Genomic DNA, 107,404 nt, shown 5'->3' on the forward strand with positions numbered 1-107,404 from the left:
CTCACCTCTTATTCTTGTCAGTCAACAACCAGTTGCATATAGATGCTCCTCCCTGAGCTTGGTTCTGCTGGAGGTCTGTTCCTGCTTGCTCATAGGGGATCACCTGATCATTGGGATTGCCCCTCTGATATAAGAGAAGCTTTACTTGCAACAAAAAGCACCTTGAGATTACTTTAGTTGGTGATCTGGTGCTAAATCAATAAAACAGAATTAAACTGAAATCAGCTGAATTGATTACCCAGCATAATGAAAGTCAGACAGATTAATTTTATAGCATTAATTTTACACTTTTATATGACTGACATAATTTAGGTCCTGGCTATTTAAATATATTTCAGGGAGAAATATCTCATGTTCCTATTTTTGGGTCATGGAGGTGGAAATATTCCACTGCTGCAATGTATTTTCCCCACTAGATGGTGATATTGTACACCTGCTATTACGTTCCACTCATTCTTTTGTTTTCTATTGGATATCAGAAGTTGTGAATCAGTTCATTCTCAACTCCATACCAGCCACCTACAGTTAAAGCTATTTAAATTGCCATAGGTATTTGCATAATAAATGTCAAGGTTGTTCACCTTTCTGTTTGTGCTATCTTGTATTATCTTGTCTTTTTTTCCTGTGGAGGACTGTGGATGTGTCTGTCCTGTTATCTTGTGCATACCAGGAAGGAGCTGACCTTTCTGCTGAATGTCATGGTGGAGTCAATGGCTGCACCAGATTAGCAGGGAGGAAAAATGTGCTCTCTGATATACACTTTTAACAAGGTACCACACATACCCTGCTCATTTACAAGTCTGCCCGATATGTACTTATACTGTACGTCATGTCTACCTTGCAGTCTGCTCAGCTTGTCACCTGTTTCCCACTCTTTTTGCTGCTTTATATAGTTTAATCCCCTGTCTTCTTCTGTTCTGTTGCTTCAGGTCTCTTCAGCTGCCACACACCGACGACCTCCCACCTCATCTTCCACAACTCTTGAAACACATTACTGCCTGAAATGGGGCCAAAGCATCCTCCAGTCTCCAGTGTGTTCAGGAGTGTGCAGAGGCAAGTGTGTGTGTGTCAGGAGAGGCAGTTCTGTGTAAGTGGGTCACCTTACTGCCGCATCCAGCGCACAGCCACCCTGCCAGTATATGTCCCCACAATCACAAACACCCACATTTAACCCACTCTCCACACACCACATGCCCCCCCCCCCCTTTATCCTTTTTCTTCTTCATTTTATATCCTTATTTAAATTTATTCCTTAAAAATAAGGGAAATATAAAATTCACTCACTAAGTTCTTTTATGTGCCAGCCTTCACTTTCATTCTTGGTGGGAAGAAAAGCTCTCCTGCTTTTCTTTCATGCCTCATCTGTCCTGTACTTCTCATCTTTTCCTCACTCTTGACCTGCAGGAAGACTCCCACGGTGCTCTTTTGGCATGTTTGAATTTTTAAAGAACCTGTGAGGTCTAAGGAGTCAGGTATAAGCTTTCCTTTATCACTCAAACTCACACTTGCTGCATTTCTCTCTGTGTGTGTTTGTCTATATGACTTCCAGTCGTCTTGGCTGCTCGGTCATGCAATGTTTTACGTGTCTCTTATGTGACCTTTCAAATATTGTGTAACACTGGGAGCAGTGTGTTATAAAAAGGCAAAAGCACTCTGATCTTTAACTTGACACCTTCTCTATGGGGGAAAAGCAGGACACACAGGCATTACTTTGGAGACTGCTGAGTTGGGGAGCTCTGTTGCTTTCGTCCTCGTTTGATTTTTTTCTTTGCTTCAAGTAAGTCTTCTTTTTTCTTTGCTTTCAAAGCAGAGTGGAGGAATGCCCTCCCACATGGTTCAGAGAACATCTGTTAGTGAGAAATGAAGGCCTGAGAGAGAAAGAGAAGGAGGGGGAGGTGGTGCAAGGGGACTTACATTAATACAGAAGACGAAAGGAGGTGAAGAAAGAACAGCAGAGCATGCGGAGAGGTGGAAAGGGGAGGAGGGAGAGTGACAAGACCTCAGCTGGAGGAGACCACCCTTTCTGCAGATCAGCAGAGGTGAGACTATCCAGAGGTATCCGAGAGATAGTGACTTACAGGTGCACATGTTTCCGTGCACGTATGCATACAAACACACTCAGCATGGTAACAGAAACCTACATCAATAATGTAGCTGAGAGAAACAGGATGCAGTTTCTGCCTTACATAAGAGTTTACAGACGGCTGGCTCGCTCAGAACAGCCTCTTTCATTCTCTGCTTTGCCCTCAGGCTGGATGCACAGAAGATTTCTTGAGCTAATTAACCACCACATTTGCCTTCCAAACAACTTTAACAGATAACTATGCAGCAACAAAGGCATGAGAGTGGCACTAAAGCCATTTTTAACTTCAGTCTACTGACTTTAGGTGATTTGTTTTACTCTCTAGAGCAAAATTTTTCAGCAGTGCTTCTGTAGCTGCTAATTTGCTGGTTCCTACATTATTAAAGTATTGCAACAGGCTTGTTTCTAACAGGCATGACTAATGACCTGGGAAATGAACTTTTGTCTTTGCTGCTGCGCACATACTGATTATAGTCAAACCTGGCAGCACCTAAACACGTGGCGTGTTTAATCCAGGTCACAGAGGGTCACAGAGACATGATAGAGGTTCAGTAGGACTTGGTATATTAATGTTTGATGGGCTATATCCTGTGAGGTAAAGCAGAACAAGTCAAAATCTACTAGAGCATAGCATTTTCTAAGATGGCAAACATTATATCAGCTTTACACGAGTATGTTAGCAGCATACTGACTTCAGCTACTGTTAAACTTATTCCAACAACATTTTTAATACTTTTTAAGTAATGCGACACAAATAAGAAACTGTTGCTGTTGCTGTAACACACTCTTTAACCTATATTTGAAAAAGTTTTTTGTTTAGGGGTGGCTGTAGCTAAGGAGGTAGTCCAGGTTATCTTCTAATAGGAACTAAGCTCGATTCCTGGCTGCTCCAGTCTGCGTGCCGAAGTATCCTTGGGCAAGATACTGCTTTCATTGGAGTGTGAATATGTGTGAATGCTAGATAGAAAGCACTTCTATAGAAAAAAAGCGCTAGGACAAATGGGTGAATGAGACTTGCTGTATGAAGGCCTTTGAGTGCCCAAGTACAAGTGGACCTGTTAAGTAGGTCAGTTAATAAGCTGACTTATTGAGGAAGAACTCAACATATATACAAGCAGAGCAAACCATTATTAATGAGAAAGCGGAAAGCCACGGGGACAATAACTGAACACAGTTGCAAAGAAACTCCACCCCCACCCATGCTCTCACAGAACATGGTTCAGTCCACTCCGCCCTCACTCTCTTGTTTTATCAAACCAGGAAGTACAGGAGGAGCCAACAGGTAACTGAATTTATTAAGAAGAGTCTAAACCAGTTATGCAAACAATTATTTAGAACTTCACTAAACAAACCTAAAGTTTTTTGTAAATCCAGAGAGAGAAACAGAAATAAACCTAAGTGTAGTGCTGATGTGGGAGAGTATGAAGCCATAAATCTGTATGTTGGATTTATGAGGGGATGAAGATTAACAACCTGTTATTTCAGTCGTGGGGCTGTGAAAATCACCATCACAGGAGCATTTCTGGCAACTTCATCAGTTTTGTTCCTGTTCTGGTGTCAGCTTGGGAATTCCTGATATACCTGCTGTATGCTACCTGCTGTGCACCACACACAGAGTCAGCAAAATGTTGACAGCCTAGAGAGACTTCCCTCAAGAGCTGTCGGGCATCACGGCGGAGCAAAAAATGAGTAAATATTAAGCTAGCATTCATCAGGTGGACAAAAAAACAAACAAACACACAAACAAAAAAACATTTCAAATGAACATTAGTGCTGTTTTGCATCTTCTGGGTGCATAAATTGGCAACTGCTTGCTGATGCATTAGCTATAACAAGTTATTGAAGTGATAATTTGTCAATATTGTATTTGTCTTTCCCCAAGTGGAGCCAAAATAATCAGTTAATGCTGGGTTTACTGAACTGTTTTATAGATTAGTGAGAAAAAAGGGGGTAAGAAGAAAAAAATAAGTTAAAGGAAATGCGCATCAATCCAATAAAGTCTATTGTAAGGCAACACAGCAGGCAACGGTGATACTTGATTAGGTATTTAAAAAACTGCTTTCTTGTTCTCCTTTGTTATTTTCTTCTCCGGTGCCTTTTCTTCACCTTCTTGTTTTGTGTTGACTGCCTGTCTTTTATGCTGTAATCTCCCTCCACGGCTTCCTTTGTCTCGGTTATTTCTCTGTTATGCAGGCTTTGACTATCTGCAAACTGGCAAATTGTTAATGCGTGTGCATGCCTGTGTATAAATGATTGTTGTAGAGTTTAAGACGGCGTGCTTTCTGCCCACACCCATTTGAAAGTATGAACTTGTCAAATATGTCTCCATGAAACTGTTAATGTGGGCAGATACATGTGTGAATCACAGTTTTCATTTATAAAATTGTGTGTGTAGAAGCTCATCATGCTTGTGCTATCCTTTTTCTGCCACATTGCCATGGCGACAGTGCCCTCCCGGGGTAATGGGGGACGAGTGCGCCAGAGCTATTTATTCTTTCACCCTCCCTCTTTCCCTCTCTCCCTCCATCCATCTCCCTCTCTTTTCCTTCGTGTGTCTCTCTCTCTTTCTCCCTCACCACCTCTCTCACTCACTCCATCTCTGCCCTCTTCCTTCTGCAACCTCGCCGTCTTTCCCTTTCTCCTTCTCCCTCCTTCCTCTGCTCTTTCTTCCCCTCTCTGATTGGCTTAACGCTCTCCTCCTCAAAATGAGATGCTGCCTAATGAGACAGAGGGTGAGGAAGAGAGGGAGGGGGGACAAAGAGCAAGTGTCTTAAAAAAGGCAAGTAGGAATATGTGGGGGAGGCAATCTACGCAGACTTGTGTTGCATGTAAAGAGAGAACCAGATTTAACAAAACTCTGTGATGTCATTCTGGAGGGAAACGGCACGCTCTTGTTTATAATTAGACATCTCAGGAATGTGCGTATGTGCAGAATGTGTTGTATTCAGTCTTAGGATGTCAGTGGGGGTCATGACCTTTCTAATGGCTAAAATCCCTGAATAAGCACAATTTATACACTGATCAGCCACAACCATTAAAAGCACTGACAGGTGAAGTGAACAACATTGATTGTCTTGTTACGATGCAGTGTTCTACTCAGAGACCTTGCCCTCACCCCAAACCCAACCTCAGGAATGACTGAAGAACACAATAAAGAGCCCCTATGTTTTGATCCGACCGTCAAACCGGCCCAGATCCCGATCCAGATGAGCATCTTTGGGATGCACCAGAACAAGACCAACCAGCACCCAAAGTTGCTGCCAGGTGTCAGACATCACAGGAAAACTCCACATATTCTGATGAGCAGAGCTGCTTTTGCAGCACCATATTATAATTGATTTAGCAGTGTAGCTGATTGGTGAGTAGTTTATTTTATTTTATTTTTTCTTTTAAGGTGAACAAGAAAGATTTTACCAGTATTTTACTAGAAAATAACTGCAAAAAAATATGAATATGGAAATAAAGATAAATTTGGGTAACTAAATTCTACAGTAGCAACCAGAGCTGGGTGACTTAGTGTGGAAGCAAATGGTTAATTTGCATGCAACACACTATAAGCTTCTAAGCTCCTAAGCTTCCAACTTGCAAGTCTTAAGTTATGAACTAATAAGCTGCATAAAAACAGCTAACTGCTAATTAGTGGTAAGTAACTTATAAATACAGTGACAGAACTTCACATGTCAACCCCGAGCACAGATTTCTTGGACAGCCTGTTAGTACAATTAATTTGTCTTATAATTGCATTTGCCTTAAAGTGCTCCAAATGGTGCCAACACCCACACTTGAGAAGTCCATTTCAGTGACTTAGATTAGCTGAGGTGAAGTGTAGCAGACCTCCATTAACTGTAGCGGCCTATGTTTGCATCTACATCAAAGCAGACCTGCCACTAATAATATTTTACGTGCCAGGCTGCAAACTTATTTGTGCCGAAAGGCTGAACATGCAAGTCTGTGGGATCAGACCTGATTCAGGAGCCAGCCTCAAGTGGTCATACAAGGAACTGGAGTTTTTGGCACTTTTTCAGCATTGAAATAGCACCCTGGTTAGGGACCACGAGTTTACAAGATATCAAATGCCAGGAAAAGACCACAACCATCCATGTAGGTGGCACTCAGCCACAAAGCCAATTTGTTCCAAGTTTAAGTATAATATCTATCTAAACTTACAAAAAAGAGGTAATGTGATTTTCCTCAAATTACTGGGTTCTGGGGCTTTGATCAAAAGCAGACATGCATTTGTTGGGAACTATTGTCAGCTGTGGATTAATACGCATTTAGTTTCAAACTGAGTATTTTGGAGTAGCAGGGAAGTGCACTCAGGATAAACTGCAGAGCTCATGTATAACTACACGGCTCAGTGATGTAGCTTAATAGTTCTTTGGCAGAGAGGAAAAAATACTTGTTAATCGCAACAACTCGCTGTCAGAGTCCTGTCTTTTATTTATTTATTTTGGCAATTAGAGTAGGATAGTACCTGATGTGTCCTTAAGCGGTCAGGTGTCATGTCGCTTTTAATGTGGGCCTAACTACTCTCTCCTCCTGACACAAACTTGAGCATCTGACCAAGAAAGAGAAATGACATAGTGATGGAGGGAAGATTAGGGCGAGATGGAGGCAGTGGGAGGGAAAGGTAGAATGGAAGAAAGAGTAATAAGGACTGAGAGAGAGAGACAGCGAGGGGGGAGGGAAGGGCAGGAGAGATAAATGGCCGAGTAGACAGGAAGATGAGTGAAGCGAGAGAGCAACACTGTGTGACATACTGCAGACAGGAAGACTAACGGAGCGAGAGAGCGGATGGGTGAGAAAGGGAGGCGAGAGAGAGGGCGAGAGAGAGGAGGCATGTTAGTTGCATCCTCCTCCCTTTTTCCTCACCCGTTTCCCTCCCCCTGCCTGTAGCAGACCTTCTCTGGATGGTAACAAGCCACTCAGACAGCTGCAGCGCACAAACACACACACACAAACACACACACACACACAGCCAGATTTCCTGAGGATCATTTAAAGCTTCACTTCTCTACGTGTGTGTGCTCACGTGTGTCTGTTTGTGTGTGTGTGTGTGTGTGTGTGTGTGTGTGTGTGTGTGTGTGTGTGTGTGTGTGTCATTGTAGCAGCAGCAGTAAAAAAAAGGGAAAAAAACAGTCTCTACATATTTAAAGGAGGGAAAAAAGGGACCCACATCACATGGTTGTTATTCTCTCAAATCTGCCTCTCAGGTCACTTTGACAGTCCACTCTCTCTCTCTCTCTCGCCCTAGCTTACTCGCTTGCTCGCTCACACACACATTCGCACACACACTCTCTCCCGCTCTCTCTCTCTAGCACTCAGCCGCTCATTCCCTCCCTCTCTCTTTCTCTCTTACTCCCTCTCTCCTCCCACCTGAGCTGTAATTTGCAGGGCTGATGAGGGTGAGGGCAGAGCAGAGGCAGGAGCAGTATTCTCCTCACTCGATAACACGCACTCACTTACACACTTGGACACACACTCGCAGTGTGATTCACAGTGTACAGCTACAACTGAGAGAATCTGATCCTTTGTGTGTGTGTGTGTTTGTGTGTGCTCTTTTTTTAACCTTTTCTTCCCCTCTTTCTCTCTTTTCTCTTTTCCTCCCTCGCCGTCACTCACTCACTCCCTCCCTCCCTCACTCACTCACTCCCTCTTCTCTCTCTCTGCTCCCTGGCGGTGTGTATATGTGTGTGTATGTGTCTGTGTGTGTGAACCGTGGGGATAACAGACGCTCATGTGAGCAGCCTCAGTGGCGGCAGCAGTGACTGGTGAGAACGAGGAGAGAGAAGAGGAGAGGAAGAGAGCAGGGATAACAGAGCCACCACCACCATCATTCTGATCGGATTCACACCAGACATGTGAGAAGATGTCCGTGGGCGGCTGCGCGTGTCCCGGTAAGTAGCTGCCGTGGTGATGGTTGTCTTTAACGACAGCCCTGCCGCTGCTGCCTCTGCTGCTGTTGTCAGCTGCTGACTTTTTCTGGTTGTTGTTGTTGTTGTTGTATTTTGGTTGGTGAGTGCAGCGGCTGCTGTGGCGTGACCAACTAGGGCAGAGAGATGGGGAAAGAGGTGCCCCGAGGCCCTAGGGCTCTGTTTGCAAAGGCTCATGGGAGGTCACCCTCTGCGATGGCTGATGAAGTGCAAAGAAAATACTAGGATATATGCAGCAAACATGCATTCTTCTTATCATCTTACTCTTTTAGTTTCAAGATCAAATGCTGAAGATATTTGCTTGGGGCGCGCACATCTGTGCATGAAGTTGTTGCAGTGGCGCCACTAATGCAACTTCTTCCTCTTCCTCCACCAGTTGTTGTTCTTGTTGTTTCTGCTGTTGCTAATGATGCTGATGCTTTCTGACTAATGGCCCAGGTTAACAACAGAGTCCTTTATAAGTTACTCTCTCATCCAAAGTGGAAATCTGACAGCAGAGGTAGCGGAAAAGAAGAGAGGGGGGAAAAAAGGATCAAAGTGTGACATTTAAAGGGCAAAGATCAGTGGCATGAATCAAAGGCTTGCATGATTGATTTTGCTCCTCTTCTCACAGAAGAGTTACTAATGAATGCTTGATGTTTCGTAGCTCACACAGGAGTATGCTGTTTAGGATATGTGAAGAGGGAGATGAGGGGATGCTTCTCTTGCAGGTACAGAAGCAGTTTTTATCACTGATATCAAAGTGGGGAAAAAAGTGCCCTGCTACATCTGTGGGACGTGATTTTTTTAAAGATTCAAGTCTTGTTCTTTAACCAAAGCATGGATGTATAATAGCCTTGTTACGGAGCTTTTTACCTAGAAGTTCACAAAACAAGGTCAGCAAGTGCACAGTCGAGTGGGAGAAGGGCAGACGCTGATCTTACTCTAACACAATTACTTGCACCTCTCTCTGTTCGCTGCTGTTTTCTGTGACATCTGAGGCTTCTTCATTCATGTTAAATATCTGTCTTTGGGGTTGAAGAAGTGTCAGTCATATCGCCACAGTCGTAGCTTCATAGGCCGTTTTCATTTTGCGCCATGATAACAAAACAGCCCCGCAGTCCGACTGTTGTATGTCACCATTTTATTAAAATTGGTTGAAGTTGAGTATCGGCTACAGGGCTTCTGGGAACAGAGCCACGGAGAGCGACCTGGAGGGAGTAATATCCGTCATATTAGGCCACCATATTGAGAGGTGTGCGACTTCTGAGGAACTCCCTGCAGTCCCCAAACAGTTGTGTTTAGGTGTGGGACGCCTGACAGCAAACAGATAATTCTTCTGGTTTTATTGACTTTAATCAGGCAGAGGTGGAAAGAACAAGAGAAATAAAGGTCTAGAAATAAACCCTGCACTGCTCAGCCTCAGGCAATATATTATTAAGTGTTACAGCGATTTATGTAGCACTCCTGATAGGATGTGTAGGACATGAAATATAATCCTATAGCTGCGAATGTATTCATAATCATGATAGATGCTCTCAGAATCTGCTGCTGTATAATTCTCAGCAGCAGGAGAGGAGGAAGGAAGTGTGATAAAGTTGTGAGCTGCTGTGTGTATTTATGTGCGTGTGTGTGTAGGGTGCTGCATAACCCTGACGTGGCCTCCTCTCTTCTCCTGCCTACCAGGCCACAGCGGCCACAGTGGTCAACCCTCAAACAGCCGGGATGTGGATAAAGAAATTTAGCCAACCACTCATCGAGTATCATATTTCCCTGGTGCCAGTCTCGACTTTAGTCATTAGAGAGATGGAGCACTAACTGGTCCCATGTTTTGCGGTCTGGAAACTCTTTAGCATTGCAGATTATTTTAAAGGCGGAAAGTTTCGGAGAAGCAAACTGAGAGACAATGTCAGCTCGTCTTGGCTTGTACAGTTGCAGCTTGTAGACAGATGAATAGGAAGAGACACGACTGAGGATGACGGATCAGAAAGCTGGATAGTATAGAAACATGTTGGCAGACAGATTTGGTATCAGCAAGGGCAAACTCTCTAGACGCACCAGATAACAATTTGTCTGGAGCGCACAATGGTACAGGGAATATGGTGCATCAGAGTTTTCGCGTGTGTGTGTGTGTTCAATCATGTGTTTTCAATCTCTGCGCAGCGCTCCGTGTTACAAAGGCAAACGCTGCCACCTCAGCCGTTAAACAAGCCTGCACAGCAGAGGCGAGAGCATTTGTTTAGAACCGGGCCTTAGCTATCTTGTGGTCAGATTGCATACTTAATCAACGTGGTCATGGAAATTTCCAAAAAGATGTATGACTGCACTCTTCTGCGCTCCACTTTTGCTCTCATATTGTTCTCTCTGGTGTTCCCCTTTTTGCTGTTGGCTTTTTTCTGTTTTCTTTTGTATTCTCTTTTTCATTTTCTCCTCATTTTTCTTTTTTTTCCTCACTTAAAAAAATATTATTGACAAAGTAGCTTCTTGTCTGGTGACATCTTTCACTTTTCAGCTCCTGGCTTCATAGATGTCGACACATATTTAGCAAAAACCAAACTTTAAAAAGACAAGACAACTGTGCAATCTTACTTTCTCATGCACATCTGGTGACCTTAAAGAATACGTGCGATTAATACAGCTTCAGTCACTCACACAGATACACATGTATACACAACATGAGGTAACTGAAAACCAATGTAAACACTGCCTCCTAAAATGGAACAATCACTTCCATTCATTCAAGTCAACTTCAAATGAACCCAAAGCTTGACCCTAAAGTGACGCTAGTTAATTTACACGCTTAAGTTGCCAGCCTCTTTATATAATTAAAACACGATCAGAGACTCTGTGAAGGCTGACTAAATACAACAGCATGTAAAATGTGAAACTATATAATTTCTGCCTTTTGGTTGCTTTCGTCTTGTTCTCTGTTGTTTACATTCCTGAGCCGTGTTCAACGCACAAGGATCCTCCCCCTTCTTGTGTGGGCTCACAGTTTGTACGTGAGTGTGTGCGTGTGCGTCTGGATGCACACACACAGCATGTGTCCTGACATGTGGATGACATAAACAGTGGGCCAAAGTGTGTGAGGGAATAACTTTACTAAATGGTTATTGTGTTTTCTGCTTGGAGATCAATTAGATGACTTCATACTAGTTTACACTGACCTTACAATAAAATCCACACTACTCTGTGCCCCCCTCACCTCTGTGACATCTCCCCCCCATACCTCCCCTGTCTCCCCTCTCCCACACAGTTTCAGTCTGCACTGTGTATATACCTTCATCCTTCTTTCCCCTCTCACCCTCCCCTCAGTCCCTCTCTTTCTTTGACTCCTCTGATTGCTAGCGTATGTTGGCTGGCTGGCTGGCTAGAGTGGGGGAAGCGGTGGGGAGGAGTAAGGAGGGAGACGGGGAAAGGGAAAGAGAAGGAGAGAGAGCGACAGAGAGAGAGAGAGAGAGGGAGAGAGAGAGAGAGAGAGAGAAGGGGGAAGGGACTGTGCCCTCTCATGCAGAGAGTCACATGGTGTCCCTGATTGGAGGAAAATGAGTAAAGACTGCAGCTCTGGCTGAAATGGCAACAGACAAAAACGCACAAAGGCTGAGCTGTTTAAAAACGGGTTGCACAACAAGAGAGCCTGGAGAGGAGGAGGAGGGTGTGACAGAGGGGAAGAGAGAGGGAGTGAGCAGACACCGAGGAAAGATGTGGATTAAGGGAGGAAGAGGAGGAGGAGGAGGAAGCAGGAGAAAGGAGGGAGAAGAGGTGATGGGGGGGGGGGCAGAGTGCAGAAGAGCCAAGAAAAGAGAAGCAAGTAGGAGATGAACACTGTAGGAGAGGGAGGGAGATGGAGTGGGTGAGACAGAGTGAGAGAGAGAGAGAGAGAGATCAGACTGTGTTTCTATGTTTTCTGCAAGGCTGAGCGGTGACGTGATTGGCTGAGGGTGTGTGGGGTGGGGGGGCAGACCTGACTCTGAGATCAGAGACAGACAAAATGGCTCCCAGAGAACAGAGAACGCAGCATCAGGGCACTGTCATCTCCACTCACACAGCTGCCAGCTGACACCAGCCGCCGCCACACACACTCTCACGCACATCTGTCACACACACACTTAAATCTAAGCTACCTGCAAAATGCCAGGGAGAAAAGGGGGTGGCGGTGTTGAGGGGGGGAGTACAACAGTGAAGATGATGGATAATAATATAGATCATTAAGTTACTACAGCACATGCATGATTCTTTTGACACTTAAAGTAACACACTCATATAATATATTTCAATGCCAAACTGGCTCACGACTGAGCCTTTTCCTGATTTAATCCCTTCACCTCTTGGCCTGTTATAACATGTGACGCACTTGCCGCTGAACTTCCCAGGTTGCAGTGTGTCTGTGTTTGCCTGCCAAAAAGATCCTGAGTAGGGAATTCACCCAGTGAGTGACAAAAAAAACCTGTAGGGCAGCATGAAAACAAAGACACTGGCTCACCGTGGCCACGAGAGGGCGCTGCTATCAAAGGACAAGCTGCAGATTGTAGGTCAGTCCGAATTTTCCACAGTGATTTCTCCTGACTGTAAAGCAGATGAATGAGTGATGGATCTCTGCTGAGCAACAGCAGATCCATTTATATTCAGTGTCGCTTGTTTTGATTGTCGCACTTTTGTTTTCTCTCGCAAATGAGACGCATCAATAACAATTTCCCGTCTGACAGTTGAGCTGTAGGGTGCAAGAGATTCAGATCGTTTAAGTAAAAGCAGTCCAGTCCTTTCAAAGTAAAAGTCCTCACTAAAAAAATGTACTTATAGTATTTAAAAACTATTTATTTTTCCTAACAAAATATCAATAGTCCCTTTGTTAAGCTTCATTATTTTGGATGGGGGATGTTAACATTATCTATGATTTAATAGAGAGAGAAATTAATAATTTATTAATATTAATCCTATTATACATTTTTTTAATTAAATAATTTTCTGAATGGATAAAATAAGCTTACTCAAGCTTTGAGCTTTACAATATCTTTTTTATTATCTAAATCTGAACACAGAGGGAGAAAAATAAGACCCAGTTGGGACTTAAGCTCCACTGAAATTAGTTTTGTATTAGGGGAAATACACACGTACACACACACCCTCTTCTTGGGGTCTCCTGTGATTTAAATACATAAGTCAAAATTACTTATCTTTAGACAGTTATTTCTAACTTTTGATTCCAGTGGTTCTTCATGTAAAGAAAGATTACAAAAACACCCAACAAGATATAGTAAAGCTGTTTTGTGATTAAAATTCTAGAGTGAGGCTACCTGTGCACATCTTTGACCAGGTGATATAGAAGCAGAACCTGATGTTTGTATTATCTTGAACTGATGTTAAAAAAAAAAATCCTCCAAACATCAAACATATTCAGTGAGCAGCAGTTCTCTGGGCAAAAATGCCCTGATAAATATTAGGAGAATGGACAGAAGGGTTCAAGCTGATATGAATGCAACAGTAACTCAAATAGTCGCTTATTACAACCAAAGAATGCCAAAGAGTATCACTGAATGCACAACATGCCAAACTTTGAAGCAGGTGAGCTACAGCAGCAGAAAACCCCACCCGTTGCCATTCCTGTCAGATGAGAATAGGAAATCTGAGGCTTTGATTTGGACAAGTTGACCAAAATTGGACAATACAAGATTGGAAAAACATTGCCTCCATTTCTGCTGCAACAACAAACAACATGAAAGCATGGATCCACCCTGCCTTTTACCAACAATTCAGACTGCTGCTGGTGGTGTAATGTGTGGGACATATTTTCTTGGCACACTTTGTCCCCTTACTAGCAGCTGAGCATTGTTTAAATGCCACAGCCTACCATCTCCATCCCTTTATGACCACAGTCTACCCATCTTCTGATCGCTGCTCCCAGTAGGATATCATCCCATGTCACAAAGTCAAATCATCTTATAGTGGTTTCTTGATCATAACAATGAGTTCACTGTACTCTAATGTGCTCCACAGTCATAGAATCTAAATCCAACAGAGCACTTTTGGGATGTGGTGCAACAGGAGATTCACATTATGGACGTGCAGCAAATGTGTTATCATATCAATATGGACCAAAATCTCAGAGGAATGTTTCCAGCACCTTGTTGAATCCCAACAAACTGTCTGAGCAGTGTATATTGCACAAGATACACTTGTATCCCACTTAAGTACACTTAAGCAACGGCACACTATAACAGTGTGGCAAAAAAACTCTGACAGTAGACTGCTATTAATCTCACAGTATTGTCATATTGTCCAACTTTGCCTTTATGTAATAACTAAGTACAACTCTTGAGATTAGGAATCTCTTTTGTGAGCGTGTCCTGGGCCCAGATGGGATGCTGTTCAGTGGCAGAAGTAACTAGAGAAAACCCTCCCAGGCTGAGGGAGATCATTTGAACTCCACAAAGAAATCCTCTTGCTGTGAGCCACCATGCTGCTAATTAATGTGAATGCTACTTTCTTCTGTTGTACATTTCTCTGTTGAGATAAGACATTTTGCTTTAACCCTTAACCTTGAGTCCATTAAAATAACTACAGCTGAAGTTCTGCTGCAGTTAAGTGTCTGCAGCTCTTCTGGCTCACAGTCTCTTTGATCTAAAGCTGGCCACTGTTAGAGCTCATTCCTCCAGAAAGTGGCAGCTTGTCTTTTGGATCTTTTATCAGAGCTGAATCAGACAGAGAGATCTCTGTCCCCCCCCATCTGATCCAATAATGGAGTAAAGAGGCCTGAGCTGCCAAATGTATCAAATCTGGCAGGCAGACACCAGTGAAACGAGCCCCAGAGACATGTAGCTAGCTTCCGTGTGGACAGTGTGTGCCACTGATGTGTCTAAAGTACTTATTTAATATTGTGAAGTGGGAAAAGTCGAGAAACAGTAGGCATGCTTTTAGCTTTGGGAAAGAAATGCAGTGAATGCTATCTATGAAAAGAGGAGTGGTTCTGTTTTCATTCCTGTTTGGGGAAAAAACGGAAAAAACAGCACTTAACTGATGTCACTCATTCTCCAGTTGGAACTCATCTTTGAGCTGGGATCAGCTCGGTCAGGGCTTTTTCTGCAGTCAAACCACACAAAACTGTCCTGAGATCAGTGCTTAGGATTGTGCTGAAGGGAGGCTGGCGGGAATGGTTCTTATCAGAACTCTGGCAGATGCATGTGCAGTTGAGTTTCCTGTGGACTAGTAAGTGGAAGTGGCACATTGCACACATTTGCACATGTGCATGATAGCATGCACGCACACACATGCACATGCGAGGCAGACACACACACACAGACTGTAGGCATCCTCCTTCCCCCTCCTCGTGCCCCTGAGCCTGACAGTCTGGACATGGAAGATATCAGAGAGAGGGAGAGGCATGAAAACACAGACTCAGGCTCCTAGTTAGATCAGTGTGTAGCTGTGAAAGTGCATTTGTAGGTGACAAAATGGCGATGTCAGAACAGCTAGAGTCTGAAGGAGGTAAGTCTGTCTTGCTGACCTTTTCCTTTTTGCCTTTCTCACAGCTGACGAGGTAACAAAAACCTCTGAGGTCAAACAAAACGGTCGAAAAGAAGAATTTCTGATTTGTCTTTTATTTAAAAGCAAGAACTAGCACAGCATATCTATACCAAAATGCTGTACAAGTTCAGTCTCTTACTCTCTTTTTATTGACTTTAACAAAGGTCAATTTAAACAGGTTGCACTTGTGGGTTTAAAGTGTAGGCTTAGTGAAAACACCATGTGTGCCTGCTTTGAGCACTTATTATACATGGCTTTATGGCTTTAGGTGTGAATGTTTAACTGTAGGAAAATGAGGCAAGCTGACGAAGCGAGGGTTGGGCAGATCTGTGTGAGTGTACCCGTGTGCCTCACTGGTTGGGGTGCTGGTTAAAGATAAGGCTGTCCCTATGCCTGAGAGCAAAGGAGATGGTGTGTGTAAGCCCTTCAAGCCTTATCCTGACACACCTCCCACCCCCACCTCCTCTCCATCACCCCACCACGCACACACGCACTGGGGATTAACCCCGTCATGTACCATTTCAATGGGTGAGCTTGGGGAGACACACACACACAGGATTAACCCTTGTGTGTCCATTTCCATGGATGTTTCTTAGCCTCTCTCTCTGGTTGTGTCAGCAATGATTGCTCATGTTGCCATAGTGACAGGGGCCAGCCAATGTAAGATAGGCAAATCCACATAAGTCACCCACAACAGACACTCTTAGCTACAACAGACTACACCTCCCCCTGGTACTAGATACACAAAGATGCTGCCAAAGGACTGACAGCAGCCTCGTGAGCTGTGAAGAGCTCATGTCACAGGCTTACCATGGTCAAACCAATATACATAAAGTCAGCCCGGGCATCTTTGTTGCTGGTCGGGTGAGAGACAGGCCTTATAGAGGCTTATCCTCTCTACATGCCTGGCTCTGGGAGACAGTGCACTTCACCATACTCTGGATTTCATACATCAGAGTCTACAAAGAAGTTCATATTTGAGTTGCTGTCTTCGTTTTGGGCATATAAGAGCAGCAGATCCCGGCAGGATAGATGTCCAACAAACAGATCCATCACTTGAAAAACACATACAAGTATTTTAAATATATAAATGGAAAAAAGCATAAAAATAAAAATACAATAAAATGTATTACACCTAGATTCAGTGTATCAAAATGCCAGCATGAATTAAAAAATATAACATAGTAATAATAGTAAAAAATAATCTGGATGAAACTGTGAGAATAATGTTTAAAAAAATGTGCAAAAATTGCATCTTTACTTATATCTACTGCACACATTTAAATGACTTATAAGTAACTGAAAATTAGATTTTTGTATTAAAACTATCATGTATTTATATCCTGTGTACACTGAAATAATGAATCATGGAGCAACATGTATACGGGCACACAAACTGCATACCACTGCAAATACACCACAGTGCAAGTCCGGTTCAGGATAAAATATTACACCATCAGAGCAACAAATAGGATTTTAAATATCAGACAGGGGCAGCAAGTCATAACCTACTGAAAGAACTTGTTTAACTGATGCTTGAAGTTTAAATTGTTCTGCATACCAAAATGTGTAAAAATAAACTTAAAAAAAAAAAATCACATTTCTACTCATGTCCTCTTTGGTTTATATATTTCCAGTCATTTATATGTGTTATCTATAGTGCAGTTAAAAGGTGAAGATGAACGTAATAATAATAATGATGATGATGATGATGATGATGATGATGATAATAATAATAATAATAATAATAATAACAACGATGATGATAAATGTTATTATAATGTTGCAATAATGTAATATTACTGATCAGCACCAGTGTTTAGTCTCACAGCATCCTCTGTGAAGACCTGTTTACTGAGCAGCTCGCAACAGCGGCTTAATTTATGAATAAATCATTTATGAAACATTGTTTTCACTCCCAGTGTGCATGGGTGGTGTATTAATGAGAACCGTGTTCGTGCTGGTGGCTGTAACAACCTAAAGAGTGCAGCAGGAGGGGAAAGTTCTTTAGTGGGTGAAAGGAAACTACTTTACATCCTCGATATGGGATAATCTGTCTTTTCTGTCCTTTGGGGTTAGATGCTGTAGATCAAATAGTTTGCATGTTAGATATGACACTTGCATAAATATGGAAAAATTGCTGTTCTAATACTGCTTGTTCTTTTTATATCACAACTTTGGACATATGGGTGAGATCTCTGCTGGCTGTGATCTGAATATCTGATTATTATTTGAGGCGATTTAAGCAGATTTAGAAGCCTGTGGGATTCTCCTTTTGGCTTAGTGCTTTGTGTGTGTGCGTGGATCTGCGTGTGTGTGTGAGCGCAGACTCAGAGAGGAAAAGAGGGTAGAGATTCCTGATGTTAAGGGATTTACTCGTCCACCTTGGGCAGTTCAGCATACAAACTGAAAGGCAGAATTAATTGACAAACTTATTCTGCTGTCTTTAAGTGTAAATTTATAAGATCTTGGTGTACTTTTGACCAATGGGACTGCTCCACTGCAAATGTATGTGCATCACATTTGCATCCTGCTTGGGTCCAGGGTCTTGGTTGTCACTGCCTCAGCCCAAGCTGATTGCAGCAAGCCTATGTTCACTAATTAGGTAAACATGACAACCACTTTGCAGTCAGCATGATCTTTGTCTCCACGCTCATCTCCACTGAGTTGCATTAGGACAATTCTCATCTGTGTCAGTTACGAGGAAGGGATATGGGATGCAGGGAGGAGGAAGGGAAAAATGCTTACCAGACAACCTTTATGTGCAGTTGTGCATTAGTGGGGGGAGGAGGAGCAGAAGTGGGAGAGGGCGACTGGCGGTGCTGGGCAGAGGAGAGAGGAGCAAATGCATTGCAGAGGGAGAGGAGGAGGAGGGCCTACAGCTATTGTTCATGTCCTCCCGTGAACAAAGGGCTCATCGGGGTCCATATGTAAACCCACAGCAGGCTTCAGCCCACTGACAAGGCCTCATGCGGGACAAAACATAACCGACCGACTCCCGCAATTTAGGCCTTATTCCGTTTGGAGGAGATTTTTTTATTGATCCAATTCAAAGGGACGTATTGTGTGGGTACGTTGCGTCCAGCCAACCGCCGTCCAGCGGGCCTATCCGTTTTTACGCACGGAGCGTACACACGGTCTATCAGCACGGATCTGTAAACATCAATTTTCTGATTGGACTTCTTTGCAGGTAAAGGGTCGCCTTTCCCCCAAACACACTACTCGACTCTAACGTTTAGCTTTTTTAGCGTTTACAGTTGGTGTAGGAACTGCCGCCGGTGTAATTGCTCCTCTTTTTGAGTGCTTTTTCGTTGCGAAGGGATTTAACGCTAAGGCGTTAGCAGGAAGGCTAAAACCAGCTAACTGGTTACAAACAGTTTTCTGACTAGCTGACGTTAGCCTACCCTGCAGGCCTACGAGGCAGTGTTGTACACAGTCACCGTCGCTGTGGTTGAGGGGATCGGGATTATGTATTGTGTCTTGTTTGTTCACATACATGTATTGCTTTTCAGATTATTATTGTTTGGCGTTTTGTTGTTAAGCTCGCTCGAGTCCCGTAATAAATTTAGCCTAGCTAGCAACTATGTGCTAGCTTGGTGCCATTCTAATTGCCTTTGTAGCCGCACAACTCTACATCCAATCTTCTTTAGCAGTTAAATTTATGAAGTATAGATGCCGAAATAACCTAAACCGGTGTCACTTTACGTTCAAAGTTTCACAATATGGTTCAGGTTAATCCGGCTCACAAATTCCGTTTGGATACTTGTCCCTTATACCAATCATGGTGGCAGTCTTGAGTGGCAGGAGTGCACAACCACGACAGGTTATATCCCCATTTAGAGGAGACTTGATCTTGTGATGTTGGGTGGATTTTTGGCGGCTGAGCATGAAGAAAAGTCAATAGTTGAGTGTTTTTTGGCATCCGTGCCAGTTTGACAGATGATCTGCTCTAAAAGTTTCTGTCCACAAGCAGATGTGTGTATGTTTAATGTGTATGTTTCTGTCGACATTGTGTACTGTGTGCTTGTAAAAGAGAGGAACACGATTCCCAGTGGAGGAAGTGGAGTCCAGCTGATGTGATTGTGACTGCCTGTCATTAACCGCTAACGGGAGAGGAGAGGAGCTAATGGAGCTCTCAACAACTAATGGACACACAAAGAATCGATTATTTATTTATTTATCAGTCTTCTGGTGGTGCATCCAGCCCATAGCATAGTGTTGCACATAGTAAACAGCTTGTTTTTAACTCGATTTGAAGCCAGGGTTTCAGATAGATGAGTGTTTTATTGCCTTTTCTTTTTAACTTTTTAGAAAGATGGAAAATGTTTTATGGCTCTATACTCTTTATGGAAAACTTTTTTTTTTATTAATTTACCTCTGGGTCTGTAAAAGCTGTGATGGCTGCTGTTATTCACAACATATTTGGAGTGCAATTCCTCCTTTCACTAGAATGGATTTCATAAGGATGCATAGATGAGTGATTTATAGGAACAACATCCTAATGTGTGTGACTTTAAAGGTTAGGCAGCCTCTGTCTGCCCACCTCACCACAGTGTGTCTGCAGATATGTGTTATGAAGTGTTACTAGTACTTTTTACTGGTTTAACTGTTTACTATACATCTTACGTCACTGTATTCTCATTTCATAACAAACTTTCTTCTGAGACAAGTCCCCCTATTTGGTTATATCTTTCCTTCAGACATACAGTGACATAAATATGTTTAATATGCAGAGACACCACAGAGAGATATGAAGGAGGTGGGGCTTCACCATGGTGACGCAGAGGTCGTGACCCAGAGGCCGCCACGCCTGGATGGCCTTTATAAGAGAGCCAGGCAATTAGAGTAGAACAGGGACTGGATCTTTATGTGTGTGTGTGTGTGTCAGTGTCATCATCAGTATGTTTTCTCTTGTGTTTGGGGTTCCTTCTGACTTACTGTTTAGTACTTCATGGTAAGGCAGCAGTTTCTATGATAGTGCAGCATGAGGCTTCTTCCATTGTGTTGTTTTATATTTTAATGCCCCAAAAATGAGCCATTCAGGGAAGACCATGGAATGAGTGCAGTTAAAACTGGACCATACTGGTTATTTCAGGCTGATTAGGCATCAGAGATGTAACAGTTCTCCACTTTTTACTTTGGTTTTCAAAAAAACAATTTTTAGCACAATTTCAGTTATTCAATCATGATTGGATCATGGACCAAAAAAGAAACTATGTATTTATGTATCTCCGCTTCAGTTTTTAGCCAGATAATCTTTAAACATGACAACTTTACCATACTAGCATGCTTGAAGTAGGTAAGGCAAGATCTGATGCCGTATCGTGGGCCTTTGCATTTTTTCTGTCTCAGTATTACAGATTCGTACAGCCCTGTTCGACATCATCATCTTTGGTTTTGTTGGTTTTTTTCCATAACCTCAGCTTTATCGATATTGAAAAGTTTACTTTTTTTCAGTTAATTAATTTTTTATCTTTATCTTTTGTGTCTAAATTTGTCATGCTTACTATACACACGTCATGTTCTCTGTCAGGTCACAAGTTTTCATCTGCCATAAGTTAAATATAATAATATATATTACAAATATATATTGTAATATATTTGAACCCCGTACACAAAGCTTTCTTTTTCAACATTTGTCGTCACTTCTGTTCCAGGCTGTTCCTCCAAGTCGTTCAAGCTGTACTCCCCCAAGGAGCCCCCCAACGGTAGCACTTTCCCCCCTTTCCACCCCGGCACCATGCTGGACAGAGACGTGGGGTGAGTTTCATTTCTGTGCTGTGTTTGTAAAGCTTGCCAAAAATTAGTCTAGCTGACTGCTTATGGGGCCAACTGTGTTGTTTTTAAAGTATGTTTTCTGTTAGCTGTCAAATGTTTTTCAAATGCTTCTGTGCATTCAAACTGTCACAAAGTTTTTGCAGCGCGTTTACAATAACATAACAAGTTATCAACTTAAGTAGCATTATCCTCACTTTAGCTGTCTCAGCTCCGCTCTACAAACACGGCATAACAGAGACGAAGGAAATCTTGTATCTTTGAAAATGCGTAATTACTTTAAGCCTTTAATTTAAAATCAAACCAACAGATAGAAATCCTCCTCAGTCTGTTTTCCCACGTTTTGTGAGGGATCAGTGTAGCCACTCAATGCTTGCACATTCATTTCAAAGTGTGTAGAGAGATGAGCACATGCAGTAGGTGTGACTGGGAGCACATCAGTGTTGCAAGAGTGTGTTATATTAGAGTGAAGCTGGCGTGAAGCGTGAATTTTCCTGGGAAATTTTAGTTCAATATTTATTTAATCCATCCATTTTTATTAGTTACTTATGGTACTTACGGGCGAGGGGGCACAGCCTATCCCAGCTGAAATGGTCAATCACATATCAACACAGAGAGATGACACACTCACGTCCCCATCTATGGCCAATTTAGACTCGCCAATTACTGTAACATTCGTGTCTTTGGTCTCTGGGAGGAAGCCGGAGTACTCAGAGAGACTGCACACAGGGATTGGGAGAACATGCAAACCTCAATTAATAATTGAATGCATTATGCTTTAAAAAAGCGTCAAGCCTTGAGATCATCTATTGGCATAATAATGTAATAACTGAGTAATGCTACCTTCCAGTATCGGATCCTAAATATAAGCCATTTTTCAAAGTGTTGCATACGTTGTACAATATTACCACGCACTGATAAAACACCTTTAATATATGAAGGTTTATTCCTTGTATTTAAGTAAAGGGGGGCCCGCTGATCTTCTGTCATTGAGTAAACATTTGCATCAGTAATGCTGTAATCCAGAGTAGAAAAATGTTATTCATTCATCGTTTACACCACGAATTATAAAGGCAATTACCTGCTGAGCTACTTTGAGCAATGTTTAAACCGTTAACTGCTGTATGAGGTGAAAATTTACAGCCAAAAAATTGCATTGAATTGTGTAGCTCAGTAAAGTTGGAGAATATAGTTTTTTTTTTTTTGGTTGTTTTTCCACCCGTTGTCATTTTGCAATATATAATTAAATAAATCGGCTGCAGTTGTTGATTGTGTCTGTGCATTTGAGAATTGATATTTACCGTCTCATCCAATTTGTGCCATGTTTGGCTCATGTCCCGGGGTTGTAAAGGCAGACTAGCTCCTTGAGGAGAGCATATTAGCACTATAGCTGAATGTAATAATGTCTCTGTCTCCTGTTTCTCTACAGCCCCACTCCAATGTACCCTCCCACATACCTGGAGCCAGGAATAGGGTAAGACTACATTGTTTCCCATTATTCCAGACAGGTTTAAAAACTGTAGTAATACAGATAAGATGGTGAGATTTTTTTTCCTTATCTTAATTGCCTAGAGATCTTGCAGTAAGACTGTAAGCCTCAACTGGGTTAAACCCTGCTAAATCTAAAGAATCTATGAGAGCGGTAACCCTACTGCATTTTGATGACTGTCAGCTTTTGTGTTCTTTTCAATTTGTTTCTTCCAGGAGGCACACACCATATGGCAACCAGACAGACTACAGAATATATGAGCTCAACAAACGACTACAGAACTGGACAGAGGTTTGTGTGCATACACAGCCACATACATGGATTCTAAACACCCCCAAAAAGGTGTTTAATGGATAACTTTGTCCTCTATACAACGTAGGAGTGTGACAACCTGTGGTGGGATGCATTTACTACAGAGTTCTTTGAGGACGATGCCATGCTGACCATTACTTTCTGTCTGGAGGATGGACCCAAACGTTACAGTAGGGAACTGTTTGGATGACACAAATCAGATTCAGATTTTCAGAATCAGATTTTTCAGATTCCAATTTCTCCTTACAGCAATTGGCCGGACGTTAATCCCGAGGTACTTCCGGAGTATATTTGAGGGCGGTGCCACTGAGCTCTACTATGTACTGAAACATCCCAAGGAGTCCTTCCACAATAACTTTGTCTCCCTCGACTGTGATCAGTGCACTATGGTCACACAGAATGGAAAACCCATGTTCACACAGGTGTGTATGTGCAGGGGATGTCTGCGGAGGTATTGGGGACAAATACAGCTGGTACTTCTAAAAACTGTGATATTTAAAGATGAAATTTCTGTCTATGTCCATCAGAGTAATTCTATTTCGAGACAAAAGTTGAAATACATAAAGTTGAAATGTGGAGATTAAAGTTGTTTCAAGAAAAACAGAGTTGGTGGAATCGTACTTCATAATTAACTTTAGTAAAAAGGAAGGAAACAATTTCTCTTTTAGCACGTAAACGTCAAAAAGGTGGTGCAGGAAGCTGCAGCTGCAGAAGGAAAAAAAAAAAAACACTCGGAAGAGTGGATTTGTACAAAATGTAATGACTGGCAGTGGACAGATGCAAGGATATCAATAGTTCCACCCTCATCCAATAAAGAGGATGTATGCTATATCACAAGACAGCTGATCAATTTGTTTCACCAACTCATCTAAACAAGGCATTTTGTAGAGGGTATAGAAATCTGTCTTGAAACAATAACTGTAATCTCCACATTTTGACTATTTCTCAGAATAGATTTTCATCTTTAATCTCGAAATTTCAACTTTATTCTCAAAGTGATCAACATGTTTTTTTTCTTAATTTGACCCTAATACCCAATAAGATATAAATTTAGCTTCTCTCACTTTAAGGCACTTTTCATCTGATTGGCTGTCCATTACAAACAGCTGATTGGAGCATCTGGGTTTAGAGCTGTGTCCCTGAAATAAACGTATCAGGAATATTTCCTCTTATTAACATACAGACACATAAGTTTAGAAATAAAATAAAAAATAATAAAACCGATTGTGCAGATCAAAAACTGGTCGCCTCCTCGAGTTACCTGCATGCTACCACAACATTAAGGACGTGGTTAGTTGCCGTTTTAATCAGATTTTATGAGTGTTTCGTGCATTCTGTCGTGCACAGAATCTCTGTCCCAGGCTCTCCGCAAGTGATTATTAACTTGGTTGACATTGCTTTGATGATAGATGTGACCTTCCCTTTCCACCTCTCTCCACTCTTATTTTGAGTATAATTACTGTCCCAAAAATGGAAGGCAACATGCAACTTTGTTGATCATGAAGTCTGCTCATACCATAGTCCTTTTCTGCAGACAACGTAAGGATTTGTTTTACTCATGTAGTGAGAATCTGATATTCTGTATAACAAGAATTATTTTTAAAAGTATTTTCGAAAAATTTCTTAATGAATTCCCTGCTGCAAAAACACTGTAATCTTTAAATGTGTAAACATGTAACCACTCCTGCATAGATTCTATTCGTCTCTCTTTGGTTGTGTACTAACTCCAGTTCTCTGATCTTCTGCAGGTGTGTGTAGAAGGGCGCTTGTACCTGGAGTTCATGTTTGACGACATGATGAGGATAAAGACGTGGCACTTCAGTATCCGACAACACCGTGAACTCATTCCTCGTAGTATACTGGCCATGCATGTGAGTGAATGCAGAGGAAGTAGGAACCCACACCGGCACACGCTGTTTGCTAGCTTTCTAATCTCCTTTCTATATGTTCCAGGCCCAAGACTCTCAGATGCTGGACCAGCTGTCCAAAAACATAACAAGATGTGGCCTGTCGAACTCCACCCTCAACTACCTCCGAGTGAGTACAGTACATGTGCAACATTTGGATTTGGAAAAATGTTCTTTCCTTGTGTCTTGATCGTGGTCCAGATGTAATTTCGTAAGAAAACATTTCCATCTCTGAAAACTTTACAGGATGTTAAACAGTTAATTAGGAACATTGAGTAACCTGCCAAACAGCAGCATATGTTATATACAGCATCACTGAGTAGAGTGAGAAGACTGTTCAGAACAGTTCCTGCTTTTAAAGCACTTTGAATGATTACCTTCTGGTTTATAAATGAATATATAGCTTGTAGTCAAGGTGTGTACAAACTGGAGACTTTATTTTTGGACGCTTTACAGATCCTGTGGGGTGACAACCAACATAAGCACATTGTGTTCATGTACAGTAAAGATACAAGAATGGTTGAAATGGTTTATTACTAAAAACTGACCCTGTATGTAGAGCGTTTTTGACTAGTAGTGGCTCTGGAGAGCATTGCTTTGCTTGAATCTCTTGTTTTACAAGCGTGGAGCTGCTGCTTGTTGGCAGGAACCTTTAAAACTTTAAGGGGATATTATAAGTCATCATCTTGGCATCATTTTACCAGCATCTATGTCTGCATAATTTACATTTCATTCAACAGCTATTTCCCCATTTGCTTTTAAAAAAAGTCTCTTCATCCTCTACCCGACTGTGCAAATAATCACAGCTGTTTATTAAATTTTGTGTGTGAGACATGAGAAAAATACTGCCTCTTTAGTTATTGGTGACATCCCGTTGCAGAACAGTAATGCTTTAAATGTTCTTGTATGCTTGACAAACAGGCCCAGTTGGATACTAGCAGGCTGTTTGTTTTTCTGCATCTGGCGTGCCTCTCATTTTAAACACAGCACGCAGCACCACCTCACATCCATGTGAAAATTGATTGGAACATGAGCTTTAGATGCCTCTGTAGTGATTAAGCCACTCTAACGTTGCTGCGAAGTGATAACAAATTGTTTTGCTTGATGTTTTGTCCCATCGCATTGTCTGATCTCAAACTTTCAAGTCAACCAGTGATGCTAATAATGCTGAACACCAGCTGATAATGCTGGTAATAAATCAAGCGGAGCATCTCTAATTACCTTGAAAAATGGGTAATCACTAACCTGTGGCATCTCTCTGTTCCTTCCTCTAGCTGTGTGTGATTCTGGAGCCCATGCAGGAGCTGATGTCCAGACACAAGACCTACAGCCTCAGCCCCAGAGACTGCCTCAAGACCTGTCTGTTCCAGAAATGGCAGAGGATGGTGGCACCACCCGGTAGGTGAACCGCATGATTAGATAGGACACACAGACACGTTGATATGTGGTAACTGGATGTGTAACTTTCTCTCTTTATTCCTTATCTGTAGCTGAGCCATCAAGACAAGCCCCTAACAAACGGCGGAAGCGTAGGATGTCAGGCGGCAGCACCATCAGTGGAGGAGGAGGAACTAACAATAACAACAACAACAAAAAGAAGAGCCCTGGTAGTGGCTTCCCACTGTCCAGCCAAGTTCCGGTGAGTGCTCTGGTGCCATCTAGTGTCCGTCATTTGAGCACACGTTATGGTTTTGCTCTTTGATAAACTGCTCCATGGATTTGCTAAGGAGAGTTCACATAATCGTGGCAACAAAAAAGCAGGACTCAATAAACCAAAGTCATTCTGTGTACAAAAATATGAGGACTGACTCAGATTCTGTAACCCTAACCCTAACTAAAACACAGTTGAAATGTCTTGTTACTGGCTGAGCTAGTAGAAGTACAAATGTCACTTTTAAACCCTCTCAAGTTTTTGCAAACACCTCATCAGGGTTCATTCTTGTTTTGTTTAACTGGAAGATAAACTTGTGCCATTTAATAAATTTTTAATATGGCTGGGAAAAGTTACTAATAGGAACCCAGGAAAATAAAAGCACTGTGCTATGACCTTTGGGTGAGTTCCATACTTTCATTTTCATGGTAGAAAATGTATTAATTTTCTTTAAATTCAGTTGTTGTCATTAGTCTATAGCCATTACTTTTGGAATTAACATTTTAGATGTTGCTTGACTGTAATCAGGTCAGAGCAAGTGTTGTAACAGTAAATACATCTTTATTATTAACAGCTGGTTGGTCAAAGTTCCTGCCAAAACTACAGCAGGTACAAATGAGAGGTGGCTTTACAGGGGGGGATTCAGAGGCACTAAATGCATCGCTTGTATGATATAAAATCGTATGCCATCTGTTCTAAGATATTCATGTGGTCTGATTGTTGGTGCTGTTTTGTAACTCCGTAGGATGTGATGGTGGTGGGAGAGCCCACTCTGATGGGAGGGGAGTTCGGCGACGAGGATGAGCGCCTGATCACACGGCTGGAGAACACACAGTTCGACGCTGCCAATGGCATAGATGATGAGGACAGCTTCAACAACTCTCCGGCGCTGGGCTCCAACTCGCCTTGGAACAACAAGGCTCCTTCCAGCCAGGAGAGCAAGAGCGACAACCCCACCTCACAGGCATCACAGTAGAGCCCAGAGCCCCGCATCCTCAACCTAACCCCTCCCTGTCACTCCTAGGCCCCCACCCCACCTCAATAGCCATGACTGCAACAGTAACAGTCCATCATCTGCTCTCCAATCCAAACACCACTGTAGCGCTCAGATTCAAGCACAGGTAGCCCGAGGGGGCTCGGACTGTTTTGCCGAGCTGGAGGAAGTTTCACAACTTTGATTATTGCGGTGACTTCCTGATAATTAGGCACTGTGTCCCACCTCTCGCTCCCTTTTCGTCATTTCATAGACAAAAAGTCCCATCTGCTCTTGCCAATTTTCAGTTTTGGATGGCAACCGGGTAGCACGAGTGATGATTTAGTCCAGGGGAGAACTGTGCACGCTAAAGTATCCATACTGAAGTTCACATGTAGGAACAGGTGGGGTGGAGGGGAAGGTGGCAGTCGGGCTTCAAGATGGTGGCGAGTCGCTTAGGGACGACTCGTCCACTCCTACGCTAAACATGCCTCTGGATTCTGGTCTGCTCTGCTGATGTGCGGGTCGCCCATAACGTTTGTTAATAGAGTGTGTGCGTGTGCGCTTGCATGCGTGTGAGTGTGTGTTTGTGAAAGTTTTGAGAAGAGAAAAGCAGCAGCGTGAGTTTAATGGTGGCTTTGCTGAAGCAGATGGACCAGGATTTAGAATCGGTATGTAAAACCATTTGAAATGAACACACTAGTAAGAGAGGTGAAATGTGGCACTAGGGAAACATCAAACACACAGACGCGTGCGCACACACACAACCACACATAATTGTTGAAGGATTTTGAGTCCCCCTAGTGCCCAAATATCTCTGATTAGACTACAGTGAATGCAGTCTTTCAAACAGAACATTGACAACACACACACATGCACAGTCTTACACACACACACACAGTTACACATTTTAAGAGTTTTTATACAGTATATATTTCCCTAGAATGTTTTTTAATTTGTATTAAACGCCTTCATTTCAATTGTTACTTTTTTATTTTCTACCAATACTGAAAAAGCTACAGACCAAGGAGCAACACAGGACTTTTATCCCTTCCCCCTCTAAAATATATTGTTTTTATCTTTTATGTTTATAAAAGAGAAATACTTTAGTGTGGATGTTTTTATTTTGTCTTTTTGTTTCCTTTTTTTTTTTTTTTTTTTTTTGGAGATTTGAATTTTTGTGTATTTGTGCTTGTATATTTAAGGTAGTAGCAAAGTTCTGTCTGACTGTAATAAAATGTATTCTTACTTAGATTTACCTAAAGCCATCCCAATCTAATGTAAAGAAACAAAAATAGGAAAAAGGAGAAAATTCATGAACCCGTCCCCTCTACCTTCCCACCTGCTCTCTTTCCTCCTCCCTCTTTTTTAAAAATGTGTAAATTACAACTCCCCCTGGGGGTACAATGCCACCATAGAGAGATGGTTTTACTGTTTATTTTCTTTAATTTATTCAGAAATTCAGTCATGTATTCATCTATACAGAAAGTGATTTTTTTTTCACTTAACATTCACAATTTTGTGTATTACAACTTGATGTCAAGTGAATGTGCTCGCTGAACTTTAGTTATCCGGTGACTTTCATGTTTCGTCACTGGCTAAACAGATTTTTTGTTTTAAGAAGTTTTCTGTCTAAATTGTCTTTATTTGTATTCATAACCAGAATCATACACATCTTCTTAAACCAGCCTCACATTGAGTTCAGTCTGCATATTTGGTAGCAATGCTGAGTCTGTAAAGTCTAATAAATGAACAGCTGAAGCTCTGTCATTGTTTTGTACATTTCCATTTTGTTACTGTTGAATCCAGCAGCAGTTATGACTGAGTTTGAATGGTGACTTGTACCTTCTCCAGACCCTGTAGGAAAATCATTGTTTGATATATATTTTTTTGATTTGGTTAGTTTCTGCCCTTGATAATTAATGTATGGTACCAATAAAAAGATACATTTTCACTTTAAAAAGCGTCTTTGTAGTTGATTTTTCTAAATTTTACACTCAAAACTTATTTAAACCAACACCGTTTTAGTTGCATGTTGTGTCCTTTTGGCTTACATAATTTTAAACAACATTATGTAGTGAATATTTGACAAACACAAAACAGCTTACCGTTTATTGAAAGCTTATTTTTGGACCAAACATACACACTTTACTTTGTGTCACATAGACTGATCCACTTTCATCTCAAGACAAGTGAGACCATATAAGCTAATAAGCATAAGAAAATGACTCATCAAACACATGATTAACTGCCTGGTTTAGAAAAAGTGCAGTTACAGCGATATGTTTCATAATTTCCGCTTTCGATCATAAGTCGAAGACTAAGCGGCATTAGATTGTTGTAAGAAATGCACTGGAAAAAACACCAATGCCCTTTTGTGCAAGTTTACTATTTTAAAAAACTAGAGGCCCTAACTGGACACTTTATTGGGCATGTTCTTTGGTATATCACATTATGTAACTTTATGTTAAATTACCTAAATTACCTAGAACCTGGAGTACGTCCTCTCTGGAAGTCCATAAAAATGCACCTTTTTGAATTCCACAGGAGGTGTTGATGCTCTGGGTTTCCTTTATGTAAACTGCCTTTAACAGCCTCTCTACATGTTTAGTATGCTGTTTAGTGGCGCAAGAATAAAAAAATAATTTAGGAATGGTAGCAAAAAAATTTTTTTAGTTGTCAATGTTAAAAACCCCCTCCAAATCTTCACTAGATTATTTTGCATTAGTGAAACATCTCAAAAACAAAACAAAAGCAATGGTGTTGCCCTCGTAAAGCTAGAGTTTTCTGCATACAACAATCATGAACCCGTCCCCTCTACTTTCATACAGTAGCCATAGATGCCCGGGGTGAAAAACAGAAAGCGTTGATGACAAATATTTTTGTTGCTCTCCTGCCTGTCTCCTTGGTAGTTTATGAATTATAGTACATCCCTCTTTTTTTTCTGAAACAGACCCCTCAACCCTTTAGAGCGCAGCTCCTGTTCTAGAAGTCAGTGTGAATTTGATCTGTCTCACAGGCTTGAAGCTGTCCTTCTGGGTGTCCAAAGCCTGCAGGTATTCTGCCCTACCGGGTGGTTAATAGCTGTCAGCCAAGTCTACATGTGCCCTGAAACACACATCTAAAATAACATTGATGGGGAGAAGAGAGAACCAGTAGGCTTCTGACACCAAGGAACCAGAAATGTTGCCCTTATTGGTGAGACAGATTTCATATCCCTTCAGAGCAACAACCAACAGTTCTGTCATTCAGGTTGTTCATCATCAGTCCTTTGTTTATGTAACAAAAAACCCCAAATCAACATCAATAATGTGCCTTCTTCACCCATTCAGTACCAAAAAGCTTTTTATTTTTTGTTTCCACTTGTATTTACAGAAGTCAAATCAAGAGGCTCACTGTGGATTACCAGCATCCTTCAGACATTTACACACACCCCACCTACCTACCATCATTATTTTTAAACAGGTATTTATTCCTCTTATAGTGCCACATGGTACCTTCACAGCTGTAAAGGCTATCGTTTGATCTTCTGCCGGGTCAAAGAGCAGACAGTTGGGACAGAATAGAAGATTTGGGGGGAGTCAATTGTCTTTGTAAGTCCCAGTAGAAAAAATTATGTATGACTGATTGGGACAGTTGCACAGTTGGGAGACCAAAAAACAAACAAACAAACATGTGCTGGAACCAAGGCCCTGAACTGGCCTGGTGTTTGGCTTTGCAAAGTATAAAATGGGCTGCTGTATTAAAAAAATACTAGTTTGGTTTATTTACAGAAACTTTACATGTGAAAGTTTTGCGCCTTTCTACTGTATTCTTTTAATGCACATCAAATGTGCATTAATTTACTTAAAAACTTAGATATTGTTTTTCAAACTGCACTTATTTTTTTGGGACATCTCAGACTTGTCTATGTAATAATAGAAAACAATTAAAAAAGAAATAATGCCCTCTGCTGCCTGAAAATTTTTAAGACAATGGAGTGTGAGGTGTTTTTATTCCAGAATTATGGAATGGTTTTACTAGCGTAGCCCACATGAAATCAAATTGGCATGTGGATGAAGTGAAACAAGTCTGACAGACACTCCTGATAGAAAGAATAACATATGTTAAAGAAATTAGTAATAACGAGTAGTTAGTCTTTTGCGAGGCTCATTGTTTGCAACAGGCTTAATTATAAATGACTCACGAATAAAATGAATCATTGTGCTCTATGGCAGGATAATTATGAACTAATCATTAACTAAAGATTCACTAATGTAGCGTCTCTCACTTTGATCTCTAGTAATTAGTTGTTATCTATTACATACTCACTGTCTGTTGGTCGATAATGAAAAGATATTATTGATTATTGATTCTTTATCAAGTTCCCTCTTGATTGTTGATTGAGCTCATTGTGATTATTCAGTAGTTTGAACCCAGTGTATAAATAGTGACTCAGGTGTGTAAATGCTCCACTTATATGATTCTGACTATGACTTAAAGCTGGCAAACAACCATGCAAGCATTTATATTTGGATCTTATAATATTGGAAGCATACCATTCTCACAGAACATTTTAGACCCCTCTTTAACAGTTATTAGGGAAGTACTTTTGAATGATGCATCAAACTGTTCCAGATTAATTCTGTGCTTGTTCTTTATTAACTACATTGTTACAATATTGTTGTTTTATTGGATTATCTTGAAATATATCATAGTATTTTTGCATTATTAGCTCTGTCTGACGCTGCCCACAGCTTCATTTAAAACGCAGTGCATTAGCGTGAAATCTAGTGAAACACTCTCTTTCAAAGGTCATTATGTCTGCTGATGTGTTACAACAGAACTATTGAGCTCTGCTGGCATTAAGTAGCTGGCAGACAGAAATGACTGCGGTAGTGTTTAACTTTCCTTTCTGTTTCATCATCAATTTTAACCTTAACAAAGAGTTTCAAGCAATGAGCACCTGCAAAGTTAAAGCCAAATAGGCTTTGAATATTTACTTTGCATGTGTGTGTGTGTGTTTGTGTGTGTGTGTGTGTGTGTGTGCATAGGTGGTTATTGTGTAACTTCAGGCTGCTTCTGAGCTTCTTAATGTTCTCTCACACTCTTTAAACCCAGTTTCTCTCCTCTACTCCTTTCTCATTAGGTTCTGATTTTCTTCCACTCTCTTGCTTCGTCTCCCTCTCTGTCTAATGACACTGTAAAAGCAGATCTTGTCTAATTTATTTTGGAAATTGGGGTGGTCCATGTACTCCTTACCAGAAATATTACCCCTTGATTGTAAAATTTAATTTACCAAAAACGCATGAGGTCAAAATATGGACGCATTAACTGCTGTTTTGAACTACAGCCAAAACCATTGGGAAATATATTATCTCGGTCCTGAGAAACAGGTCTACCATAAAGACGGCAAAGCACTTGTTCTAATTCACAGATACAGACAAAATGAATGTGCAGTATGAAGTAGTTAAAAGGGAGTTCATTCATCTCAACTCACTGCATAATTTCCACACAACTCCATAGGAAGCAGTCACATAAATATGACAGAAAACTGCTGCTGAAAAGCCATTATAAGACTGTAACTTTTACAGAAATAAAACTAAGATGTGAAATTAAGCTCCAGGATTTTAATGTACTGAAAATAAATTACAGTCAGAGGTGGGTAAATGTTTATTTCTGTTACCGCAAGCAATCCTTGTGGTATAAAGAAGAGCTTAATAGTTGGACTGTAATGAAGGCCACAAGCTGAAATGAGCTGGGCAAACAATAAAGTTACATACTTTAAGACAAGCTTTAACCCTTCAGACTGTATGCTCTTCTCTCTGAACCTTTGAGATATGTGAAATTATGCCAGAAAACTCTTAAACACTTATTTGCTGTGTCAATTTTTTACATCTACTCATCAGGGGCTTGGACACATTGGTACTCTTAAATGCTTAGTGAAACTTTCAGTTTCCTATGGACCTAAAATTTCCTATCACTAATTTGATATTAACTGCAATAGACTTATAAAATGATCTTTTCACCGTCTGAAAAAAGGGTGTTTGATTATGTAGTTTTGCTACTTTTCCTGCCTTGTTTAAAAGCAACATGACTGCCAGAGAAGAGGTCAGGTGACCATTTCACGTATGAGCTTTGCTGTTTTCTGGAAGTGTATTATTGCCTCACTCAACGTCTTTATAAACACAGTTTTAACAGAATTCAATAAATCGTCACAAACATCTAAGTGTTAATAGAATACACAAATCTGTCGCATCATAAAAAGTACTGTAATCATTTTAACACTTTATTTGTTTTGTAATTTAGAATCTTTGGCTAAAATTGTGTGATATATTAAAGCAAATAGTTGTTTTCCCAGGTTGATGTGGGATCAACATCATCAAGAAGGGGCTGTGTAGTAAAGGTGCACTGGCTATAACTACAGAAAATGTAAAAATAACATTTAGACTCTTTGTTTAATTAACATTGTCACCACTTCAAAAATGAAACAAAACAAAACAGAAGCAAAAAATAGACTTTTAGCTGTCTACCATGTCGACAGGAATAAACCAAAGTCATATCTAAGTAGGCCTGTAACTGGGAGCCACCATCCGAACGTGGCCAGCAATGTCCTCACAAGTAAAGACAGCATTATATGAATGAATCTCTAGTGAAATAGGTCTGTACTGCTACTTGGCTTGATTGTGCTTCACTTTTATGTGCAACAAAACTTTTTCTGTGAACCACAACATGCTCCAGTTTTTTTCGTGATTGCTAAACATCTGTCCTTTCTGCTGCATATTTTAGAATCGGATCCGGTGGGTTGATAGTCTTGCAGAGATGTGACCCTCTCAGTTATTCTCATTTTACAATGAGTTATTCTCCTGAGTCCCAGTCTTATATTAAAACTATAATGAGTTAACGGGCAGGACAGTTTGTACACAGATAGTAAATATTTAATTTTAATCATTCTCTTTGTCACTCAGGGGTAAAAGTTTCAGATAGCTACTAAAGTCAAAATAGAAAAGAAAAAAATATATGAGCTCATGCATTTGCGTGAATATCAGCATCCATGTGTCTGGTGTCTATATTTTCCTCATTCATTCATGCAGACACGTACTATAGTATCAGTGTTTGACAGTGTCAGCACTGTTAAATGTCAAAATGTTCACTGTGTGCCCTTTGCCCGGAAAAGCTGCCCTATGGCGTAAACATGTTGCAATCGGTGGGGCGCTAGGACCCTGCAGATAAGCAGGAGCGTGTCGACAGCCGTATGCTAGCAGATACTGACTGTATGCTAGCAGATACTGTTGTTACAAGAATTCATGAACTGCAATAGCAGCATAGGTTTTAAAACTTTAATAGAGGTAAGAACAGACGACAGCCACCAATCTAAACAACACAACACAGTAAAGTTGCTAATAATCCCTTTCAGATATCAGCTGACAGCCAAATCGTTGTTAATATCTTTGTGTGACAAATATTAAGCTACGTAGCGTTAGCTTTAGCTGGGAGGAATCTGGGCATTTTATTAGATTAACATTTAATGACCTAACCGCTAAAGTCCTTTTCGGATGTCTGCTGGACAACAGTGCATGCTACATGATGTGTTGCCGTTTGTCGTTTACTGCTTGATCCCACCAAGTTAGGTGGCAGTGGATTAGCAAGCTAATGTTAGCTGACAAGCTAGTACTTCAACGTGCACTTGGGTTAATCAGTAAGATACTGATCAGTGTGAGCAAATGTCAATATGATACTCACATAATCAATTGATGCAAGCCCATAAGATGTTGGCAATGCAAACTGATAATGCACGTTCATTTTAAACGTATTACTCGGTCAGTGGAACATAGCTATGTGGTTAATGGTAATGCTATTTCATACAGTAGGAACTGGATCGGAAGAGTGACCTTATCTTATGTTAATATCAGATTTCTTGCAAGCAGGGTGGTAAATCTGTGCCAAGCTGAAAGGCCAAATTATATAATATTAAGTCATTTAAAAAACGTAACTATTATCAGCAAAACCACTGTAGTTTATTCAGTTATTTTTAAGTTTAATCGCTTGCATTTACCAAACAATACAGCTGAAGTTACTTCCTACAGAAACAGATGTTTTCAGCGCTCTGTTGGTTATGGGAAAATAACTTCTTCTTAAATAAAAACTGTATACTTACAGGTTATGAATGTAAGTATATATTCACAACCTGTTCATTATAAAAAGGGTGTGGGACAAAGGCATGAAATCTTGAAAAACAGGTCAGACTATTATCTGTTTCTGACCTTTTCTTTTGATCAAAAAATACAGAATATTATTAGCCTTGTTTTTATAATAGTCAATTGACAATTGTGGGGCCACAAGCCAGTGCATTCCTAGGGCCAGTCCTAAGTTTGGTCACAGAGGGCATCTGGCATAAAATCCTTTGCCAAATCAAACATACAGATTTTCAAGGATGAGATTTCAATATTGGATTGGTCGGGGAGTCTGGGTTAACAAGGACTACCTCTGGTGCTGTTGGCCAGCAGGGTACAGGTAAAACCTATGTGCTGGAGAGGGGGGAGGCATATTCATTACAGCGAGAAAGAAGGAATGACAGGAGTGTGGAGGTGAGGGTGAGGACTTTAAATGTTGGAACTATGACTGGTAAAGGGGGAGTGCTGGCTGGATACATTGTACAAAGGATGCTGATTATGGAGCTACCAGGTGGGAAAAAAGGAAGAACACAGGGACAATTCGTGGATGTAGTGAAGGAGGACATGCAAAGAGTTGGTTTGACGAAGGAAAAAGCTAGGAATACAGAGAGATGGAAGCAGATAATCTGCTATGGTGACCCCTAAAGGGAGCAGCTGAAAAAAGAAGACAAATACTCATTAAATATATATGTCTTTTAACTGTGGTTATCTTCTCAGACTTAGTCATGTCTCAGGTGGAGAAGAAGGCAGGGCTGTTGAGGAGGACGTCATCCTCTAAAAAGCCCTTGAAAGAGAAGGTGGTCCTCATGTATGATGAGATTTTTGCAGTGAGTATCATAGAAAGTCAAACAATGTCGATGTTGAGAGTTTTGAGAAATGCATTATATTCAAGTGCTAACAGTGTCATTTCTGCTTGATTTAGAAAGAAGACCCAGCAAAAAATAACCCTCGTTTCTGGGATGAGCTGTTTCTTATGAAGGTAAGGACAAAGAAGTGTGCTGCATAACAGGAAATCTCTCACAGTACACTCTGTGGTTATGTGAAGCTGCAGCAGTGATGTGATGCACATAGTTTAAAGAATGCATACTTTAGAAAAGAGGAAGTACTGATGCACAAATCAAATACACTGCAACCAAATACTGCAGAGATAAGGACTTTGAAGATTGCCAGGCAGTATAATTTGCATTTATTGTGGTACTTCTCTACTATGAATGGTTAGGCTATTGCTTTTTTAACAGGAGAGTAATCTGAGATTTTGAAGTGAATCTTTTAAATGACTTATGCACCCTTAACGTTTAATTCTCCTTGCCTTTCACTCAACACTTTTGTCTTTTTTTCCGCAGGTGAACCTAGAGTACCTGGAGTCAAAGTTGGAGAGTGTGGATGGGGAGGACGTCCAGCGCATTCAAGACAACATCAACTCTCTGTTTCACCACTGCGTTCAGGCTCTGGGAGAGGAGCACCAGATCAAAGTGGTCAATGCCCTGCAGGTAACTATCACCTGGATTTTCAACTGCGTGCACATTGTGTATATAATCATCACATTAGGAGCAATCTAAGTATGTTGATCAGGCTGTTAGCTTCTTTTGACTGATAAATTATGATAGCTTGACTCCATATTTTTATTTTATAATATCATTTCACAAAAATGTGGAAATGTGTGTTGTGGTTTTTAAAAAATAAAAAATATTTAGGCAGGACTAGTTAATGGCATTCTATAATGAGTGTGTTGATATGCATAGAGGTGTTATGATTGCAGTTTATAATAACTACAGTATTAAAGCTTAACCCTGTTAAATAATGAAACATACTAAAACTATTTTTCTCCTTGATGCAGTAACAGTGACAATATCATTCCATGACTGTTGTTGTCTCATGCAGGATTTATGGACCTGCATCAGTATTGCTTTTTAGGTCTTTCTCTATTCAGAGTGAAGTTTAAGTATGCAACCAACGCAGACGTACCCACCTGCAGTGCCCTTAAAAAACAACACCATGTAGCCTGGTGGCACTGACATTATGTAGCAGTTGAATGCTGATCGGTTAAAAGCTGGTTTAAACAGAAAAGGGAGCAATAGCAGAGTTCACCATAAACACCATCAAGCATGGAAAAAAAATCCAAAATCCAAACAGCACACCCAAAAAGCCCATAGATCTGTCACAACACAACAGAGTCATTACCGTGTAGTATGACTTCTGTCTATCGAAACTCAAATATATAGTACATATTTACCCGATGTTCCACACCTTTGAGGCATCCCCCCTTGCTGTAAATCTTCGAAAATCTGCATAACATTTAAATATTACCAATGCAAAATGATGTGGGGTGCCTTACAGACGTGCCCGATTCATGAAACATCTGTTAAGCAGCCCATGTGTCCTCCTATACTTCCAGACTCTCTGTGCACTTTTCCGAGGGGTCCACCAGAAGAACAAGTCGGCGTCCGGGTTTGATATTATCAACATGCTCATGGGGTTTGATAAGGCTGAGCAAAGGATGAAGGTATGTTAGACTCTAAACAAAAATAGAAAGAAATAGAAAATAGAAATAGAAAGAAAAATTGAGTGAAATCGATTAGTAAATAAAGATGTAAAGGGAAAGATGGGTTGAGTTTTTTTTTTTTTTTTTTTTTTACTCATTCATACACTTCCTTATGTTTGTGTCTCCTGCAGGACCTGATGGAGAGACTGGACAGCCTTCTCTGTGGAGACAGCTCAGAGAGTCTCAAGAGCCTTTGCCTCAAACTGTTGCTGTGTTTGGTGACGGTGAGATGGAGCATGTATGATAATTATCATTTGATATGCTTGTTCTGCTGTTACACAAAATGTTACAGCTGTTGAAATATTGTGTTACAGGTAACAGACAATATTAGCCAGAACACTATACTAGAATATGTGATGATCAATAGCATCTTTGAAGCCATTCTTCAGGTAAATCATTTGCATAGAAAATATAATTCTGTGATTTTCAGTTATATTTTGAAATTGTCTCTCCTCTGCTCTGGTCTATTCATCTTTGCTCTCCATCTTTTTCCTGCTCAGATTCTGTCAGAAGTATCCAGCAGAGGGCAGCATGGTTATGATGCTGTGGTGCTTCTGGCTCTCCTGGTGAACTATAGAAAATATGAGGTCTGTTTGATGTGCATATGCTGACTTTTGACTGTGCTAGTGTTTCTTCATACAAAGCTTTTTCTACAATAGTCATGAACTCCAGTATAAAGCGCATGTGAGACTGAACCGGGTTGTGTATCCAAAAGCAAAGATCAACCTCCTGTTCTCCGACGAATCTCCTTCTGGAAACTGATATATATCTTCTGCTGTAAAGTCTAAAAATGAGAAGATACGTTAAAGGCAATTATTAGTCTATAAACACAGCAACAGTAGAGAATAATAGGTAAAAATAACTCAGAGGAAGAAAATAACTTGGGCGTTTTAAATCATGTTTCCAGAATATTAATGGTGCCACACTCTGATTAGTTAAGCCAATGTGGATGAGGGGTAAAACAGTGTCTTCATGCATCATCAGGGTGACTTTACAGGCTGACTGTTTCTATTTGTAGTCTTACTGGGATGCCATCTTGGGTGCATCGGGGACAAAAAGAATAATATTCCAGCATCCATTTTCTGCACTTGGTATAGATTTTAAAAACATTATTTTTTTGTACCAAAGCCCTTCTTGACACCATATTTTCACCCTCTAGAAAGAAAAATAACCTTCAGAAAGGATGATGTATTTTTATTTGCATTTCTGAACATTGCATTGCTTAGCCTGACCAGTTAAATGTTGCAGGTTGTTAGTGTATGTACTGGGTAGGAGGCTCTTGAGTTAGTAAGTTATAATAAATAAAGAATGGTCCTTCATGGGTCTTTAATAATAAAGTATTTACTTTTCCTTTTCTGTTATAGTCTGTGAATCCATACATTGTAAAGCTCTCCATTGTGGATGATGAACCGACACTAGATGTAAGTATGCTGTCACTAGCTCTTCTTTGTAATTGCAGAATAATAAATAGCCAGCCTGATGTAGGTGGTCTTTACATCAGACAGATAATCAAAGCTTTCACTGACACCTTGAATGTTTTTCTTTTCCAGGGAATGGGTATGGTTGTCCACCAAGCTCTGACAGAATATAACAGGTGAGATTTAAAAACTTCCATCTGTCAAAAAGGTGTTTTTAATGATGCAGTACATAGTGTGCTGAGAGTGTTGGTACCATCAGTTTAGTTTGATGTATCCTGCAAATGTTCTATTTCTATTCTCCTTAAAAGAAAACAGGCCTTCATAGCTTTAGTTATTTATATCTGACAGCTTTCTTTGGGAGTCTGTAATGTTTTTTGGATGAGGAAAGGTTCAGATATTAAAATGCTGTGTGTGAAGGAGGTCTTGTCTGTCTGTGTGCATAGACAGACACATCAAAATGATGGATGGTGGCTCAATGCACTTCATTGTTTTTGTGTATAAACTGATTGCCCGTAGATAATAAACTGCAGAGAGCAAAAGGAGGTGTTAGGTAAATGTGTGTTAGTTTAGGCATGGCTGTTTTTATTGCTCTCTTTTGTGGCTTACCTGCCTTTCATTAATTTGTCATTCTCTCCTCTTTTTCTGTTATTTCTACTTTCTGTCCATCTGGTCTTTTTCTCTTTTTAGGCAGTACAAAGACAAAGAGGAGGAGAACCAGGGTGGCTTCTTCTCTACCCTCACTAGTATGGTGGGCAGCATGTTTATAGCAGATGCTGACGAGAAGCTCTCCGTACAGTAAGTGCAAAGCCGTTTCACTTCCTACATCAGACAGATTCATTGTTCTTTATACTCAAGTTAAAAGTAACAGGACAGAATTGGAGTACGGATGAACAGGTTGGCTGAAATACTATAAACAAAAGGAAGACACTCAGATATTAACAAGTTTAACCCAGTATTTACTGTTATATTTACAATGTGTTACATAGAGTTTTTAATATCTCTAAGTCCATCTGTCAGAACCTCAGTTTCATTAATAAAAATAAGATTTGTCTGGTAGAATTTAGATATCTCGCCATGTTATTTCATCATTTAGATGCATGGACTTGCATGGAATTAAATCACTATTTTTGCCCATCAGTCCACATCCAGTAAGCCATAATAACACAGAAGCATTTGAGTGTGGCCTTTGTCTAAACCACTTAGACAAAGGTACTATAATTTTACTTTTGCTCCATTTGCATCCATTTTTCAGGTGATGAGTAGACCGAGTGCTCCTCTGAAATAGTGCTTGTGTCATCAGATTAGACGATTTGTTTGCTCTTGCTTTGTTGCTCATTTTCAGTTCCATATTAGAGTCTTGCAGGACTTAAAGTCTTTATATTATACTGGACTTTAGTTTAGCTTTTCAGTTAATGCTGTCTCTGAAATAAGTTCCATTCCAAGCCATCTTCATTCTCATTGGATGCCCCCCTAGGGGTTAGGGGTTGGGGTTTTTCTTACACCTTTTTTACTTTATTATTTAGTTTGAGTTTTGAGTTAATGTTGAACTCAAGGAAAAGTCTTGTTGTTTCAGATTTCTTGCATCTCACAGGTTTTGGGCTGCTGTGCTTGTGGGTTTATAAATCATTTGTACGCTTCTTCTGGTCTATTCCTCACCACAACTTTATAGCAGATGTTGTAGGAAGTTTATTGGACTTCTTGGCTTGGTATATAATCACTTTTTCACTATGAGTTATTTAGTCTAGACTGACGGGGAAAAATATATAGCAGTAGACAATATAACTTTTATGTGGTATGATGTTTTTGAAGAAAGTAGAAGATAAAAACTGTTGCATTGTTTAGTACAGACAGTTTGGCTCAGGCCAACTAACTTAATATGTTTAAAACTGCAGTCAAATACTTGTGTTCATAATCAGTATACTCACTGTTGTTTTACATGACTAATGTCCCAATTTCTATCAACATAAAAATGGACAATGCATTACGAGGGGATTTGGGAAATGATTTATTATTCTGTTCAAACATTGTGCAGTAGTTAATGACACAGAAAATTAAAAAAGTGACCTGCTGATGCGTGAAGCCGTTGTTAAGAAACTTTGAGCAGCAGAGTGCTTTTCCAGTTGTTCCTTGAGCTTGACTGGATCAAAGGCTGGAACGCTCAGTCCACTATTTTGTGAAAATTTGGATATTTATCCAATAAAAAAATGTGTTCTCTCTAACTAACTTAACTTTCACTTCAAGGACAAATGAGGCGATTCTGCTGGCACTCTATGAGGCTGTGCATCTCAACCGCAACTTCATCACTGTCTTAGCACAGGTAACATACAACACTTTTTTGTGTTCTTCTATGCTCAGCTTTTGGATGTTAGCGGTCAAGTAAAAGTTATTCCACCCCTTACTTTTTCTGTAATTTTGTGTGTTGATGCCTTTATGCCTGCATTGTAACTCAGAAAGTTGGTAAGAAACTACCTTGTCTTCATTTATGATTTAATTTAAGAGATATTACAGGTGGTCCTCAGGCTAAGCAAAGGTCCTCAGGTCCAAAAGTTCCTAAGGTTCTCAGACCGCAATGAGAATTCAGAAAACTTTGAGTTTTATGATTTAATCTTTAGCAAACCTTATCATTTCCCTCCTCTCGAGGTTGAAATCCTTTTATTCTTAAATCTTCTGCTAGACATGAGATCTGTGAGATGATTTGCCAATAACGACCGATGCGCAGACCAGTGGTTAAGAGTAGATGTGGAAACAGGCATCACTTTTTATGGGGGGGGGGAAGGACAGCCATCTGTTGTGACTGGCTGGGCTGTGAGTGAAATAGAAGAGAGAAAAAAAGAGACTATAGAGAGAGAAAATACTAACTATGGGAGTTAATTACATGCATTTGTGGTATATAAAGGCTTCAGAAGTGAAAAGATTGGAGTTGCTTGCAATTTAATGTGTTTTGGTCTTTTAGTATAAATGACTTGATAAGAGTAAAGCGTTTGAACTAACGACCTAAATAAATATTCAGGAATGGTCCAAGGATAAGACGGCAGCCTCAGGACCAGCTCACAAATGTGTTGCTTTTTTGCAGTGTTGTGCTTATTTACATATCTCAGGGTCAATGAAGAGATTAGGTGAATGATTAGTGCATCGTTCTGTAGATGTTTCACTCTCCTAAACGTAATCTGTCTCTACTACTCTTCTTGTTTTCTCACTGACTCAGCTTTTCTTTACATTATGAGACTCTAGGCAAGGTTAATCACTGTTAATGAGGTGTTTTTATGTGTATCATGTCTTTCCACAGAGCCATCCCGAGATCGACATTGCCGTCACACCTACCACCACTACTCCAACCACCCCTACGACGCCACTTGGCACAACGCCGCCCTCCCTTGACAGTAAGCCGTACACTTAATATTTTGATTCAGACACGCGTAGACTCAGAAAAGCTTACATGATGTCAGGGGCATTAATCATTGGTTTTGGAGGGCAACTCTCACTGGCTTTATATCACTGTTTGGGAGCACATTTTAAAGTTTCTAGAAAGAATATTTGTTGACTGCAGTAGTCAGTCAACAGACAGTTTTAAAGGCGTTGTCTGGAGGTTGTTAAAGAAAATAGATTGAATAGACTCAGTAACAGGATTCGGTTTTTTAACCTAAAAAAAAGGTAACTTTGTCTTCTTTGGTTAAAAAAAAAGACCCTTCAAAGCACCTGAATAGGCCAAGAGCATTGCAAAGGTCTCTAAAGCTTTGGGGCGTTAATGGTCTCTGCTTCTTTGCGTCCATTTAATCGTAACTTTTAATATGCATTTTTAAACACTCCCTTTGAATCTGGCAGCTTTTGTTCACGTTTGCTTTTAAACACTCAAAAGCAAAGAGGCAGAAATAAAAAATACAGTTTGTGCTTTTTACCTGATGGAATTGAGTTCCTAATACACACTCGATTTATTACACCTTAATAAGTGAATTATTAATACTACTTCAGCTGCTTACTAATCTCACTTTGAAAAGGAGTTCATAGCTCCCACTTCAGCTTTTGTGGATGGTGTATGTTGATGCTGGCACATTGAAAGCAGCTCATTTGGCATGCACATGTGCTGTAACTGTTAAAAGGTACATGTTTCTATCTCTGGCTAGCTTCAAACCCAAGAGCCATTTTCTATATAAAATATTAACCTCCAGCTTCAAATACAAATGAGAGTTTCACATGCAGTGTGCATCATGAAAAGTTGAGAGAGCGTCAGCCCTGAGGTCTTTTGTGTGGAACATACATGTGCCTTGTAATCACATGTCAGGAATATGCATTTCCCTCTACAGTCGAGCCTCACACGATAGTATACTGATGGTGTGAAATCTTTTTGTTTTTTTTGGTGGCATGCCTGCTGTGTGCTGAGGAAGAAGGAAACAAAGGAGAGTTATGTGGGGTGGAGGGACATGACCAGCTCATCATTTAACCATGAGTCAAGCTGTATGTTTCAGGGAGCAGAGATTTTTAAATGGATGAAAATGCTTGTCTAGACTGCACAGTTAAATACAGTAGCTACAGTAATGGCAAAAACACATTACTTTTTGTGCTTGAATGAACACTCCGTTTACCCAAACAAGTTAGCTGCTGTTTTATCCCAAAAGGCTGAGTCTGTTCATCTGGACGTAGCAATTTCAGTGGGAGAAACGTTTTGTCACTCATCCAAGTGATTTCTTCAGTCTCAGCTGACCCAACCTTATAAAGTCATTGTGTACATTTGCACAATGACTGAAACTAGCCCACTGAATCAACAGTTGGGCTGTGAGGTCAAACAGCTACGTGCAGATGAACAGAATCAATCTTTTGGGATTAACTTACCTGGATGATTGAGCATGCATCAAGACAGCTGTTGTTTTAGTGTCATGCTGTTGTTAATGGTGGCTTTAAGATGGGCTCAGGTTTCATGGAGAGTCATAATTTAAAGACTGGGACTAACTTCAAAATTTCTGACTTTTTTGCAACTCTGTTGTTTTCTGGATTCACAGTAAATCTGAAAACAAGGAAATTAGTTTGACTGTGTGTGTGTGTGTGTGTGTGTGTGTGTGTGTGTGTGTTTTTACCCTAGTGATGAATTTATCTGTAGTGTCATTTCTACATTTGCATTATAGTGATGAGCAACCCAGAACTGCCTCTGGATCCCAACCTGCAGACCAGCAACCTTCTCATCACCTTCCTCAAGTATGCTTCCATTGTAATGCAGGATACAAAAGGTAACAAAAAGATTTAAATCCTCTTTCTCTTGGTCTCTGCTACTCTACCTTCTTATAATCATTCATTCTGGTAATTTTAATTTCATCTTTGTCCTAAAGTGCCCCCAAATTATTAAACTGTTATAGCTGTCATCATTTTGTGTGTTGTTTATGTTTAGTCCTTTTATCTGTTATTGTTTTCACAGATGAGCACCGACTCAACAGCGCCAGACTGTGCCTGATTATTCTCACCTGCATAGCCGAGGTATGAGAACCTACCGTCCTGCAACAAATGCCACCGACCACATTCTCCATCAACCTGACCATCTTTGTTTTTAATCCTTCCCTGTATGATAGGACCAGTATGCTGATGCCTTTCTTCATGATGACAATATGAACTTCAGAGTCAGTCTCCATCGAATGGTGAGTTCACGGCCGTGTGAGTGACACTCAGTGAGGATAGAAGAAATTACAAGGTGCGATCCGAAAGTCCAGCCTGTTTCTGTTATGCGTGATTAGCGTACATCATGGTCATTTCCATGAACAGGTGTGAGAAGTAACTTTCCTGAGTCAGGATTTTGTGTGACAGTGCACGGTCAACCCTGGGATCTGCGTTAGACAGGTTTTTATGACCTCTTGTGTGTGGACGTTTGTCATTTGTATGGTCTCTGTGAATAGCCCAGTGTTAATGTAATAAACCTGCACTGTCAGTGGAAGATGTTGCACTCTAAGGGGACACATCAGGTCACGATGGTGACCCAGGCCATGATCATCACTCTTTTGATTGTTCCCGGGGGTTGAAAACTGAATTCATTCCCTAGGGTCAGACTTTTTACTGCATGTTCTATTATAACATCTTGCAGCACAGATGAATCTAAATGTTACACAGTGGCACAGTGAATTGTACACTTTAAAAATGTGCGCTGGTTCGTTTCCCCCTACTAAGATATTTTTAACTCCCTACTTGTCTTCCCTCGCCTGATATTACTCCCTCTGATTGCTTCCTCTTCTGCATCAAAGATAGTTAATGCTTACAGAATGAGATCTCTGAGGAGCATTTCAAGTGTGGACACTGGGTGTGGTATATGGTGTCTGCAGTTGGTTGGAGGTATCAACTGTTTTAGTTTTGTCAACTGAAACATATAATCAGCTCCTTCTTGAGTGAATCTCGTTCTGTAGCTAAACTCAGACTCCATCATTTTGGACTTCAGCTGGCGGCTGTAGACCTTGTTCTTCTCTGCAGCCTCTGTGAGCTCAGAATAGCGGTGCATGGAAAAATTGCCCACTGCTACAGATTCTGGTTAGTGTGGCCCTCTTGCTCACTGATCTCCAGAAACAGGAGGAGGACTGCTGACAGTTCAAAACAGTAGAATTGGAGTACCTCCCACAAATCCTCTTTGTGAAAACAGCTAAATGAAATAGAAATATAGCACAAAAGCAACCTGGCCAGTGAGATATCTGGAAAAACATGAGATAGGCAGTGACTGAACTCCGACACTAAGATGGAAGGGATAGAATTGCAAATAAAGTTACTCTCTTAAAAGTTGTACTTTGAGTGATTACATACCCATGCAGATGCTGTCAGTTTCTGACTGTGACTGTTATTTAGTGTCTGCTGATTATCTGCTCTGTGTCACTTAACAATAAATAACATACAGCTGTAAAAACTGTTTCCAAAACTGCAAAGTAGGCTTGTCTTGTACAATTATAATTATTAAAATTACAGAGTATCTGTGCATATTAACATATTTTTCTATTTCTATATTTTTCAGCCTATGAGGCACAGGAAAAAAGCAGTGGACAAGAACATCCCGTCACGGCCGCTGGTGTGTGCTGTTCTAGGTAAGAAGAGTGTTTTAACTTTTTACTATGAATTCAAATCAGCAATGATATCTGTTAGCTGTAAGGCCTAACTTCTGAGTTTTTGCATCAATTAAACTTCATCGCAATCAAAGGTCATGCATTTTAACAGTTATCTTTTGTGCAGATCTGATGGTGGAGTTTATTGTTACTCACATGATGAAGGATTTCCCCATGGATTTATACCTGTGAGAACACATTAAATTACACATATATCATTATGACTCATCCATCATCAAATCCCTTTAATCAGAGTTTCTTGTCTTATTTCCTGTGCAGGCGCTGTGTGCAGATCATCCACAAACTCCTTTGTTACCAAAAGAAATGTAGAATCAGATTACACTACACCTGGAGAGAGCTTTGGTCAGGTAATGATACCTCATCTTATCGCTTATGTACTGTTTGTCAGAAAAAAAGCCCCATTCAGATAGGATTTATTTCTCAGGGGGAAATAAGGTGAATTTAATGAAATGCCTGCTGTTTTTTTTTTAAATATCACAGGTTATCTCATAATTTAAATCCCAGTGTCCTTGTATTTTAGAGTCAATCTCAGCTTTTCCATTTTCATCCCAGTTTTTGTGAATTAGTGAGCTGATAATACCATTTAGCTCAAAGCACAGTCCCTCAGAGCTCTGAAGAACAATTTCCAATTTATGACCTTTTCACAGAAATAAGTAGATAAGTTTTAGATAGTAGATAAGTACACCCTTACTGCTTTTAGAGTTAAGAAGGTAAGTAGCACCCAGGTGCTGCTAATCAAATGCACTTGATTGTTGATCATTTGCAAGCATGACCGCCTCTATAACAGCAGAAGTTTTAGTTATTTGCTTGTATGGCGCATTCAGGTGTGTTAACACAATACCGCAGTCTTTCCACGAATGAACGTTCAAGTAGATTTAACCCAAGATCATCTGAGTCTCTACAGGCCTCAGGTAGCATGTTAATGTTCACGACAGTGCAGCTGGAAAAAAACTGTGCAAATATGGACTGTTCGGAAGGACTGCCAGGAGAAATTGTGACGTGGCGTCTGTTGGATCTGAACAAAGATTTTACGACTTCTGGAACAATGTTCTTTGAAGAGAAGAGATTAAAGTGGGGATGTTTGGTCGTAATTCGCAACACCACATTTGGTGAAAAGTCAACACGGCATGTCAGCACAAACACCTCATACCAACTGTCAGCATGGTGGTGGAGGGATGATGATATTGGTTTGTTTTGCAGGGACAGGACCTGGGCACCTTGCAGTTGTTGAGTAACCATAAACTCCTTTGTATAACACAGTATTCATACTCTAGAGTCAAATGTAGGGACTTCTGCCCAACAGTTAAACATTTGGGTTCATGAAGAGAACTGTGCATAAACAAATGCCCACAAACTTCACTGAACCGAACCAAGTTTGCAAAGAAGAGTTTGCCAAAATTGCTCCACAGTGATTTGAGAGATGGATAAGCTCAAACTGAAAATGAATTTGAAGTTAAATTTGAAGTTATTGCTGCTTAAGGTGGGTTTACAAGCTACTGAATCATTGGGTGTATTTACTTAGAGTCCTGTGAAAAGTTCTTTTTCACATGACTGTTGATGTATATACCAGAAAATAAGTAAATGCTCAACAGGTTACTTTTAACTTAGGTTTAAATGGCCTGAGAGACAACATATGACTAATTTAAAATGTTTGATTTGCTAAATATATATCACCTCACGAGCTGAGCAAATAGTTCCTGCTTTTGCAAAACAAACACAATTTCCTTCTAAAGTGTTGTTTTGTAAATGTATTGCATCATTGAAACCAGATAATGAGTCTCTAAAGAAAGCACAATCCATCCTCGTGGCCTTGTTTTCAGCCTGGTCAACAAACAATAGGATAACATTTCAGCTTGTAATGGCCTCATCGCGCTGTGTCTCATTAGAATACAGATTCCTCTAATCAGACCAATAATCAGCTTAATTCCCTGAATAACCCCGACTCTCTTTTCCTGGTGGAGATAATAGCGTACCATGAAATGACACTGGAGAGAAAAATGAATTCGATTGTTTGTCTTCTTTTAGCATGTTGCTGTGCCAACTCGTGTTGGAGCTTTTTTGTGCGTGCACATTTTGGTTCTTCTCGTGGGATTGTTTGCCTCAATAAAAGCTCGTGAAGAGGCTAGATTTGGTGTTGAAAGACCCCCCCCTCCTGTGATTCCATTATCTACCTTAATAAAGCTGCACACTAAGGAAAGCAGTCTGCTGCCATATGCCTCTGCTGCTAGACGATTAGCAACACTCCTCTGTATTTCATTAATGCAAGCATGTCTCCCTCTGCATTAGCTCTCATCAACCTGCTGAAGTTCCTGCTGTCAAATGAGACCACACTGCTGGCCAAGCACAACATCTTTCATCTGGCCTTGCTGGTGAGAATCATACGCTGTTAAAAAAAACACACATGGAGGCACAAGACCAGACCACAAACCACAGCGAGGATTGGTTTAATAGAGATGCTGTATGTGTAAGAGTTAGTAAGAAGACAGATTCTAGTAGTGGCGCTTCAACCACAAATCTAAACAAATTTTATTAGTTTGTCCAAGGAGATTAAAAGCACCAAACAGATGCGGTGTAAATGTAATTTCCCATTATAAATCCTCTTTTTGGTTTATTTTTCTCTTGTTGGGTACTTTCTATAAATGCACTGTTCAGCTAATCCTAATGTGTGTCTCTTTATCCAGGTAGTAAACCTGTTCAACATGTTCATAACTTACGGCGACACATTCCTGCCCACCTCCAACAGCTACGACGAGCTGTACTACGAAATCGTACGAATGCATCAGGTCTTTGACAACCTCTACTGCATGGGTACGTAACCTCATGCTTGAGTTTTTAATTTTTTTTTTTAAAGCATTCCTGAACTATTTAATACGCACAGCCACCTTTATACAGCCTTAATCCTAAAAATGTGATTTTTGTGTATTTCTGTCATTCTCTGCTTTCCAGTTTTGAGAGTTTCAACTAACACAGGCCAGTGGAAGGAGGCAGCCAGTAAAGTCACACATGCCCTTGTCAATGTTCGGTAATCACACAGCCACACACCCGCACTCACACTCTTTACTCTGATTTCTGTATCCTAAGAAGGAGAAATGAGTCATACTGGATTGAAGGGAGCTGAAAGTGAGCGAAGTCTTCGGAGCTGTAATTTGGGTTCTCTACCAAATTGTCTTTTTTTTAGTCCCCTAGGCCTGTCTATTTTATAAATTTTAAGCTTTTATCTCCTTCACCCCAACCTCACACAGATATTGTACTTGGTCTCTTCCTCAAATCTTTTCCCTGTAATCTCACTTTCCTCCTCCATCTTCTCCGGGGAGATGATCCTCTGAGGTCACCCTGGCTCGAAGGCCCCAGAGGGCAGCCGTATGAACAGGATAGTCCTAGAGGATTTAGCGAGCGCAGTGGGCTCCTGATAGAACAGCATCCCTGTGTAAAAAGGCAGTCAGAAGAGCTGAAGTGAAGGCTGGGAGTATAACAGGAGTAAATGTTGAAAGAATGGATGAATAAATACACGAAGACAGAATTCTAAAGAATTCACAGAAGATGGTCTTATAATGAACTTAAATGAAAGGACCAATCCCATTTTACTCAGTTTGTTTATTCCACTATAGGCTGGCTTCCCATACATAAATGACAGCAGAATTACCACTGCCGAGAATCCTCTGCATGTTTGTCACTATAATCTGTTTGATATATGACGCAGCCTAAGCCAGTACAAAATAAGCCATTTAATCTCTCAGCTGTGCTTAGTGCATCAACTCATACTTGAGCTATAAAGCAGTTTATTTCTCGGAAATAAATGCTAATGATGGAGAAGATTGCCTCTGAATTTAGATTTGATTCCCTGGTGTATCCAAACAATATAAAGGAGACAGTGACATGTATCAGAAGTGAGTTTTCTGTTAACAGGCACTCTGCAAATTGTATCTTTTAGGACACGTTTTGTCAAAAAATACAAATTTCAGATATTTAAACCTTTAATAGAATTTAATTATCAATTATTATTTGAACCTAAATAAGATGTTGTGCCACATATCATAGCCAAATGTATTTGGACATCCCTGCTTTCAGCAGATTTCAGACAACCTGTCAAGGATATCAGGTTTGATCCTTGTAGCCTTTATGCTGATTATATCTATTGAACTGGGGCCAAGAGGCACAGCTGTTCTTCCTCTGCTATGTATTTCCATTCTGAGCTGCCCTTGATAAAATCTGGAGGATGCATCACATAAACATGCTTTTCTTGACACAACTCAGATAGACTGTGGCAGGAGCTACCTCTTAAATCATGCAAAACATTTTGTTTTGTCCCATCTTTGAACCTCTTTTGCATTGGTCATTTTTAATCTGGGACAACATCGGACAGTGTACAGTGTGGCCAGTGTCATAGTACATTTAGACCGGCACTGTTTCTTTGTTTTGGTTCACGACTCTCAGTTTCAACTTTCTGTACTATTACTTTAGAAAGATTCTTCCACATTAAACCATCTAATTTATTTTTCCCCATGTCCCAGACAGTGGAACAAGTGTGGAATATTTGTTTGATTGTAGCTCATAATTGCTGCCTGCTGTGCTAGTCCTGCCTCTTTAGTCCTTCAGCTCTGGATCTCCACCTGGCACTCAAGCTCACAGCTGCTGCAGCAGGTGGAGAACTGGTTTATGTGGCGCTACACAGAACTCGCCAAGGCTTCAGACAAGGGCTAAGATCAGCAGCTGCAGTGCATGATGATGAAGTTGGAGTTAATCCGCAGGATAGGAAACTTGCTATAGAGCAGCTGATTTATTGCTCAGTTATGTACTGTAACAAAGTATTAGGTGGATAAAAGAGTTAGAGACAGAAGCTGAGTTATTGATTAAGTCATTCAACAAACATACACATACATGCGCATGGATATCCCCTTTATCTCCCATGTCTTATTTAAAAAGTGTTTTTCCTTTTTTCTTCCAGGGCCATAATCAACCACTTCAACCCCAAGATTGAGTCATACGCTGCAGTGAACCACATCTCTCAGCTGTCAGAAGAGCAGGTAAACACTTTGCCTGACTAAAAGTTGCATGTGAATTAAAAAATGAACTTCCATATTGTCTCGGGGCCATTTGGGCTGAACTCCAGTGACATGTCACTCTTGTTCTTTCAGAAGAAAATCTTCTGAATTTCTCAGTAAACAATGAACAAGGCTGAAGTGTTTGAGGAAAAGCTCACTGAGTTTTGTTTTGGGGAGAAAAAAGCCTATTCATCAAGACGTAGTTACAGCAGTGTGGCAGAAATGAATGACTCAAACACTGGTTATGGTGATGAGACGCACAGAAAAGCAGTTGTTATCACACACATCGCTGAGCTTCAAACTCATCATGGCAGATTCAGGGAAACATTACACTGAAAGGCAGGCTTGAGTTATTCTCATTTGAGATTTTATTGTACATCAAATACAGCAAATGTTGCCATTTCTCTGGTGTCTGCAGCTGCTCTTGTAGAAATAATGACAATTTTTCCACATAGTTTGCAAACACAAACAGAGTGTGGATCGAGTCATTAAGCAGAAGCGCTTGGGCGACTTTTGAAACAGTAATTTTTGGAAATACGTGAGCCGGGACTGGAAGGAGGCTGAACTGATATGAGCTCTATAAGCTCCATTTAAGGCTCGTGTGAAGTCTTTTGCGATGGAAAACAGCGGGAAAAAAACTTTATTTTTTTTGTACTTGATAAGAAGTGATGGATTTGGTCATTATTCTCTCCAATTACCTCTCTGCTTTTATCTACTAGATTTATTCACAACAAAGAGGAAAGCCAGAGGTAACTCAGGTGTCAATGAGCTGCGGCTGGTTTTATGTTATTTTTCACCTTTGGTATTAACAGCCTTTTCGTTAGATGCAAGGGGTTGAACAGCAAAGATTGGGTTGAAGCTGCGGTTGCCTTTCTTAAAGTCCATAAAATAGACATTTTAGGTCAGTTATTCTCAGCTGACCGTAGGTGTGGATGTGATCGTGTTTGGTTGTCTGTCTGTATTTGTTAGCTCTGTAGTGGACTGTTGACCTGAAAAGTCAGTTGATTGTTTTTAAGAGCTGACAGTTTCCAGCTGTCCTCTATGGTTAAATTGATACAGATAGAGGAAAGCTGGAAATGTTTAAAAATGATTTTCTTTAGAGTAACGCTGGAAAAAACCTCTTTTACTTGTCTTCTCCTAATTTTAGGCTTTAACTGCTTTTGTACACATGTGGCTGGCTTGGCTTAAGCACAACACATCACGTCTCAGCTGTCCAAAACACGTTTCTGCGTTGTAAGTGAATGAACTGCAGAGCAGCATGAACACATGAACACGCGCTGACAGTGAGAGGCTGAAGATGTTAAGACCTGTCCAAACCTTCTGACTCAGCTTTGTCATAACGACATTGTGCAGACCTCTGCAGGATACTGTTTAAAACGTTATAAAAGGCCATTAATATAATTTTATGTGTTTTTATGTTTTAAGATTAATGCCCATTGTGCTTTCTCTGCACAAAGTAATTACAAGTTGTAACTCAAATCTAGAGCAAAAAACATGGTCCCTATTGGGATTAATATTTCGGTTAGCGTGTTTATGCCGGCTGAATAACTACTCTGGTTGTAAATTACAAGATCAGCCACAGCCAGGGAAGCTTTTCAGTAGCTCTATGCTGGTGACTCAAATATATGCAGCAGAATAGAGATAAAGAAAGCAGGAACACATGACATCTATAGAGTCAGCTCTTTTCTTTTCTCTTGTCTGCTTCTGTCCCTTGCTCTTTGTTTTTCAGTGAACTGAAAGAACCTTTGAATTTTGATCCCTCAGTCTTTTGGCATACTGTCCTAAACACACATACACACAAACCCCCTGCTCTCCAGCCTGACTTCATTCTCTACAGTGACACCAGAAGACAGATGGCCTCCAGAGACACGCAGCATTGAAACAAGCTGCTGTACGCTCTGTTCCTCACACAAAGTACGAAACTGGACTACAATACTAGATTTAAAACACATTAAAAACCTGCTTTTTTAGTCCATGCAAGATAGAGATAAGTCAAGATAAAGACACTGACAACTGCGTGCACACAATCGTATCTGCTTAGGCACTGAAACAGTTGCTTAGCTGATTCGAACACATGTGCGCAGAGTGCACACGCAAGTACCCATCTCCCTTTGTTCTAACAACCTCATACACTTTCCTTTAATTCCCCTTTTTTCCTTTACTTTATATCAATTTTTTTTCTTCTGAACAGTTTGTTATATCGTTCGATTTTTTTCTTCTTTACTTTTTCTTTTTGCATTAGTTTGGTTTACTATTCAAACCTACCACCACTTTTTCATACAGAGAGGAGGGAGATGGAGTGGGAGGGAGCGAGCGAGAGAGAGATATGGGTATGAATTTTTCATCAGTGTACCACCAGAGGTTGAAGTAAAAACAACAGCACTTTTTATTCACAAGCAGAGTCGTAGATTTATTAGAGAACGCTCTCCTGCTCTCAGCCTTTAATAAGTCTAAAAATGTTGATTCAGCTGGATAGTAAATAAGCTGCCATGGCTAAAAGAGAATTATGTTATGCATAAATGAAATAAGACCTATATGTAAGTTAACATATGGGTGTTTAATGTATGAGTGTTCATGTTTGTGGAGCCTTTCTGAGAAGCATGACAAAGTGCAGCTCATGTTCTTTGCTGTGAATTTTTCATGCCGTGTGGAGTCTTTCTGGAGCATTAATAAAAAAATGAAAAAGGTCTGGTTAGTGGCTATTTCACAGCTGAAAGGTGTGGAGAATCTCTGTATAATTACCTCTGATTTTAGCCAGCCTTCTTATCTCAGCTGGACATTAGCTGAGGCAACTCTTTCCTCTGCATATGTAACCACAGTTTATACACACTACTGACGATTCTGCATTATTCGTAGCTTGAAACTTTCATTGTGAAAATGCTTTTAATCCGTGAGTCTTAACAGTCCGCTCAACAACAAAGTAATTAAGCAGCTGCAGTTGAATAAGCCTGTTAGAGTCCCAACTGAAGGCGCGGACAGCACTGAGAAAGTGGGACAGAAGAAATAAAACTTAAATTAAGTGAAATCTGTCAATAAAACCTTGTTTTTCTAAATGACACGTGAAACGGTTCATTACAGTGAGGCACGTTATCACTGGAAAAAGTCGGCGAGGAACCAAATGTTCTGAAACACTACTTGATCCCTCATAAATAAAAGTGTCGTAATAAAGTATTTAACACTAATTAATTTTTGACTGCTCTGTAACCATTCCCAGTGTTCGCTCTACAATGCAAAAACCAGTTGAGAGAATCACATGAGACTTAATTTCATTTTGTGTTTGTCTGATCTTTTTGTAAGGTGTTGGAGGTGGTACGGTCCAACTATGACACACTGACCCTCAAACTGCAGGATGGCCTGGACCAGTTTGAGAGATACTCTGAGCAGCCCAAAGAGGCTGCTTTCTTCAAGGAGCTGGTAAGAGAGAGGGAGGGTGGTTTGTTTTGAGTGTTCAGGGTTTTATACACTCCATTTGAACTCTTTCTTAAGTGCATCCAGTCTAATGTTTGACTCAAGCAGCGTTTCACTCAGAATTATCAAAAATCTGTCTCTCAGGAGTGTTAGAAACATTTTCTCAGATTTTACTGTGTTTTTTTTAAGGAAGACCATTACTTGCCAGCTTGTTTCATTATAAAATTAATGGAGAAAGTGCAAAACACAAGGCAGAAGTAGCAGAAAAAGTGCACATTGACACAACAGCTAGAAGGTAGAGGGTGATTGCTCAGCGCACTATTAGTGAGGTTTTAATTTCTTTTTTTTAGACAAGAGGCAATTATAAAGTTTCAGGACTCCCATCAAAAAAAATAAGCATCTTGCCTGATGTAAACAGGGCCAATCTCCTCTTCAAGGTATCTTCTTGCGTACCTTTTGACCACTTTCAGTACAGTTATTATATTGCTCTGTGAATGCCTCATTCTGTGCTCTTGCAAGCCTCTGCGACACACACACTGGATCTAATTTCATTTTGGGGAAATAACAAAAGGAGGCAAAGCGGTCTGCGTGCACTGAATGTCGTCCCTCAGATTCCTCAGGATGTTGCAGTATAACTTAACATTGTTAGTGCTACCTTGCTGATCAGATTCACGGTGCACAGCTTGTGCATGCTAAAGGGAAAACAAACATACTACAGCTCCTGCTTCACCTCGCCCAGTGCACCGCTTCTGGGATTGGAAACTGTGAAGCCTTCAGAGGACTGCAGTTCTGATAATCCTCCATGTTAGACTTGGGTGGAAAGAAAAGTTTATGCCTGTTTTGTGCAGTAGTTGAGGTCTGTGTGAAATATCTGGCAAATGCAGGTGGTCAGAACACACCTTCCACGGAGTCATATCAAAATCCTCCCACTTATTGAAGATAGTTAGTGGGGTTAGGTTAATTGGTGAATCTAAATTGCACATGGGTGTTAAAGTGAGTATATAAGTGTGTTAGACTGGTGTAGCCTGCCTCTCACCCTATTGTAGCTGGGATAGGCTCCAGCCTCAGGCAGCCCTGAATTGGATAAGTGGAAGAAAATGAATGGATGATGTATTTATTGTCAGTGCCATAAATTAATTTGTCGCTGTCGTTAATGTGTTGAAACCTCAGCAGGAAATCACAGAGGCATAGCTGATGAAGAGAGGTTGTTGTGAGTGGAGTGAGATGTTTTACACAAACATAAAGCCTTGTAATAAATGTGCGTGTCTCCAGGTGCGCTCCATCAGCCTGAATGTGAGGAAGAACGTCTCCCTGAACACGCTGAGTCAGGACGTCCTGCTCAAAGAGTTCTCCACCATCTCCTGAGACACACCCACACTCCCTTCAACACGGATGTGTAAATATAGTTTAACACATGCAACAGAAACAATAACAATCCTGGATGGTTCTTTCTATAAATCATTTCTCATCTTCAGTGTCCTGTGAACTGGATAGGGGAAAATGATCCTGCAGAGACACCGAAAGGCTGGATGCACCTTAAGGACAGGCCTAAAAACTCTCCAGACTTTGCTCCTTTGTGCTTGTTCATGTGTGTGCTGATTTGAAGAAGTGCCCATATTGCACTGGTCCCTCATGTGCAATCAGCAGTATTGGCTGGACTGTTAACTGACACATAAAAGTTTTGATTATGGTAGTAAAACAAAGTATTTCAGTCCTCTGGTGTCTAATCACATTTTCTGAATCATCTGTTTAGCAGTTTGTCCTTCACGACATTAGTGATGGTGATGCTGAGTCGTTTTGAGTTTGGTGAATCTTACTGTAAGTCCTCTTGAATTAGAGCATTAGCCTTTTCTTTTCCGATCAGTGCTTGTTGCGCAAGTGTTAAATTCATTCTCTACATGTTCAAGATTCAGTTTGAGTATTTTTATGTACTTACTTGCTAAGGGGATAGAGCAAGCTGAGGATGCTTTGAAGTGACGAAAAGCTTTTTATTTTTGTTTTTGACGAGAGCCAATACCAACACTCACTACTGTTACTCACGTCTCCATTATTTTAACAAATGACCTGAATGTGTTTGAAGTCAGCTGTTATCATTTAGAAGAAAAACTGTTTATTAATGAAACAAAATGAGCTGTAATGTCATCATGGCTGTTGTGTCTCTGGCACACACAAGGTCATTTTTAGTGAGAATAGACTCATGCGTATGCGCTCTTGAACTCACTTTTGCTTTTCTTCTTTCAGAACAGTTGAACTTATATTTTTGAAAGTTGATCTGAATTATGCAATTTCTTTACCTGAAGGGTCTTCTTTCTTTCCTTCACCTCTAACCTCTGTTGGTATATTTATGTTTCTTTTTTAAATAAAGATTGGTTTCCTACTATATCAGTGATTCCTCTTGACTGTTTTCTCACACATCGTTGAGGAACTGTGACGTCGGTAAGTTTCAAACTGCTGTGGAAGCGTTTCAGCAAACATTAGCACAAAACACACTGGCTGCCCTCTGTCGACTGAGTGTGAGCATCAGTTTGAGACTTGATTTCTTATCCCCCACGCATTGCCGAAGTGCCACAATCTATGAATATGATCTGTGTTTATAAATGTTTTTGTCTTGGCTCGTGTCTTTACTCAATGTTCACTGTCGAGCACGTATGAACTGTGAGTTACGGCTACTTGAGTGAAGTGAAACTCTTTGATTTGGTGTGTGTTTGTAAGAGATTTGCAGAAAACGACTGTACACTTAACTCCTAGCATTTATATGAGAAATAACTTTCTCCACGATGATTTAGATGCAGTGCTCCACCATATGCCCCAATCACATTATGTTATCCGCGTGCAGTTGAGTACTAGCTAACAGTGCTTTAAAAGTAAAGGCAATGAAATCAAAACGAAGAATTCTGAAGTTTGCTGTAATTTTCTGTGGGTTCTGTGGAAAGTTATGCGTTCCCACTGCACACTATTAAATTTGATAAAGTGTAAATAAATATAAAAGTATTTTCAACAACTTCAAATACACACAAAACTTAAGCAGGTGCACCTGTGTTTTTATACGCTGCTCAAAAAAATGAAAAGAACACTTTGAAAACACATCTGATCTCATTGCTCTTCGATCTATACAGAAAGAGGGCTGATTGTAAAGAGACTGAAAATGAAAGTGGAAAAAAAGGATGTGGGAGGCACGTCCATTTTGCTAAAATTTCATTGCAGGAAATCAAAATGGTACTGAGTAGTTTGTCTGACCATCGTGTGCTTGTATGTTTGTCTGGCAACATCGGGGTCCTAAGACAGTGGGTGTTGGATCTCCTCCCAGATTTGGACCATAGCATCACTGAGCTACTGAACAGTCTGGGGTGCAAGCTGGTGGTGTCAGATAGAGCAAAGCATTTATAGTAACTGGTTCAATTTCTTAGTTCTCCATGAACTGACTACATACTCTTGTCACATGAGGCCAGGTATTGTTGTGGACCAGGAGGAACCCAGGACTCACTGCACCATGATAGGGTCTGCCAGTGAGTCCAAGGGTTTCATCCCATGCTGTTTGAGCTTCAAAATCTTCCAATGTACCTGAAATAATAATAATTCTGTAAAGAAGAGTGGATCCAAATTCCTCCACAGTGATAGTCCTCGTTAGTATAGTGGACAGTATCTCTACCTGTCACACCAAAGAGTCCTGGGGTTTGATTCCCCGATGGGGAGTAAGCAGTCTCCTTCTCTGCTCTGCCTTTGTGTGGGTGGCTGTGGCTCAGGTGGTAGAGCAGATCAGTTACTGATTGGAACATTTAGTTGGTGGTTTGATCCTTGGCTTCCCCAGTCTGCATGCCAAATATCCTTGGGCAAGATACTAACCCCAAGTTGTTGTTCGGAGTGTGAATGTTGTTTAGTTTGCACTTGCATTTAAAAGTGCTTGCATGAGTGGGTGTGAATGGAGTGAATGAGGCATGTTGTACTCCGGGAGAGTAGAAAAGCGCTATATAAGAATCAGTCCATTTACCATTTGATGTAAAAGACTGTTGATTACAGTTCTTGCTGCCAAGCAAATATTAGGTTTAGGGGGCGATTACTTTTTCACACAGGGCCAAATAGGATAAAAAAAAAAACAAAGATAAAATAATCTCCAAAAGTTGATTCTGTTCATCTGGACGTAGCGTTTTGTGGGAGAAACGTTTCGTCACTCATCCAAGTGACTTCTTCAGTCTCAGCTGACTGCAGGTTTCCCCAAATCTTATAAACAGTACATTTGCATAATGACTGAAACCAGCCCACTGAAGGAACAATGGGCTGGGAGGTCAGCCCATAAGATAAAATAATGATTAAAAATGTACTCACATTTTCTCTAATACTTGGGGTGGGACTAAAGAGGGTGCTGGTTGACTCCCCACTCCCAAAATGGCACTGCCATATCAATGCAGCCCAGGAAGGAAGTGGTTATAAATGCAAAACAAAACATTTACCCCTTTTATTGCCTCACATTTGTTATGGAAGCAGGAGGTGTGTCCACACTATTATAGCTCACTGAATTTTCAACCAGTTTTCAAATAGTTTCCAGCAGAATTTTCTGATATCCCATGGGACCTCTAAGACTCGATCTCAACCCCCCATATGCTTCCATCCTGGAAATGTTCCTGCATCAGGTGGGTTAAATGTAACCCATAAAGAAGGAGAACAAAACATATGAATTACAATATTCAACTACACTGATACTGTAAATGCACGCGTGAGAATTTGCAACAAAGCAGCTTTGAAATGCTTCTTAATTAAAGAGACATGTTCTCACTTCATGTCACTGCTGACTCACAGCGAATTAAGTTATTTTGACTTTTATCTGATTAAAGCTCTTCTAAGACCTGACTATACAGACACTGTGCTTGATAAACATCTCTGTTAGCTTTGTGCATCTATCAGAAAGGAAATGTTACCATTTTTGATTGTTTTTAGTTAGTTTAATAACTGATGAAAGAAACATTGAATTGTAGGGGACAGAATTCATGTCACCTGCAAAAAATATGAAATGTGATTCACATTTCATATTTCTTGCAGGTGACTTTTTTTAATCATTCACATTATGTGAATGATTAAAAAAAAAGAAACCAGGAAAAATTAATGGTTCTTTCAGAGTATTTGATATATTTACTGCAATCTCCTGTGACAAACTAGCAGTGTATGAATGTATGTAGAAGGTATGACATCATCTTTATACACACATTTTTCAAAATAAAAAATTATAATAAAAATCCCTGTAAATCCAGCTTAGAGGATTGTGAGATACTTTATGAAATGAGAACAGCAGCTGCAATAAATATATCAGACTGAATGCAAAGATCCTGATGCATGATTGTAGTTGCAAAATGATAAACAGTCAGAGAGATGCAATGTGATTCTGGGTCTCACATGTACCAGGTCTGGTATACTAAACTGTGGGAACAAGGCTGTGAAAATGAGACACACATCTGATTATTTAATGAGAATGTAAAATGTGTTTTGTTGCAACAGCAGAGATGTGGAAGTAGTTCATTAAAAAAAAAAATCAATAGTCTGCTGCTGAATAAAGGTATTATCAGGTCATAGTTGGTGAGAAAGTGGAAACTTTCCTGCTCCAGTCTCGCTGTTCCGCCTTTTACCCTTCTCGCCCCTTCATGTTGTGAAACTAATTAGCCAGTATCTCTGATAAACTTTGTCCTCCAGCTACTTCCTAATGATGTCTGCACCCCGAGGCTCGCACAAACAACACCAGCTAAGTCTTTTCTTTCTCAAAGTAACCTAAATCTTTGGATGGAGAAAAATAAAATGCAAGCAGAGGTCAGAGAGGAGGATGGCAGAAATTGTGATGAAGGGAATAAACTGATGCTGAGAAGGTATAGGAAATAATCTGGATGCACAGTGAGGGCAGAAGTCTGACTTTATTGAAGGGGTATTTGGCAGCTGGCTTGCAGAGGTCCAGACGAATCAATAAAGGTAGTGCTTGACTTGCTTTCTTAAAACGTCTCTCCCCTGCTGCTGGAAGTTAGTTTCACACCAGGCAACAAGCAGACATGATCCTTCTGTCAGGAGATTCCTGATTGTTTTCCTTTTTCCTCCATCATCATCCAACTCATAGCATAAGAAGTCTGTGAATACATCTTGAGGGCTTGTATTAGTCATTATTGTGTTTGGCTGCTTCTGGTAGCTAGGATGACTCCATTGTGGGAAAGGGGTTCCTATCAACTGTGTTAATTAATCACAAATTTTTTTAGGCACATGGACTGTGGGCCTTTTTTTCTGCAGGACTCCTTTAAAACAAAAGATGTAATCAATCTGATACCAAGCTAACACCGAGTTAATACGCAGCCTCTGGCTCTGCTGTTTGGTTTGACTTGTATGGCATTAAAGCTGCTTGCTGGTTGTCTTTGCTCCTAAATCAGATGTGACTTGTTTACTGAATTCACACACAGTGAACACAAAAGTTTGCTTCAGTATACACAGTATACATAACACATGGGCAAATTATAGCTACTCTGGACCATCTTAATGCAGCCCACAAAATCCCAAGGGGAATTACTTACAATTACTCTGCACTTCTGTTTGATCTTAATTACAATGCATTGTGTTTCATCAGTGACTTGTGCAGCGGTGCACATCAGAGAACTAGTAAGCTGTAGTGATATTTTCCTCATAACCTGCAGTCAGGTTTTAGGTAAACTCTGTGGCATTAGCATGCTGTATCTGAGTAATGATGGCACTGTGGAAACAGGAAATGTTGCTCGCCCCTGTTATTCATGTTGAGTGTTTTCAGGTTTGTTTGTGTTTAGGGCCGGTTAGAGTAGAAAGGAAAGTGACTGTAGCCTCAAAACGCATAAATATTGCATCACATTTGGGCCTAAAATTGAAAACTATTGAGTTGATTTGTATGAGTGGAAGTTAAAATAGAAAGAAGCACTTACCATTAATAATTAACACAAAGCGGTTAAAGAGTCACAGCTACCTTTTGAGGAGACGATGGTGACCCCAGCACCCCACAGTTGTTGTGCAACTAGCAGAGATTTGGCAGGTGATTTTATTTTGTATGATCACCTGATTGATGATTGCTGTGATATTTAAAAATATCAGTGAAGGTATGATGAAAGTGTAAATAATCACCATTTATGCACACTTTGTTACAGTTATAGTTGCAATCTCTCACAAACTTGTTATAGATCAATTTGACTGATGTCATTAATGTTGTAATTTAAAAAATGAATAGGTGGCACAATCCAGTTGATAGCACTGTCGCCTCACACCAAGAAAGAAAGGTACGCTCTTGGACTGAGACCTCCTGGCTGGAGATCATCTGACTACAGTCATTGTTACTGAACTCAAATGTGTGCCATGTTATTTTATCCTGCAAGATGTATCAAGCAGGAGGTGGGTACGCTGGTTTTTAAACAATGCTCAGTTGGTACTTAAGGGGTCCAGAGTCTGCCAAGAGAATTTTCTCCACACCATTATACCATCAGCAGCCTGATCCACTTTTACAAGGCAGGATGGATCGATGGATTCACTCTGACCCTACCTTCCAAATGTTATAGCACAAGTCGAGACTCGAAGCTCGGGGCAGTCCATTCTCCCAGAGAACAGCCACTCGCTAGATTTTTTTCTCTTTTGCAGCCCTTTCACTATAAACCCAGAGATGATTGTGTGGGAAAATCACAGGAGATCTGCAGTTTCTGAAATACTCAGACCAATTTGAAGTGGTGTGTCTAATGTAGTGGCCTGTGCGTGTATATTATATGGTCAGTTTAATCTTCACATTCAGTAAAAATCACATCAAAGACAATGTTATCCTTTACCTTGAAATTCAGAAAAAATACGCTACATATTAATGTAATAAAACTTAGAAAACTCAAAATATTAACTTTCTATTTTGGTTTTTGTTTAATGAGTAAAGGAACCATTACAGTGGCATTTGCTTTGTCTCCAGTCCAATGTTAAGTGAACTGTGAGGTTTATACCTAACATTATCACAATTTCCAGTTTGGGACAAGTTGTTACATGACACAAGGAAGGCTGTGACACGTTCTAGTATAAAGAAGCACAAAAGCACTGCTACCAAACCAAACCAAACACATTTCTTTTTTTGTAATATTTTGAAGAAAGACAGATGATTAGAAATTCCAAAAGAAGACAGTGGTGGTACACCACCTCCTGTTTTTCTGTACTTTTTCAAACAACTGCTTAAAACATTTAGGTGTCTGAGATGCAACAGCTGGGCCTTTGATACTTGCACTTACAGGTCATAGTAATCCTTAGGGAACTGTAAGGAGTAGGAATGCAGTAGTCAGATGTTTATTGTCAGCTAAAATAACACTAGTTAAAAGACAATTAATTTCTTTTTAGAAATATAAATTCTGAAAAAAATGATGGCCATTCCTTTTCTTTCTATATTACTAGATATCAGTAATTTTTTAACAGTAAAAGCAAAAAAATTTATTTTTTTTGTAGCTGCACGCAGAGCCACCTGTCAGTCCCATCAACACAACAGCTATTGAAACAACTTTGCTCTTTTCACATTCGCTTTTTTGTTTTTCTGCCTCTCTCATACACCTAATTAAAGCTGTGAGCAAGAAAAACACAATGACGTGTCTTATGGACACGTATTATGTTAGTACAACCTGTTCCTGAGATAATGATGTGGTTTTGTATATACTGGGGATGATGCTGCACTGTGGAAAGTGTGTGTATTTGCCCCTGTGAGTGCTATGGAAAGAGTGACATAATATTTAACCTGCTATACTACAGTCCCCTGATATTAATCTACATGAAACCCCCTGATACATTTGTCAGCATTATATACTGGGCACTATATTAACTCCCTGATATAATCTCTACAGTGTGTGTTCGTGTCTGCACTGACGATGGCTTAGACGGTCAGATTGATCCAAGCCTGGGTATTTTACTGTGACAACCCATTAACGCTGCAGTGTATTTATAATGTTTCATTTAGGCATATCGCCCTTCTCATCAAATATTCATCTGAGGGGAGATTGCCTACTTTGTCTTGGCTGAACTTCCCCCTCCCTCTGTCAACCCTTCATTTCTTTATTTGTGTGTTCTTGTATCTGCAGAAAACACAAGATCAACTCAGACTGAGTTGTGGAGATACATGTGAGCAGGCGCACAACTCCTTAGGTCATGCGGCACCACTTTTTTGTCCTTTTCTCTGGGAGCTTGTACTTGTTGCCGGATTGTCCTGCATTCTTTTACTGTATCTGCATGCATGTGTGTGTGTGTGTGTGTTGCTTGCCACCGGCAACATTGCTCTGCACTGTGCATAACTCCAGGCATCAATCAGAGCTCATTATTGGTTATCTGTCGGCTCCACTTTCCAGCCTGCAGAGGTGCTAAATGTCTCTGTAAACCCCTGTGGGAGATAAACACCATCAATACTGCGAGATTTAACAGTCCCCAGGCGCATAATATATTCAAATACCTCTCCACTGTGTTACCTCCGTCTTCTCCTATTTCTTTATTTCTGTTCCTTCTGTTGCTTCAGCCTCCTCTTCAGATGCGCCACTATCCCTCTGTTTGATATTTTTTGCTTCTCCAGACCTCTCTTTGTGTCCTACCTTTGCCTTGCGCTTTCCTCTTTTTCCAGCAGCTGACAGATATTTTCTCCCCTCCCCATCAGTCTTCTGACTGGGGACACAATAATCCCTCTCTCGCTGGCTGGTCTTTAAAGAAGCTCCACCACACCATTTATCCCCAACAAGGATTATTTCAGCTTTTCCTAGAAAAGGTATTCTCACTTACATCACTCTGTGTATGAGAGAATTAGATTCAAAGGCAAAAGTCCATTTGCTAATCATGAAAAGTGCTGCTTTTCATGTGGAAATGACTATAAAGCTGTAAAGCTCCCATTCTAGTTTTATTATGAGCCCAAAAACTTCGAGTTATGTGGCACCGGGTCTTGAGTATTTCTTATTTTCAGGCTGAAGAAGAGAAAATTCTGAAAACAAGAGATTTACAAAAAAGTCCTTAGATGTTACTATTATCAGGTAAAGAGTTTCAATTTGTCCAATATTCTGGTTTACTTTGGTTCTGTTTAGTGCAAGTTCTTCTACGCTGGTGAGATGGGGAACCGTTAAAATATTATACCCGCTGAAAATCAGTACATTTGTCTACATGTTTTGAGTCTAATATTTTTTGATAAACCTCAAAATTGAAATTTGCCATGTGGGGAACTGAGATAAGTTTGGTTTGAGAAACACTAGTTGCTGCATGTAATTCCAGTTGTATGTGCATATTGCTCAAATAGGCTTCAGTACTGTTTTACTGTTTTTGTTTTGGTGGCCAGAGGTTCACCCACCTCTTGGTTCCACCTCTGATATTCAGCTCAAAGCACAGCTGTAAAAGCTACACCCTCACAGAGGTGCAACTTTATGAAAGAATGCCTCTACAGTCTACAAAAAGCAGCTATAGCATTAAATCAAGTCAAAGAAATGGTGATAAAGTGATCTGTGAAGTCATATGCAATCCTGACCATAAGAACGTTTTCGGTGTATTGATGAAGATCTTTTTAGGTCTCAGAGATTCTCAAACACAGGTGCTTTCATGTAATAGATCTCTAACAGTGCTAAAAGACTAACAGTTTGTAGCTTTTTATCCCAATTCATGCCTGTCCAAAGCAATAATGCACCAGTTACAAGAATGAAAGAGAAACGGATTCTAAAACACATTGAAAGACTTCAATGAGCCCCAGTAGCTCCTTAGACAACCCTTAACCTTGAAGATGTCCCAGAAAGGCTCATGGCAGTACTTTCTCATGAGAGTACTTTAAAAAGAGGTTCCTGATGGGAAACAAATCTGCTGAAATATTAGAGTTCATCCAGCAAACCCGGGGCGTCCTCCGTCTCCATGGTGCGCATTCATGGAGATAATATTCAAATATTTTTTTCTATTCACGACCTTGATGAAATACGAGAGAGTCATCCTTTTACTCTGCTGAGCCAACCCAAGGACGTGAAGCTGACAGGATATTGATCCGCAAGTATTAGGATGCCGAGCGGCTCAAGTCCAAGGTGAGACCATCCATCAGAGAGTCAGGCATAGATTAGTAGGTACACACTCCCACATCCCTCTGCTGTGCCACTCCCTCTTTTGCTTCATCACTCCTCCCAGCTTTGATGGTTTACCTCTCTCTCTCTCTTTCTCTCTGTTCGCGTCTTTGCAAGGACACCTGTACACGCTCCAGCTGGCAGGCGGACTTTGGATGTTTGGCAGAAAATTAAAGTCAGCAGTACATTTGAACCTCAGACCCACTGAAGTCCCTCAAACTGTGGACGCTGCGCTGTTGATAAGCACGAAGAAGCGAGAGGGCTGTAGTTGGGAGTGCAGGGAGCAGACAGACGAGCTTTGCAGGGACTTTTGCGTCTCCGTCGTTCATTTATTTGCAGCCCACACTGACTGATGCTCATAGAAAAGTGACATGCAATCGGGAGTGAATGCGCTGAAGTCGTAGATAAACTGCGGCTCGCACAGATCCTGCAGGTTCAGCTTGGTGATCCGAAAAGAACTGAGAGGAAGGGAAGCATGAAATCCACGAGTCAGGATCAGAGTTTGTCAGACTCCAGAGAGCTGGACAGATCTTACGACCCACTCACAGGTAGGCGTGTCGTCATGTCACTCTTGCCTTTCTTTGTTTTTAATAGTATTTTTTAATGATTTGGCGCTGTTTGCTGGCCTGGCTCAAATCTCCACTAAGAAGTGCGCCTTCACTGCGGCCATGAAAGTTTTGGTTTGACGGAAGACTTCGGCTCATTGATATTCGACTGTGGGACTTTTAACAAACCACATCAAACAATTAGTGAGTGTTTGTGCACGTGAACTCCCTGCTCTACAGCTCCCCCAAACAGCAGCATAATCTGATTAATTATTCAGAGTCTGATCTCACAGGTATTTTCCTTTGAAATGAACTTTACACCATCTCCCCACTTTTTAATAATAAGAATGTGAACTAATAGATCTAAAAATGTCAGGTCTCCATCATATGTTGATTATTTTTTAAGTTGGAACTATAATAATAATAATAATAAGATAAATAATGTTCCATATGAATGGCTTAGCAAGAAGAAAATGTGTTACAATGTAAGCAATAAATGCAGTTAACGTAAAGAAGTTAGTGTTTGATTTACAACTAAATGACTGTATGTGAAGTAAAAGATGGGTAAATAATAGCAACAGTGGTATTATTTGAGCCATTAGCTATAAATTTAACTGAAAGCAGTCCCCTCTGTGGCCCCGTGCTACTGATCAATTATTCATTTAACTAATGTACAGAAAATTAATCAGTAATTATTATTAATCACTGTAGAAATTTGGCAACAGCCACACGCCTAGCTTTAGGTTTTCAGCTGTGTTTCTTTTCTTCTTGTTTTCAGTTTTCTAAACAAGCAGTCAGAAGACATCACCATCATGCCGGTCTGCTTTTATCTGGGCACTTTCCCCACCTTACTATTAAATAATTGACATAATGGTTCAATGACTTTGTTCCTCAAACATCAGTGCCATTAATTGGTTACAGCATAGCAACACGATTCTTCTCAGATTAGCTGAAGGAGTGAAAAATGAACAAACACATTAATTTGAAAAGAAAAAAGAAAAAAAAGATTTCTTTATATGAACAAAGTAACGCTAATGAGTAGTTAGGATGATAAAAATCTCAATGTGGATTTGCTGTAGTTTAGATAATCACACTGGTCGTAGGCCTTGAAGGTGAAAAGCAAGAGAACAGAAAAATATTGCAAAACAGGCTCTTGTCACCTAAAATTACATCTAGCAGTGTGAGCGTTCGTAGCCTAATTAGATCAGTGAGGCTCTTCTCTCTTTCAGACATTTCACTGGTTTATTTTTCTCACGAGTGCTTGCAAACACAATCCTCTTTAGAGATCACACGCGCAGGTCTCTCTTTGCTTTGGCAGGGTGGTCTGTCATTTTTCTGACAGCTTCCCTAAATAGTCCTTTCCTTTAAAAATAACCACATTTATGTGTAAAAATAACCCCTTTAATATGGCGCACATAGCAGCACCATTTAGTTTTTATATGATGTTTCTAAACTACTGTATGAAATAGATCTTATACAGATGACAGTTTATTTCATAGCTGATAGTTGCTGTCTCAATAGCAGGTGTGATATCCACTCAGCAGCAGGTTAAACAAACAGAGAACAGGTGCATGAGGTTTTAAGAGGTGTTTAGAAGACACAAACAAAGTGTTTTATTAAACAGTGAAGCAGAGCCCAAAGCCTCTACCTTTCATCTCCATGTTTTTTGTCTAACAGCAACATATGCCTATGGAAAATTATATTAGTGTATTTGAAATATTCATCAGATAAAATTCACACTGAACACTAAATGGTCTTTATGTCCAACCGTTCTTCTGTAAAGCTGCTGAAATCCTCATGTTGTTTACTTCTTGGTTCATGCATTATAGATACACATTACTTTGTGCACTACACTTATTACAGTGGTGCAGGCTGCCTGCTGCTGTGGGACAGTTAAACCATGATGTCACAGAAAAACACCGTTAAAAAGGCATTGGTTGATGGTTTGGGAAATCTGCTTAGCTTGCATATGAAATTCTTGGAAGCAGCTTGCTATGATGGGCTTGCGACTTGTCCTCTGTGCACCCGATCTCTCATCCAAAGTCAGCTGAGATAGGCTCCAGTGCCCCCATGACCCTGGATTGAATAAGCTGTTAAGAAAAAGGATGGATTTATCAGAATTCAGTTCAAAAAGTGGACCCAAATGCAGACCAGGACTCAAAGTAATGAAACAAAAGATGAGCTTTATTCAAAGGCTCAAATACAAACACAGACACCACAAACCTGGAAAAACCATGAGAAGGCAAAAAGGTGGCACGATGCACAATTCAACAAAAGCTGCTAGAAAGACTGGGATATTCATACAAACTCATCCCATACAGAAGGAAACCACAGGTTTAAAATATGACCAAGAATCAGGATCACTGTGGAATTTAAAGAAATCAAGGCAGAAATCAGGCACTACATAAATACCAAACAGTAACTGGAACTAAAATACAAAGCTAATCCTAAAGATTGTAATAAATATAGAATAGAAGGAACACAAGGAAGTAAACTCACCTAGAAGATCATGAAATAAAGAGAACTTGAGGCTTCACTAGATTAGAAACAAATCCACTCTGTGACTGATGGATGGATGGATGGACTTGGTACCTCAGCATAAAAACTGTGAACATTTAGCCCTTTGTCCAAAGTTAAGATAATCAGTGTTAAAGCTCACTGATGAACACATAATGTGCTTGATTAATACTTTCAAACCCAAAAGGCCAGGAGCAGTTTTCACAACTTTCTACATGTTTATTAATTAAATTCGGAGGTTTTGGTAGGAAGATGTCATGTTTCAATCTTAACCTTAGTCATAATTTGGGACAAATATTTTTGTGAGTGTTGTAATTATAGACTGGCTATAAAGATGTACCGAAATATGAAACATTCATAGTATGTCCACCATGTAATCATATCCAATTTTATAGCCTCAAAGAACTAATTTTAATAAACTTCTCAGCCTACACTATCATGATAAAAATATCTGAAATGACAGAAATAATCCTTGGGAAACATTTGTCTGAGCTGCACTTTAATGTTTTAGTTTTACCCAAATCCCATCCACTAACACGGAGCTGATGGGGTTTCTGACCTACACTGTAGTTAGCCACCAAGGAGTGATTGAAAGGTTTATCTTCACTAAAAGATGAAAACAGCTTCTTGGTCTGAAAAGTATAGGCATTATAAAAGGGCCCTAAACCTGCATTATTTGGCCAGAAGGGGCTGAGTCCTATGGTTGAACACTGATGTTTTCTTATATAAAGGTTTATGGGAAAATTACCCTTTGGCTCCCTTATACCATGACCTCAGTGACTGTTTTACTGATGGGTTTATGGATTCAGTCACCAGCTTCAGTCTTATTGAATACAGCATAATATTTATTTTTAAAATTATGATCCTCACTACAAAACACAAAAGAGGAAAAAGGCTGTTTATGTCTTTTATATACAGCTTATGGTCGTGTGACAGAATAATTTCCTCGAGTGAACAAACATGCTTGTGATATGTATGTTTGTGTGCTTGAATGAGAAAAGTGGCATCATTTTCAGACATTTTTTATACAATACTCAAGGATCAAAATATCACCTGAAGCCATCTATAATATACAACACTTACACATTTCATTTCAAAATAAAAGCCTCTCATGAGATAAAACTATTGATATGATCACTGCAGAGCTGATGCTGGCAGCCCCGAGTGAGCAAACTTAAGTATGTTTGCGTGTGTAAGTGCTTTTTCATGAAATGGACATCTATAATCTGAACTGCGTCCTTCTGGGGGATTATTGTAAGTATAGGAGCTGTTGCCCCTGGCAACATTAGCTTACAAATGTTCATTTAGTGCATAGGCTGTCATGGCCTCCTAAAGTCAGAATGAAATGCTTACAGTTAAATGACACACAGTTGTTGGTTTAACTCACCTTTCGCCAATTGTTATTATTTTTACTTTAAAAATGAATTAAGCTTTTATAATGAACTGTAAAAGATTTTTTAAAAATTGGTGAAAGATATACTCTGGGAAAGAGAAGTTGGTCACTAGTAATCCTTAGGTCATAGCTTGTGTATTGCCTCTCAGGGTTTGTCCATTTTTCCATGAAATAATGATAGAAAATACATTTATTATAAGTAAAATCATCAGAATCTGCTTTTGAAGATTTAAGTCTTTCACTTCATGATTAAATTGAACTCCAAAGTCAATATTTTCAACCACTTCAATGTTTTTTGTCATCTCCCTGATCCAGCTCATCAAAAGCCTAATCGTCAGGCCCATCAAAAGCTTAAAATCTGCTCAAGGTTTCTGAGAAAATTATTGACCTTTTATGAGTAAAACTTGCCGAGAAATATCTTCAGCTTGGCCTTCAGAAACTTTTAATTTCGTTCTTTCAGTGAATCTTACTTTTCCCCCTGTGTGCTTTTTGAAACAGTGGATGAAAGAGGCTTTAAATAGTTACAATGATGGCTCAAAGAGGCTGTAAATGTAGTTATACCAAAGGGTGAAAGAGGCTGTAAAGATAGTTATAATGATGGGAAAGCGAACATTGATCTACCCCAGAGGACTGCATTTATTCAAATTGATTTACACGATCAAAGTCACCCATGAGGGTCTCTTGAACTGACAAATAGCTGCTGGGTACTGTGAAATGTCAACATCGGCTGAAATAGCTGTTGAGTTTTGTTCATCCATAACTCCAGCTACCCCCTGCAGATATACGGTGCTCATTTGCAACACATATGGGACAGGTAAACAGTTGCTTAATAATTAATCAGGTATGCTTTGTTGCTTTTGCTCATCTTCCAACTGTGTGAACGACTCAAATCATGACACAATGTCCCGCTAATGTTTATGAACCTGTGAACTCACAAAAGCAGCATAAAGCATGCTTCAGCTCATTTAGTAGCTGTTTTTTATGCAAGAACAACCTCCAGTGTTGTTTGTGTGTAAAACAGTCACATCAAACAGATTCCCTCAGATGGGTTTTTAATAACTTAGGAAGTATTCGTGGCCTGAAATACCCTGAAAAAAGGAGCCTTTCTGTTCTTTCTACAGTTTATTTTGTGCTTTTTAAAAAATCATTTATAATTATGCCACATTCAATCACAAATCTGAGGTGTTTTTCATGCAGCGCGAGTGTGTGTGTGTGTGTGCATTTGTGTGAAAGGCTGTATAAAGCTTTGTTTGTTTTTCCATGGTCATGCAGCTGCTGTATTTGATAGTTTGATTGATATATCCTCAGCATCCACTGTCACTGATGTTCGTGATAAGTGCACTGAAAGGTTACTGCCACCCTGGGAGCTACAGTAATTGCTTAAAGAAGACAAAAGCTTGCTTCTACAGGCAAAAAAGGAAAAGAGTTTCACTGTGCATTTTAATACTTTGGATGTATTACTGCAATTTACACCTTGCTTGTTTTGCATGTGCAAAGCGTCTTATAGTTCATATTTGCAGCATCCGCTAACAGCGACTGATGTTTGTGGGTTCATAGGTTTCTCTTTATTGTGAATAAAAAGTTTACAGGTTAAACAGTTTTATTTGTTGTTCCATCATCATGATCATCATCATCATTATTTAAACACCTGATTTTTTAATTTCCTCTGCAGTTTCCAGTGTGTGGATTAATAGGACTGTGTGTATGTCTGCAGTTCTTTTTGTGTCTGATCTCAAGCCATTCACTGCTGCTGCTGCTGACTGCACACGTTTGTTCAACCTTTATCTGACTTGGAGGCCTTTCACAATCTTAAACGCACCACTGCCCTCTGGTGGCAGAAAATATCTTTTTCTCTGGCGACTACAGAACTACTTTAATTTTTAGACCTTTAATCATCCCGATTTTATCATAACTTATAATAAATCTAAGCGCTTCCAAGAAATTTTTTACAAATTTCTTTAATGTTACATTTAACCAGTAATATTTAAAAAAAAGAAAAGAAAAAAAGTTGAATTTAAATGTCTGTTTTCATGGTACCACAGCCCTACCACTATGTTAGTAATCTAGTTAACAAGTAGAGGACGCTTTCCTTCATTAGCGTCACTTTCTTCTGCTTCAGTTATTTCTAAGATTGTTTTCTTTCTTTATGTTTCTGTTTACTTCTTTCTTATTTCACCGTCTTTGCAGGGTTTCATAGCTTTTTTTTTTAGATATTTTTTTTTTATCATAGTATATTTGCATATTTTAAATGTATTAATGGTTTTATTTGATTTTGTTTTATTTTGTCTTGATGTTTATAAGTCTGTAAAACTTTACATGTGATATTGTATTACACAAAATAGACTTGGTTTGTCTGAGAAAACTCTAAGACAAAAGTTAAAGTTTAGAAAGTCGTTGCTGGAAAAAAAAGATAAGAGAAGAAAGCAGAAAAAAGCAGCAAGCAGAGCAAAGGAAGTAAATGTCAGAATAGATTTCTCCATCCCCTCCTATCCACTTTCTGCTTGTCCTTGGCTTATTTGGGGTTAATATAATATTTCTGTGTCTGGCTTTGGAAAAGAGAGGCTAAAAATCTACTAAACAAGCTTAACACAATCAAGAACCTTTAACAATTCAATTCAGTTGTATTTATATAACACCAAATCACAGCATTAGTAATTAACCAATTAACTTTATATTGCAAAGTCATATCGCTACAAGATTATAGAGTTTATAGAAGTTGCAAACAGTGGATTTGTTTAGCAAGAAGATGTCTTCAGCAGATCCGGTCTCGAGGTCGTGTGGTGCAAGAGCAGCTAGGGAAGAGGAGCATGGCACAGTGAAAAACAGACATGAAAACAATAAATGCAGGTTCAATAAGAGAGAGAAGGGGCAAAGCGAACAACAAATAAACTAGAGGAGAGAGAAGAAACAAAGTTAATGACGTGCAAAAGTGCCATATAAATGCATTAGAAGTAAGAAGAGGGGAACTGAGAGGTTCTCAGTGGATTATGGCCGGTCCCTAAACTGCCTGGGCCTTTAGCAAGATGACTAAGGGATGGTTCAGAGTCAGTTAGTCATACAAGTTTGAATTCTGTCAGATGAATAATTGAGTGCAAACATGCGACTTAATTAATAATTGAGAAGTCCTGATATGTTTTCTTCTTCTTCTTCTGGCTGCTCCCTTTAGAGGTTGCCACAGCAGATCATCTGCCTTCATCTGACCTTCCCTAGTGTCCTCTTCCATCACTACATCCATGAATCTTCTCTGTAGTCCTCCTCATTTCCTCCGCCCTGGAAGCCCCGCCTTCATTGTTCTTTGTCCAGTTTTTCCACTATATCTCTTCTGCACATGTCCAAACCATCTCAGCCTCGTCTCCCTAACTTTGTCTCCATATCGCTCGACCTGATCTTTCCTTCTGATACATTAATTTCTAATCATGTCCATTTCAGTCACACCCAAAGGAAACCTTAACATCTTAAGTTCTGCCAGCTGTGTTATTGTTAGTGTTACTGTCTCCACACACATCATAGTAGGTCTTGTAAAGTTTCCCTTCACTCTTGCTGCTACCGTTCTGTTAAAAATCCCCCCCGACACCCATCTCTTTCCACTCCACCCTGCCTACACTCTCTTCCTCACCTCAATTTTGTGCTGTCTGTTGATTTTCAGTGGTTTATTTAAGGTCATCCACATTCCTCTGCTCTCCAGCGCATACTTCCACATCTCAAGTCTCTTTTCAACCTGCTCTCTACTCTCACTACAGATCCCAATGCCATCTCCGAACAGAGACTCCTCCCTGACCTCATCTGTTTGCCTGTCCATCACCATTACAAACAAGAGGGGGGCTCATAGCTGAACCCTGATATAATCCCACCCCCACCTTGAACCCATCTGTCATTCCTACTGTGACCCCACCCCTGTCTCGCTGTGCTCTTACATGGAGTACCTTCCTCGTGCAGTACCACAGTTCCTCTCTTAGCACCCTGTTGTATGGTTTCTGTAGTCTGATATCTTTGACTGTTTAAAATAAATGGTAATTTAAACTGTAGTCCTTCAGTTAGTCATTTAGGTTTTAACGTTTTTTAAAACAAAGCAGATCAGTTGTAAGTACTTTGCAGTTAATTCTGAATGTTTTTCTTAAAAAGGTTAAGTGACAAAGTTGTGTTGTTGTGTCATATGATGTCGTCTGGCCTTATTATTGCACCAGCTGCAATAATACAGACTTTATCCATGGTCCTTGTCACCTCTATCCGTTTTACTACAACTTCACCCGGCATTATTTTAGGTCCACCGGTACAGGAACATCACATTTTGGGTAAATGTGTCTAAATTAATGCTACAGCTTTTTAATGAGTTAGTCAAAAATATAGAGGTTTTAAAAGATAATGAAGAAGATAGCTTTATGAAACCATAAAGAATTTGGTTGTTCTCTGAATTTTCACGTAGCAGCACCATCACAATTTGAATTTGCCCAAGATTTCTATTGGCTATTTTGTTTTAGTAACAATTAACAAAAGTTAGCATTCTAACATGTTAAACTCAAACAGTAAACATGCTAAACATTATGGCAGCATTGCCGTTAAGTTTTTAGGGTTGCGGTGGCTGCGGCTGAGGTGACAGGATGGGTTATCTACAGTTTGAAGGTTGGTGGTTTGATCCCCGGTTGCTCCAGTCTGTACACCAAAGTACCCTTGAGCAAGATACTGAACCCTGAGTTGTTCCTGATGCATCCATCAGTGTGTGAACAACATTAGATAGAAAGCACTTACACAAAGGAAAAAGGTGCTTGAATGAATCTGTGTGTGAATGTTATGTTGTATAAAGCATTTTGAGTGCTCGGGTAGAAAAGTGCTATATTATTTAAATGCTTACCACACTGTCAGCAATGCTTGCAGCGCTGTGTTAGTATTACAGACTTATTTTAAACATTTCAAATGACAGATAATCCGTTGTTGTGTTTGCTGACTCCAAAAACCAGTTAATTTATATTTAAAGAGACCTTATAGTTAAATAAATAATTACACAAACACGACTTCTTTTCATATCTAAAGAGAAATGAGATTAAATAATGTTAAATATTTAGGAATCTGTCAGCTGATTTCTGTATCTTAGAGGAGCTCGGACTTGAGACTCGACTCTGCTGGGTCCTGTCCCAACAGATGTAATGGGTCACACAGATTCAAAGCCAGGTCAGCAAACTTATTTCTATACAACACAAGTGATTCCAAGTATTTGAGTCTAGTTTGCCCAGTGTTTTATCCATTTAGCATGGCACTGACTTTGTGGGCCACTGTGTCTGCCTCTAATCTCTGGTCTGATCTGGTTCATTCCAGGTAATCCTCCATCCAAACCCAATAAAAAGACCTTAAAGCAGCGCTTCCTCAAACTGCTGCCCTGCTGTCGTTCTGGCTCCAGCTCTTCAGTTGATCAAAGCAAGTGTTAGGACACGCACTTTGTCACACCACATCAATTAAATTAAACACAAACAAAACATTGATTTTTAGTCTCTTTGCCTTTTCCTCTCTAAAGTTTCCATCATTTCAGGGACACTCTGTTGAAGTTCAAAGAGAAACTGTTTCCTTTCTGTCTTCATTCCTCCAATGCAGGGAGCATAGTTGAAGATGGTGAACTATCGACAGTGTGTTACAGACCTGAGGGCCTTGACCGTCTTGTACAGCAGACCAAATTCAGCAAAAAAGAGCTGCAGGTCCTCTACCGGGGATTCAAAAATGTCAGTCAACGTTTCCTGGAAATCATTGATCATTCCTCTTGCAATGAATGCGCAATACTTGAAAACCATCAATTATGATGCGGCTCTACTGTGCTATTTATGTGCATTGGAAAGTATGTGTGAAGGGTTTTTTTTGGTCCACATAATAATTTTATGATTTCCACAGGAGTGTCCGAGCGGTGTGGTGAATGAGGAGACTTTTAAAAGCATCTACTCCCAGTTCTTTCCTCAGGGAGGTCAGTCACACTCACTTCCTTTTATCTCATGTTTTACATTTTATTTGATTTTTTTCTAAGGAGCTAGGTAGGAGGAAATGTTCTGTCTCATGTGTCTTCAATGTGTTCACTGAGGATTGAACTGGTTAGGTGCGTTCAATTCAAATATGTATTCAAATTATAATACTTTCAGCTTTGCTTTACTATGACAGTGACAAATAACATACACATTTGTGGTTATAAACACTTCTTTCATCTTTAAAGCAGGGTCAAATTAAACACAATACTGTGCAAAAGTCTTGAACCACCTCTCATATTTTGCTTCCAAGGCACCAGACTATTAATGTTTTTTTGTTTTTTTTTTAAGCGGTCTTTTGTCTGCAATGGGAGACCATGGGGAGGGAGGACCCAAACGCAGGACTCTTGTGCGATGAATGCAGTGCGTTTATTTACAGTAATGTAAATATTACATAATAAATCCCCGTGCGCTCCCCTGACTCCCGTGCCATGTCTTCTTCCCAAAGTCCGTGCTCCGTGTTCTCCGCTCCCATGCGTCTGCACAACCCGTGCTCACTGCCCTCTCGTTTTCCACGCTCCTCCTGGGGGAAATAACAGAGGCAGCCGTCAGGACACTTAACCACAGCAAGCATACACTCACTAAACTTGGCTCACTAGGAAAAGTGACATGGAGTTTCACGCAACAGAGCGCAATCACACTCTTAAATAGCTCCCCCGACGAGGCTGATCAGCTGCAGGTGCGTGGCATGATCTTCAGGTGTGGCCAGCCACCTGGCAGGGCCACACCCACCAGGCCTGAAGGTGCCTGTCACCCGGCCTATCGGACCAGCCGCACCCACACGCACGCACACACACACACACACACACACACACCGGCCTCTACATACAAGCATGGAAACACAGGAACAGCAGCACAGTGCAGCAAAAACACATGTAATGAGTCCACACTGCTCATGGACCCTGGGTCCCTCAGATCCAGGTCCCTGACAGTCTTCAGCAATAGTTCTCCAGGTTTTTTTGAAGGTCTTTCAAAGCTTTTCTTTGGGCATTAGCTACTTTTTCATTCATTTTCAGTCCTGAGCATTTACAGAGGAAAGCTACTTAACATTGACCTATGAACTGTTTAAAGGTTAAAGGCATCTAACTCAACTAATTTTTTGTTAAAACCATGAAGAATGGCTGACTGGAAATGACTGTTTTAAAAAGTCTACAGCACATGAACACTTTCTGAAATCAATCAACCTGAAACAGGAACTGAGAGATGTATCTGGCCCTTCTGCTGATCGTTATACTGTTCAAAGCTTCATCAGAAATGGTCTCAGTGAAAGGCTGCCTGTGAAGAAGCAATTCTTGAGGAAGTAATACTGAAAAAAAGGCTGAGGTATGCCAAATTACACAAGAACTGGACTAAAATGTGAAAATTTGGGTTCAGAATGTAGTAAGTATGTACAGAAGAGGACAGGAGAGAGGTGCAACAGTGATTGTCTAAAGCTCTCTGTAAAACACTGGAGGCTCTGTCATAGTTTGGGGCTGCATTTCAGTCAGTGTTATTGAGGATCTTGTCAAAATTTATGGAATTATGAATTATTTTGATCCATCATCTGGAAAGCATCTGCTTGGCAACAGCTTCATTCTTCACAATGACAATGATCCCAAACACATTACCAGTGCTGTGAAAGCTTACCTGAATAGAAAAACAGACAATGGAACACAATCAGTCATTGATTGACCTCCCCAGAGCCCGGACCACGGCATTGCTGAAGGAGTGTGTGATCGTTATGACAGAGAACAGAACAAAAGTCAGCCAACATCCAAAGAAGAGGTTTGAAAGTCCTTCAAAAAGCCTGGGGAACTATTTCTGAGGACTACCTAATGCAATTACAGGAAAGCTTGCCTGGGAGAGTTCAGGCTGAGTTGAAGGTCATACCAAATACTGATTTTCCGTTAGAATTGCACAAACTCTGTACTTCCAGATATGTTTGCACATGTTTTTTAAAACCTTGTTACATCTATTTCCCATTTTCCCAGCCAAATATATATGATGGGTGGCTCAAGACCTTTGCACAGTGCTTATATACTTGTTAATTGTGTTTATCTGTGTTTAACTGAATCTGCAGTCACATATTAATACATTTAAAATCAGACTTTTTGTGTAATTGTGCTTGATATAATTTGTGCATAGATAAAATGCATTTGCATGTTTTTCCATGTTTACAAAGTGTTTTATACAACCCACAACTGAGCAGCACAATTCAAAACACTATTACCTCTTAACTGATGCACATTTAATTACCTGTCCACATCTTTAATGTCGCTTTTCTTTCTGTTTCTGTCATATTTTTCTGTTTATGTCATTTTAGGCTGTCATTACACAAAATCATTGACGTGCACGGTTACAGTAACTTGCTTTCTTATATTCTCTTTTGCAGATTCAAGTATGTATGCACATTTCTTGTTTGAAGCCTTTGACACACAGAACAATGGCTCGGTCAGCTTTGAGGTGAGATACACACCTCAAAGCCTCCTTTCATTCCCTGCAGCTCACAGAGATGTTTTCCCTTTTCCTTTTTCATCTTCTTTACTGTCCTTTTCTTTATCTATGCTGTGTAGTTACTTGATTATACTTTTTCTTAGAGTTTGGAAGAAAGCAGCATAAAGCTTTGTTCTTGGTGCAAATCTTGTATAAATCTCATTACTTTTTAAAATGATTTCACTCTGTTGGTGAAACTCTGTGGGTGTCAGTAACACAGGGTTGGAACTGAAAAAACATAAAATATAGTATCAATGCAGCAAATACGGCAAAGTTTTGTCTGTGCCTTTTTCGTCTTTATTGTGGTCTTCACTTTTTATTCTCTCTCACTTACTGCCTGTTTTCTTTCCCTGCTGTAGGACTTTGTTATAAGTCTGTCCATCATCCTGAGAGGCTCCATCACTGATAAACTCAACTGGGCCTTTAATCTGTATGATATCAACAAGGACGGCTGCATCACCAGAGAGGTAAACCAACCAATCACTGCCTGTTTTTTTTTTCTTTTTATTACTTTGGCAGCTCATGTCTTTTTCATATTTATTTTCCTTCTGTCTGTTCTTCCAGGAGATGACAGAAATAATGCACTCCATCTATGACATGATGGGGAAGTATACATACCCCCACATGAAAGATAGTGCCCCGAAAGAGCATGTTGACAGCTTCTTTCAGGTAAAACTCACAAATAATCAGATCACACATCACACATCTCCAACACTGAACTCAAAGTGAGTCAGAATGTACTGAAAGTGATGGGTAAAGCATTTACTTTATCTACTGTGTCACTGTTGTGCCCATTAGTGTAAATGTGGAGCTGTGGGTTAAACAGACAGCTTCGTCAGAGAGTGGATATCTATGAATTTGAATATTTTTGCTTTTGCTCTGCTTCATACACACAAAAATAACCCAACTTAAAGACATGTTTTTATTTCTAAATTGGGCTTTTAAATGATAAATAATTGTCCAAAAGGCAAAAAATGTGAAGCTAAACAGTATAGCTCAGAAAACAGATCCCTATGGAACAACACATCTCGAGGCAGCCCTTTCTGGGTTTAAACCGATGATAGTAACAGAAAAACTTTTGTCTATGAGGCAGCATTTACCCAGTCTAATGCTGATCCAGACACACCCACTGCCTGATGAGACTTATTTAATAAGATTGTGTGATCCACATTTTCAAAAGCTTAACTCAGATCTAATAAAACCAGAACTATTTTCAATAGATTGCTGTATATCTTACCAAGTTACAGCCCGCTCTCAATTACTAGGAAGACTATTGCATGGTGTCACCTGCCTGCATGTGAGTGAAGGCAGGTGAAGGCGTATCTTCATGCCTGTGCACAACATAAATAAGCAGGAATCCACCTTTCCGGCAATTTGGTAGTGGTGATTAAACTAGAACATGTTCCATGGACTTCCAGTGAAAATGGGTGGTTGGCAGTGCCAGAAAGCTGCAAAAAGAAAAAAAAAAACCCTGACGTCAATGATTATGGGAGGACCTACTGAAAGGAATTCAGTGATGATCCATAGTGGCAGCCCAGTGCTAATTTACTTCCCCTGGAAATTTCCCCAGCTTCCATTACTGTTTCTGAGTCCTTTTGAAATGTGGACTGGTTTTCAAAGGCAACGAGGTAGAATGGACTTCACATCAGCTATGATGTTTGGGCTACTTAAGGTACCCCCTAGAGTTACTATAGAACATAGATTTTTTTAGGCCAATCCCTGTTTTTTGTGTCATCTGGTAAAAGGATTTTTGTCCTGCAAGATTGGAGCATTTCCAGAAATGTCTAGTTGGCTCACAAACACAAATGTAAACAATGCAGGTTTTAAAAGATTTTGCAAATATGTGAAAGAACTTTTAGCACCTGGTAAAACTAAACTTGGAGAATGGGGTCAATACATTTTAAACTTTCATAGTTAATGTTCCTATTTGTGCCATATTGCTATATTTATTGGGTTAAATATAGGGTCATGATAAGCCTTAACGGGGTTGACTGTTATTAATTATGCCACAGAACTTTCCATTATTATTTTCAGCACAAATGGGTCAGAGCCTGTAAAAACTGTGAAAAGTTGTAAGAGAGGTAGATTTTATAATTACAAATGTCACATCTGCACATCCCTTCATTTATGACTGGGGTCATGAATTAACTTGTTTAGTTACTTAAAAGTTAAATCATCATTTGTAACTTGTTGCATTTTTCCAGAAAATGGACAAGAACAACGATGGAGTGGTTACGATGGATGAGTTCTTGGAGACGTGTCAGAAGGTTAATAATAATATCTGTCTAACTTTCAAACAGCAGTGCAGCTACACATCCACCTCCACAGCTGCTGAAATTACAGAATTCTTCCCTTTTTTCTTTTTCAGGATGAGAACATCATGCAGTCCATGCACATGTTTGATAATGTGATCTAAGCATTGGTGGACATAGACAGAAAACAGATTTCCCACCTGTTTGGAGCGCTCTGCTCAAATGCAGCTCATCGCCAGCGTGGATGAATTTTCTGAGCTTCAACAGCGGTCCAAGGTTCAAGTAGCAGTGACTTAAAGATACCGACCCCAAACACACATTTTCTAAAATACTTTTAATGAATAGACTGAGCAGAATGAGTCAAGTGTTGATGCAAAATTACTTGACTTGTGGGAAATGTGAGATTTTATTTTTTATACTACACATACGAATGAAAGCGTTAAAGGTACACCATGTTGCAGTCTGACGAAAACAAGAAGTGCTAATGAACAGTTTCCTCAAGAAAGCAGCAGATATGCACAACAAGCAGCTGCGATTTTAAAATTTGATGACGTTCTTTCTAAATTATGACTATTACAATATTTCTCTATTGCATGTGTTTACACACTAAAGTGACACAGAGGCACCGGATATACAGACGTGGAACAAATGGAATAACTCTTAAATGTTGTAAAGTATCACACACTCTCTCTAATCACTCTTGTCCTATAACAGAGGATAGCTTTAAGTTTCAAATCAAAGCAATAATCTTACATATTATCAGTCCTTATCTGTTCTGTGTTCTTATGGAGCTCACCACTCACATTTACTATAATTGTGCATATTGTGTGCATGATGTATCTGTTTTCATTGAATAGTTTAATGAAAGTGTTAATATATTTTCTATATGGGCATAGTAACGATGGTGAGGAGGAAACTAAAAATCACACAGTTGCTATGCAAAAGCAAAAATAATTAAATTACTGAAATATGATTGATGGGTCTGGCTCGGATTACTTGTTTTTTTTTTTAAAGTGCTGAAACAGTGCTTAAGAGGGTGTCACCTGTCCAGATTATGATGTGCATTACTGAGCCGAGCTTTTAAGAAGTTCCTGGCACGACTTCATCTGCAGCCAAGGTGCATGGAGCAAGTTCAGCAACACTTCATTTATATTTTATTTCTAATGTGTTTCAACTTGTTGATTTTTTTTCAGGGTGATCATAAAAACATATGACAAACAATACGTACGCAGTTCATTGCTCAAATACGGTCTTGTCTGGGTTGTCTGTCGGACACACCCTTGTGCCAGAAGCAATAATTGGACTAAAACCAAATGATCGCATATCCAGCCAATCATAGGAGGTGCCAACACAGTGTGTGGCTGTGTTGGTGGCTTTGTAATTTTCTATGCCACACCTATCCTAAAACAGTGCTCTGATGAAGTCTACAAGTTGAATCAGTTGAGCAATAAAGTCTTTCTATAAACTAGGCATTGCACAAGTTTGCAGTTTTAAAGTCTATCAGCAGAATGTAGTTTTATTTACACCCCCCCCCCCCGGGCAAAAATAAATAAATAAATAAATCTTGGGCTTATCCAAATCAGTGGAAACCAGTTTTAACTACATCCACAGATTCTGTTTTCACATCCTCTCCACCGATGTTGCAGTCGTCTCTTACTTGAACACCTTCAGCACTAATTTGGCTCCGAGAGGATCTTTAAAACTTCAACAGCAGGAAATGTTTCTTTTAGCTCATAAATTGGAAACACAATTAAATGACTTTTTTGTAGAGAAATGTCTATTTTTAAACTGAAAGCAGTGTATCCAATAAAACCATTTTTGCCTTTGAATCAGACGACTAATGACAAGAGTAATAAAGAACTTGCTTAAAAAAACAACAAAAAGAAAATAGCAGGTGTATAATCAGAACTCCAGCTGGGAGGAAGTTGTTCAACTGAGTGTTGCCTAAACAGACGATATAAACCCAGCAGACAACTATTAGATGTACCATGCTCGTACTGGGTTGGACCCAAATGATAAGCGTAAGAAAATGGATGTACAGAAAACAAGAAAAAGCACATTTCTGATTTATAACTCAATAAACATGAACACAAGAACATTTTGAATATATATCCTTTATTTTTATTAAACAAAATTTAAGTAAAAACTCTTAATAAGTAGAAAGACAAATTTCCCTGTCAGTAGTTTTTTTTCAACCACACCTGTATTATCTCATGTGTTTACTACGGAGTTGGACAAATCTGTTGCACAAGTATGTAAATGAGTTTTTTTTCAGTGGCTACATATGATTTCCTCTCTAAATTCATTTTAAAATCAAACGCATCTCTTTCCTTATTTTCTGGTAATTGTGCATAATGTGAAACGTTCCCAGTAAATAACTTATAAAAGTTGAAGATGATTCTTGAAAACAAACAAACAAATAAAGCAACTGTACTGATCAACTACAGTCCAAGTAAAACGCATCAGATGATTACAGAAGAGAAGGGAGCAGCCGTACAGTGTTAGCTCGAGTATCTCCGCTTCTCCCCATTTGCTCACGTCTACTAAATTTTGTGACACATGAAAGAAGCGTTAACCACCTCTTCGCTGACTCTTGGGCCACGGTGTGAGAAAACTGACAGTATATAGAGCCAAAACTACAGCAAAGTCGGAAATGTGTCTTACAAAGGCGTTAAGCGGAGTTGGTGAGTAGGTGCACTGTGCACGCTGAGCCACCTCTGGCAGTGTTTTCAACTATTATTCTCTTTTTCTTTCTTTTCTTAAAAAAAGAAAAAGCTACGATTATCATCACAAAATAAAATCTCTTTGGCATAGAATACCCACCCAAAAGCGTAAACAACCACGCACACTCATGCACTCACTCTTAGAAGGTTCTTTAAAAAAACAAACAAACAAACAAACAAAAAAAAACTACAAGCATCAATGTCAAAATTATAATCTGCAAAATTATGCTATAAAACAAAGTTGAGCCCTGTTAAGATTATGAGTCCCATACTCGGCAATAATTGTATATATTACATCAGTTGGAGAGCAGAGGGAAAGACCTTTCGTGATGACCACTTTCTACTCTTCTGTGTCCCGTTACATCCTAAATCAGCTCTTTGCTGCCTTCTCCTCGTCTGCTTCTTTCTCCTGAAAGAATAAAATTTAAAAAAAGGAAAGAGTTATTTCACAAAAACAAAAATGTGTTTTTATCTTTTTTTCTTGCTCTGAAATGAGCAGGACTTTATTTGAAAAAGGGTGATAACATTTTGCTGTTAAAGCATTTCAGAGGTACAGGCTGCAGTGCTTTTAAAGTGCATTAGTACACTACATTAAAACCACTGATAAGTGAAGTCAATGGCATTGATCATCTCTTTATAATTGAATGTTCTGCTGGGAAACGCTAGGCCACGGTATTAATGTGGATGACACGCCTCGCAACACCCACAGAAATGGCTTAAGATGTTTACCCAATCTCCAAACTCCCAAAAATCTCATTTTTACTGATAATTTCAGGCTGCACAGAGAAGCCGCCCCACAATTCCCAACATCCGAATCATCCGCCGTCAATGACCCACTGTTAGACACTACAGGACACCCCCACAGGATCTTATACAGTGGATATTACACAAGTGGTTTAAATATTGTGGCTGATCACAATATATAACAAGAAAATAACATTTTAAAAAAGTACAGAGATAAATTCTACACGCTGTAAAAAGCGTTTAAGTTTTTCTTCTGTGTTTTTAAGAAACCCCAGAGAACATAAGAATTCGATTTTTACTTATACAAGTTCAAGATTATGATTTTGAAGCTTGGACTTTGTGCACACACACAAACAAATGGCATTATTTCTCACACAGTCCCGATCAGCTGAGTCTAAATAAAGTAAGATGACTGGCTGAAGTAACATTACCATCTACTGACCTTAATAATGTTCAGGGGGGTACTGTTGTCTGTCGTAGGGCAAACTGGCTGCGTATTCGTCATGCATCATATTTCCATCCATGCTGTCCATGGGCATGTCACCTGGATATCCGTATCCTTGGAAACCAGGATCTAGTTCTGCAAAACAAGATGTGTAATTATTATATTAAGGCACATTTCTGGATTACTGGGATCAAACTGAGGGAGAAAAAAAGGATTTTTTTTAACTTAGTTGGATCAGAGTAAGAAACAAAATACCAAAACCATAAAAGGAAAAAAGGCAAGTAAAGGAAAGGATAGGACAAAGATGCAAACACAGATAATGAAGAAACACCACAATGGGGGCGAGAGGAAGACCTTAACTTGATAATAATGAAAAGGAAATGATGTATCAGGAAATCAAACACAGAAACAAACAAACACAAAGTTGTTTTCAATGTATTCATTTTAGATTTTGTTAGATTCTGGTATAATAAACCTTGATTGTTAGTTATATAATTTTTCCCCAAAGCACAGACGGAAAGAATTGATAAAAAAAAGCAAGTTTAAAATTAATTTAAGAAGATATAACTGACGGTTCATGCGAATCTCAAGACTGTGCTGCTTTCTTTTAAGTTTGAATTAAAATTTTTACTTTACATGAAAAATAAGTAGCCATGTGTTTTTTGTGCTACTAGATGAGCTCATTCTTATAGCTGCCAAATAATGACAGTAGTTTGTAAGCAGCAGCAGGGAGGCAACCTGCTAACAAATTATAGCGCTTTCATGCTGCGGCTGCTCTCCGTGGTGTAGTGACCCACTGCTGAGGAATGTGCTGTATGTGCACATTTCAGCCACAGTTACTCACCATCTGGATAGGGTCCCTCCATGACAGCTGTGTTGTGGGCCTGCAGAGAAGTCACGAGAGGGCAAAGGTCAAATGAAGCCAACACTTTGATGTAGAAAGATTTTTAATGGCCGTTAAAGTGCCATTAGAAAGTTTCTTCAAATTAAACGATTCCACAAAAATGCCAAGATGTATTTGACACAGAAACAACCGACGTGAATAAACAAGTCTATGAGAATCTTCATTAATCTTCAGCTGTCGTGTTCGTGCATCAGAGGGTGCCACACGCACTCACCATCTCCCAGGCAGCGGGATCGTTTTTGAACAGAGAGTGTGTGAGCTCCACAGACACTCGCTTCCTGTAGTCTGAGTTCTTATCCTCGGAGATGCGGAAGAGGACGGCTGCGGCGTAAGTAGCTGGAGGGGAAAGAATAAGAAAACAGTCAGTGGTCGGGGTCAGTGTTAGTTAATAAACTTTGAAAGCTTAATATCTGGAACAGAATGTCCTTTACTTTGAGCTTCAGCACATTGGTGCAAAATAAAATGACCAACAGTGCGATTTACAGTGGTTTTGCACTATTTTAAGGTGCTCTATGGGTAAGAATTGGCCTTTTTAAACATCTAGAGCTCAACGTTTTAGAGTTTACAAGTATAACAGAGAGCATATAAGACAAAAAAATTCATTTTATTTTTTTGGTGTGAAATCCTTCCTACCTGAAGTCATTCCTGATAAAGAAATGTGCAGCTACATCCTGTTTATTTAAGGCTTATTATACTTCATTTGGTTCATTTGGGCTTTTTCCTCCTTAAAAATGTAATTATAGTGACAGACTGTTGTATCTACAAGAGCTTCTAAATGTGAAGCTACAGCCAGTTAACCTGCGTCAGCATAAAATAAAATGGAAACGGGGTTTAAAAAACAATAACAACAAAACAGAATAAAACAGCCCAAAATATGAGTACTTGCAGTGCTAAAGTGTGCGTATTAGCATGTTATATCTTCTTGTTTGTTTGTTAAACTGAATTAACCAGGACAACAAGCTGGTGTTTCTGTAGCATCTACTATAAAGACAGAACCTAACAACAAGAAAACAGAATTTCACACAACAATGTTTCCATTATTGTGTATTCTTAAAATGTAGTTTGCAGCATTTCATTATGGAATGCGTAGAAAAGTATAATGACTTGCAAAATGGACTTGTGCAAGTGCCTGGAAACTGCACTTACAGTAAGCACAGCACTTGAGTAAATCGACTTTGTTATTTTCCATCTATGACTAAATGCTACATTACAGTAAGCTAATTACAGTGCATTATGTGCATGTTTTACCAATGCCCTCGTTGTTGGAGTGCAGCAGCTCCATCAGTGGAGCCGAAGCGCCCTCGGCGTCGATGAGCTCAGCTGACGGTTTGTCCACTGCCAGCTCGCACAGGACGCCTGCTGCCACGCGCTTCACGTTGTCCACTGGAGAGTAGAGTAGCTGTAGAAGACAAGAAAAAAACAAGTTTAAGAAAAACAAACATAAGTGCGAATTGAAAGTAAGTAAGTGAAGTTTATTTATTAAGTGCATTTCATAGACAGGCCGTCACAAAGTGAATTGTAAAGGCTTCGTTTCTGTTTCTTTGTTTACCTGGACAAACAAAGGAATGGTCTGGAGATTGGCGATCTCTGCTCTGTTAACAGGATCTCTGGCTAGTATGTGCAAAGCTCCTGTGCAGCCCTCCACAATCTCCTCCATCCTCACTCCATCCTGAGAACAAAACATGAATAGAAAAAATGTGATTCTACAGAAATGCTACAATGGCGACAGAGGGATCATAAACTTCCTTTGACATGAGCCCATCATGTACCTGGTATGTCTGCTGGTTGGATGAGCCATGTTTCTGGGCATCCTGGTGGGCTTTGAGCAGCAGGTTGATCAGACGGGGGACTGCTCCTGCATCCCTCAGAGGGGCCTGGTTCTCGTCGCACAGGGCCAGGTTACGGATCAGGCCAACCGCAGCCTTCAGGCAAGAAAAAACAAGCAAAGATAGACTGATTATGCAGTTCTGTTATTGGTCGGCAAGTAAAATGACTGGAAATGATCTCAAACTTTTGTTTTCAATAGAATGTGGTGTGCTGTTTTTCCCTCTAAATCCCAGTCTTGTAAAACATACTGCTCCTGCTGTCATGTGCATTTCATGCTCTTTCAGGATGGCTGAAACTCTGGCTCTCTGCCCTACTTGCCATCCACTTTGGCCATCTGTCCAGCTCCCAGTGTCTACCACTGGACTCTTTAAAGTACTTATTTCACAGTCTTTAATTTTTTCCCCCGCATAAAACCACCTTCTTTCAGTCAGATCCTTTCTTCCATAAATTACCACATTTCTGTTGCGCACATTTTTGCCCCACTTTAGAATATCCTTCCCTCTTTTACCTACCTTGATGACGGGCCAGTAGTAGGGTTGGTTGAGCAGCTTGACGATGGCAGGGATGCCATAATGTTTCCTCACTGCATGCTGTGCCATCTCAGCCTGCTGGTGGCGTGAAGTCAGGTGGCGTAGAGCGCAAACGGCGGGTTCAGTCACATCCTGCTTCTCACCGGCACGCAATATGGCATGGATGAGCGCCTCAACGCCATTGCTCTGAGTGACCAGAGATTTGTTATGGGCGTTGTTGCATGTGAGGTTAGACAGGACGCCGGTCGCACAGGTGAGCATATTGAGGTCATCTGAACTGAGCAGGCCAACCAGCTGCTGCAGCAGGCTGTCTATACCCTCCTGAAAGAAAGAGAAAAAGACAGATATTCCCCATTAGTTCCTGGTGGGTGGAAATATAGCAAAAAGAATGTGAAAAAAAATAAGTAAGTAAGTAAAGCTGGACTCAGACCTGTTTGGTGGCAGCATCAGAGAGGTTCCTGAGAGTCCAAAGGCAGTTTTGCGTCAGACGCTGGCTAGAGCCAGTGATGTGTTTGCCTAGAGCCTGCATGCCACCTGCAGGGCAGAGAAGTAAAATTACTCAGCTCTCAACAACATGTAATAAATTATGCTGTCAAGAAACACAGTTACCAAGGAGCCATTGGCCCCTGTTCAGATGACACAAAGCTGACACACCTGTATGACTAGCTTGTGCACACAGGTGTTTTAACACAGAAAACCTATATCACATACCAGCCTCTACAATGGCGGGTTTGTTGCTGGGGCACACAGAGAGGACTTTGAGCACACGGCTTGTGGTCCACAGCAACTTCTCGTAGTTGTAGTTTCTCATGATATGAACGAGACCTTCGGGGCCCCCGTTGGCGAGGATGATCAGCTGTTAAACAAAGACCTTTATGAAAACAAATTCTTACATTTTACAATGCACACTTCTAACTAAGCCATGACTTTCCTGGCACCTGTTAATCCATTACACTAAGCAAACAAACAACCACACCCAGCCAGCACCTGAACAACTCTGTTCTCATGCCACACCCAAAGCAAAACACACGCACACACACGCACGGCACTGTCGACGGTTTCAGATTGCAGTCATTGTGTAACGTAAGCACGTGGTAACAAAATACAAAACAAGTGCAAACAAAAATAATACATTCACACACACCTTGCTCTCCTGGTTGCCGTATGACAGCAGCTGCAGACAGTCTGTGGTGATGGCCAGGAACTTGGGGTTACTCTTCTTCAGCAGGGGAACCATTCTCTGCAGTCCATCTGCCAGACGAACGGCCATCTTAGCTCCTTCCTGGTGCAGCAGCAGGTTGTGAAGCGTGGTGATGGCGTAGAAGAGCACAGATTCCACAGGGGAGCTGTGGGAGCAACGAGGAAGAGAAACATGCGTGTGTCACAAAATAATCCTGTCTATTTTTCGTTTGAGCTAATTGTGTTTTTCCTATACATTTATATATATACATATACATATATATACACATACATATATATATACACATATATATATATATACATACATATATATGTGTGTTTGTGTGTATGTATATATATATATATATATTTATTTATTTATATATTTATTTATTTATTAATTAGTGGTTGATGCTCATAGTAAGCATGGCCTAAGCTTCAAATACGTCAGTGCCCTTACCAGTAATCCCTGTGAGTCAAAAGCTCACTTGTTCGTTGGACAGAAGTTAATCATCTCGTCCCATTTAGATCTAGCTGATGGGAGGAACAATAAAGCTTCCCACCAGGCTTCCAGCATTGAAGGCTAATGCTGGCAGCTTACTCAAATAATATTAAAAACTTACTACAAACTGTTATTTCCTTCTACATATAACTGCATGGTAGCTGCACTGGAAAATACTTCAACACATCGCCACAGAGCGCATCTTAACAAGGATTTAATGCAGTTTTTAATGCGAATATATCCTATTAACCATAATAAAAAGTATTTCTAGCAGACCACAAGTGAAAATTTGACCCATTTGTAAACCAGCAGCACCTGAGCATGCGGACTAGAGCAGGGATTCCCCCTGACTTGAAGATAGAGAGCAGGCCCTCTCTCTGGTGGGACAGGTTGTGGAGAATGCTGGCCGTGGCTTTTGCCGTCTCCATGTCGCTTGTGTTCTGCATGGCTCGCACCACGGCCGCCACCATCTGAGGGGACTGCATCAGTGCACGGCGGGATGCCTCCTTGCGTGTAAGCTGGTTCACAATCTGTGCAGCCTTGCTGACTACCACCTTATGAGACATGGAATAAGAAGGTGTGAGTTAATTTGTACAAGGGAAAATTAAACATCAAAGTTCTTAAATCTGCCTATTCAGAAGGTAATACAATGTATATGGCATTTTTTTCTGAATTTGATAATCACTTAGTAATTATCAGAGATCTAGATAACCTTCAATTATTTGACTTATTTGGTCAAAAATAGAAAGCTACTGCTAAGGGTGGTGGGCTAGGGAGTACACAATCCCCAGGAAAAGCAAGTTTAACACTTTACAGTTTGTTTCCATCAAGGAAATTACACAAGAATGACTGAACGGAGTTTGGCTGGCATATTTTGTGATGTTTTGACTGAATCAGATTTATTGTTATCAATCCTCATGCCAGTATAAGCATGAAGACTGTAGCCAGCACTATATTTAGCACACAGACATGACCACAGTATTGATGTCTTATTATTAGCACACTTTTAAACTTATTCCTTTGCTAGATCCATTAATCACTTAGTAATTATTTTAGAAAGTTTAACAAAATATTTATAGACTGTGTTTGTTTTTGTATCGACGCGGGCACTTCGTTTTCATCACCTGGTCTTCATCGTTGAGCAGTTTGGTGAGCTCTGGCACGGCACGTGTGGCTAGCTCGGCATCGTCCTGGTAGTTGATCAGATGGATGATTGCGGTCTTGAGCATCTGAGAGGGCTCGGCCAGGCGCTGGACGTTAGTCATCTGGGACGGGTCTGTCTGAGTTGACAGAATGGTGGTGCCTCCCTCCAGTGTCTCTGGAAACATTGCAGCTCGCACCCTCTGAGCTCTGGTCATAACGCTTTGGGGATCCATGTCTATTGAGAAGCGAGATGATGAGGTCGATGATGTAGTCTAGGTGTATTTAAGGCAAAGTTACAGCATGTTAGCTGGTCTGTCCTTACCAGGCTCCTGCATTGTCACAGTGCTGGTCATGGTGTACTGCTTAGATATGGTGAACTCGCCGTCATCATCTCTGACTGTGGTGGCTCCAGACTGGATGCCTGAGTCTAGACCGTACATCGTCTGTTGCCACTCTGCCACCTTTACTTTGCCAGTCTCCATCTCACCCACTGCCAAGGAAGGAGAGAGGAAATCAAAGGTTTTAAAAGTAACTTAAAGTAATTAACAGATTTCATAAAGATTAAGAAACTGCTCTTTATTAAAACCTTTATGTAGATCTGTTTTTCGTTCTCCCAAGATAAACACAGTTGTTGTTTTTTTTAACCAAAGTAATAACACTTTTATAGCAGGAACCTTTAGTGATAATTTATTTTAAGGAAGTGATTTCAATGCAAACACTGAACACAATACTTGGAAGTAGAAAAGGTCAAGCTCAAACTGTTCAGGCCTATTTTGAATGAGGTGATAGAGACTGAGGTGAAATCAAGAAATCACACAAATACAACCAACATTAAGCTGCTGCCTTGTTAAAACAGAATTTACAGAAGAGGAAATAAAAATCGGAACATAAAATATGATCATGAATTTGAGCTGATTTACTTACTCTGCATTGCCATCCTTTCTTTCGATGGAGCAAACCTAAAAACAAACACACAGAGAAATCCAACGTCAGCGTTTCCACCATTTCACCTCATACAAAGGGTAAATACATGCATCCCTACAAACCCTTTTTCGCATGAATTAGTGAATAAACCGAAATGTCTACTTCTTTGCACGAGACATCTTACTGAGTATGGGGGTGGCACGAGTTGGACACTTCCCCACTTAGCTGTTCACACTGATCTGGAAATTAAAGCACTGAGCAGAGTGACTTGCAAAGAGAGAAGGGAGAGCGAAGTGACTAAAGAGACAGCTGTAAAGTAAAAATGCTAAGCAGGGTGAGTGACCTTTAACCCCAGGTCTCCACCCATGCAGTCATGGGAGCAGCCCACTGCTGATATGTGGCAATCAGGAACCTGCTCATCAGGTTTCAATTCCACTTTGAAAGTGTTTGTGTATGTAGATAACTCACTGAGCGCACCCCTCAACACACCTTTAAAATAATAAAAAACAACAACAAAAAAAAAAAACAAGCAAAAAAAACCATCCTTACCTTCACTTTAACTTTTGTCTTTATATTTATATGCCCACCGAAAGACCTGGATTTTAAAACTACGATCCTTAATCATAGAGGCCAAATAAACTACTTAAGTCAGCTAAATACTTGGTTTCACTTTAACAGTCCCCCAACTTGTGCAACTACCTGCTACCTGTTGGTGCATGTTTGTTCATCATGCTCTTGGTTTATCATGCAAATACTTCCTCTCACCCCCGACAGGTTTCTACATGGCTGAACTGCAGTTAAGTTTTTAATGTGCTTCACCATTAAACCCTCTGCAAAAAAAGAGCAAAACTACATTGTGCAGTACATGTGAAATATTTAGAAAAGATTATGAGGAAAATGTAAACGTATCCTCTCACAAAAATTCAATGTAATAGTGGTGTTTTCAGTCAGTGTGCTTTTGTATACAGGAAGACAGATTATTCTTGGAAGTGGCCTCCCAGATCCAAAATAAACCCCCATGGTTACAACATGCATGGACGTTTTCTGCATAGTTCTGTAGTCTTAATGTCATTCACCCTGAATTTCAGAGAAACCTGCATTCGCAATAGCTGCTGGTCACTGGATGTGTCATACAGTCTATAGTATTGCATTCACTTTGCTGCTTATGAGCGTTTTCAAATGTTAGACTTTTACAGGATTGTTTGCCGAACATATGGCCCGGATGGATTATGTGTGTGATGGTTTTGCTACAGATGTACTTAATATATGAGGGTGTGTGCATTTTCTGAGAGCGCGCTTACAATAAGAAATCTCAGGTTTAATTCAGAGAACTTGTTGCATAATTGGCCATAAATAACAAAAACTATATCACAAAAACAGAGATGATCCACACACAGTAGAGACAAACAAGCAAGTGGAAAAAAAGCTTTAATCTTCAAAACCCTTCTGTATGACAACTGTTTTTAGCTTACTGTGGTTCTGCATGTAATAAGCAGCTCTGCATATCTTCCATCTTGACTATTAATAAAACAAGTTGGGGCTAAAACCCACAATGGCAAGCTTCTGTGCTAGCATATAATGAGCTATAAACACTTAAATTACACCTTTACCTATACTTGTCCTCAGTTCCATGGAACAAATGTACCAAACAATGTTAACAAAATGGAAAATACTTGAATTGAAGCTGATCAATGGGCATGCAATTACAACTTGTAAAAACAAGAACAAAGAATGTATTTGAGTCATAGTCTAGTTTTCTCACGCTACTCATTTGATCTGATGTGCATGCATTACTGTTGCTAGCGGCTTTGTTTTTCATTAAAATTGATATGAAGAAGAAATTTTCACCATTTTTCAGTGTCTGTCCTCAGTTTTCTGTCCGTGCCACTTTGTTTAACTAAAAACTCATTTATACGTCGACACATTTACTTTTCAACACAAAGTTATTTACTATACGGTTCATGTGCACTGGCAACATTTTTCCTTCATTTCACTTTCAGAGAGCAGCAGCTCTATGAGTTTCCCATGTATTGAGTCTCACTTGAGATCCTGCAGGACCAGGCCACAGAGGGCTGTCTGTGCTTGCAGCTACACGTTACCTTACAGATAACACAATGACTCATCAGACATGACAACTGTACCAACATTCCCCGTGCATTTCTACCTTTCTCAGTAAAGGTGTGGCCACTTTTTAAAAAATTACGAGCACTGGTTAACAGGGCAACGGGAACAACTGGACAAAAAACAAGACACAGCTTCACTAACTTTTTCAAAGGTTTTAAAACAGATAAAACTATAATGATCCATTTATAACAAACAGTACACATCTGAGTTTGGTGCAGAATGTATGTACCTTCCTGTTGTCTGTAAATCAGGGTCAGTGTTTGTGTAGTCTTTGTTTTCCTGGGCGAGGCAGCGGGTTCAGTCAACTGTTGCAATGCAGTGACACGCCCCGCATATTGCCTAGGTAACTGAAAGTCCGCTGAAACGCTGTGCTGTGGGGGTTTTATCTGCTGTCCAATCTAAAGTCTGAAGCTCTGGGCACTTGTTTGTTGATAATTTGTCTTTTCCTCTTGGGCTTTCTTAATCTCTTTTCTTCCTCCATTCGAGAAAAAAAAATCTATTGGGGAAGGGGCAGGCTACAAATTATTTAAAAGAATAAAAGATCAAAGCAAAAAAAGAAAAACCCTGAGTGAACACAGTTTTCTATGTATGATGATTATAAAGTCTAACCCAGCCTTCTCCCATTGTTCAGTGCCAACAAAGAGCTGATGGTGCGCGCTGTTGTGACTGAACTTTGTTCTCTTCCAGTTAATCAGTAATATGTCCTTTCACTCTCACTGTGAAGTGCCTTTCTCCTGAATAGTCATTCCCACTGCCATTTATACACCCACACAGACACAGTGACATGAAGCCATACTTCAGGAAAACACTTTTCACACACCCGTCACCTCCCACTATCTTGTTAAGCAACAGCCTCTGCGGATGATGATTTAGGAGGCTTAAAAAAACTCAAAAACCCTGCACAGTAAAACCAGGAATGTGTATCAGTAAAAGCTGCCAGTGAGGGAGGAGTGAGTTGCAACAGAAAAGCAAAGCAGAGATGGATCTTGTTCAGCGCCCAGCGCTCGAACGCTGCTGTGACATTCCACACTAGTGTTGCATATTCAGTCTGAGTCGTCAATCTGTTTCTGGGAGGGAAAAAAATAATAAAGAAGAACACACCAACCTTATCTAAAGTTTACTCACTGACTTACTCATAAATGTTAAATTGCTGAAACTAAGAGAAACTGTGGGGACAAGACTACTGTGACAAAGGATGAGTAACTCCAATCTCTGTAATGAGAACACATTTACTATCATGCAAATCCCTCAGGCATGTTGGAAAGGGAGTGTCTCTTCAGCAGTGACAGGCTCTCAGAAAGGGTGTGGCAGAAGAGTGCTTGGATGTATAAGGAAGAATACACCTAATGGCTAGAGGGGATCTTACATTTTATTCCCTTCAGTATCCTCCCAATAATTATAGCTTTACAGTTGCAAACTGAGCATAGTAATGAAAAACATTCCAGCAGGCCAGATTTTGACTTTGCTGGTGTAAGCTCTTCTTTGTATCACAGCAGGAATGAATCAGGTCAGGCAAGAGGCCCAGGGGGGGCTTCAGATAAACTTTGCTCATATTGCAGTTGTGTTCAAGAGGCTGTTGACATATTTTACAGTATTTGTAGTAAATGTTGCTGAGCCACATGTCGATTTAGCAGGCTGGGGTGTAAATAATATTTCTGTTGCTTTTTGCTGTTTTACTTTCTATGGATTTTTGTTTTAAAGCATAAATACTGGAAAAAAAGAAAAAAGCATCAAATGGTCTAAATATTAAAATATTTGTAAATATGTTTTTTTTTTTTCATATTTTTTCCCTCCTGTGAAACTACAACCTGTCATTTTTACGCCAAGCTAAGCTATGTTAACTGTCCTCAGGCAGCGGCTTCATATTTAAAGTAAAGAGAGGAGAGAAATACCCATATTTCCATCATGTTTTCTTTCCTTTACATAAGGAAGGAAAAACTGTTTATTATAATTAAACATTTCTCACAGTTATGGGAGGATTATGACTGGGCTTTAGAAACATCCTTATCTGGTGGCTGTGTGAACAACCTTGCTAAACTTATTTAAAGTAACAAGCAAATAAACTTGATTATATTAGTGAAAAGCTTCCTGCAGCACTGGAATAGATAAACAATTTGACATACAGGACAGCCTCCCATGCACATGCACACACCCAATCACATTCATGTCCCCAGACATGTAAGCCACACTCTTCTTGCAATAAACCGTTTCCCAGATGACTTTAACACACCCTGCACTCCCACAGCCCAATCCTCCTGACACAGTAAATGGCCAGTTCAGCCAGCTGAGTCTGCAGTGCAGACTGCCTACAGTTGACATTTTCCTCTCTGCATCCTCTCTCCATAGACCTGGGGTTCAGCTGCCATGACAGGAAACAAGTTAACACATTCACTAACCCTTCTGGTTCCCCCTCATGCCTTACTTGTACAACAATAGATACTATGACACTGTAATGGCAGCAGCTGGGGCTGGATAGCTGTTTGCTATAAATCAATAAGGGAGGATATGAAGCAGTGCACAGCTAATGGATTTACCATGGTGGGTGACAGGAAGTGGTGGTCAACATTGTCTGACTCACCAACATTTCTGGGCCGTCTGCTCTGAGATGGGAAGTTTATTAGGAGAAGTTACAAACTGCGATAAGGTACTGGGGAAGAACACAGCTTGAAGCCCAGATTGTGTAAAGCACAAACTAAGAGAAAGCATTTGTCAACTGACTGTGACAGGCAGTTGATCAAATCCAGACCAGCGCAACGTCACCATACCAAGTGCCTAGAGAGAAGAGACAGCCAACAACACAATACTCCTATGCACTTGTGCAACACACTAACTGAATTTGTGTAAATGTGGCAGAGTGCATCTCCCTCTTCCCTGATCTGGAAGCCTTCCCAAAACAACAAGCAGCCTCAGCCAAAGAATTAAAAAAAAAGAAAAAGAAAGAAAAGCAACAGAATATCTAATGGGCCTTGATTTGTCAGCTGATTCACTGCAGCAGCTTTAATAAGCTGATTTAGGCCAGAGGATGCAGTGCGGTGGCTGTAAACTGCTGCGTAGTTGTTTGGTCTCCGTGGGAGCTCTCTGTGAATCAAAGGAAATGTGAGCTGTCTCGGAGGAGGTGCCTGGGTCCAGACCAGAATCAGATTACAAAAAACAGATAAAGGAGGGGGGAGTGAGTAGAAAGGGGTGTAATCTCTGTAGCAATAAACACTCAGTTGCAATGCCCGCATAGAAACAAAGTTCACAGAAGTTCATGATAAGTCAGATACTGTGGGAGGAGTAGAGGTATGTCCAAAGATTATCTTCAAACCAGGAAAAGAGCTCAGCATAAAGATGTGGAAATCAAATAGTGGCATATTTGAGCTTTATATGTGGAATTCAAATTTTCTGTGAAAAAAAAAAAAAACTTTAATTATGTTTTCATCAACAAGAAGAAGGATACCCCCCCGTGTTGTTTGGTTCATGGTAGGAAGGAAGTGGACGAGCTGAGTTTTTGATAGCACAGTGAGCATCTGTGTTACTCTGTTTAGTGTAGAGAGGAAAAGAGTAGCTGCATTGTCCTATTGACTGCTGTTACTGTGAAAAGGAAACCACTCTCAACTGTCCCCACTGAACGCAACCAAAAAGGCTGAAGCACATCAAGATGGCACTGTGTGTTCACGGGCCAAGTTTGGTAGCCAATGCTGCATCCAAAGCCCCCTTTAAAGGCCTGACAGGGAGTTTTTTCTTGAACTGCTACTGCTACGCACCAGTGTGTGTCTGAGCACTGAGGCGATGTGACAGATGATTAATTTTTCAGGGAGATTAGAGGCACGAGGGAGCGGGAGGGGTGTGCTTGGGAGAGCAGGGCAAAAATCTGAAGGGAACCTAAAGAGTACTGCAAGTTCATCTGACAAGTTTGAATTCACAGTTTGTTCATCTTCCAGAAGACTAAAACAAAACTAACATTGTTAAAAATTGAGTGACTTATTCCGACAACACGTCATTTGGTTCGTACAGTGTTGTTGTCAGATGAAAACCTGGAAAATGTCAACTTTCAAGGAACAAAGAGGGAAGAATAATAGTGTCAGTTGTCTCAAACGCCCATGCTTTTTTCAGTTTATGCAGTTTTTTGCAAAAGTGCTCACAGGCGCCAGGGTTGCACAACATTCGCAACCCATGAGAGCATAAAACCCTTCAAAAGCAGTGAACAAAGAAAACAACCAGTGACTAAAGCATGGATTTTCAACTCAACATATGCAAAACCACCCTTCTTGAGAGACCTCACGTTGCCTAATTAACAGCCGAGCTTCTCCACTGATTTGCTTTCTGTTTCAACCACACCCTTTCTGCCTTTACTTTCTTGAATCTCTCGTAGAAGTGTGATTAAGGGATAGGGAGGAGGCGAAGACAAAAAAAAAAAAAAAAAAAGACATGACACGACTCATCAGAGTTGCTATGCTGAGACATACAACTCATCAAAAATCATCCACGTGTGAAAACTTTGTCTTTTGAGTAAGTGCCGAATCCAGTTCACTCCCTCTTTGTGTGGACACACAGTAAGTAATGAAAAAATTATCACTGGTAATGTATTCATGATGACAACAGGAGGATTCAACTATTTCTAGAAGGCTGTTACGTGATGCATGAGTATTTTAGACAGCTTTGATAAGAGCTGACTTGAAATGACCAATGTGGTAGACTTGCCTATGTTTTTTTTAAAGTGCAAGTGATGAGAAGAAACAGCCATTAGGCCTTTGACATCTTAAGTAACGGGACCATTTCTTGCCCTTGCTTGATCCAACCAAGAGAACTGCTGAAGGTAAATAATTAACTTCAGGGACTGTCATCAGTAGAGTTCAGCTGGGCAATGTCGGCTTGACTTGCTCAGCGTTATTCAACTGCACCCTGCCAGACACTTGAGTTCGAGTTTGATCATGACAGAAGATATCGTTTACAACACTGGCAATTTTTGGATGATAGTTCTAATAATTTAATAACTGCATTCAAGGATAATGTCATGCATTTCAAAATTAATTGCTACTTATTTTGAGTTATTGCTGGTTTGAAAAGATTGAAAATATAGAATTAAGCACTTGTTGTTAGAATGGTTACTTTGGGATAACAAATAATAGATGTGTGTGTATTTTGTCTAATTTGGACTGATATGAAAGCTTTTTTTTAGCAGAACATAATGCAGAAACAAAGAATGCTGCGGGTGTTGTAGATGGAGCAGGGTGTAGTGGCTGAGCATGTGGCAGTGCAGGGTAAAACAGTTATTAAGGAATGGCCACATAATTTCTAGCTTGGACCCAGTTTAGAACAGGTGCTGGAATAACCATTTGATTGGATAATGACCAAGAAAATAAGCACCATTATTCTGATGCATTTCCAGTTCTCACTGTACCTGAATGAATTTTAAATATTTCAGTTTCATCACACAAGCATAACCAGCGATATCGCGGCACGGAAGACATAACAATGGCCACAGAAATTTTATCACAGATTCTGTCACAGTTTAAGAACCCCTTAAACTTAATGGTGTGGTCATGCCACTTCACTTTTATTTCACCCACCCACCCCAAAAAAACAACCTCAAAAGAAAGAAACTCTTGTTGTAGCTGACGGGAAACTTTATCTCTGTGCCCTTTTCTCCATGGGAACAGTAAAACACAAAGGCAGACTGACATACAAACACAGAGGAGGTCGCACAATGTGTGTGCTGAGCACCTGTAACTGGAAAGGACTCAGTCAGGCCTCGTTGGACTGAGACAGAAGCAAGACGGGGAATCCACAGAAAAAATTAAACTAAGAGGGCGGGATGTATGCCATACAGTAATCCCCTTTGAAGAGTGTAGACCTATTTTTAAAACCGAAGGATCTCCTGGCCTCTTGTTCTGCTAATGTAGGACAGTATGAGGGAATTAAGCAGGAGGGGGGAGATTATCACCGTGCCACCACAGCTGTAGCTGTGAAATCTACAGTAAGTCACCCCCCTGCTGTCCCACCATCCATCCACTCTTTCCAGACAGGGACAGCTTTCCTACTTGATGACACAGGGCAAGCTCAGCAAGGCCATTCTGGCACAAAGTATTGGCACCCTGTCCCGTTAAAGCTGGCACACAGTCAGCAAACTCAACTGGACACATTGGTAGAGAAAGCAGCTGGATACCACAAACCTGTTTGGCACTGTTCTTGCTGCTTTGTGACGCTTGCAGATAATTCAAACAAAAGAACAATGGATAATGTGATTTGGAGTTTGATGGTGTAGTGAGTGGCTCTGTTTACTTACAATTCCTAATCCAACTGTGTCAAATTAGGACTTTAAAACTATACTAAAGTTGGCAGCAGAGGACACCGCAGATGACTTAATCGCATAAGAAAAAAGCCGATAAGATAAAAGTCATTTGAACGGGATGCTGATTTCAGGGGATTTAGTCATGAAATCAAATGAAAGAAATTTGTGCTCCTGTGCTCCCTAAGCAGGATTAGCTGTCCTGTCAAGTCCTGAGAATCTGCAAAGGTAATGACATCATGGAAGATTTGGCAACACCTGGAGACATCACTGCTGCCTTGAAGCACAGCGTAGGAGTGTGGGGGGCGGGTAAAGAAACATCAGCATGTATCACTGTCATACGTTACAGATGTGCACCCACGGACAACTCATCCCCTCAGGCACAGTTAGCTAACACTGTTTGTTTACAGACTCAACATCACTGTCATAGTTGGTAAAGATCTGATGTGAAAGTACTTGTTTTTGTCCAACCACATCCAAAGCTAAAAAAACCCCAACCTCTTATAAAAAAAAAAAAAATAGACATTCAAGACATTAAAAATATGTCCACAGTGAATAATACCCACCATTACTAGACTATTAAAATACCTACTTACTAATTTTATGTTACTCCATTGATCTTTCATAAGTTAACGGTGTTTTTTTTGTTTTTGGGTCTACTTCAGTGTGACTTTTGCCATTTCTATTTCGTCCTTTAACAGAAATGGTGTAAAATCTTTATTTTTTGTCTCTGATTCACGGAAACACACAAATCCAAGCGCTTTATCTTCAACACCACCAACAACCAACGACACGACGGGGTCTACTGACAAGTGACGACGTCTAGCTGTATGATCGATACTGGGGCTAAATGTCGTTATCTTTGGGCAGAGAGAGTGTGAGGGAGCTCTTGCACTTTAAAAAGTTAAAAAAAAAAATAAGAAAGAAAGAAAAAAAATCTGTCCACCACAAGAGAACAAACTTTTGGTGGCTGTAGAGCTGGCGCAGTAGGCTGCTCCCTAACAACAGGCAGTAGTGGTTTGAGGCATGCGGAAATGAATTCCTAATGGAAAGCATCTGAATTTGCATCCAGGTAAGCAACAAAGAGAAACGAAATTACCCCACACAAACACATAAGATGTTTTTTTTTATAGAATGAACGATAATAACTACACATCAAACAAACCGATAAATACATAAATAAACGTTCACGGAGAGCAGTTTTAAGGGCAGTAAAAACTGTCGGAAAAGGTAGATTTAGTGAATCTTACCTGTCTTAACACACGGCCGTATTTTAGATTATTCCGTGTTTGCTTGTTTTTAATGACTCCTTTGGTCGGCACAGGACTCCTCTTTATTTCTTTTCACTTCTCCACACTCTCTGCCTCCCTGCAGCTGGCCACCAGTCCTCTGAACAAAAAAAATGAGTAAAAGAAGCGTTACCTCACCCCGACTCCGCCTCCTCGAAGACTCCACCCACATCGTCCACAATGGGAGGGAAGGACGTTGCTTTATGGCTAGGCACTACAATAAACTGTGAAGTTGAACAGTTTAGGTCGGTTTAAAAAGTTTACTTCTGTCTTTATTGTACCATTGCTACAGTGCGTAGATTGTCACTGTTTTGCCCTTTGAGACAACAGCGAATATTTTAAAGTCGACTTCATTCTTTCATTTGAAGGGACACTGACTGACACCGATTAAAAAATACTTTCGATTTTGTAAAGCACGGTATACATAATGTGTACAGCACCACATATATGTATTGCAGCCTGTTTAAGTGTGTTTTATGTTCTATTTCTTGTAGTGACTACTGTGAAATCGAGCGCTAACAGCCATGTCTTTCACCTGTATGACGATCGACCACACCTTATGATTACAACACGAAACCAGACCAAAGAATGAGTCACAGCAGTCGGGAAGCGATACTCAGTTGACAGAGACACTGATAATGTGTCCGCGTCATGCACATTTGACATAGTGGAGTTTTCATCATTATTTTAAGCTCTATGTGGGAAGTGGCAGAAAGAGAAGAGAGACTACATCAGAATCAATACATTTTCAGTAGAAAGAGGTTTTGAAATCAGAAGCTAAAATTCTATTTTGAGTTTTTAAATGCTTAAAACATTTTTTTTTTAAATTACAAATCTGAACAGTGACACAACTCAGTGAAGATGTACTATACACTAATGTTTTCATATCTACCCACCTTCTCTACCCTCATGAACATGATGAGGAGAAGAGGAAGCGCCCCCCCCCCCAAACCAACAAACAAACAAACCAACAAACAAACAAACAAACCAAAAACTAGGTCACATTTAGCTCACTACAATGTTTTTTTTTAAGAATCCATCTGTACAAGGTAAATTATAATATCTACAGTACAGATAGTAGGCATTTACAATAAAAATTTGAGGGGTATATGAAAATAAAACAAAATGGAAAAAATAATAATGTTCTGAGCTCTGTATACTCAAAAATGAACAAAAGGAAATAGTGAGTGACATAAATAAAGACATCATTAATTGGTGTGGAGCAGACATAAAAATATTTATTTTTTCATGACAAGCGTCCAAAATGTTTTAGCAAAAGTTAAAAATTTAAATGACTTAATGAATTTAGACATTTAACCTCAAGGAATCAACTCCACTGATGATCAAATACAGCTCTCAAAGCCTGTTTCCCTGTTAACTGTCATACCAATTGTCTAATCAGGCAAAGCTTTCCAGTCCTCTGGGCCACTAAGGTTTAAAGTATTTTTTTATTTTTTTGCCCAGGTTATCTTGAAATCTCTGCCTGACTGTCTGTCTCTGTATTTGTTTGTTGTGCTGTGCATGTCCTCCTACACAATCAGGAACTGAGCAGCCAAACATGACATATTTTAGGTCGTATTCAAGGCTCTTATCTATAAGAGATATTGTGGGGTCATTGTGATGTGTTGCCCAGCAATCACATAGTATTTGGCTAAATGTAACCATTTTTAATGTGTTTATTTATTTATTTATTTGCATTTATGCATGTCCAAGCCTAATAGAAGCACTGTATTACTTTAATTTCACGGCCAGAAGCGCAAACAAGCCAAACAATCCTGTAGGATGATCATGTGCTATATATAAATGTAAATAGTGGGAAAATGAGATTTCTGTTGAATACATATTAAAAACAATGCAGCACACTGGCTATGAGCAGACGCTCCTCTAACTGTCGATATGAAACACTCAGACTGGATGGACTCATAGAGGTCAGGCTGAGTTCTCAGTCCTGCCTCGGGCTGTATTGTCATGGCTCTCCCTTATGTGACCACAGTGACAGTTATCATCTGTGCCTCCAACAAAGAAAGAGACAGCAGCAGAGGGAGATCAGGACACTGCTGATTATATAGGCCATTATATTTGTCGGAGTGAATGTGAGGGCCGACAGTCCACTCTTTAAAAATAGCTTCAGGCCCAATTGACACTTGGCTTTTCACGAGCTGCTCGGGGGGCTTGATGAGTATGAGATTGCTCAGTGAATGGAACAGTGACTTCAACTTGCTGTCTGATTCTGGATTTTACTGTCACAAGTATGACTTTAACTTTTATTTTGCAAGCCTTTAACTTTGGCTTTCTAAGATATCCCTGGATGTTGGACATGGGGGCTGCAGTGACATGAATGGTGCCTTTGTCTAGAACACAGCAGGCTCTTTATTTTGAAAATTAGCCAGGAATTAAAAGAGTGGGATCCATGTGGGACTGCAGCTCATGCTGTGTCTGTCAAAACACTTTTGTTTTAGCGCTGATCCAACTTTCAGCTTTTGATGCCTTTTCTTTTGTTACGCTTTCCTGTAGAAACATTAAAGAGGCTGTGCAGTTACACTCAGTAAGCTCACGTGTCTGCTTCTGTAATGTGACACAGGTGATATAAAATGCCCCACATAATGCCAGACACAGCCCACTAAATATGTTTCCTTTTTTAACATTGCGTACACACAGGTCAAAGAATCGTCTGCAGTTATGTCTGTCATCTTGGCCCCAGACTTACCCAGTAACCTCCTACCAAATATATCATGAATCAGACTACACAGCCAAGTCTGTCTTTCATTTCAAGGGCAAAACACAGTGATATGATGTCTCTGCTTTACAATACTCGCCTGTTTCACAGCCCACAGGAAATGGGCCTATTGTCCTCGGGAGAGGAAGTGGCCTGGCGCAACAAACTGACGGCACTGATGGAGACTGTGGTAAATTATTAATCATCTCTAACAAATGGAAGACGCACACTCGAGTGGTGGCTGTCCACTTAGAAAAGTTATGGAGCAAAGGCACAGAAGAGTACTGTGAGAGATGTCCCAGTACTTTGAGTATAAAATACAATTTTAGTGTTAGAAAACTGTAAAAGTTAATGTAACAAATGTAGTCAGAAAACTTCCTAGGAGGTTGAGTTTTAAAAATATCATTTGACAAAATAACTCACACTCAACGCTGGCTCACGTGCTCCCCTTTTATGAAGCCTAATGACAAATGCTTACTCACTTGTCATGATGGAACTGTGAGTTCTTAGGATCACTTGTCTATTTTGTCTTAAACAAAATAACTCCATTCAGAAACTTAGCCGGTATTGCAAATCTGCCAGAATCTTCTAGCTAAATTATAAATCCGTCTAAAATTGGGAGCTGTTTCACCTCAAACAAAAGTTAACTCATAAGTAACTGAACACTGAATTAAACAGAAAATGTAAATCTTTTGGCAGATTCAGTGTGTCACCACTAGAGGTAGACAGAGACTCAGACAATCGGCATCGGTCATGTGATCACATCCACTCCGTGTTTGCTTTCAGGGTTAAAATAGGTCGGCATTTGCTCACATGTTGGAGTCCTTTATAGCTTGGCAAGACGTAGATAAAATAACAGAGGCAGCTTAAAATAACATATAGCTGCTACAGATATCCTTTTCATAACAACCACACGACAGGTATCGGGCAGAGAGAGGTTGCTGTCACTAATAGAGGTGGTAACGCAGGAGACATGCAAATCAAAAAATCTGAAATGTGTTTATTCCAAGTGTCAAATAAATGCTAAAATGTATTTACCTAGTAATGATAATAATAATAATAATGGACTGCATTTATATAGCGCTTTTCTAGGCACCCAAAGCGCTTTACAATTCCACTATTCATTCACCCTCACATTCACACACTGGTGGAGGCAAGCTAGTTGTAGCCCCAGGGCAGCTGTTAGAAGAGCATCTCGTTGCATTCACAGCTATTTGTAATCTAATTCAACAGTGAAAGTTTGTTACCTGTCTGTCACACCCCGTGGAAGCTCAGATAGGATGCCTAAAAATATCCACAGGGTGTGATGTGATTTCTCTGGCTTGAAATACTTTTCATGTGACGAGTTGCTTCGACAGACTCAATTTGCACATGCTATCCTGCCATTTAAAAGATGCAAAAGATGACACCAGGGGAAAATGAAAGTGTTTGGATGTTTCTCTGGGGTTGAATGGTCAACTAAATACTATAGCCTTTTATTTTTTACTGTAGGATGTGATTGTGCTATTATTATTTCTTGTTTTTTCACACTTCTCCATGGTACCGCTGTGCAAATTTTTATACTGATTTGATACCACGTAAACAGGGCCAATATTGACGATACCAATACACATACCGATACCTTTAACCGATAAAAGCCGCTTAGGCAGAGCAGTGTTCCCTGATTTATGAGATAAATCATCATTAATTTGCAAATTTTGAACACGTTTTATCGGCTACTAAATAATTGCAGTTTACTGTGATTACTGTGATTGTATTTTCTTTCGATAATAATTAGTTAACACAGCAAAACACTCCCTTCAGCTTTTCATGTATTCTGAAACTGGTGTTTTTGTGAGATCTGGAATGTAGGCTATACCAGTCTGTACCAGTCTCTAAAGCTTCGGTTATTTGAATGTGCTATAGGCTACAAATAAAATACACCTGACAGTCAATACAAAAAGGTCCAGATATTTTTCATATTTGAGGTATATATATATATATATATATATATATAAATTTTAATATATAAAAATTTTAATTTTTATATATTTTTTCAATTCCAAAATAAAAGCATTTATTTAACAGATTATAAGGAGCTAAATACAGATCTTAGAGGGTGGAAACAAGGTATTGATACTTTTGTGCAAGTATTGATCTAATACTGATACAAGTGTTAGTATGGATACTAAGATATTTGGATTGATCCGCCCATTTCTACCCCACAGACTGTTTTTGCAATTTCAAGGAAACTGATCTGGGTTCACTCCAAATGTGTTCTTCTTTTGTCGACCTTGCACTTCTCCAAATTTCATGAAATTTAGCCTGGTGTAATTTTGCAGATAATCACACAAACGGACAGACATGCAAATAGACAGACAGACCCCAAAAACAAATCAATGAATTGATCAACAGCTTGTAAAATTTCTAAGTTTTTTTTAAATTGGGAATATAGCGCGTCATTGGAAAAACTACATGTCCCATGATGCCTCACTCTCAAGCTGACCAAAGGGAACGACCAGCCGTTCTAACAGCTGAGCCTCAAGTTTGCTGAGGGAAACTTCAGCGCCGACCACGACCTTGAAGAGATACACATGA

The 107,404-nt window shown here is 40.0% G+C and overlaps 4 protein-coding genes across 10 annotated transcripts; 3 read left to right on the top strand and 1 right to left on the bottom strand.

The window, feature by feature from the left end:
• The first annotated feature begins 7,512 nt into the window (after positions 1-7,512).
• On the top strand, positions 7,513-29,580 carry ldb1b (LIM-domain binding 1b). 3 transcript variants are annotated; one of them, XM_063476749.1, is made up of 11 exons: positions 7,513-7,980; positions 21,174-21,276; positions 22,721-22,765; positions 22,996-23,071; positions 23,160-23,262; positions 23,342-23,514; positions 24,841-24,963; positions 25,046-25,129; positions 26,274-26,397; positions 26,490-26,638; positions 27,396-29,580. In XM_063476749.1, exons 1-11 carry the CDS (start codon positions 7,953-7,955, stop codon positions 27,624-27,626), a joined length of 1,239 nt encoding a protein of 412 aa, XP_063332819.1. In that variant the 5' UTR covers positions 7,513-7,952; the 3' UTR covers positions 27,627-29,580. The 3 variants fall into 3 exon arrangements, with proteins under 3 accessions (XP_063332819.1, XP_063332818.1, XP_063332820.1); XM_063476748.1 differs by lacking the exon at positions 7,513-7,980 and adding an exon at positions 15,358-15,477; XM_063476750.1 differs by lacking the exon at positions 7,513-7,980 and adding an exon at positions 18,375-18,706.
• A 5,273-nt stretch (positions 29,581-34,853) lies between these two features.
• On the top strand, positions 34,854-57,645 carry armh3 (armadillo like helical domain containing 3). 2 transcript variants are annotated; one of them, XM_063476752.1, is made up of 26 exons: positions 34,854-34,951; positions 36,494-36,603; positions 36,699-36,755; positions 37,120-37,266; positions 38,172-38,279; positions 38,450-38,542; positions 38,633-38,707; positions 38,819-38,905; positions 39,683-39,739; positions 39,869-39,912; positions 40,424-40,531; positions 41,978-42,053; positions 43,023-43,116; positions 44,854-44,955; positions 45,141-45,199; positions 45,292-45,357; positions 46,707-46,776; positions 46,922-46,982; positions 47,074-47,162; positions 49,102-49,184; positions 49,497-49,623; positions 49,762-49,837; positions 51,761-51,839; positions 55,155-55,271; positions 56,538-56,661; positions 56,741-57,645. In XM_063476752.1, exons 2-25 carry the CDS (start codon positions 36,502-36,504, stop codon positions 56,628-56,630), a joined length of 2,070 nt encoding a protein of 689 aa, XP_063332822.1. In that variant the 5' UTR covers positions 34,854-34,951; positions 36,494-36,501; the 3' UTR covers positions 56,631-56,661; positions 56,741-57,645. The 2 variants fall into 2 exon arrangements, with proteins under 2 accessions (XP_063332822.1, XP_063332821.1); XM_063476751.1 differs by having other exon boundaries at positions 56,538-57,645.
• Positions 57,646-65,251: 7,606 nt separating this feature from the next.
• Positions 65,252-82,469, top strand: LOC134629434 (Kv channel-interacting protein 2-like). Of its 4 annotated transcripts, none has more exons than XM_063476756.1 (11): positions 65,252-65,269; positions 66,446-66,876; positions 76,094-76,196; positions 76,371-76,491; positions 76,658-76,727; positions 77,074-77,145; positions 79,154-79,224; positions 79,614-79,721; positions 79,819-79,923; positions 81,459-81,521; positions 81,623-82,469. In XM_063476756.1, exons 2-11 carry the CDS (start codon positions 66,804-66,806, stop codon positions 81,668-81,670), a joined length of 834 nt encoding a protein of 277 aa, XP_063332826.1. In that variant the 5' UTR covers positions 65,252-65,269; positions 66,446-66,803; the 3' UTR covers positions 81,671-82,469. The 4 variants fall into 4 exon arrangements, with proteins under 4 accessions (XP_063332826.1, XP_063332824.1, XP_063332823.1 ...); XM_063476754.1 differs by lacking the exon at positions 65,252-65,269 and adding an exon at positions 66,274-66,292; XM_063476753.1 differs by lacking the exon at positions 65,252-65,269 and having other exon boundaries at positions 66,355-66,876.
• A 1,151-nt stretch (positions 82,470-83,620) lies between these two features.
• On the bottom strand, positions 83,621-102,198 carry LOC134629435 (junction plakoglobin-like). Its single transcript, XM_063476758.1, has 16 exons — positions 102,073-102,198; positions 92,428-92,462; positions 91,826-91,993; positions 91,485-91,738; positions 90,676-90,914; positions 89,824-90,025; positions 89,391-89,535; positions 89,110-89,213; positions 88,662-89,000; positions 88,092-88,244; positions 87,872-87,991; positions 87,571-87,721; positions 86,537-86,658; positions 86,263-86,302; positions 85,416-85,553; positions 83,621-84,638 (listed from the first exon to the last, which is right to left on the bottom strand). The coding sequence occupies exons 2-15, from the start codon at positions 92,438-92,440 to the stop codon at positions 85,417-85,419; spliced, it is 2,187 nt and encodes a 728-aa protein (XP_063332828.1). The 5' UTR covers positions 92,441-92,462; positions 102,073-102,198; the 3' UTR covers positions 83,621-84,638; position 85,416.
• Positions 102,199-107,404: the final 5,206 nt, after the last annotated feature.

The sequence above is a fragment of the Pelmatolapia mariae genome, linkage group LG6 (assembly GCF_036321145.2).
Source record: "Pelmatolapia mariae isolate MD_Pm_ZW linkage group LG6, Pm_UMD_F_2, whole genome shotgun sequence".
NCBI lineage: Eukaryota > Metazoa > Chordata > Actinopteri > Cichliformes > Cichlidae > Pelmatolapia > Pelmatolapia mariae.

Coding starts and splice junctions, on each gene's coding strand:
- LOC134629435 (XM_063476758.1), bottom strand. Junction 89,001..89,109: donor CTGATGCTGCCACCAAACAG/GTCTGAGTCCAG, acceptor TCTTTCTTTCAG/GAGGGTATAGACAGCCTGCT. Junction 85,554..86,262: donor GGAGGGACCCTATCCAGATG/GTGAGTAACTGT, acceptor CTTGTTTTGCAG/AACTAGATCCTGGTTTCCAA.
- ldb1b (XM_063476748.1), top strand. CDS start 15,444: ATGGCGATGTCAGAACAGCTAGAGTCTGAAGGAG. Junction 23,072..23,159: donor GACTACAGAACTGGACAGAG/GTTTGTGTGCAT, acceptor TATACAACGTAG/GAGTGTGACAACCTGTGGTG. Junction 24,964..25,045: donor GTAGTATACTGGCCATGCAT/GTGAGTGAATGC, acceptor TATATGTTCCAG/GCCCAAGACTCTCAGATGCT.
- LOC134629434 (XM_063476756.1), top strand. CDS start 66,804: ATGAAATCCACGAGTCAGGATCAGAGTTTGTCAGACTCCAGAGAGCTG. Junction 79,722..79,818: donor ACGGCTGCATCACCAGAGAG/GTAAACCAACCA, acceptor CTGTTCTTCCAG/GAGATGACAGAAATAATGCA. Junction 79,924..81,458: donor ATGTTGACAGCTTCTTTCAG/GTAAAACTCACA, acceptor GCATTTTTCCAG/AAAATGGACAAGAACAACGA.
- armh3 (XM_063476751.1), top strand. CDS start 36,502: ATGTCTCAGGTGGAGAAGAAGGCAGGGCTGTTGAGGAGGACGTCATCC. Junction 38,708..38,818: donor TCTTTGAAGCCATTCTTCAG/GTAAATCATTTG, acceptor TTTCCTGCTCAG/ATTCTGTCAGAAGTATCCAG. Junction 45,358..46,706: donor GAGTCAGTCTCCATCGAATG/GTGAGTTCACGG, acceptor TATATTTTTCAG/CCTATGAGGCACAGGAAAAA.